The sequence below is a fragment of the Schistocerca gregaria genome, chromosome 3 (assembly GCF_023897955.1).
Source record: "Schistocerca gregaria isolate iqSchGreg1 chromosome 3, iqSchGreg1.2, whole genome shotgun sequence".
NCBI classification, from domain to species: Eukaryota; Metazoa; Arthropoda; class Insecta; order Orthoptera; family Acrididae; genus Schistocerca; species Schistocerca gregaria.
Window position 1 is genome coordinate 551264760 of NC_064922.1, and position 121896 is coordinate 551386655.

General features: G+C 43.9%; 1 protein-coding gene across 1 annotated transcript; it reads left to right on the top strand.

The window, feature by feature from the left end:
• Nucleotides 1–50706: 50706 nt before the first annotated feature.
• Nucleotides 50707–103294, top strand: LOC126354850 (G1/S-specific cyclin-D2-like). Its single transcript, XM_050004838.1, has 5 exons — nucleotides 50707–51191; nucleotides 63606–63827; nucleotides 89309–89468; nucleotides 99616–99761; nucleotides 99922–103294. Exons 1-5 carry the CDS (start codon nucleotides 50997–50999, stop codon nucleotides 100150–100152), a joined length of 954 nt encoding a protein of 317 aa, XP_049860795.1. The 5' UTR covers nucleotides 50707–50996; the 3' UTR covers nucleotides 100153–103294.
• Nucleotides 103295–121896: the final 18602 nt, after the last annotated feature.

Sequence of the window (121896 nt, forward strand, 5' to 3'; positions counted from 1 at the left end):
ATCAACTGCGTTTTTGTAAATAAGAAACCCCATTTTTATTACATATTCGTGTAGTACGTAAAGAAATATGAATGTTTTAGTTGGATCACTTTTTTCGCTTTGTGACAGATGGCGCTGTAATAGTCACAAAGATATGGCTCACAATTTTAGACGAACAGTTGGTAACAGGTAGGTTTTTTAAATTAAAATACAGAACACAGGTACGTTTGAACATTTTATTTCGGTTGTTCCAATGTGATACACGTACCTTTGTGAACTTATCATTTCTGAGAACACATGCTGTTACATCGTGAATACCTGTAAATACCACATTAATGCAGTAAATGCTCAAAATGATGTCCATCAACCTCAATGCGTTTGGCAATACGCGTAACGACATTCCTCAAAACAGCGAGTAGTTCGCCTTCCGTAATGTTCGCACATGCAATGACGATGCGCTGACACATGTTGTCAGGCGTTGACGGCGGATCACGATAGCAAATATCCTTCAACTTTCCCCACAGAAAGAACTCCGGGGGACGTCAGATCCGGTGAACTTGCGGGCCGTGGTATGGTGCTTCGACGACCAATCCACCTGTCATGAAATATGCTATTCAATACCGCTTCCACTGCACGGGAGCTATGTGCCAGACGTCCATCATGTTGGAAGTACATCGCCATTCTGTCATGCAGTGAAACATCTTATAGTAACATCGGTAGAACATTACGTAGGAAATCAGCATACATTGCCCAGTTTAGATTGCCATAAATAAAATGGAGGCCAATTATCCTTCCTCCCATAATGCCGCAGCATACATTAACCCGCCAAGGTCGCTGATGTTCCACTTGTCGCAGACATCGTGGTTTTTCCGTTGCCCAATAGTGCATATCATGCCGGTTTACGTTTCCGCTGTTGGGGAATGACGCTTCGTCGTTAAATAGAACGCGTGCAAAAAATCTCTCATCGTCCCGAAATTTCTCTTGTGCCCAGTGGTAGGACTGTACACGACAGTCAAAGTTCCTGGTGCATAGAAATATGGTACGGGTGCAATCGATGTTGATGTATCGTTCTCAACACTGACGTTTTTGAGATTCCCGATTCTCGCGCAATTTGCAGGTCGTGGTTGACGTTTCACATGTGGCTGAACACTTCCTGTTACCTTAAATAACGTAACTATCCGGCGAACGGTCCGGACACTTGGATGATGTAATCCAGGGTACCAAGCAGCATACATAGCACACACCCGTCTGGCATTTTGATGCTAGACGAATTTCGTTCTTTGTAGTTTTTTCGTTTGATGCTTATTTCGTGAGATATTTGGTCCGGTCACTGTCAATGGACGACCCTGTATAAGGGGCGATCAAAAGTTTCCGTTTGAGGCTGTTGCTGCAGCGTATATGCAACTTAATGCGAGTCTGATGCGGTTTTCGGAAGAGCGAGCAAAAATTTAATAGGACATAGAGGATGCTCCACTGAACAGTTTGAGGTAGAGAACCTGGGGTCGGAGAAGCCAGCTTAAGGAGATAATAGGAATAAAATTACAGTACTGTGTACTTCTTTATTTACATTAGTAACAGTTAACTGTAACAACCATCATTGACACTGTGAATGTACCATTTGTAATGCATCTTACAGAATGTGTTGAAACTGTTGGCCGTTAATCTCAATGGAAGCATGACACAGGCTAACCAGTTCCTGACGCATCCTGACAAATATCCCCGGTGTGTTTCGAATCACATTACAGGCAGTTACAATTCTGGTAACTAATTCCATCTCTGTATTCACGGGGGTCTCATACACAAGCGACTTTAGATACCCCATAGGAAATAATCAAGGGGATTCAGGGCAGATGGCCTCGAAGGCGATGGAGTAGGACCTCCCCCTCCAATCCAGCGAGCAGGAGAAACTTCCTAGTAATCAGGCTCGTGATCCTCGTTTCCTTGCAAGAAATAAATAACGTACATGTAAAAAAAACAGACAGTACATGTTAACTTGTTCGCGTGTTAGTTTAAATAAGCTGGAAAACAGTAATGCTAGACAAAGCGGTAGACAAGTTTACTTCTATAAACTGGCCTCTCCGACCCCCCAGGTTCCCTACCACAAATTGTTCAGTGAAGCATTGTCTATGTCGTGTTACATGTTTGCACGCTCTTACGGAAACACCCTATATAAGCGCCGAAATGTAGGCAAGGGATTAATGTGGCGTTCGTGTCTCTCCAAGGTGCGTGCGCTATATGGGGAGACGTGAACTATGGCAACGTTAGTACCAAACAGGACAAATCGGCTGATATTCTTTTCTTAGCTGCTGCAGATCAAACACCGGCAGACACCCATCGGCGAATGAAGAATGTGTATGAGGCAGCTTGTCTGCCGAAAACCTCCGTTGTGGAATCGTGCGTTAAGTTTGGCGCTGGTCGAAGGTCGATCTGGTAGGCCAGCGTCATCCATTTATGGACAACTCAAGTGGGAGACACTCGAGCACCTGCCTTATAGCTCTGATCTCTCCCCACGTAATTACCACGCCTTCGCTCCCTTAAAAAAGGGGTTGGAAGGTCGACTGTTCCTGCCGGACGAGGATGCGTAACACCTAGTTACGGACTTCTTCTCTCAACAGTCTCCAGCAAGGAGCGTCGGTGCTATGATCGCCTCAATGTTCACGGCGAATATGCCTGATTAGCACAAAGGTTCTGGACTGTAGGTCTTTGAACGGAAACTTTCTGATAGTCCCTTGTATACTAAAAAGGCGTGCCGATGGCAACCGCCTGATTCTCAACTGTCTTATACCTTCAGAGAGGACGTTAAATGTTGGAGTATTTCTAGTATTCAGCACTTGAGTTTAAATTTTGTAGAGGGGTTTTACGTCTCTATACGTCCGCCATGTTTGAGACAGATTGAACTGCCATATTTTCTGAGATAAAGGTATCAATTAGCATCCCACACCGACTGAGTCTGACGCACATTTATATTCAACAGCGAACAGTTATTTAAATCGAGACTCGTTTTCAAAAGGTAAGCAGACAAAATTTTCTAGAGGATGTAGCATTCTAGCTAACACCTTCCACCGCAGAAGAAATGGCAGTTCTAGTTGCCTAAAATATTCCCGATCTTTAGTCACTCTATGAAATGTAAACTCTTTGTATATACCAGATTTGGTTTAATGGCTCCAGGTGTTTCTGAGTTATGCTTTAAAGTTACTCCTGTTCATCACCACCCACAACAGTAGGGGTGCTACAGGTGTATTACTGTCACAATAATGTTTCCCATACAGGATTTGATACGTGTGTCTAGCTGGTAGAATTGCTTCAGGCATAACTGAGATATGCTGAAGTGGTACTGGCTTCGCAGAAACTCCCTCCCCCCCCCTCCCAACCCCACCCCACCCTCCAAGACTGAAATGTCATCGGGGCTGTCACAGTGAGCCTAGCGACCCCGAAAATTATAGACTCAATACTAATATCGAATATATTCACCCCTGAGGGGTATATTTACACAAACAATGCAAATAGCTGGTAATGCAAATAAAAATTTGGTTGATATGGCTACACATGTTTCTGAGCTATGCTTACAAGTTGCCCCCTTTCCCCCTCTCTTCCCTCTCACTCACATTCCCAAAGTGCTTCATTCCAGATACACTCCTGGAAATGGAAAAAAGAACACATTGACACCGGTGTGTCAGACCCACCATACTTGCTCCGGACACTGCGAGAGGACTGTACAAGCAATGATCACACGCACGGCACAGCGGACACACCAGGAACCGCGGTGTTGGCCGTCGAATGGCGCTAGCTGCGCAGCATTTGTGCACCGCCGCCGTCAGTGTCAGCCAGTTTGCCGTGGCATACGGAGCTCCATCGCAGTCTTTAACACTGGTAGCACGCCGCGACAGCGTGGACGTGAACCGTATGTGCAGTTGACGGACTTTGAGCGAGGGCGTATAGTGGGCATGCGGGAGGCCGGGTGGACGTACCGCCGAATTGCTCAACACGTGGGGCGTGAGGTCTCCACAGTACATCGATGTTGTCGCCTGTGGTCGGCGGAAGGTGCACGTGCCCGTCGACCTGGGACCGGACCGCAGCGACGCACGGATGCACGCCAAGACCGTAGGATCCTACGCAGTGCCATAGGGGACCGCACCCCCACTTCCCAGCAAATTAGGGACACTTTTGCTCCTGGGGTATCGGCGAGGACCATTCGCAACCGTCTCCATGAAGCTGGGCTACGGTCCCGCAGACCTTTAGGCCGTCTTCCGCTCACGCCCCAACATCGTGCAGCCCGCCTCCAGTGGTGTTGCGACAGGCGTGAATGGAGGGACGAATGGAGACGTGTCGTCTTCAGCGATGAGAGTCGCTTCTGCCTTGGTGCCAATGATGGTCGTATACGTGTTTAGCGCCGTGCAGGTGAGCGCCACAATCAGGACTGCATACGACCGAGGCACACAGGGCCAACACCCGGCATCATGGTGTGGGGTGCGATCTCCTACACTGGCCGTACACCTCTGGTGATCGTCAAGGGGACACTGAATAGTGCACGGTACATCCAAACCGTCATCGAACCCATCGTTCTACCATTCCTAGACCGGCAAGGGAACTTGCTGTTCCAACAGAACAATGCACTTCTGCATGTATCCCGTGCCACCCAACGTGCTCTATAAGGTGTAAGTCTACTACCCTGGCCAGCAAGATCTCCGGATCTGTCCCCCATTGAGCATGTTTGGGACTGGATGAAGCGTCGTCTCACGCGGTCTGCACGTCCAGCACGAACGCTGGTCCAACTGAGGCGCCAGGTGGAAATGGCATGGCAAGCCGTTCCACAGGACTACATCCAGCATCTCTACGATTGTGTCCATGGGAGAATAGCAGCCTGCATTGCTGCGAAAGGTGGATATACACTGTACTAGTGCCGACATTGTGCATGCTCTGTTGCCTGTGTCTATGTGCCTGTGGTTCTGTGAGTGTGATCATGTGATGTATCTGACCCCAGGAATGTGTCAATAAAGTTTCCCCTTCCTGGGACAATGAATTCACGGTGTTCTTATTTCAATTTCCAGGAGTGTAGTAAATGACATGTATACCAAGTTTGGTTAAAATCGATCTAGTAGTTTAAGTTCAGGTGTGGAACAAAGATACATATGTACAAAGATTTTTATACAATGTATTAACTGTAAATTGCACTATTGTCAGTGGCGGTTGTGGGGAGCTGAGGAAGGAAGCTCTGCCTGACTGCCATGGGGTGAGAACCCGTGCGGGGCGAACAAGCCCGACTTGCCTCCCCTAACGTAGATGCCTTACCCTATGCTTTATGCTTTCACGAAAGCGTAACTCATCCTAGGAGGTAAAGATCGCTTAAATGTTGTTCGTAATCGAAACTGAAATCGTTGGATATTGACATGTTTAATAAAGATCCTGATAACCTATCGTGAACCGTTAATCACTAGAAACGTGTCGCTTTGTAGAATGAGTCATGTATGTTGTTCCACTAGCCAACGCGTCATTCGGGCGAAGGGCTGCTGGAAACACGCACCGCGCAAAGGACGCTGGCGGATAAGTACATTCTTACGCTCTGGGGAACATTCGCCTAAGCTCCCATGGGACCTGTGATCAGAGCTGGTTTTAGGTACAAGTGACACAAACTGATCGCTTTGGGGGCTACCAAACTCTAAGATTTCTATACAGGACGTATCACTGTCAGTAGTATCCGCTTGCAAAACGGAGGATTTGTATACTGTGCATATCGCAATTAGCTGCGAAAATTGACTATGGTGAAAAGCGGGGAGAGGCGAGGGAGAGGGGCCGAGGGGGGAGTGGGAGGAGCAAATGAAAACTCACTTGTGTGGAATAATGTTGGCTCAAATAGCTCTGAGCACTATGGGACTTAACATCTGAGGTCATTAGTCCCCTAGAACTTAGAACTACTTAAACCTAACTAACCTAAGGACATCACACACATCCATGCCCGAGGCAGGATTCGAACCTGCGACCGTAGCCGTCGCGCGGTTCCAGACTGTAGCGCCTAGGACCGCTCGCCACCCCGGCCGGCCGGAATTATGTTCTCGAACCGACCCTACCTATGATAGTAGCTGAAGGCTCCATGAGAACTGTGGGCTATGTGGACTTTATTGCAGACCACCTGCATCCCATCACGCTTAATCTCTGTCTCGAGGGCGTGGCATATTCCAGCAGGAGAACTGTCGGTGTCACACGGCCAGACTTTTGCTACAGTGTCTTGAGGAGCTAGACAATGAACTGACGTTGATGTCTTGGCCATCAGATTCGTCAATCTAAACCTGATGGAAGTCAATGGGACGCTGTCTGGCGCCATGTCCATGCAACAAACTACAAGTTCGTAATTTACGGAGATTGCGTGACCGGAGCGTAGACATCTGGTGCCACATACTTAGTATTATCTTCATCGTTAGTTACTCGACTCGACTGCTGGATCAAGCCCTCTTCTACACTTCTCTGTTCATCATATTTTTCACCTAGACGCAGCTCCTGTATGTTTTATAATTTCATGTAGCTTCATTTCATTAATTACAGCGGAGAATTATTTTGCCTGCTTAGATGTCGTTCCCAACTCAATTTCATTTTCATTACTGTCATAATCGGATGTTCATTCAGTATTGTTTCCCGATCCATTTCTTTGTTTTCATGCCTATCGCAATATTTTCTAAAATGAACCTTACCATTTCTTGTTGAGCAGTCCACACTTTTGAAATGTTTTTCGCATTAAGAGTCATTATCTCTACACAGTTCACAATTTACACAGTCCAGTCACATTAATGTGACCACGGCCTATGTTCGCCGACAACGTGCAATAATCACTCACAGATGGCAGGTGGCAGCATTAGCAGTGGAGGGTATATAAATCGTGTCGCGAGGATGCGGACAACAATGCAGTCGTTGTCCCAAAGCGGAACGGAGCGATTTATCTGACGTCCAAAAGGAAATTATTATTGGCTTTCGGGCCAAGGGTGGAAGCATTTCCGAAAAACTTCGAATGCCTCCGTCATTAAAGTATACTGCGCATGGCAAAATGACGCTATCGAAAAACGGCGCCGAGGCAACTGTGGTGAAGCACGGGCTAGAGATGACGGTGTTGAATGACGACTACGGATAGGTGTACAGGCGAATAGACGTACAACTGCTGAACGACTGACTGCTCAGATAAACCAAGGTGCTTCCAACAGGGTCTCCTGAACGATCATTCAGCATATGTTGCTGCATATGTACCTCCACATCAGGCGCCTAGCTCTTGTACCCATGCTGACTGATGTCCATCGGCGACGAGGACTGGAATTTGCACGTCAATACAGCAACTGGGGCTGGCCGCGGTGGCCGTACGGTTCTAGGCGCTGCAGTCCTGAGCCGCGATGCAAGTGGTTTGCAGCTATCAGCGTCTCTTCGGTTACCACCACAGGTCCCATGAAAGCGCAGGAGAATGTCTCCCACAGCATAATACTGCTCCCATCAGTCTGCGTCCGTTCGAGTCGCCGTTCACGTGATGACGGCATTTGTGAAGACGAGCCGGCCGGGGTGGCCGAGCGGCTCTAGGCGCTACAGACTGGAACCGGGCGACCGCTACGGTCGCAGGTTCGAATCCTGCCTCGGGAATGGATGTGTGTGATGTCCTTAGGTTAGTTACGTTTAAGTAGTTCTCAGTTCTAGGGGACTGATGACCTGAGATGTTAAGTCCCATAATGCTCAGAGCCATTTGAACCATTTGAACAGCGACTGGACGTCCACTGAGCGGCGACAGGTGGCCTTTTCAGATGAGTCATGTTTTGTGCTCCATCGAACCCATGACTGTTGACGTGTATGGCTTGAAACGGCTGAAACCAAACACGCTGCAACAATCGTCGGAAGGGAAGAGGGAGCGTTATGGTCTGGCGAATGTTTTCGTGGCATTCTCTGGGTAGTCTCGTTCTGAAAGGCAAGCATTCATCCATCCTTGCGGGCCATGTTCAGGAGAAAGATGGTTCTTCAGACTTTTGAAAGGTGGTCATATTAGTAACAGATGGCGTGTTGGCTTCTTACGGTATCAGGTGAATAATTAGCGTAGAACAGACAGAGACATTATACAGACAGTAATACCTGCATGCAGACAAACGTCTGCTGTTTTATAATCTATCTTCCCAGCGGTTATTTTATCTGCGGTTGAAACCGTCTATTGTGAGCTGATGATGATCCATGAATCCAAAAACTAGTTTAATGAAGAACGTGCTACAAAAGCCTATGCATTGCACCAGGTATAGCGAGACAAGATTAGGTTAACTGCAGTGCACACAGAGGCATTTAAACAATCATTCTTTCAATACTTCAAACGTAAAGTTAACGGGAAGAAGCCCTAATAACTGAAACAATGGGAAGTTCCTCGTGCCATGCACTTCAGGGTGGTTTTCCGAGTATGGGTGTAGATGTAGAATGAAGGAAAGAGAGATTTTTTGTAAGCTAAATTTGAAACTGGATATATAGCCTCAAATTATGCCCTATTATTTTGTTAAACGTCACTTTCAGTAACAAAGTGCATGAATTTCCTGTAATTCCCATGAGTCATTCTCTTTTCTTTACATTTCTCTCTCCTTCCCTCCAAATAAATCGATTGATAGTTAAACGTCAACTGAAGAGATATTATTCCTTAATATATGTGAAACAGATCAGCACACGTGACTTATTTCTCTGCCGTAAGGCAGAAACGAGAAATATGTCATCAAACATTGACGTTACTTCCGTAATTGACCTCGGTGGTTTGCCCCCGTCCTGTGTAAATCTCTAGGCTCTTCGGCATGGGCTCCGTTGCCTCTCATTTGAGCTGCATTCGTGGTGTTTAATTAGCAATTAAGAAGAGATCTGGCAGACTTCCTGCAGTGACTCACAGTAAACAGTTACCGAGCGTCACTGCAGATTGTGTTCGTGTTACAGTTTTTTCTGCTATGATTTCGGATACCATGCGCCAGGTCACTTTCTTATTACTGTAATTTTTTTCCCTCTTATGCCATGACCGAATGGTAAGAGCTGACTGTCTGAGATCCACCCTATCGCATAGTAAGTAGAGAGTAGAATGTAAAGTGTTTTTCAGTTCCGGCCTTTATCTTACAATCACAAAAAATATCCCTAAAGCATTGTTCTGAATCGGTGATTGGGACTGAATTTAATTTACTTGTAAAACAATATTCATTGTATTTGTAGCCGCTCTTTCTCAAGTGAGCAAGAGCGTGCAGTTTGCAACAGGAAACATTCCCTGTAGAGAAATGTGTAAGTGTGACACATTTTCTGTAGCAAACATGTACATGTGCAGCCCATTAAATTTCGGGCATGCATCCGCGCAAATAAAATTTCTTTCACTGCCTCCCCTTTTTGGATGATGTCGTTCGCCGTAAAGTTGACGGCACATTAGGACATCCCGTACATCTTAAACCTACACATACAAACCTAACCTCTTCCTTTTGGGATCCTGTCTTCAAGGAAGCTATATAGAGACCATCTAATAATTTAGTGGATAGAGATAATGGTTTTAATTTGGGCAAAGCATATAATCCGGCTCATAGGATAATTAAATTGCAGAGAATTCGTCATGGTGTCATCGCCGCCGAGCATACACTATGTGACCAAAAGTATCCGTACATCCTCAAAAACATACGTTTCTCAAATTAGGTGCATTGTTCTGCCAAATTTTCCCAGGTACTCCATATCAGCGACATCAGTAGTCGTTAGACATCGTGGGGTGAGCAGAAGAACTCACGGACTTCGAACGTAGTCAGGTGATTAGGTGTCACTTGTGTCATACGTCTGTACGCGAGATTTCCATACTCCTAACCATCCCTAGTTCCACTGTTTCCAATGTCATAATGAAGTGGAAACGTGAAGGGACACATACAGCACAAAAACGTGCAGGCCGACCTCGTCTGTTGACTAAAAGAGACCGCCGACAGTTGAAGAGGGTCGTAATAGGCAGACATCTACCCAGACCATCACACAGGAATTCCAAACAGCATCAGGATCCACTGCAAATATTATGACGGGAGGTGAGAAACCTTAGATATCATGGTCGAGCGGCTACTCATAAGCCACACATCACTCCGGCAAATGCCAAACGACGTCTCGCTTGGTGTAAGGAGGGTAAACATTGCGAACGATTGAACAGTGGAAAAACATTGTGTGGAGTGATGCATCACGGTATACAATGTGCCGAACCGATGGTAGGGTGTGAGTATGGCGAATGCCCGGTGAACATCATCTGCCAGAGTGTTGGGTGCCAACAGCAAAATTCGGAGGCGGTGGTGTTATGGTGTGGTAGTATTTTTCATAGAGGGAGCTTGCACCCTCTGTTGTTTTGCGTGTCACTATCACAGCATAGGCCTACATTGATGTTTTAAGCACCTTCTTGCTTCCCACTGTTAAAGAGAAATTCGGAGATGGCGATTGCATCTTTCAACATGATAACACTATCTGATCTGTCTGGATAACATTTACACACTCTATCGCAGCTAGAGTGGTTTGCAAAATCACCCTCGAAAATCCCACAGAACAAGTCAGGTAGTATTCTAAACAGCGGACGAAACGCAGCAATCAAAATCCACGGCGTTTGATTGCTGTACAGGATCTAATCATCAATGAGTGGCTTCGATTTGATACGAAATACCTAAAGAAACTCGTGGACTCTTATTCGTTGCCGAACTGAGTTCGTTATCAAAGCTATAGAAGGTGTTACATAGCACAGTGTGATGTCTCTTGGGAGTGTCTAACCTTCGTCCGGTTTGCCTACATTCGAACGGTCACGAGACCGATAGAAACACACCAGTTGAAGCGCATCATATAATATGTCATATCACAAAATATATATCTAATATCAGATCTTAATTGTAATTCGCAGACAGAATGCATTAGGCGAAATGAATAACCTCTGTATTCCGTTCGTTGTTTTTGAGAAATAAACTTTATATTAGGAAGATGAGACTTCCTTTTCTGGGATGCTGCAGATTCTGCCTCTTGCTACTACCAGAGTGATTCTATTTCATTATGTTATACTTTTCTCGTAGATTTATCAGGAAATAGTGCGCACATTGTTTGAAGGCAAAACGTCCGATTGCTTATCGCGTCGTGACGTTTAAGTATTTTATTCACCGCAAGTCGTATCTGCAGATCTATTCTTACAAAATGTGAATTAATATTCATTACCACTTCTGCGAGAAAGTCAGTATAGTATTTTCACGGACACGACCTTCAAAAAATGATGAAAACGACTGTGGTTCAGTACGGTAGAAAATTTGGTCTTATCTCGATTTGTGTACTGTTACTAACGACATCGTGCCATCGCATTCGTTGCATGAGGCAAACCTTTATTCATGCCTTACATATTTTTTTTATCAAAATTAATATATATTTCTCTCACTTTTGTCTGGCAGAAATAAAAGACACGTTGCACCATGTGAATGTCAATTAGCTCTAGCCTGGTTCCCAATTTTTGAGAGACAATTACCCCTGCGTGTAATCAGATATTACCTTGTACACTACCTCATTCCCCCCCACCCCCCCCCCCCCCACCCCAACAAATCAACAACATTAGCGCCTCAGTAAACTTCTGAATGAAAAATAATCCTCTAACTAAAATTATCCTCTTAACCATTGAGTCCATGAGACAACTGGTACTGCTTATTTCTGAAAACTTTTTTTATAAACTAATGAAGCAATATTCTCAGCGCATTGCGAGTGCTAAGTAAAACTCATTCTCAGAGTGATAAGCTATGAACATTGAACGCAAACACTTGTCACAACACACGCTTCCTCTATATCAGGGGTCCCAGTCTCATATGGAACACCTTGTTTATTCTCAAAGTTAATAAAATTTTAAAAATGAGAAAAACTTTTTTATTCAATTCTTACTTCAATTTTAAATCATGACTAGTAACACAGGCAATAAAATTTAAAAAAGTTAGTATTTTAAAATGTCGAAAAAGAAAAACGCCATGTTATTAATACACTACTGGCCATTAAAATTGCTACACCACGAAGATGACGTGCTACAGACGCGAAATTTAATCGACAGGAAGAAGATGCTGTAATATGTAAATGATTAGCTTTTCAGAGCATTCACACAAGGTTGGCGCCGGTGGCGACACCTACAACGTGCTGACATGAGGAAAGTTACCAACCGATTTCTCTCATACACAAACAGCAGTTGACCGGCGTTGCCTGGTGAAACGTTGTTGTGATGCCTCGTGTGAGGAGGAGAAATGCGTACCATCACGTTTCCGACTTTGATAAAGGTCGGATTGTAACCTATCGCGATTGCGGTTTATCGTTTCGCGACGTTGCTGCTCGCGTTGGTCGATATCCAATGACTGTTAGCAGAATATGGAATCGATGGGTTCAGGAGGGTAATACGGAACGTCGTGCTGGATCCTAATGGCCTCGTATCACTAGCAGTCGAGATGACAGGCATCTTATCCGCATGGCTGTAACGGATCGTGCAGCCACGTCTCGATCCCTGAGTAACAGATGAGGACGTTTACAAGACAACTATCTGCACGAACAGTTCGACGACGTTTGCAGCAGCATGGACTATCAGCTCGGAGACCATGTCTCCGGTTACCCTTGACGCTGCATCACAGACTGGAGCGTCTGTGATGGTGTACTCAACGACGAACCTAGGTGCACGAATGGCAAAACGCCATTTTTTCCGATGAATCCAGGTTCTGTTTACAGCATCATGATGGTCACATCCGTCTTTGGCGACATCGCGGTGAACGCACATTGGAAGCGTGTATTCGTCATCGCCATACATCCGTACACCAGGCGTGATGGTATGGGGTGGCATTGGTTACACGTTTCGGTCACCTCTTGTTCGCATTGACGGCACTTTGAACAGTGGACGTTACATTTCAGATGTGTTACGACCCGCGGCTCTACTCTTCATTCGATCCCTGCCAAACTCTACATTTGAGCAGGCTAATGGACGACCGCATGTTGCAGGTTCTGTACGGGCCTTTCTGGATACAGAAAATTTTCGACTGCTGCCCTGGACAGCATATTTCCTTCCAGATCTCTCACCAATTGAAAACGTCTGGTCAATGGTCGCCGAGCAACTGGCTCGTCACAATAAGCCCGCCACTACCCTTCATGAACTGTGGTATCGTGTTGAAGCTGCATGGGCAGCTGTACCTGTACACGCCATCCAAACTCTGTTTGACTCAATGCCCAAGTGTATCAAGCTCGTTATTACGGCCAGAAGTGGTTGTTCTGGGTACTGATTTCTCAGGATCTATGCCCCCAAATTTCGTGAATATGTTCAAATGGTTCAAATGGCTCTGAGCACTATGGGACTTAACATCTATGGCCATCAGTCCCCTAAACTTAGAACTACTTAAACCTAACTAACCTAAGGACAGCGCACAACACCCAGTCATCACGAGGCAGAGTCGTGAATATGTAATCACATGTCAGTTCTAATATAATACATTTGTCCAATGAATATCCGTTTATCATCTGCATTTCTTCTTGGTGTAGCATTTCTAATGGCCAGTAGTGTAGTTTTTTCGTGGAGCACTTACTCGCTTCCCACGGAAAAGAGTTTGGAAAAAAAAACATGCTCTATATCACTTCTCTCACTAGCAACTATTGCTTCCTGTTTAAAATCAACCAAGTGCACTATACTCGTTTTTTGTAATCACTTCACTGTTGGACCCCTTACTTCTCAGCGAAAGGGAACTGCAAGACTCCAGGCTACCAGTGTTTTGAGTCTGATCACTACCACTAAAACTAATAACAATTATTCTGTGTAACCTCTAAAGCAATGTACGATGGTGGGCTGAAAAGTAACATCTTCGAATTTTTATATGTAAACTCTTAAAGATTTGAATTTTATTAACTTCCTACAGCTTTATTCTTCATTTTTATTTCTCAGCACCGTCACCTAGCGACGAGCACATGTCTCCCAACGAGAGACCAGGTTGTCGACGCCTGTCACTAGATTGACTTCGGTGTCTTAGCGGCACTTCTGCTGGCCCCGCTTCATTACTATAAAAGTGAAGTCCTCGAAGGTATTCAGGTTCTGGAAACAGACGAAAATCGTATGGGGACAAGTCGGGATTGTATGGAGGACGATCGATGACAGTGAACCTAACTCTCGGATTGTTGCAAATGTCGCGGCGGTCTTGTGTGGCCTGGCATTGCATTTTGAAAGGGAGGATGTTCCATGAGTGGACAAACTTTTCGAATTCGAAACTCGATCACAGCAGTCTGCACCGAGCGAGGTGGCGCAGTGATTAGCACCCTGGACTCGCACTCGGGAGGACGACGGATGAAACCCGCATGAGGTCATCCTGATTTAGGTTTTCAATGATTTTCTAAATCGCTTCAGGCAAATGTTTGGATGGTTCCTTTGAAAGAGAAGGCCGACTTCCTCCCACTATCCTTCCCTAATCCGATGGGACCGATGACCTCACTGTTTGTCCCCTCCCCCAAATCAACTAACCAACAATCACCACATTGGATACGTCAGCACGCTGCTTCTCACACACAGACGCAGTTTTGTTACACATCGCCATGTTACACGGAACAATTCGGAGCCCTCTAGTGGCAAAAGACTGCAGCTTGTGTCACCGAAGCGGGAAAGTTGACCGAGCAAAGTGAATGACATGTGATACCTCAACCGATCTTGAGAATAAAACACGAAATTCGGAGGCGTTACTCCTTAACACACCCTGACTGTAGCCATTACATTATGTTAGTTAATACAGTGTAGAGCCTATAGCGGTGTAACAGAAGTTACATAAGTACTGTTGCTGTGCTGTCAATTAGTTCATTAGCAGACAATAATACTGTGTAGACCTAATAGCAGTGCAGCTGCCATTACATGCTAGGGATAACAGGGATGAATGTGCGGGTGCGTTAGCCTGATGCAAGAACCATGAATTGTCTCGCCACATTTCAGGCTGTTTCCTTCTTACATTTTCTCGCAGGCGTCGCAACATGTCCCGATAGTACTATGGATTAACAGTTTGTTCCTGTGACACGAATTCATGATAAAGTAATCCTTGAAAGTCAAAGAAAACAATCAGCATAGGTTTCACATTTGACCTGACCTGACGAGCTTGCTTTGGTCTTGGAGAGCCTTTCACGACACGTTGCGAGGAATAAACATGGGTCTCAACATCATAACCGTAAACCCATGTCTCATCACTAATTATGATTCTCTTAAGGAACATCTTGTTCTCATTTGCATGATCCGAAAGTTCTTCAAAGATCGCGAGATAGAGGTGTTTCTGGTTTTCACTCATGACCCGTGCGACAAACTTGACGGCAAAGCGATGCATTCCGAGATGCTGGGACAGAATTTCATGACAAGGTCCAACTGAACTACTACATTCTTCTACATTCTCTCGGACAGTCATTCTTCGATTGGCAAGCAAAATTTCATTTAAGTTCCCGACATGAGAATCGTTGATACATGCCAAAGAGCGGAGTAACGAGAGTTATCTTGAATTTCCGAGCGGCCATTTTGAAACCATGTGAACCATTCGTAACACCGAGTACAACTTAAGCCCTCATCACCGTAGGCTTCCTGCAACAGTTGGTGTGTCCCTGTAAAGGTTTTCTTGAGTTTCACGCAAAATTTAATGCAGATGGGTTGCCCCTCTAACTCTGCCATCTCGAAATTCGTAATCTGTTCGACTCAATACAGCACTGAACAATAACTGACAGACACACAACAATGAAACTTCCAGCGGTTACACATTACACTTAGGCGTCTGCAGGGATGCCAAACACTGTTCGCTCCAACACACCATTGGCGCGAAATTACGAATGTTCCGGAATTTTTTGAACCGACCTCGTAGTTACTGCAGTGTTTTTCTGCCAATTAGATTGTTTGTTGCGAAGCGAATAGTGGAGCATTTTCTGGTCCATTGCGAGATCTACCCAGACCGTGAAGATGGATTATTCATAAGATATTTAAGCATATATGATGTGTATGTCCCAATTTTACTGTCATAGATACTCGGTACAACGTAAGTATGTAATGGGTCGACCACACTGAGGTGACAAAAGTCATGGGATACCTCCTTATATCGTGTCGGACCTCCTACTGCCAGGCGTAGTGCGGGAACTCACGTGGTATGGACTCAACAAGCTGTTTGGAAGTCCCCTGCAGAAATATGGAGCCATGCTGTCTCTATAGCCGTCCGTAACTGCGGAAGACTTGCCGGTGCACGATTTTGTGCACAAGCTGCCCTCTCGATTATGTCCCATAAATGTTCGATGGGATTCATGTAGGGAGATCTCGGTAGCCAAATCATTCGCTCGAATTGTCCAGAATGTTCTTCAAACCAATCGGGAACAACTGCGGTCTGGTGACATGTCACACTGTCATCTATAAAAATCCCATCGTTGTTTGGGAGCATGAATCCCACGAATGGCTGCAAATGGTCCACACGTAGCCAAACATAACGATTTCCAGTCAATGATCGGTTCATTTGGCCCAAGGAACCCAATTCACTCCATGTACCAATGGCCCACACTCTTATCTAGCAACCAGCAGCTTGCACAGTGCCTTATTGACAACTTGGGTCTGTGGCTTCGCGCAGTCTGCGCCAAACTAGAACCCTACAATCAGCTCTCTTCTTGTTATTCATTTTTGTCATCAGTCTTGTGACTGGTCTAACGCGTCCAGCCACGAATTGCTCTCCTCTGCCAACCTTCTTATCTCCAAGTAGCAATTGGAACCTACGTATTCAATCATTTGCTGGATGTATTTCAGTCTCTGCCTTCCTCTACAGTTCTTACTCTGTACAGCTCCTTCTAGCACCAAGGAAGATATTTCATTATGTCTTTATAGATGTCCTCTCATCCTGTCCTTTCTTCTCGTCAGGATATTCCATGTGTTCCTTTCCTTGCCGATTCTGCGGAGAACCTCCTCATTGCGTCAGTTCTTACCAACGGAAATCGGGACTCATCTAACCATGCGCCACGGTTTCCCAGTCGTGTAGGGTCCAACCAATATGATGGTCACCAGCCCAGAAGAGGGCTGCAGACGATGTCGTGCTGTTAGCAAAGGCACTCGTGTCGGTCGTCTGCTGCCATAACCCGTTAACGCCTAATTTATCCGCACTGTCCTAACTGATGCTTCGTCGAACGTCCCACATTGACTTCTGCGGTTATTTCACGCCTTCTTCCTTGTCTGTTAACAATGACAACTGGGCGCAAACGCCGTTGCTCTCGGTCGTTATGTGACGGCAGTCGGCCACTGTGTTGTCCGTGGTGAGAGCTAACGCCAGAAATTTTGTATTCTCGGCACACTCTTGACACTGTGGATCTCGGAATATTGGGTTCCCTAACCATTTCCGAAATGGAATCTCCCACGCGTCTATCTCCAAATACCATTCCACGTTCAAAGGCTGTTAATTCCCGTCGTGTGGCCATAATCTCGTTGGAAACCTTTTCACATAAATCGTCTGATTACAAATGACAGCTTCAATCCATTGTCCTTTTATACGTTCATTCCACAAGTAGTAAACTCCAACACATTAATTATAGTACTTGAAAAAAGTAATTGCTGGCAAATTACGACATTAATATTCAAAAATGGTTCAAACGGCTCTGAGCATTATGCGACTTAACTTCTGAGGTCATCAGTCCCCTAGAGCTTAGAACTACTTAAACCTAACTAACCTAAGGACATCACACACATCCATGCCCGAGGCAGGATTCGAACCTGCGACAGTAGTGGTCGCCCGGTTCCAGACGGTAGCACCTAGAACCGCACGGCCACTGCGGCGGGCCACATTAGTATTACAGGCATATGAAACGCTGACAATAGTAATAATATTTTAAAAATAATTTGCATTTAAGAAGAAACACAATCGAGCAGTTTCTCTGATCCCTTAGATTTTTTGTCAATAGGGGATAATTACCCCAGCAACCCCGTTTTATAGCGCGGGTAGTGAGACAAGGAACATGAATCCATACCAGTACGGCAGCCCTCACTTATTGGAATCCTTGTAGACTTTTGTCTTTCGTGTGCTTCGCCTATCACGGCGCTACGGAGTCAAGCCATACGCATTTTATAATAGACATCGCAAGTCAAAGAAGACCGCAACGCAGCACTCCCATGTGAAAGTCTACAGGTCATATAAAAGCAGCGCGGCAGGTCCGTGCTCGGTCAATGCGCTCAAGAAGCTGTGAGACAGTAACCGGTCCTCGAACGCGCCGACGGCTGACAATAGCGGGGGCTACTTTGCAAAGCGGTAGGGGAGAGAACGGCCACATCCGCAGCTACCCTGCACACAGCCGGGCTTTAGGGTGCGGCTGCATCCGGTTCCCCCAGCTCCCGGCAGCGCAGGCCTGTTCCGGAAACTTATGCAGCTCTCCAGGGCACAACGGTAAACAGTCGCACAACGGCGACTGGGGGGAATCGGATACGTTAAAAACCTACTCCTACCATCAAGTAGAAATACATTATCTTCAGCAGGACAAGATATATAATCCAATGAAACTTCCTCACTATGTCAAGTAAGGTACTATACTAATGCCTGGCAAATTAAAACTGTGAAGGGAGTAGGGAGTCGTGGCTGGAAAGCTCAATCGGTGTCAGTCGAAACATTATTGAATTAATAGGGGCTGAGTTGATCAATACGCAGGTGATGGAGAGAAGCGGAAGGAAAGTCCACAGGACTCCATTCGGTATCCGTTGCTTTTCTTAATGTACGAGAACGAGCTGAAAAGTAATGCTTCCGAATTTTTATATGAACTCTTAAAGATTTTTAAATAAAACCAACGTTATTAACATCTACAACTTTAACCTTCACGTCTCAACATATCACCTGGTGACAAACACATTTGTCCTAATGAGAGACCAATTCATTGATACAGTCACTATACAGTATTTGACTTTGTTGATGGAGCCACTACCTCACCTCTGCTTTGACCACTTCATCACACCAAGTGAAGTTCTCGAAGGTGTTTTTTTAACTTTTGAAAACAGATAAAAGTCGGATGGGACCATTTCAGGACTGTATGGAGGAGACAGCAAAGGACCTGGAAGAGCAGCTGAACGGAATAGACAGTGTCTTGAAAGGAGGATGTAAAATGAACATCAACAAAAGCAAAACGAGGATAATGGAATGTAGTCGAATTAAATCGGGTGATGCTGCGGGAATTAGATTAAGAAATGGGACACTTAAAGTAGTAAATAAGTTTTGCTATTTGGGAAGCAAAATAACTGATGATGGTCGAAGTAGAGAGGATAGAAAATGTAGACTGGCAGTGGCAAGGAAAGCGTTTCTGAAGAAGAGAAATTTGTTAACATCGAGTATAGATTTAAGTGTCAGGAAGTCGTTTCTAAAAGTATTTGTATGGAGTGTAGCCATGTATTGAAGTGAAACATGGACGATGAATAGTTTAGACAAGAAGAGAATAGAAGCTTTCGAAATGTGGTGCTACGGAAGAATGCTGAAGATTGGATGGGTAGACCACATTACTATCGATGAGGTATTGGATAGAATTAGAGAGAAGAGAAATTTGTGGCACAACTTCAATAGAAGAAGGGATAGTTTGGTAGGGCATATTCTGAGGCATCAAGGGATCACCAATTTAGTATGGGAGGACAGCGTGGAGGGTCAAAATCGTAGAGGGAGACAAACAGATGAATATACTAAACAGATTAAGAAGGATGTAGGTTGCAGTAGGTACTGGGAGATGAAGAATCTTGCACAGGGTAGAGTAGCATGGAGAGCTGCATCAAATCAGTCTCTGAACTGAAGACCACAACAACAACATGGACGATGAACGATGAGAGTGAACCCAAGCGTCGCATTGTTGCAGATGTCGCAGTTCTCGTGTGTCTTCTGGCACTGTCATGCTGAAAGAGAGGGTTCTCCATGTTGGATGAACTCTTCGAATTCGAAACTCGATTACAGTAAGCTGTTTTTCACGCACCGACGTAGTTACGTTACACACCGCCCTGTTACAGTCCACAATTCGGAGCCTTCTAGCGACAGAGGGCTGCAGATATGTAGACTGGAAAATAACGATGTACGAGGTTAATTACGTTTTTTTTATTTAAAAAGCTTTAAGAGTTTTTACATAAAAATTTCGAAGGCATTATTTTTCAGCACGCCTTCGTACATCAGTAAGCTACCACTAAACATGACATTTGATTCAAAATTTTTTTTTCTATTTGAAGACAACGTGTGTGTGAATGTGAAAAACGAGAAATGTAATGTAACTGAGTTAGCAAACAGTGCAGTGGATGACGTTAGGTTATGGCTTACAGAAAACTGGAAGCAAATGAGTTCAAATGGTTCAAATTGCCCTAAGCACTATAGATCTTAACATCTGAGGTCATCAGTCCCCTAGACGTAGAACTACTTAAACCTAACTAACTTAAGGACATCACACACATCCATGCCCGAGGCCGGATTCGAACCTGCGATCGTAGCAGCAGCGCGGTTCCGGACTGAAGCGCCTAGAACCGCTCGGTCACAACGGCCGGCAGCAAATCTGTCTTCAATCTCAAGTTGTATGAGTACCACAATGCTTTGCTATACGTGGCTCTATTACAGATACTATGTCCTTGGTTTCTTCTAGCGTTGGAACTGACTATCCAAATCAGTTATAAGAGGGAAAATAGTTGCCAGAGATGAAAGAAGCAACAAGGGACAGAACAGAAATCCTAGGACCTACTGGGGACTCAAATTTGATCTCTGAATTTGTACTCTGGCACTTAACCACTCTGGCACTTGCGCATTTCGCTATAGAGTCACACAAGAAACAGAGTGACGCTTCATTGCCACAAAAGACGGTGGAGACCGTTTCTGACATGGAACAGCTGTAGAAGCGAAATACTGTTTAAATGCGGTAATCACATAATCAATGACATCGAAAATTTTAAAACAGTAAAGCCCCACCCCCGACTCATTAAAGAATCGAGTTCCCACAAAACGTCGTATATCCTGAATTATATACATTTTCATGTCATTTTTAAGAATGGTTTGTTGTAAGCCGATGAGGTGTTTAGGTGAACATTTTTATAGAAATGTTTTTGTAATTCAAGATTCTGTGTGATATGATATGTTCTTCAAAAAAAATAATGTGAAGCGATGCCGCAACAAATCATTTCTAAAGTTGATGCGTCGCCCAAAACCACGATCATGGATCTCTCCTCTTCATCCAGTAAACACACTTCTAAATATACTGTGACAATGAGAAATATGGAGAAAACTACAAACAAGAGACAAACGAAAGTGATAAACCATTTTAAATTGTTGCTTAATTATTACATTACACAACGCTATTTCACTAATCTTCTGAGAGTCCTCAAGGTACTGAAAATTATTTACGCAGACCACATCAACGTTCATCATTGATATTTCCTGAACAGATTTAAATATTAATCACATTGCAAATAGAGTTGTTTAGAAACGATACTACGAAGTTGAATCGTCAAAGAAGTGACTGATTCTCTCTCTCTCTCTCTCTCTCTCTCTCTCTCTCTCTCTCTCTCTCTGTCTCTCTCTCAAATTCATGCTAAACACAGCCGAACACGTACGTTTACCGAAAACATTTCCACGTGCTCGTCGATGGTCGGATGCCGCTCAATGTTCGTAGGTGAACAATGATGCATTTCCATCCTACGTTCACTTGGGAAATTTTGTTCGACTCCACTTCTGCTACCTTGCTCGCCCCTTATTACCGGGTAGACTTTCTCCAACTCGTATATTCAAAGCCAGAAAAAGCAATTAATTCGAAAATATGATGTATCCGCAGTTAACACGCTTCACTCGTACCTGTTTTGGAAAGAACCCGTTCGAGACAACAAAAAAAAAGCAACGTTAACTGAGAAAACTTGCTGCAGTTGGCGCGTACAGTGCCCGAAGCAGTATTTATGAGCACGTGCAGGAATTTCGACAGTTTGGTTTCTTTTGAGAAGAGCCAGAAGAGAGGCGAGCATCGGTTTCGTGAGCGCCGGCACGAGGACGGAGCCCTCAACCTCGCCTTGCGCGCGAGGCCGGTGGCAGTCCCGGCCGGCCTTTTGCCGACGCCGTCCTCTCGCCAAAATTCTTCGCCCGCACCAGCTTTCCAACCCCTTTGCTTACCACTAAACTGCGCCTCTGAGGTACAGCGACTTATCGCATTTTCAGTGGGTTCGAGTCTCCAACTTATTTCTTCACAGGCAGACGTGGATCTTGCCGCTTCTGGAATTTGAGAGGTACTCGTAATTTCGCTCTCTATTATCGATATTTTTCTTTTCGTCCTCTGCTGCGTACCTCTTTCTCCATTGCATTTTCGTCCAATTTTACAGAATGAAAGTAAGGGGTGTGGTAGAGAAACGGGCCGATTCGGATATAGCGAAACAGACCGAAGATTATATTGTAAAACATTTTCAAATACAGCAAAGAAACCCTAGCGTATTGCCATTTCATGCATTGTTCATGTTACGAGAATAATATGTTGTAGGCAACCACGTTGTCAATGAGATAATGTGCGGTGTAAATCGTCCATGATATGTTCAAGCATATGTATAGGAATGTTTCTGATTTCTGCACGAACTGTGTATCCCAGTTCCGCAGTTGTGTGTAGATGTCTAGCACACACCCTGTATTTCAAGAACCCACAAAGGAAATAATCACAGATCGGTAAGACGGGAGATCCGGATGTCCACAAAATGTCCCTTTTCCTTGAAATTATGTGGTTACCAAAGAGACACTCTGCACACTGCTGCCATTGAAATTTGAGCACAAAGAGACGTAGCACCATATTGCTGAAATCGATACTCATTTGCAGAAAATTATTGAAGTTCACATGCGAGGAATGTGTCATCCACGGCAGCAGGCTGCAAAGATGTGACCGTGATTGCTCGTGCGTTTTAAACCTCAAAAAAGGAAGGACCGATTACGCCCACTGCCGAGGCAGTGAAATAGATTGTGACTTTCTAAATGTGTAAGGGGCGTCGATGGAAAAAAATGGTTCAAATGGCTTTGAGCACTATGCGACTTAACTTCTGAGGTCATCAGTCCCCTCGAACTTAGAACTAACCTAAGGACATCACACACGTCCATGCCCGTGGCAGGATTCGAACCTGTCACCGTAGCGGTCGCGCGGTTCCAGACTGAAGCTCCTAGAACCGCTCGGCCACATCGGCCGGCGCGTTGATGGAGTTCATCAGGATTATCCTCACATCAGTAACGTCAGTTTTGCTTCTGACATAACCAGTGAGATGAATATGTGCCTCATCATTCATCTATAGCAAATTTAAGAAGCCTTCATTGTCAATAATTTTAATCAAAAGGTCAACAGTCATTCGCTTTTCACAATCACTTTCATTTACTTGTTGCACAACCTTTATCTTCTATAGTTGCAACTTTAAATCATTCCGTAAAATTATGTCCACAGTAAGAACGATATGCACATAGAACTATTTCGATTGTTTGTTTCAACATTTTGCACCTCCTCTGTTCGTTCCTGTAAGCGACAACTTCTGAGTCTTCCTGCTGACTGCAGCTTAAGCGAGCTTCCTGTTGCTTCGAAGTTTTTCACCCGTAACCTGATTGCATGCCTCGATGGTAAATCCCGTCTAGGGTTGAAATCACGACGGAATTCCTGTCTAGCAGCAGGAACACAGTCATCATTAGTGTAAAAGGCCTCCGCAGTCGCACGACGTTCAGGCCCGTTCCTACGCTCCGACTCAGCAAATGGGGTGTCTACCTGAAACATATTACAAACATTCAGCGTTGTCAATAACACCATTCCACTGATAGAGACTAATTAAAACAACCTGTACTATGCAGGCCTTTCTAGACGTTGCCCTGCAATCTACGGTTACATCGAAGAACTACGAACTTGACATGTGCATGGTGCAACATGAATGATGGGAAAAAATTAATTGTAAACGCCACAGGCCTGCGTGTTTGACATAGTGTACGTTTCGACCAGCCGTTCACCCGCATGATTGCATAAGCGTACACGACATCGACCTGCTGTGGCAAGTAAAGTGACTCATCGCACCAGGCGACAAGTTTCCAGTGATCTACGAACACTCTCGACTAATCCGAACCCACGGCAATAGTAACTGAGCATGTCGTTGGTCAACATGAGAGCATGGACGGGTCGTACACTGCGGAGACCCATGTTCAACAATGTGCGCTGAGCGGTGTGCCCGGAACACATGTGCCTGCACGACCACTGTGCTCTGTGATACAGGATGACAATTATTGAACTATATGAAAAGAGACCTTTGGAGAGAAGAGAATCACGTGTATGAATATCAAGAGCTCAGATGGCAACCCAGTTCTAAGCAAAGAAGGGAAGGCAGGAAGGTGGAAGGAGTATATAGAAGGTTTATACAAGGGTGATGTACTTGAGGACAATATTATGGAAATAGAAGAGGATGTAGATGAAGACAAAATGGGAGATAAGATAATGCGTGAAGAGTTTGACAGAGCACTGAAAGACCTGAGTCGAAACAAGGCCCCCGGAGTAGACAACATTCCATTAGAACTACTGACGGCCTTGGGAGAGCCAGTCATGACAAAACTCTACCAGCTGGTGAGCAAGATGTATGACACAGGCGAAATACCCTCAGACTTCAAGAAGAATATAATAATTCCAATCACAAAGAAAGCAGGTGCTGACAGATGTGAAAATTACCAAACTATCAGTTTAATAAGTCACAGCTGCAAAATACTAACGCGAATTCTTTACAGACGAATGGAAAAACTGGTAGATGCGGACCTCGGGGAGGATCAGTTTGGATTCCGTCGAAATGTTGGAACACGTGAGGCAATACTGACCTTACGACTTATCTTAGAAGAAAGATTAAGAAAAGGCAAACCTACGTTTCTAGCATTTGTAGACTTAGAGAAAGCTTTTGACAATGTTGACTGGAATACTCTTTTTCAAATTCTAAAGGTGGCAGGGGTAAAATACAGGGAGCGAAAGGCTATTTACAATTTGTACAGAAACCAGATGGCAGTCATAAAAGTCGAGGGGCATGAAAGGGAAGCAGTGGTTGGGAAGGGAGTAAGACAGGGTTGTAGCCTCTCCCCGATGTTATTCAATCTGTATATTGAGCAAGCAGTAAAGGAAACAAAAGAAAAATTTGGAGTAGGTATTAAAATTCATGGAGACGAAGTAAAAACTTTGAGGTTCGCCGATGACATTGTAATTCTGTCAGAGACGGCAAAGGACTTGGAAGAGCAGTTGAACGGAATGGACAGTGTCTTGAAAGGAGGATATAAGATGATCATCAACAAAAGCAAAACGAGGATAATGGAATGTAGTCAAATTAAATCGGGTGATGCTGAGGGAATTAGATTAGGAAATGAGACGCTTAAAGTAGTAAAGGAGTTTTGCTATTTAGGAAGTAAAATAACTGATGATGGTCGAAGTAGAGAGGATATAAAATGTAGACTGGCAATGGCAAGGAAAGCGTTTCTGAAGAAGAGAAATTTGTTAACATCGAATATAGATTTATGTATCAGGAAGTCGTTTCTGAAAGTATTTGTCTGGAGTGTAGCCATGTATGGAAGTGAAACATGGACGATTACTAGTTTGGACAAGAAGAGAATAGAAGCTTTCGAAATGTGGTGCTACAGAAGAATACTGAAGATACTGAAGATAAGGTGGATAGATCACGTAACTAATGAGGAGGTATTGAATAGGATTGGGGAGAAGAGAAGTTTGTGGCACAACTTGACTAGAAGAAGGGATCGGTTGGTAGGACATGTTTTGAGGCATCAAGGGATCACAAATTTAGCGTTGGAGGGCAGCGTGGAGGGTAAAAATCGTAGAGGGAGACCGAGAGATGAGTACACTAAGCAGATTCAAAAGGATGTAGGTTGCAGTACGTACTGGGAGATGAAGCAGCTTGCACAGGATAGAGTAGCATGGAGAGCTGCATCAAACCAGTCTCAGGACTGAAGACAACAACAACAACAATGAAACTTCTGAACGATTTACGTAAGGACTTCGAACTGCACGGTTGACTGCGGAGCGTGATTGAGTTAGTATGGTTTGCTTTAAGCGACGAAGCCCAGTTTCATTTGGCTGGGTTCGTCAATAAACAAAATTGGCGCATTTGTGTGACTGAGAATCCGTATTTCGCGATCGAGAAGTCTCTTCACCCTCAACAGGTGTGTGCGTGGTGTGTAATGTCCAGTGACGAAATAATCAGTGAGATGTTCCTTGATGGTAAGGTGACTACCAAACGGTCCGTGAAGGTTTTGTAAGATGATTTTATCCCCATTATCCAAAGTAAACCTGATTTCGACAATATGTGCTTCATGAAAGACAGAGCTCGACCCCAGCGAAGCAGGAGGGCGTTTGTGTCCTGGAGGAGCAATTTGGGGACCACATTCTGGCTCTTGGGTACCCAGAGACCACTGGCATGGGTCTCCATTAGCCGCCATATTCTCCGGATCTGATCACACGCGACTCCTTTTTGTGGGGCTATATTAAAGACAATGTGTACAGCAATAACCCCAAAACCATTTAAGAGCTGAAAATAGCCATTCAGGAGGTTATCGACGGCATCAATGTTTCGACACTTCAGTGGGTCAAGCAGAATTTCGCTATTCGTCTACGCCACATCACCGCCAAAGATGGCAGGCATACCGAACATGTCATAACCTAAATCCGAATATCTGCAGTGACATTTACATGTTGAATAAAGTGTGTGCACGCCGTAGTTTGTAACTGACTTTTTTCATATACACTCCTGGAAATGGAAAAAAGAACACATTGACACCGGTGTGTCAGATCCACCATACTTGCTCCAGACACTGCGAGAGGGCTGTACAAGCAATGATCACACGCACGGCACAGCGGACACACCAGGAACCGCGGTGTTGGCCGTCGAATGGCGCTAGCTGCGCAGCATTTGTGCACCGCCGCCGTCAGTGTCAGCCAGTTTGCCGTGGCATACGGAGCTCCATCGCAGTCTTTAACACTGGAAGCATGCCGCGACAGCGTGGACGTGAACCGTATGTGCAGTTGACGGACTTTGAGCGAGGGCGTATAGTGGGCATGCGGGAGGCCTGGTGGACGTACCACCGAATTGCTCAACACGTGGGGCGTGAGGTCTCCACAGTACATCGATGTTGTCGCCAGTGGTCGGCGGAAGGTGCACGTGCCCGTCGACCTGGGACCGGACCGCAGCGACGCACGGATGCACGCCAAGACCGTAGGATCCTACGCAGTGCCGTAGGGGCCGCACCGCCACTTCCCAGCAAATTAGGGACACTGTTGCTCCTGGAGTATCGGCGAGGACCATTCGCAACCGTCTCCATGAAGCTGGGCTACGGTCCCGCACACCGTTAGGCCGTCTTCCGCTCACGCCCCAACATCGTGCAGTCCGCCTCCAGTGGTGTCGCGACAGGCGTGAATGGAGGGACGAATGGAGACGTGTCGTCTTCAGCTATGAGAGTCGCTTCTGCTTTGGTGCCAATGATGGTCGTATGCGTGTTTGGCGCCGTGCAGGTGAGCGCCACAATCAGGACTGCATACGACCGAGGCACACAGGGCCAACACCCGGCACCATGGTGTGGGGAGCGATCTCCTACACTGGGCGTACACCTCTGGTGATCGTCGAAGGGACACTGAATAGTGCACGGTACATCCAAACCGTCATCGAACCCATCGTTCTACCATTCCTAGACCGGCAAGGGAACTTGCTGTTCCAACAGGACATTGCACGTCCGCATGTATCCCGTGCCACCCAACGTGCTCTAGAAGGTGTAAGTCAACTACCCTGGCCAGCAAGATCTCCGGATCTGTCCCCCATTGACCATGTTTGGGACTGGATGAAGCGTCGTCTCACGCGGTCTGCACGTCCAGCACGAACGCTGGTCCAACTGAGGCGCCAGGTGGAAATGGCATGGCAAACCGTTCCACAGGACTACATCCAGCATCTCTACGATCGTCTCTATGGGAGAATAGCAGCCTGCATTGCTGCGAAAGGTGGATATACGCTGTACTAGAGCCGACATTGTGCATGCTCTGTTGCCTGTGTCTATGTGCCTGTGGTTCTGTCAGTATGATCATGTGATGTATCTGACCCCAGGAATGTGTCAATAAAGTTTCCCCTTCCTGGGACAATGAATTCACGGTGTTCCTATTTCAATTTCCAGGAGTGTAGTTCAATGTCACCATGTTACTGTCTCACATCGCCGCTTATCCTGCTTTACAGAGAGGACAAGCCTCCAACCTCCATATTTGTCTATTAGGGGCGGAGGTCGAGTTTTCACATTCTAGTGGCTTCACCGTCCCTCAACCACTTTCCATAGTTGTCCACGATAGTAGCACACGAACACCCGACAAGCTTCATCTTTCCGAGTGTTCGTTCCCAGGCGACGGGCCATAACTATCTGCCCTTTGTGAAAGTCGCATATTGTGCAGTGAACACAAAGTGCGTAGGGTGGGGGCGATCACTCTGTTGTAGAAATAATTCAAAAGCCAAGATCGCTTAAATACTGTTTACTGGATAACGGGTTTCAACATTCATCGGATCTGAATGTAGGTTAACATTTATAAACCATTTTCAGTTAACGATACATGAGGCAGACCAGCTGATATAGAATCATTGTCACAAAAAAATAAAAAATAAAACAACTGCTTTCATGGTCATTCTTTTCCATAAGTCACAAGATAAAACTATTTGGTACATGACCGCTGCTAGACTAACAACTGTCGGTATCAGTGTGATGCAGATCCGATGATGGCATCTTTAGTGTGTTGAAACCAGTTATGCAACAAACAGAATTTAAGCGATCTTGGCTTTTGAATTAGTTCTACAAAGTCGCATATGTCAGAGGAATTCCCCATTGCGGCCCGTATCGTCGCTAGAATGATTACCCATTCGTCTCTGATCCGCTTTCATATTTTTCTTGATGAATCACGTGCCTGCAACGCCACGAAGCGGCAAACAATCTCGCAGTGGACGGTGGTCATAACGTTTTGGCTCATCAGTTAATGTAGATGTAGTTTTCGGACAACTGCAGGGAAACGGGTAGCATCATGATCATTCTGGATCGAACATGCAACGGTAAAGGAAACCATATCTTACAGATGTCACGTACGGGAGCCATTCATACGTCAGGTCAGATTAGATCGTCTTTTACAAGCCAGGATATTCGCGGAGGGTTGTACTTGTTGTGTGTCTATTTGCAGTGTTCGAGTTACAACAGTCCAGCCATAGCTGTTCTATCGTTCCAAATACCATCACGGATGAACATGACCACGCTCTTGAAGAGCGTGAAGTCTAGCCCATGAAACTGATCCATCTCTTTTAGCAGAACCTATTGATACAATTCGATCCACTTTGCAAAAACCATATCACTCAATGCAAGGACACATTGCGGGTGTTGTGGGTATAACAGATCCGTGTTAAGGGCTTGCCACATGCTACTTGCTACAAAGTTCATTGCGTGTTCTATACTACGATTCGACATGTTTCCCACTTTCACCCCAAAGACGTGGTTATTGCTGTCCCTTGATGAACTGGTCCTTCTGTAGCGATACAGCAGAAAGGGCGTTGATGTGTATCGCTGTACAGTTCAGGTGGGTGTCTTTCAGGTCTGTGAAACTGTACCGGTACTATGTATTTGAAATGCAAAGCCCATGTGCTTCTAAACTCCACCGGACGATGACTTTTTTTTCCGACAAGGTCCATGATCACATTCTGATAGCGATGTCTATCGCATCAGGCATATAATCATTGAGCAATTAAAATCCGAAACGTATAAGCGCTCCTCCAGTCTCTTGCTTCAACAGCTTTGGGAATGTTGTGTGACAATGTCAGCCAAATCTACGTGATCATGGATTTAATCGCTATATGCTTCACAGAAAACTGAGAACATTTACAAACCAACAAGAATATAACATAATTAAAGAAACACACAAAAGACTCATAAGAGAGTGTGCAATGAATATAATATTACAGTGCGCCATAAGGAACCATTACACTTAGGCTTTGAGTATCTGAGGGTTTCTTACTCAAACTTCTCAGTTGTGGAGCAAATATGTTGAAAATGGAAACTGCAGACTAGTGCCCACCCCTCTCTATAACGCTGAAAGAAGTGTCTGTCTAAAGAAAATCATATTTTCCTATAGCGCTCACTGAGTGAATGCTGTAGTTCACTTTGAGTACGTCCACATTACTAACCCCATGAGTCAGTGCACTTACTGGGAAAGCAGCGATAGAATTCCGAGGCTCATGAACTGACACTGCAGCTCGTTGTGACTGCGACTTCCTGAGCTAAGAATATTTTTTGTGAATACAGCGAATTTCCACAAGATGTAATCAGTAAGATAGACTTAAGTATGGGTAGAGCGTCTAAAAAAATATGGGGAACAACGGGTAGTGCAAGGGGGAAGACAGAAAGAAAGAGGGTTAAGAATTATGGAAGGGTTGTCGGAAATGTGGAACACTGGAAAGAGAAGAAAAACTGGAGAAGCAAAGGCACACCGATCAGTGTGCCAAAGACAAAAGACAGAGAAGGGTAGCGAGCCACCAGTGGTGCACACAAGAGAAGAGGATTATGAAAATCGCGGAAGAAAAGCTAGTAAGAAGGAGAGAAAGGATGAAGAGATTCTGGAAGAAAAAGAAAATACAATCTTTGACGGGTGTACCAGTCATCCTACATAAAAAAGAGTATATTGGAAGTATTTAAAGCAAACAATCTTCCACGTTTCAGCGTCAGACACATTGGAGATCGTTCTTACAGTAAAGTAGTCAGCGTTCTAGGGCTGCACAACGTTATGAAAGTGGTAACTGCAAGAGAACTTTTCACAAAGAACCTGTACTACTAAACGGCTGGCCCAGTGCACGGTTACAGTTGCGGTTTGACTGTCTAACGGCTTTCGGTGAGACAAAAATTTGAGTTTCTATAGTTCATACATTTACTGAACGAATTTAGATTTGAAATGCTGTTATTGCCTACTCATTCAGAGCTATAACTTATGTTAAAGCTTTAACACAATAAGTCAAGAATTACAGTTAAGAACTGTGTATAAGTCTTGACGCAGCTTGACTCAGGGCGTGCAGATTACCCAGACTATTTTCATCCACTATTTGAGAAAAAGAGCACTTAGCGACTTCCAAGAGCTTTACATGCAATTTCAAATTTTTACGAATTTTTTGTCATTGTCAAAGGTTCCCCCTCGACTGCTGATGGTGGCCTCGAGTCGAGCCGGGCATTCCAAAAGGTATCCAGAACTTTTTTTTTCTTCAAAAATCCAACTTTTGTTCTATGTCTTTGTATCCATGGAGGTCAAATTAAACACTTTTCTGTTTATATCCAAATTTAATTCAGCCCATTTCCCCAAGTCGTACTGTAGGATCACTCAATCAAGACGGCTGAAGAACACGACGTTCGTCTGAAGCAACGTACTGTCATAGAGCTCCTGTGTTGTGAGAACGATACAGTGACGAACACTCACAAGAGATTGAAGAAAGCGTTTGTGGATCATGCTGTTGATAGCAGAACAGTTAGTTGCTGGGCAGGCAAATTATCTGGTGAAAGTGGCCACGTCATTACTCGGGGCTCTCAGCACAGCGGCGGACCGAGAACTGCACAGGCTCCTCACAACGTGCAGCGTGTTTGCAACCTGATTTAGGCTGGCAAACGCATAAACAAGTTAAAGCCTGGGAGACTAAGAAGGATGATAACGATTTTTCAGATTTCCCAGATTCTGGGCAAAAGACATTAGTTTAATAGCCCTGTTAGAAATGGAACAGATTCCTCTGCCAGCTGTTGCAATAGTTCTGCCGTAATTTCCTCTGGTCAAAGTACTTTTGTTTCTTCTTTAACTTTATTATTCCGAACCTCACTTCTTCCTGGGCAAGACATGAATGGTGCTCTGCGTCATCCACAGTGGAATCGCCCAACAGCAGTATTCTCACAACGAACCCCTTCAGTGCGAGGTCGCGAGTTCAATCTTTAGTAAGGCTCATTTGAAAGTGTTGTGTTAACAATTGTGACAGGAACAATACTAGCGGCTAATGACTCACTATATGCATCAGGGGGACGACGGAAAATGGGCGTCCGAGAGGTGCTGACATCAACCTTCTATGAGAAGTTTGTATTACACTTCACGAAATCGACATCGTCGACATTCAAGAAATGTTCAAAACAAAGCATTAACTTGTACCATGAACCCCGTATGAAAAATGGCACGCCACAGTAATCACAAAGGTTCGCACCATCGAGATTGAGGGCAAACTCCTTGGCAGTTATAAACCTTAGGTATCTACTCTTAAAGAATGCGTAAAGAATCATACTGGGTGATAAGAACTGACTGAATGTGATGGCTTGCAAGCAAATACTAATCAGCCTGTCGTAGGGCTTACCGTGAAACTGGCTGTCCTTTAATGCGTAGCTGTATGTTTTATAGGCACGGAAAAAAAAACATCCAGATGCTGAATTTGTCCAGCGGTTCCAGGTGGTATGAGCTGCAATGTCGCACTCTTTTCAGGAGGGATAGTTTGCTCTTAAGCAGTACGATTTTTATACGCAGATCAGAAACCAAGCACACTCATGTTATTTCTTCCAGCTATTGGCCAAAAGCAGTGCTCATACCATAGTTGCATTTCTCTTGCGTCTGTTTTCCCACTCTTGCTTACTGTGTCGCAAATATTCCCTACTGCGCGCAAGATCAAGCACACAAGGAAGAATCTAGGGGGCGGAGCAGTTCCACTTCTCGCACCACAGTAAATAACCTTCCAGTCAACTTACCATCCAGATTAAGTCAGCATATTTGTACGTAGGGAATGATGTCACTTGATCTAGATACAACTCTCTTGATACATCTAATTACCATGGTTCCTTTCATATGCATATCACCTTCAAATCCCGACTAGTCCGATTTGAAAATAAAGTCTTTACTGAACGGCGGGTTACCTTTGTTTAACTCAGCTACAAATTTTCGGGCCGATTACACAATTACAAATTGCTTTATCTTACGTCTTCCAATTCTGTAGCATTGTCTGAAGTTATGCAAGCATCCACTGCTTCCCCTGAAATCACTGTAATCTATGTCGCACGAAATTTGATGAGAATACTGTATTAGGTCCCTGTTATATGCACATCTTGCAAATTATATCTAACACCCTTGAAACGCGCGAGCACCAGGTTTTCTAACAAGTGCGCCTTGTCTTCGCTTGAATATTTGTAGTTTTTCTTGTTGACTACACGGACATGTTGTTGCGGACTTATTCGAAATCTGTTCATAATTCCTTCTTTTTCATTAAGCTGCAGATGATCTCCCACGTACGTAATGATATTTAGTACCCGCTCCTTAGACAACTATTGTTCTTAATTATGTTTCTCTGGAAACGGGTTTTGTGGCTCCCTGACCAAAGAGGATGATGAAATCCGTAGCACTTTCAATTGTTAAGCACCTATCGTGATCACTGTACTCCTCATGTACCTGTACAATGTCCGCACAGTGGAGCGTATACGACTGCACACATTCCACTGACTCATCTTGCAGAAACGCTAATATTTCATCTGCCAACTCTTTCTCGATCTGCGAAATTCCTTGGCTTCCTTTCAACTTCGGTAACTATTATTGTAGATATAATGCAATGTTTGCTTTGTTTACCGCTGCCATTGCTCTGCTTTGTTTCAACACCACTAAGACTGTAGAACTGTAGTGAGCTACTCGTCACCTTAACAGTTCAACTATGCTCTGCAGCCTCATGCTGTGCTCACTCTTGTATATCTCCAGTCCAGGCTCCTATTGCCATTAGCAGCCAATATTGTCGTTACATGGTAGATGATACACTGATCAGCCAGATCTTTATGACCACCTCCCTAACAGCCGCCGGCCAGAGTGGCCGAGCGGTTCTAGGCGCTACAGTCTGGAACCGTGCAACCGCTACGGTTGCGGGTTCGAATCGAGCCTCGGGCATAGATGTGTGTGATGTCCTTAGGTTAGGGGACCGATGACCTCAGAAGTTAAGTCACTTTGGCACGGATAACAGGGACGACGCGTCGTGGCGTGGAACAATGACTCCTTGGTAGGTCGCTGGAGGGAACTGGCACCACATGCAAGTCACCTAATTCCCGTAAATTCCTGGGAGAGGGGAGACTAGCTCTGACGCCACGTTCAGTCACATCACAGAGTGTTCGATCGGGCTCAGATCTGGCGAGTTGGGGGTGGGGGGACAGCACACCAATTGGAATCCGTCACTGTGTCCTCGAACCAATCCATCACAATCCTGGAATTGTGACACAGTGCATTATCTTGTTGAAAAACGCCACTGCCGTCGGGAAACATGATCGCCGTGAAGGGGTGTAAGTGATCTGCAACCGGTGTACAATACTCCTTGGCCGTCGTGGTGCCTCGCAGGGGACCCATGAATGCCCACGTGAATGTTCCTCAGAGCAAATGGAGCCAACGTCGCCAGCCTGCTCCCGTCCAGCAATGCAGGTGTCAAGGAGCTGTTCCTGTGGAAGATGACGGATTCGTGCCCTCTCGTCAGCTTGATGATGAAGGTATCGGGATTCATCACACCACGCAACGCTCTGCCACAGCGCCACCGTCCAGTGTCGATGGTCACGTGTCCATTTCAGACGTAGCTGGCGATGCCGAGGTGTTAACATTGGCACATACGCGGGTCGCTGGCTGCGGAGGCCCATCGTTTGGACTGTTCGATGCACTGTGTGTTCAGAAACACTTGTGCTCTCCCCAGTATTAAAGTCTATATTAGTTCCGCCACAGTTCGCCGCCTGTCCCGTGTTACCAGTCTGCCCAGTCTACGGCGTCCGACATTTGTAATGAAGGGTGGCCGCCCAACCCCACGACGTCTGGACGTGGTTTCACCTTGGTTTCGCCACGTGTTGAAGACACTCACCACAGCACTCCTCAAACAGCTGACAAGTTGTGCAGTTTCTGAAATGCTCATATCGATGGTCCCAACCGTCACGATCTGCCCTAAGTTAAACTCAGATAGATGGCGGGCCTCCCCTAATCTACATTAAAGCTCTGAAGCGACAAAATATGGCCAACTTGCCAATGACCGCCATTTTGGGCCCACTGCGCTGTTGGTGATACATTGACTTCTGCAGCATATTTAGCTTTGCATATTAAAGAAGTGCACTGCTAAAACTAATCAGTGGCTTCACACGGAACACGTCGGATATTTAGCAACATAAAAATCTCTACAAATTTAAGATAAATAAGTCGAAAAGCATTTGTTGTGGCGAGCATGAAAAACAGTTTTTGTTTCCCCTTCTATCCTTTATTAATAGCGAAAGCAGATTTCGCAGTTCTTGTTGCGGTATCGAGTTTGAGCACCTTTTTTCGTAATTATCGTTAAACTGGTCTTATCCAGTAGTCAGCAGGACAAAAGGGAACAACATTAGTTCGCAAGGACAAGGAAAAAAATCCATCGCTAATTTAAAGCTCTATATCGATTTACTTCTTGTTCCTGCTACTCGGTACAACGAAAATTCGTCCAATATCTCTTTTGTTATACGAAATAAAGCATTGTATTCAAATATATATTCGCGGTACCTTACTAAATACAATTGATAAACGTGCCTATATGATTATGCATGCTTTATATTTCTGTCAGATCTATCCCATAAAATTTTTCTGAACATTATTCTATGCCATTGGGAGAATGATTACGAAAGTACAAGAGAATACAATACTTTTAAAATGTATTCGAATAAAACTAGGCCTGCGATCAAAAGTAGGCTTTTAGTATTAATACAATGTAGATTAGTGGCCATCTTGCAACAGTGACAACAGTCTCTTGGTAATGTTTATGGTTACTGAATGAAAGGTCGTAGGTTCGGTACGTTTTTTGTACGTTATATTGTCTGGAACAAAGTACAGTTTATTGTTGTGATCGTCGTAAATACATGTTTAAACCATACTGTACAGTCAATCAGGTCGAACTTTTTACCAGTCATGATAAATTTGTACGGTACCACTCACTATTTTTCTTTTACGGGCTAACAGTGGCAGTTTTATCTCTAAGATTAAACCATCCTATTAGCTCTTCTGACTTTTTTGACTGCTCGAATGGATTGGACACTACGTAACAGAAATGTAAAAAGCAGACAAACACAACAGGCCAGAAATGAATAAAATTTACTCATCGTTAAGTCGAGTTTCTGCGACCTCCCTCATTGCCATCAATATTCTCCTCCTTGCTGTAACTCTCCCTTCGGTAGTATTTCTAGTGTTCATCCCTTTTCACCTCGAAACGAACAGCCAAAAGCACAACACTGAGGCATTATTCTATTTAAAACTTACGAAGATACGCAACAGTTCACGATTAGGCCCACAATGGTTGCTAATATCACGTGACGCGGTTTCAGCCAATCCTGAACTGCGAACAGCGGCAAAGGCAGGGGAAAAGGCTGGCCATACTTTCCTTTATACAGAGCTTTAATTCTATATACGGACAGCATGCTGAGTGACACTACAAATACCGCGCGTTTGTCTGACCAGCAGTCATTACTCGCCAGGTGGTGCAGCTATAGCCCGGGCGGGTTAACGCCGACAGGAGGACGATGCTCATAATGCTCTGGCCGAGCAGTGTGATGGGACAGGGTACCCTCCGCCACGCACCGTGCGGTGGCTTGCAGAATATATATGTAGGTAACAGATGTAGAAGGAAGCAGCCACGGCCTTTTCAAGGAACCATCCCGACATTCGCCTAGCATGAATTGGGAAACAACAAAAAACACAAATCTGGGTGGCCGGCTCTGGGGTTGAACAAGGCTCTTCTGAACGTTGGTCTAGTGTGTTAGATACTACTCAAGTCCCTCAGTGCTGTGGTAGGAGTGAAGGAAATTATAAGATTTCCTGAACTCGCAGAATAGGTACGGTTATGATCAAATGTGATACTTATTAAGGGTAATGAATATGAAATTAAGCATATTGTAACAGTGTTAGATCGCTAAGGTTGGCAATGGCCGGTTACTGCACGAAGGTTACCGACAGTACAAATGTTATACGAAATAATGTGCAACGGCTAGTAGGAGAAGAAAATTACAAGTCTTCCATTCAAAACTTAGTGGAATTCTGGAAACTACAATAATCACTCAAGTCGGCCTATGAAATGAATAAGCTGAGTTTTTCCCGATTTCCGAGTGGAACTTTAGTCGTGATGAAAAGAAAACCGACGAAATATCGCACTTTTCAGGTTTTTTACAATTTTTTCCGAAATTAAGCGTTTAATTCGAAAAGTGAAGGTTACCAAACATGTAGAGCATTAAAACCCCCCCTCCCCCTAGCCTCGATCTGCAGCAGAATGGTCGAGCATGAGTTAATGAATGAGTTCAAACACAATGACGACCCTGGAACAGAATAAACTTCTCGATGGAAGTCAACATGTTTTTCATAAAGCATCGACCATGCGAAACCAAGCTTGTGCCATTCACAGCGACGGACGCAACTCTGTGGATTCAGTGTTTCTAGACCCGTACGGCGTTTCATTCGGTGCCAAATAAACGCCTGTGGCAGAAAATATGTTCGCACGGAATATATAGCCAGATTTGAGATTGGATCGAGGATTTCTTAACAGGCAGAAGGCAGCACATTATGCTGGATGGAACGCCTTCCTTAGATGTAGAAGTAATATCCGGATTGCTTTACGGGAGTGTAATAACAACGTCAGTGTTCATGTTGTAGTGTAATGACTACATAGATAAGACTGGTACTAATCTCAGAATTTTCTCAGACGACGCGACTATCTGCGAGGAAATACTATCCGAAAACAATTGTAGTTGTATTCAGTTAGACTTTGACAAAATATATGCGTGTTGCAGGGACTTTCAACTAACTCCATATGCAGACGAATTTTAAGTCGTGCACTTCACGGAATGTAAAGTGTAGTAGCCTCTGGCTGCATGATAAATAGTTCACAGCTGAAATCAGTCTTGTCATACAAATACTTGGGAATAACTGTGTGTAGAGATATGAAGTGGAACGATCGCCTGGGAGCAGTTGTGGGTAAGATAAACATCAGGCTTCTGTTCGTTGGTACGGTACTTGGAAACTGCAGCTTGTCTGCGAACAAGCGTGTGTGCTGACAAGAAGCGTGTGTTGCCCATACTTCAATACTGCTCAAATGTTTGGGCCTCATACCACGCCGAACTGACGGGGGACGTAGAGCGTGTACACAGAAGGGCAGCGCAAATGGCCACGGATTTGTCCGACTGTGGAGAGGGCGCCACAGATAAGCTGAAAAACCTGAAATGGCTACTCTTGGAGAAAGACACTACATTTCTCTCGAAAACCTGCGTTAAAAGTTTCAGACGCCAGATCTAACGGCAAAAAAGACATAAATTCTTCAGCCACCTACGCAACGATCCCATCAAGCTCACGAAGATAAAATTACGGAAATAAGAGCGCGATAAGCAGTTGTTCTTCCCAAAATCCATTCGCGAATGGAATAGTATACGGCACAATAAAAAGTACCCGCTGCTACGCATCTTGCAGTGATTCGCAGAGCAGAGATGTACATGTGTGAACTAAGAAATGACCAATTAAATCAACCATTGCACACTGTGACAAGCAGATTCGAGTCAATATACAGGGTGAAAGTTATTTGAACCTACAAACTCTGGGAGGTTGCACAGGAACCAAAATAAATAATTTTCTCTAATGTCATAATTACCTACGAGCATTTTTTTTTAACCCGGTAAAGAGCTTAATCGCTCTCAGCACTGGTGCAATAGCACATAACATGGGGACGAATCAGGTGAATGTAAGAAACCTCTTTCATGAGCAGTTGTAAATCCATTTCACTCACAGCGTATGCACAACCTAGAACCAGATGATTATTCATTTAGAGCACAGTTTTCACAGTGGTACCTGGAACAGTGTCAAAATGTATTCTACACTTCCATCCTCTATGCATTTTACAGATGAAGCAAAATTCGAGCGTCAAGGGATCTTCGACATCCACAATTCGCATGTTTTGAGTGAGGTTGATCCACATGCCACATTTACTCGCGCATGATGAGTAATGTGCAATACTGTTTATAAAACCCCTGTTAAATCAAAAGATGATCTGGTTGCCCAGATAGTAGTAGCAGCAGTGGGAATTAAGGACAATCTCACAGTCTATGACCGCGTTGACAAACCACGACACACTGGTGCAATTTGTGTTTACAAGTCATCGCAGGCATTCTTGAACCATTGAAGTAATTGTGTTGTGTTAATATCGAATTAAAGAATAAATAATTAAATCTTGTTTGTGTTACTTTTTGTTCTCACATTACAAAATGTGTTTTCATTGGTCCATGCAACCTCCCAGAGTTTGTTAAATTATTGATTTTCATCCACAGAGAACTCCCTCTAACGGCTTAAAAAATGCTCACTGGTAAATAGGACATAAGAGAAAAATATTTCTTTAGGCGTTTCGTGCAATCTCCCAGAGTCTCTTGGTTAAATAATTTTCATCCTGTATAAGTTTTTATATCAATTCGATACAGTCGTAGAAAACCCAGGGCAAATCAGCAGCACAGTTCAACTCTCATTGATGGTTATCGCAGAAACAGACTGCCGGTGCTACAGTTATGTCTGATTTCTCTTTAACCCTCTAACCCTGACCGCAAATTGACAATAGAATTCGGAGGTTTTCTGCTGCTTCCAACTACAGCCAACCAACGGTATCTAAAAATAAGTGGACCAGTTTACAAGGAAACCGAAAGTGAAAAATGGAAGTGGCCAGATTACTGGTTTCTGAAACTTATTTGAAACATAAAGGAAAAAGAGTTGCGTTTTATGATGCAATGAACATCATGCCAGAAGATAGATTAATCGTACCTTTTGTTGTGAATTTTGAGTAACATAATTTTGAACGTTCGAAATGAACAGCTCAACAAACAATGAGCGCGCTTTATATGAACAAATGAGTTCGGAATCCAAACAAAAGGCTGTATGATGACCCAACATATACAGGATGGTCAGAAACAGTCTAAAAAGCTTGTAAGATGTTGTAGGGAAGGTTGTGCTGGGGAATGATTGTTGTGAAAAAAATTCAATACATTGCGCCATTTCCAAGTTGATTAGTGTTGAAGGTAGCCAATCAGGACGTTGCGCGCGCGTGGCTCGCCATATACAGTTATTGTCAATTGTTCTCACAGAGTAGATGATACCGTCATAGCGTAGACCAGGGGCTCCCAACAAAATTTTCTCGAAGACCCCTGATCGAGCATGATTGGTACCTTGTCATATCGAGGTATCAAGTACCTAAAAAAGCCAAATTAAGAGTCTTTTTATACGTTTTCTATTTTTGGTACGTAGAAAAAAACATTGAAATATTCATTATTGAAAAACATTGAGCAGCCAAAACAAAAAATCTGTTATCATACGAAATACATTTAATATATTGTTTATTCTAATAGCATCTTGCGGACCCCTCTGGATTAGCCCGCGGACCACCTGTTGGGAACCACTGGCGTAGATATTAGCGCACTAGACTGATCGAGTTCAATTCTTACTACAGTTCCATGTCCATTTTTTTGTATCACTCTCCTTCTCGGTTTTAGGAACCAAACGAAGTACACGCTTGGTGACGCCGTCTCTGGTTGGCCTGTTAAATTTTCGCGCGCAACGGCCTGATTGGCTAACTTCAGTGCTAATTAACTCGGGAACGGCGCAAGGTATTGATTTTTTTTCTTAACAGTTATTTCTGAGCACAACCTTTCCTGCAACATTCTTACCAGCTTTTCACACCGCTTCTGACCACTCTGTACATCGAGTAACTATCATTATATTAGGAAAATCACGACAAATACTGAGGTGTAAAAGCGGTCTTTTCCCCGCGTACTGTCCGCGAATAGAACTGACAGGGAGCAGGTGATACTGATACTAAAGTACACTGCCTCACCTACCGTGTTATAGCTTGCGGAGTACAAATATACAATGTAATTGTAGAAAAATAAATAAAAAAACTGAGATTATCACACTGTGCGCACTACTCATTCCGCTGTTCTACATAGTATTGCTTAAAATAAACATTAAAAAATCACCACGATAATAACAACAATTTCGACCTTTTCCAGGTAATGCGACACCGACGATAGTTGTAAGTTGCTACGTTGTAAATGAATGTGTTCTCCCTGCGCCCGGAGTTGGCAGCTGTGGCAATTAGGGAAGACCTCACAAAGGGACGGCGCTAACTGGACTTCCCAGGATGCCAGTCAAGCCACATTCCTTTGAGGCTCAGTCCACACATTGGTGCCAATATTGTCGCCAACGCTGACTCACCGTTGCGACCTTCCCTTCGCATACTACGCCGCGCTGGCAATAGCCGCCGTTTGGAAATTCGTTAATTTTACAGTAAAGATTACATTGCGGTCGGTTCTCACCTTTTTTTTTTTGGCTTGGTCAACATTATAAGGGGGGGGGGGGGGGGGTAAGCTTCCAAGCCTCGCCATCCTCCCCCCGGCTACGTCCATGACTGGTAATGGTAGTCATTATTATTGCTTCAGTAGACATATCATAAACTGTCTTCTGAAGCTGGAGATGTTATTCAGTTCTCTAATGTTACTTTGGAGGTTATACCAGAGTCGGGTTCCCACTACTGAAAGGGACTTTTTGAGAAAGTGGCTGAACGATGGTGTGGGACAGAAAGGATTTTGCTCTGATGGGATGTTGTTCTGACGAAAGCATTAAGGTCAGGAGAGATAAGAAGGACAGTGTATGTTCATAATACAGTAAAGAACACAGAGAATATACAAATCTCTACGCTTGTCTGCACACAGCCAGGATAGCTGTGAATATGATACTGAAATATGATCCAAGAGTCGAACACGTTTCAGGCGCCGTGTGCTTTCCTGAGAAAGACCTTGCAGAATAACATCGATGTGATCAACAATTGGAAGTATAAGTGTTTGTATAAGTGTTTCTTTTTCAGGTCAATAGGGAAGAGCTTTTTATATTTTTCTAGAGTATGGAGAGATGCTGATGCCTTCCTGCACATTGCAGTTACGTGTTCACTCCATTCTCCCAGACTCTTTTCTGAATTGATATTTGTCTCTTACAGGATTAAAGATGATAGGGAGTCCCGATATTTCGGTTTAATTAGCCTAGAATGACCAACCGGTACAGCTTGAGTTTTGGGTGTGTTGAGCTTTAACCCTATATCCTGTGCCCATTTTGATAGTCCACACTGTTCTGTATTAAGATTCGCGACAGCTGTCTTCAGGTTTATTGGTTTTACACTTAGATATAACTAGAGGTCATCAGCGTACATGTGGTATTTGCAGTAGGGCAAAACTGATGACACATCACTGACACACAATATAGTACCTGCCTCCATGGTGTCTGACATAGTGCATTGCTGGCGAAACGTCAGGTATGAGCGAAACCAATGCACTGCACTTGGCGAGAAATTTATGCTGCTAAGTGTGGCAAGTAAAACGTTGAAGTCGACAGTGTCAAAGTCTTTGCTGCAAAAATTTTCCTGATAATGCCGTTGTATAGACAGGGAATCGTGTGGCATTGTTCTGGAGGTCTTGTCCGAAAATTATCTTGAGGAGGTAGTTAGAGAACCAACTCGTGAGGGTAACGTCTTAGACCTCCCGGTAAGAAACAGACCTGAACTTATCGAATCAGTTAACGTAGAGGAAGGTATCAGTGATTATAAGGCTGTGACAGCATCTTTGACGATGGGTCCTACAAGGAATGTTAAGAAAGGTAGGAAGATATATCTCCTCAGCAAGGGTGACAGAATACAAATTTCAGAATATCTCAATAGTCAGCATCAAATACTCGGTGATGAGGACGAAGAAGTGGAGAACAAATGGAAAAAATTCAAAGGCATCGTTCAATATTCCCTAGACAAGTCTGATCCGGGTAAGGTTTTAAGGGATGGGAAAGCCGGGCGGGATAGCCGTTCGGTCTTGGCCATCTTGCCACGGTTCGCGAGGCTGCCCCCGTCGGTGGTTCGAGTCCTCCCTTGGGCATGTGTGCATGTGCTGTCCTTTGCGTAAGTTAGTTTAAGTTAGATTAAGTAGTGTGTAAGCCTATGGACCGATGACCTCAGCAGTTTGGTCCCATAGAACTTACCACAAATTTCCAAATTTAAGGGATGGGAAAGATCCACCATGGTTTAATAGCCGTGCTAGAAAAGCGCTACGTAAACAAAGAGCATTTCATCTCAGATTCAAGAGAAGTAAAAACCTAGCTGACAAACAAAAGCTGAACGAAGCGAAAATGATAGTAAGGGCAGCAATAAGAGAAGCGTTCCATGATTTTGAAAGTAACATGTTGTCAACCGACCTGAGTAAAAACCCTGAAACATCCTCTTAGAAAAATTTATGAATGATTGTGTTGATAAACCCCCTACGTTATTTGATTTTCAAACAGATGAGCAAAACTGAATGTACTCAAACATTTCTCTCTTTACTTATTCTGATCACCACTAAAGTGACACACAACATTTTTAGCGCAACGCAATCTGACTTTCGATAAAGTAAAAACCCTGAAACATCCCCTTGGAAAAATTTATGAATGACAGTGCTGATAAACCCCTTACGTTATTTGATTTTCAAACAGATGAGCAAAACAGAACTTACTCAGACATTTCTCTCTTTATTCATTCTGATCATCACTAAACTGACAGCCAATATTTTTAGCGCAACGCAATCTGACTTTCAGTAATGTCTACAATAATCTATACCTTTCATGAATCACTTACCTCACAAAAATCTTCGTTACTCGAACTACTGCAATACAGCGAGCGCCACTACTGCCAGCTAAATAAAAGATTCAAACTACTGCAGGCACTAACTACTGATAGACATACTTAGCGAATGAAAGATTTTGATAGAGAACAAACAATGTATTTACCTTCCCGCGAAACTCAGCTCGTTCTGTTCCTACATGAGATCACATCGCAGTGAACAACGGCGTTCAGTAAGGCATTTGACACGGACTCGCATTGCCGTTTAATGAAAGAAAAAAAAAAAAAAAAAAACGAGCTTATGGAATATCGGAACAGACCTGCGATTTGATTCAAGACTTTCTTGCAGATGGAACTCAACACATCGCTCTTAACGGAACTAAATCGACAGATGTAAAGGTAATATTTGGAGTACAGCAGGAAGTGTGATAGGACCGTCGCTATTTGCAATATATATAAATGATGTAGTAGAAAGCGTCGGATGCTCTTTAAGGCTATTCGCAGATGACGCAGTTGTATATTCCAAAGTAGCAATGCCAGAAATAGTAAGAATTTCCAGAACGATCTGCAGAGAATTGATGAATGGTGCAGGCTCTGGCAGTTGGCCCTGGACACAAATAAATGTAACATATTGCGCATACATAGGAAAAGAAATCCACTGCTGTACAGTTACACTATTGATGACAAACAGCTGGAGACAGCATCTGCCGTAAAATATCTATACGTAACTGTCCAGAGCGACCTTAAGTGGAATGACCATATGAAGCAGATAGTGGGAAAAGCAGAAACCAGACTCAGATTGCCGACCGGAATGGCCGAATGGTTCTAGGCACTACAGTCTGGAACCGCGCATCCGCTACGTTCGCAGGTTCGAATCCTGCCTCGGGCATGGATGTGTGTGATGTCCTTAGGTTAGTTAGGTTTAAGTAGTTCTAAGTTATAGGGGACTGCCGACCTCAGAAGTTAAGTCCCACAGTGCTCAGAGCCATTTGAACCAGACTCAGATTCATCAGAAGAATTTTAAGAAAATGTAACTCATCCACGAAAGAAGTGGCTTATAAGGCGCTTGTTCGTCCGATTCTTGAGTATTGTTCATCTGTCAGGGGTCCCTATCAGGTAAAACTGATAGAGGAGACAGAGAAGATCCAACGAAGAGAGGCGCGTTTCGTCACGGGATTGTTTAGCTGGCGAGAGAGCGTTATGGAGGTGCTAAACAAACTCCACTTGCAGACGTTACAACACAAGCGCTGTGCATCGCGGAGAGATTTACTGTTGAAATCTCGGGAAAGCACTCTTCAGGAGGAGTCGGACAACATATTACCCCCTCCCCCCTCCCACATACATCTCGAGAAATTAGAGCCAATACACAGGCTTAGCGACAATCATTTTTCCCACGCACTATTCGTGAGTGGAACTGGATTGGAGGGATCAGAGAGTGGTACCGAAAGTACCCTCCGGAGCATGATGTAGATATAGACACATATTTGAGGATAGGTTGCACGAACAACAATCTCCTTTGTAGACTGGTCATCAAGCGTATTTGATCAGCATCTACTGGTCACGATGGCATCACAGTCCAAATGATGAAGCCTGTTATTGACCCACTACTGTTCTTAATAACAGATATCTTCAACTATACCTTACGCAAAGTGTTTTACTGGCGTTGCTCAAGTGTATGGCATCCGTACGAAATAAGACAACAGCGGATATTGAACGTATACAGGAAAGGGCACTGGGAGTGTTCAGAGGTTTGTTCAATCTGTTTGTGTGTATCAAAGAGTTGCTGAAGAAACTGAACTGGCAGACTCTTGAAGGTAGACGTAAACAATCCCGGGAAAGCCTACTTACAAAGTAAGATGCCTCAGATAGAATTTTTCTTGCCTGCAGTCGTTTACCCCCATGAAGTAATCAATAAGTGTCTGTTTCGTTTGGAGTTCAATTATGATTGAATGTAATGTGAAGTACCGGTGCAGTTCTTCGTCTGGGACAATAGGATCAGCTGCGGCTTTTGCTTTGCCTATATCAATACCGTGCAGGTTTTTCCATAGGACACTTGGTTTATTTCTGTTATCGGTTAATGAATGGGCATGCCTAAGTTTAGCATTTCTCACAGCCTGACTGAATCTATTCCGCTATTGTTTCCATGCTGAATTAATCTTTTCATATTCGTATAATTGTTGTTCGGAATCCCTACCTCTCGCATACGGTATTCCATTCCTCACCTTGCTCAGACTTTATCGCTATCACCCCGATTCCCCACAGAAGTGAACCACTTTTGTATAACTCCATATTTACCTACACAATGTATTCGTAAGTAACTGTTTTCTTGTTTGCACGTTTTCTCCAGTAACTCTGCTTTTCATAGTTCATTTGCTTAGGTATATTTTAATATAATTTGCAGAAAAACTTTTCCAATGAGGAGGGAATACAAACACCTGACCGTAACACTTTGTAGAGATATGTATTGGAATGATCACATAGGTTCAGTTGTGGTTGAAGCAGATGGTAGGCTTCGCATAACTGGTAATATGCCGAGGAAATATAACCATTCTAGAAAGGAAATTGTTACAAATCACTCGTGCAAACTACCCTAAAATACTGCTTTAGTGTATAGGACCTGTACCAGATAAGGTAAACAGCGGGTATTAAAAGTAGCGCAAATGTTCAGATGTTTGTTCGATCTGTGGGTGAGTGACACAGAGATGAAGAAGAAACTGAACTGGCAGACTCTCGAAGGCAGACGTAAACAATCACGGGATTGTTACTTACAAGGTTCCAAGAACCGACTTAAAATGATGACTCTAGGGATATACTACAACTTCCTACGTATCGTTTCCGGAGGGATCGTGAGGACAAGATTAAATTAATTATAGCATGCACAGAGGCATTTAAACGATCATTCTTCCCGCGATCCATAGGTGAATGAAATGAAAAAAAAAACATAAGTGGTACAGTGGAACGTGCTCTTTCCCATGCCATTCATAGTCGTTTGCTGAGTCCTGACGTAGATGAAGTTACAAGCGTAGAAAGCACTAGATCCTCGAGTAGTATCTGGTAACTGTTCCTCTCTACATTCAGAAGTAACATAATCCATATTATTAAACTAAAGCCCTGCATTACTAAGGCATCGACAAACGAATCGATTTCTCTTTTGCGTCAAATATCTTAAAACACCGGATTAGAGAAATGCGACATATGACGAATAATTGAAGAAAATACTTGGGAATGGAAATGGAGACTGCGATTCTATGACAAGTGACTCCACAAATAAGTATACTTACAAATTTATGCTTACACCCTTCATCGTTGATTCCCGATAACGTAAGACTGATACCTATGCAGAAACACATAAGCTGTAAAAAGATGAACTGAGCATTTCGCGAATGATTTCTTTGATTAGCCTGAGGATTTTAGACAGGTTCTCAATGGACTCGTAGAATACACACTGAAGAGATGATCGTCCTTCTTGTGGCAAACGATTCTTGACATTCTGTGCACACAAATCTCATGAAAGGCCTGTCGTCAATCAAACACAATCAGAGAATTAGAAAAAAATTCTAGTGTCTTTAACTTCTTTTATATTACTACACTGGCGGCTTGCTCACCTGTTTGCGAGGGGCATATTTATAAACATAATATTTTCGAAAACAGTGAATGACTTTTTGTCCTTAATATTATGATGAAATTAAACGTTGTCCCGTTCCTTTTTTGAATACAAATGTGTACAGCTCAGAGTGTTTTGTTATTTTTAGAGACGATGCTGTGAAGGCATACTGCCTTCTGTTGCGTATAACACGGCAAAAACCAGACACTTGCATTCTTTTGTGTGTCCGCTCGCAGATGCCTTTGTGTTCTACACTTGTAATTTGTAAGGAATTTGCCTTTTCTCTGACAACTTGATTGAAAATATTGGATACCTCATTACTTAAATACAAAATACTGTAAGCGAAGAATTATGCGTGATGTACACCGTCACCATCTTGGCTGATGACGAAATAGTCGGCTAGTGGACGGGTAGACACATCACATACGTCCCACGGCACGCTGCCATGTTGCCAGGTCTGCAGCAGGAAGCCTAAGCAGCATTCCATAGATCTAACTATATCGTTATCTTCAGCAATAACACAACAATAACTGCAACACTGAAACTACGTAAAACTTGTTGGTGATTGTTCCGGTGGTTACACTGCATTCGTTTATGTACGACAATGCCACACTTGAATTCATTGTAACCGATGGCAATGTCTAGCAAACCATTGAGGCACGATTGAGTTAAGAAAAAGTTGCCACGCAATTTGGATACGCCTTGTAATCTTAAAACTGAATCTGATTAATGGAACAACCATCAAATAATGCTCCTTCGGAATATGTCGACAATATGTAGCCTCAGGGTTGAGAACACATAGCAGATTGCCATTCAGCTAGAGACAACTTGCGGAGCGTCGTGTAGCTTGTGTTTTGCGTCTTTTAAGAGCGAAAAAGGCCCTTACCACGTCTGAAAGAAGTAGGGAACTGGAAGTGCTTGGAAATACACGTCAGATTACGTTAATCAATACTATAGTGAAATGCGTGTCATCGCAAATTGGAAAAGTGTGGATATTCCTGCCACCGACAACTAGTGACGAAATTTATTCCCGATAAGTTCCTCACCGACACTTCTGTCCCTGCCTTGTCTTTCATACTGCAAACTTTGCGAGACGAGAAGTCTGATTACAGAATGAACAGAGCAATAAGACGGTTTTCATTTAGATCCATTCAGGAATGCAAGACAGAAACAAGGATTTTGGCAGTAACGTGACCTCAGTTACATTTAAGAGGCTGCATTCCGATGAATAGAAGTCTGTCAGCTGCACAAATTCCTAGGCTACAAAATGTACCATCGCTTCCCTCCGAGTTTTTAACTCATCTACTTAGAATGTAGTGGATGCCCTGAATTGCGAGTTTTCTGTCATACATCTTGCTCGTAATTGCTCTCTCTATCTTACAAGAAATGTCGTAGTGAACTTATTTAATCTTTATGTTTCCGTTTGGCTTGACGGTTTGTCGATTCTGTTGTTGGGCAATCGAGAACTACTATCAGTCACACTGTATTTACCCAGTTCCTGGGGGTCATAAATCAGCTTCCTAGGCAGTTTTTGTGCAATATCATTATAACAAACGACGCCGTCAGTGAAGATCGCTTAATGGATGGGGGTATAGTGGATCGATAAGGACTTCTAATGCAGTGCCAATATGCCGACGGTTACCAACTGCAATCGAATCCAGCGACATAAATCATTGATGTATTTACTATTTCTCGGTAAACTTCATGTGAATACATCTGGCTATTGCTCCTCGAGCTGCGTACGATAAAATCGCAGCATCTTACCTACAGCATACTGGGATATTCGTTCCAAGTAACGTTATCATAGAACGTTCACGCAACGACAAAGAAAATCAGCCAGTGAAATTGCGTCACTATCACAGGAGACTTAGGCCATAGAGAACGTGAAAGTTCCTGAAGAGCAGTTCAACACAGAAAGGACCAATTAATCAACTAAATGAAAAACGCATGTAGTAGATTAACATTTTAGCTGTGTGTCTTGCGCCTTATCTTGTTCCAGCATTGAAAGGATCGGTGGGAACGTATGTGCTAAATTAATATTTTAGCAGTGTGACTTGCGTCATTATCGTGTTCTCGGTGTTGAGTAGTCCGCGTCTTCTTTTTTTTACAAATATTCAAAGTGCGCACAAATGCACAAAGTTTACTGTCCCATCTCATGAGCACTACTGCTCCACTTGTTCACATGTGCTACACAGCCCCTTCTGTTTCTAGCTACATTGAATAATGACACGTCGAAACTTCCCATGACGGGAAACGGACTATAGAAATGTGATGGCTCACTATCGTACAGGTTAAACGAATTCTGCAGATATATTCAGTTTCAGAAAATAAATTTAAAAACTAAAGCGGTTTTAGGGACTACAAGAGACAGGTATTGTATAAGCCCGGGGTAGCGTACGCGCAAAGTTTAAAAACGTGAACTTAGTTGCGAACATTTGAATGAGAGCACTGTAACGTCCTTTGAATATCTCGCTACCCCTCAACTATTCACGTCACAATGAATAATATGTTTTCGAGAACAAACGACGCAGTGATTATCTGACTTGTTTGTCCACGGAGAAAAAAAAAAAAAAAGTAGCACTCACCTCATTTCAACTCGAACTTCGCAGAATTTCCTTGACGAGTTTTCAAAGAGCAGAAACTATAAATGGATCCTCTAGAAACAGACTGCGCGCAATTCATCCCGTTATATTGTTAACACCAAGACACATTGATACATAAAATAACAAGACTACTCATTTCCAAGAAACGTTAATATTTTGAAATGGTGCATTATGTGTATCACAGCGCAAAAGTAGCGAAATTGAGACGTTACGGGCAGCCGCAAGACCGTATTTTATACGCCACGACTCGCCTATATCTCGGACTAGCGCAATTGAGTCGAGGACTCGCACAGTTTCAATATTACTTACTTTGTTGCACACCTACCGCGATGGAACATCGCGGAGACCGTGTTCTAGGAGGTGGGAGGCAAAGGAGCATAAAAATGAGATTTTCTGACATAAAAAGGGTAGTGAGCAAACACAGAAAGTGGTTTTCTTTTGATTTCGGTATCTCGGCGATATATCGGTACTCGTCCAAGAGACGCAAATTTGAGGGCCTTCTGAAACGCGCAGCTCTCGAGGCAGCTGGATCTCTTCTGAGGAGCCTGCACGCGAGCCGAGTTGCCCCATCGGAGGGAGAGACGTCCGGATCACGGAGGGGGAAGTGGAGGGGGACAAATTCCAAGCACCAAATTTCTCATCAGATCTTACTGAAAGAACGGTTTATTGGCAGAAGGATATTAGTGGGCTTAAAATGAGGATATTGGGTTAACTTGTGCGTAAATGAAGGCTAAATTTCGAGAATTTTCGAAATAAGTGTTTGCGGAACGAGTAGTAGCGGCGTGCGGCCGCCCGGGAAGGGTGGGGAGTGGTGGGGACGGCAGGAAACCCCCTCCCGCGCGCTGGCCGCCAGCGGAGGAGCCCCGCTGGTTATTCTGGCCTGGTCGCTCGCCAGGTTCGGAAGTGTCAGTGAGCTGTGCCACGGCTTCCCGAGATCACGGTCAGCTGTTCGCAGTAAGCCGGCTCGAGCGCACAGTTGTGGGGCGCTCCTTGGCAGCTGACCCGCTCTCGCAAACTGCCTAATCTGCGTCTACGGGACGCATCTGTCTCCTTAATTTTATAGATCCCAAACCGGCGAAACCCCTTGGATATTGCTCCTTTTATTCCTCGATCGTTGAAGTGCACTGGGAATTTGCAAAAGTGCGTGTGATAGCAGTCCATTATGGATTTATTGTGTTCGGAGAATGAACGTGAGTGTAGAGCCTACGCCGACCAAGTGATTCTTAAGGACGATCGCGTACTCGAAGGGCTATTACGGACGGAAGAGCGATATACGCCGTCTACTTCTTATTTCAGAACTGTGCAGAAGGAAATTACGCCGGAAATGCGAGACATCGTCGCCGATTGGATGCTCGAGGTGAGTGAGCTAGCCATCCAAGGTACTTGTCTAACGTACTGTCGTCTTGTATGTTCTCACTGTAGGCAACAGTTTGATCATTTACCAATCTGCAGTACATACGTGCTAAAGTGAACAGTAGTGCATGGGCGAGTTTTATCATAACAATGTAATATCATCATCGTTCATACAAACTGCTGATATCATTATCGTTCATACTAATGGCGCAGGCGAAACTTACATAGTTGCCGATGTACATGATGACGTAAGTGTGAGAACATTCGTAGATGAGATTATTTCGTGTTGAGGACTGAAATGTGTAATAAACTGCACTTAATCCCATGCTCATAAATACTTGTACCTTCTTGATAATCTTGTCTTCGCTAGCTGAAACTACGTCCAAGAGTACGTCGTCTCTGGTAGATTCCGTCCGAATCGGTCATATGATTTCGAAGCCAACAGGGAAGCCACTTTTGGCATATTTCCAGATTGCATGTAGAATTGATAGCCATGTTCTTTGCTGGACAGCGAGTGTCGTTATTCTTAAAAAAAATTGTCCATGACGAAGAAGACTTATTTTCTTGGAATCATTTCCACATCAAGAAACTAATATCTCACGTCTAATTGTGACAGACTACTGTATGAGTGAGAAACCTCACTAGTGACGTGTACATATGGCATTTATTCATGTTATATGGATGTTGTGTGAGATCTGCGACTGTATTACAAGATTATGTGGAATAGTTTATACTTCTGCAGTCACTAATAAAATATTAGTAAAAGGTGACTGCAGCAGTAGAAATTATTCCATATAAACTTGTCATTGTCGCAATAAGGTACGATGGCGGTGATTTGGCATTTATGGCTGCCAGCTGTTCCGTGGTTACATATGTAGTAATAACATCCAAGTATACTTTCGGTATGTAAATGAGACTTTTACTACTTTCGGGTGCTTTCAACCTGAGCGTTAACTGCACGTAGTCTTCTTTCTAAGCGATAAGCGGTAGGTCGACTTCGCGATTTGTCGGTGGTGGATTGATATTACAAATTCGCACTTCATTTTGAAGAACCCTTTCGTAAGTAGTATGTCGCTAACGAAAATTTTACGTAAGAACACGCAGGAAACCGCCATCGTTCTGTTGACACCTTATAGTCGTTTTCTTAAATTAAAGACATTACTTGCTTAGCCACAAATGTAACTGTTGTCAAATGAGTGTCGGTTGTCAATAATTAAAAGTTGGTTCATTTCAATATAGGTGGAATGTTGTGTTGCCTACGAAGGCGACTTGGAAGTTTGTGGTCTGAATTAAGCGTAGTGTTAATCGAACGCCTTCGTGTATGAAGTATCGAACGACGTGTTAAGTGTTGAAAATACATAGACGTAAGATTCTCACACAAGCTTTCATGTGTTCCCGTATACATCCTCCGGACGTGCAACTTGTGCAATAAATAATGTATTTCTGGTGACTTTTCTGATCATCAGGGTAACAGTGGGGCGTACAAATAGCTACTTCTGTTGACGAGCAACACGGCTATTTTTTTCGATTCTTTGTTTAGAACTTCGCTGCGTCGTGGCACCGATTCTTGAAAAATGTTCCGGGTAAAGAGGCCTGTTACAGGTTAACAGTGAACTTGAACAGTTTCTTAATCAATGGTTGTCAACGATCTTGGTGACATTTAAGGTATGTGTGGTGTACCGATGTTGCTGCAAAAAACTGGGATAAATATGTAAACGCTAAGGATTCGCTTCGTCACTGTTCAAAGGCGTTGTATGTTCTCTCGCAGACAGTGAGTAATCTTTGGTGCCTAAACGGTATTCGAATCTGTACCGCGATGTGTACGGAATTCCCTGTCTTGGTGGTATAAGTAAGCGCGGAGCCTTAATTCAGTGCAGACACGACTGGTGTCTCGAGGCAGGGATGACGGTTACACCTGTTTTTCTGTGGGGGCGAGGTGCCGAGTGCAGCTGCACCGGCCGGCGGCGGGCTATGACTGGGGTGCTGGACGCACGTCCGTCTGAGGGGCCGAGATGCGTGTGCGTGTGTGTGCGTGCGTATGTGAGAGCCGGCCGGCTCCGGATTAGCCCCCACGCACGCACATCTGTCCCCGCGCCATGAATGGGAGACGCTGTTGTATGTCGGCCGGAAGTTTTATCTCGCGACACACCAAATCTTCGGTCGGTTCGATTCCCAGTCGTGTTTACAGGTGATACCGAATGAAAGAACGGATTGTGGGCACCGGGAAGAGGTCTGGGCTGCCGTGGGGAGCGGGGAGTTGCCGCCGTCTGGCACCTCTCCGCCCTTGACTCCCGAGTGAATCTCTTTAGGAAAGAAGCAGGTCCGTAGGTGTCTAATGTTGCTGAGCTCATACCGACGAACGATAAAAAATTATCAGCATCAGTTTTCATTTCGCGCAACTAATGCGACGCCATTTTAAGTACTATTGAAGCAGAGAATAAAGCGACTGCCATTATGTAGCCCTGAAGATTTTTGTGGAAACCTCAGCTGTGCTGGATGTCATATGACAAGTGCAGGACAGGCTTAGGGAACAAAGTGTTCTCTCCGAGACGTTAAGAATACGGTTATAGGAGTCTTGTTACTGTATACAGACATCTGCAAGCACCACTCGCGTAGTGAATGCCAGAAGATATCAGACCATAGTCGTCCGCAGGAGAGAAAAGTGAGTCTCACAGTCAATCTGGAAACTAGAGCACACAGTTTTTATCCGTTGCAAATTTCTCAAACACTCCTAGAAGTAAATGGATAACCGTCTTATTATTTGGAATATAGTAATTTTATGTCACTCTAAAAAATTTAGTTACTGTGCCGTGGCACACGTGGAAAATGATCACCTCGTTTATGCCAAAATTAGCAACGTTAAAATCTTGTCTCTCCCAACCCGTCCGACCCCGGATAAATTTCTGCTGGCGCCTTGTACGAGTATCTGACGTACATTTCGTAGAGCCTTCACAACACTGAAAAATAACTGTACAATATTTATTTCCAGATCTGTCGCTGGTGTTCTATTTCCTGTCCATATGTTTTAAGTTCTCTTCGTATAATTAATATTGGTTCCGAAGCTCGCTGTAGAAATGCGCATAAGAACAGTTGCTTCATTTTGTCATTGTCGTTTTTTGATCCTGCTGTAAGTAGGTTTGATCTTGCACGAAATCATCACATACGAAACCGAATCATACACAGATGAGCGGTGAAGTAATACTAGTCTAAAAACGCTTGCCATACGTTACTTTTACGATGCCCCATTGCATTCTTGTCATTCCACTTCTGATTTCAGCCCATGCCTGTTTGTCAATAACAGGAATCCACTGGACACAACGAATTATTTTGACACACATCTACCTGTGCTGAGTGAAACTAGAGTATTAATTAAGACTTCGGTTTTATAGTTATTTTACGAATATTTTTTTCGTATTAAACAAAAACAGGCGCCAGATCTTGATCATGTGCTAATTCTATCAATTTGTTAGAACGCACGAGACTTAATTACTATGAAAATAACACTGGTGAAGTTCTTTGTTTCTACTATATCTGTGTTATCTGACTATAATATTACGAAGACGTGAAATTCTTATTGTGCTATGTGTACAAGCCGAGCTATGGGATGTTACAATTGTGGTGTCTGTTGCAGAAATTGGTGTCTGTTGTACCTTAAGCCATTGTATAACAGTACACCTAGAAATTTTCAAAGGAAAGAATAAAAAAAAATGATGTTCGTTTGATATACTGTTAGAAACTTGTCAATATGCATGATGACTAATGGAGGCGAAATGTTGCTAATTTCGTCATTTGACAGATATCTAGTTTCCCTTTACATTCACGTCAGAACGATGAGGTGACTAATCACAGTTCATTATTACAATATTCTACCTAATTGAGAACGGTCAGAATAGGCTTTTCAGCTTCGAAAAATTGATATCCCAGCAAACGACAGAATTCTAAAAAATAATTATCAACCTAATCAAAGTATTCCTGGAATTACGGATTCGAACAGGGTAATTTGGGCATAGGATGGAATGTTATCGCTAATAAACGCCAGCCGTCCTTTGTCCTGCACGCACGCACAACCACACACGAGACAGATTGAGAGAAACACTGATTACATCTTTCCTTCCATTTCACTGTTCACTTTCTTTGCCCTGCGCATCATATCAAGGCATCAGAAGAAACCTTTCAAAAAATGGTTCAAATGGGGGTGCACACGATTATTCGTCACCATTTTTATTGTGTAGTTTTTAGGAGACATACTTAAGTGCTTTATATTTCAGCGATTAGGTAACAACCCTTCGCTGCTAGATTTCTTCGTGGTCCATATGTAGTCGTCAGTATTTCTATCAGTTGCAACTAAATGTATAGGTGTAGTCTAGGTTCTGTCACTATTCTTACAGTTCCGATACTGGAGGATGGCTCATATATTAAGGGAGAGATTACTTTACTTTTATCTACTGGAAAGAAAGTCATTCGCTAGTTCTTTCTACTACAACTTCTATTACAGCTCTTCAACTATAGGTCACTTTAAAAAAATTCGTAAAAGAAGAATTTATCTCATAGGCGCTTAGGTATCACAGCGTGGGTTATGAAAGGAAAGTCACCTCATTGCTATGCGAAATGAGCAAAATTTTGACTGTACTATAATTACCGCAAATCACTCTCAGAGTAAAAAAGCCCCATTATTAATGCCCGTAAAACGCTTTAGTTCGTCTGAATCTTATCAAAGATCTTGGGCATACTTCGATTTCAGTAAAAGGTACATAAGTACCGCTGTATACCATCAAAATATTTTGTAAAAGATATTTGAAAATGTTAGTAATGTATTTGGATACTGGTGTCCTCTACCTTAGATACATAAAAGTACTCATTTAATAGCATTATAACCCTGTTCTAGTCACCATGTCAAACGATATCTTTCTGGAGGAGAGTAGCTTGTTTAATAACTATATTACAAGCAATCCGAAAGCTGAAATTTTATCGCGAGCTTTGAAAACAGCAGAATGTGAACCATTTCTTTAGTAAGATGGGTGTTTTCGTAAGTTGCCCGACGACAAACAATGGTGCAGCAGATCTGCTCATCATTTTAAAAGAGATAAACTTGATCCGCGCCTTCTTTGTTGACACGTGCCTGGCGCCAACAATGTGTCCGGCGAAGGGGAAAATACGAGTGTTGATCACGAGGCGACAGCGTGTGTGCAGAGGAGCCACGCACCACGAGAACTTGCGGGGGAAGAGTTGCGAACAACTGTCCTCTTTTCTTCCTTTTTCGCCACTGCATTTCGCTCTGAATACTGGTTCCGCAATGAGCTGAATTTCGAATGTCGTGCTTCTTCACAATGTATGGACGTATTTCTCAGGCACCTACTTTGTCAGGAGGCGACGGAGGTCCCGTCGCGTCGTGCAGAGACGGGTGCAGGTGCACTCCGTCCTTGATTAGGTGTTGAATTAGCCAAAAATTCGATCTTCTTGCCACACAATATCCTCTAGCATATTGGTCCTAATCTTATCAGTTTAATTTAATGAAAAATTAATAAAAAGACTGAGCTGATTTCACTTCCCACGCCGGGATGCACTATTTTCTTCGTTAGCTTATTGATACGTTCTATGGTCTTAAGAGTTTTCCGTTTCACTAAAGCTGTAATATCATGAGAAGCCGGTGGTTAGTTGTCTTGTCGACTGAGGTGGCGCAGTATATAATAAATACTCTGGGATGGTATTTAGGAGGGGCGAGCTTGGTTCTGGTTCAAGTTTTGTGTGGTTTACCAAATAATGCCTGACTAAAACCGGAATGATTCCTTCACATCAGAATCATCTGCTTTCGAGATGCATTCTTAGCCACCTCGAGCTTCCGATCTTGTCTCTAATGATGTCGACGGGACGTCAAACCATAAACTTCCTTCAAGATCTCTGACGCAGCTCTTCCGCGGGTCCTGAACGCCATTGTCTCAAATGATCCCATGAAAGAAAGGCGCGACTAGATTATCCTGCTGGCATTTTTATTGCTGATTGTAATTTGATCATGCTCAGAATGGGCGTTAAACCCTTAATTGTACCAAACATTCCGAGAGAAAATCCAACTTACTATTAGCATAGTAAACAACACACGCACGCACAACCACACACGAGACAGATCGAGAGAAACACTGATTACATCTTTCCTTCCATTTCACTGTTCACTTTCTTTGCCCTGCGCATCATATCAAGGCATCAGAAGAAACCTTTCAAAAAATGGTTCAAATGGCTTTGGGCACTATGGGACTTAACTGCTGTGGTCATCAGTCCCCTAGAACTTAGAACTACTTAAACCTAACTAACCTAAGGACATCACACACATCCATGCCCGAGGCAGGATTCGAACCTGCGACCGTAGCGGTCGCGCGGTCCCAGACTGTAGCGCCCAGAACCGCTCCGCCACTTCGGCCGGCGAGAAACCTTTCATTCTTTCCCATTTTGGACACCTTAAGAAGCTAAAACTAACGTTTGAACAAAGACGTATTCCTTTGTTTTGTGGGACACATCAATAGCTCAGGCAAAATCCCTGTCTACGAAGTACTATTTAATTTCAAGCACGCGGCGATATTGTAATCAATTTTATTTTAGTGCACCGGCTTACTAATGACTTTTCCAGTTTCGTTGATTTACGTAACTCATCCTTTTAGTTGGTTCTTCGCACTTACTGATAATGCTATATACGGCAGGATCTCTTAATTGTTTACAATGGCTTCGTACTTCCTTCTAGTCGAAACTCTAATCATAGAGTTGTTCAATTTTTTTACATCGTCTTCACATCTTCTACGTCCTCGTTTGTTAACAAATGAAACTGAGGTGGCAGCAACTATATAAATGTTCAAGTAAGCGCCTAATCGATAGCAAAATACGTTAAGACGAAAAAGTATAAAAGGTATTTAAAATCGCAAAAGTAAACAGATCAGTTTTAGTAGCACAGGTGAGAGGTGTAATATGACATACTGGTGGTTGCATCTGTTCGATTCGAACACTTATCCCCGTTCCGTAATGTACATGGAAGATGTTTCACCTCCGCTGGTAGTACCGCGTTCGCGGCCTATTGCATGCAGTGCCTGGCAATGCCGCCTATAGGCCACCCCTACCATCTGCCGTGCCACGGTGGCTGCAGACACGCTAGGCGGCGCTCCATAGGCATCGGCGGCTTACATAGCAACAGCTGATTCTGCGCCGTGTCACCTGCACGTAATTTATGCCGGAATACATTTCAATAAGCAGGCCACTTGAATACGGCCTGAAAGAAACATTCCGCGATGCGAGGAAACACGCAGCCCTCGGCTGTCGTGTTTTGCCTATCAGATGTGGCCGTCGCTTCGCCTGGATCTGGTTGGCGACAGTGCAGTACGTCACAGCGGTCTCTCTCGTCTGTCACTTCCGCCGTCCCGCGCCACGAATCCCAGTTTGCCGCTGATGAGGCGGGCGTAACGAGCTCGGCGGGTAACCCGACCTTTCTGTGCAGCTCCGGGCGGGCGCCTATAGTGACGTACCGTCTGGACTGCTTCATATACATGCGCTCTCCCGGGTATTGGGTTATTTGAAAGGACAAACTCCGCCGGCAGGGTATAAAAAACAATCTCTGGAGCACAAACAACGGGCGTATTTCCATATTCACGTCGTAAAGCCGTTTAACTGGCCTTTCAGGCTCTACGAGGAACGAAGTTATTATTTATTTTTCCTTCTGGGACCACTGACTTTCACGCTTTGTCTAGACCGGTCGGAATGTATATAAAATTCAACCCGAATTCGTATTTAAAGCAGAGGCGACTATTGTTCCTCTCACTACGTCGAACAGCGCCGAAAAGCTCTTTGGTGGCATTCTGTGCAGTAAAGAGTACAAATCGCCGCCGCTTGATTGGCTGCTTTGATCCGATTCGAAACGACGCAGAACATTCCATCACAGGAAAAAGACTTGTCTATCTTTTAAGTAATGTCTGCTTTTTTGTCAGACTGTTGTTCCTGATGTGATCTTCAGTCCGAATACTGCTTTGATGCGGCTCCCTACGTTAATCTATCCCGTGCAAGTCTCTTCATCCTACACCCTACATCCATTTGAACCTGCTTGTTGTATTCAAAGCTTGGTCTCCCTCTACAGTTTTTACCATCTCCCTTCAAAATGGCTTTGAGCACTGTGGGACTTAACTTCTGAGGTCATCAGTCCCTAGAACTTAGAACTACTTAAACCTAACTAACCTAAGGACATCACACACATCCATGCCCGAGGCAGGATTCCAACCTGCGACCGTAGCGGTCGCCCGGTTCCAGACTGAAGCGCCTATAACCGCTCGGCCACTAAGCAGTATATATTGCAAACCTACGTAATTTCATCCAATATGAAATACTCATCACGTGCCGGGAATGAAAGCTCGCCAACCCGTGCAGCGCCTCACACAAAGACGCTACGAAAGGAAATCTCTAAGCATAGTACTGTCATATATGAACGAACACTGAATAGTTGCCAAATGATAAGCTGAGACTAGAAACGCCTATGGTGCCTAAATACACAAACCAAATTTTTTACGTTCCTTGTTGCTGGGGCCGTCATTTTGTGTCCCTCGTGCTGACAAATCGTTCTCGAGCGAAAGTTTCTTACTGCCGTTGTTGGCGCAATAAATGATAGTTGTGGACTGCAAATTTGGCATCGTTGTACGTTTGGAATCTTGTTTAAAAATTATGAGTGAACATAGGTCATAACAGGTCGCAGTGACAAGAAGACAGAAAACCGCACTTTCTTCAAAATATTTTACATTAATATAGCGTAGGTAAAAGTACAGGCAGCTTTATGAATGCTCTCTTTCTAATCTGTATTAAAATTCACTATATGTGCCACCCCAGTAGCGACATGCTCATGGAGTCTTTCACCCTGCTGCACTAACACGTGTTAATATATCAGTCTTGTGAAAGAAGCTTCTGATCGATAAACTGCCAACGCTTTGCTTGACCAGACACGGCAATATCAATATGGGTATCTCAGTCTCACCATACTCCGTCCATAGTTCCTTTTTTTCAGTTTGCATTACGTACAGCTGTCCATACTTCATATTTAGTTCATACAAGCGTGGCACTTTATTGTGCTAATTATAATCCTCATTTGATTCCTTTAATGTAAGTTGCTATTTCACCTTTGCTCGGAATTCCCAGCATGAAATGACGAGGTTGACTAACGTATTACAGTGTCAAAATTGTTCCACACTCTAATCTAGGAAGCTGAACTTCGACGTCTGTCGTTGGCAAACTCTGGACCACATTACACAGTGTTGCTGAGAACAGATTTCCGAAATCATTTTGTCCATCAGTGTGCTAGTCACGAAAAATCAGCGCACTGTTGATGACAAAAATGATATGTAGACTGGTACTTCAAATCAACAATTGGCCTATAGTTTCCTATTTCATTTGTATTAATACATTAATCTGACGAATCGACAAGAAAGCCTACACTTTTTCCGTCTTGAGGCGAATTGTGTAATTAGGTGAAATAATGCTGATGCCAGTTCCTGTTGCATTTGTGGGACTAACGACGAATAACTCTTACTCAGTACGGTAACATTTAAAACTCCCCTAGTAGCATCAGAGATAACGAAGATGGCCAATTTTACATACTTATTGCTAAGAGGTGTGGCGTTCTTAGTTGTACTACGTCGTGGACATTGTAGCAGGTGAGAGGCACCTGTTTATGGCCTTTAGGCATTTGCTCGGTAGCGACGCGTCTTATGCTTACGTCGGCGTCTCAATATAGTGGACATGGAATCTCGTCCGACTACATTCAGGGAAAAAGTGCAGTTCCCGTCACATCTCCTTTTACTAGGCGTTCTTTGCTTCTTCGCGACATTTGATGCGCTGCACCATCATGTCCGAAATATCAGAACATATATTATTCTGTGGATGTTATGCTATTTCCGTTCTGCAGACACCGCAGAAATTATGTTAACAAAAATGAAAGTTCTCATTACACTTACAAACCGTGTGGATGGAATATTATACGTAGTGACGTGCACTTCTAACGTCTAACTCAAGCCAAAGGTCAACAAACGGCGGTGAGTTTAGGACTACAGCATTTCCTTCACAGATGGTGCGTAGAAAACACTCTTAAAATTTCGAATTTCTCTCACTTGTCCATCATGATCGGTACCCGACATGTATTTGGGAGAACTTATTTGTCGTGACTCATCAGGAAATATTTACTGTTTGAGTTTAACTGTAGGTATCGTTCGTGGTTTATGTTTTCGTTGATCGAACGGGAGACTGGTAAATATTTGGCGTTTGTGACCCGTTCCATTGATGATGTAATGACACATTTTCGCCCATTCGTGAACATAATGTTCCATTTAGTTACGTTAAGGGATAACTGCCAGGTTTTTCACTAAGAGCAGTCTGTCTTTCGGTCACGCCACATGTTGCTAGTTTTGTTCATGATGCAACTACCGTTTTCACCTTCGAGCCTCAGAAAGCCGCCGGCCACTTTTTACGTCACTTTTATACTGTACATAGAGTTATTTCGTTCAGGAATGACGGGTGTCAGTTACGCTACTTACAATTCGCCACTGATACCAGTATACCGACTTCCGTTTGTTAAGAAGTCTTCAAGCCAGTATCGTATCGTCACTGCTGAACAGCCGGTGCTCAGCTCTTTGTTTACGTTAAAACAAGAGCTAGTGTAGATAGTATGATACGTTGACGATATTGATATGTAAGTGTACAGATATTATTCTTGTATTCGCTGCTACTATTGGCCCATCAACGTCGTTTGCCAGCAACCTTCTTCATTTCGGCATAACTGCGCTTCCTACATCATCGATCTGCCTGACGTATCTAGGCGTGTCCCCGTGCTTTTTGTGTCCCTGTGATTCTTTCCTTGCACCATGTCTTCAAGTACAGTTTTCAGCAACATCTCACGTATATACCCATCCATTCTGTCTCTTGGATTTATTAGGATTTATTTATTTGCACGTCTCCGTCCCATACTCTCACCCACCCAGTGCCGCGGCGAAGAAAAGCTGCATCTACCTGCCAAGCCTGTGACGTAAGCCCTGGCCAGGCTATTGGCCCGACTACGGGCAGACAGTTACTACTCTTCACGTCTTGCATGTGACAACAGAAAGCGCAGGTTTGTTTTCCATCACGAACAAAATTATTTTATAATCGGAATTTTACGTGTGCATTCGACAGAACCCTTCCAGATCAATCTATTCCGATATTCGTTTTACTCATATGTATTAACAGAGATAGTAAAACAGGCGCAATAAATTGCAATCGAAAAGCGACAGAAGCGCTGGGTGCTTAGCGGCAGACGTCACCACGGGGCAATTCTGTTGCTGTTGGGGGCGGGTTATTCTTCTTGTTTGACTGGCCCTAGTAATGCATGTCGATAAAACGAATGTAGGACTAGATCAGGCTGAGACCACCCTATCGAATGGGCACACAGAATACCGCTTTAAAAAATGATTTTGTTTGTAACGGGAAACAAACCGACGCAGTCAATCGACAGTAGCGTCGCATGAAAGACGACACAATGCAAAAACGTAATTTGAAATACGCGATGAAACACCAGAGAACACACGACTCTCAGAAGAGACACTATATGTATATAAACCTCACTTTATACAGTCCTTGCTATTACATTTTCTTACATCCTTATCTGTTGTCCATCGACATTGCTAAATTATTCTTCAAGAGTTAAGGATATAATTGTGTGTAAAGGACCTACCCTGTAGTACAAATTGGAAATTTGTGGCATAGTCTTATGGCATCAAACCGCTGAGGTCTTCGGTCCCTAAGCTTACACACTACTTAATGTAACTTACACTAAGGACAACACACACACACTCATGCCCGAGGGACGGGGGGAGTCGCGCGAACCGTGGCAAGACGCCACTGACCGCTCCGCTACCCTGCGCGGCCTGTAGTACATACTCGTAGGGATACTTCATATCGAAGTTACCGAAGGACTCGCATTCAGGAGGGTAACGGTTCAAATTTTCGTCCGGGCAACCAGTTTTGAAACTTTTGTGGTTTCCCGAAATCGATTAAGTCATATTCCGGAATGATCCCTTTGCAAAGGTCATGGCCACTTTTCTTCCTCCTCTTCCTTTCTATACTACCTTACCCTCCCTTTTTAACCGTCTCTTAGTGTCGATGAGACGTCAGGCTTACTTACAGGCATCTATACACGTCTTCCCCCCTCTCGTATCCTGCACATCTCGTGTGATAAGTTCGCAAAGCTGCCTCCGGTAACTATTTATCAGACGCGTTATACCTTAAGCGGCTCGATTTTAACATGTAGCACCGGCAGAGTCTGGCTGTTTGGCCCTAAGTACAGTGTGTGCTAAGAAGGGAATGTTTCGTATTGAGAGATCATTCTTTGTCGTATAGAGAGTTACGCTACAGAGACGTGTCCGTCGCGTTGCAGGTGTGCGTGGAGCAGACGCAGCAGGAGGAGGTGTTCCTGCTGGCGACCAACTACCTGGACCGCTTCCTCAGCGTGTGCAGCGTGCCCAAGACGTGCCTGCAGCTGCTCGGCACCGCCTGCCTGCTGCTCGCCTCCAAGCTGCGCCAGTCGCAGAACACGCTGCTCAGCGCAGACATGCTCGTCCAGTACACCGACAACAGCATCACGCACGACCAGCTGCTGGTGAGTACTGCCTCCCTGCCTGCTGCGCGCGCCACTCTCTCGGGTCTATTGTTGTTCGCGGGGACACTTCTGAATAGGGCTCTCTCCAGCACTTGTGCGACCGAGACCACTTTGCAACAGAAAAGCCGATGGATTGGCCTCTCGACGCACGCCCGCCGTTTCAGAATTTGGGGGGGGGGGGGGGGGGAAGTAAGGGCTCCAGCGGAATCCAGCGATCGGTCATGTGCCAGCCAGTCTCCAGTCCCGCTTGATAAACACTCCAGCTGAACCCTACACTGATTCCAGAACTCCAGTTTACTTACGTAGTTATCCCCAGTGCCGAATGTAGGCCCCTCGCCGTAGTGCAGTACCGCCATCTAATATGAAATCTTAGTTATTAGACGGCGTCCTATTCCTCTTCAAACTTCTATAACACTCGACATTTCGACCCCTCTGTTGGAATCTTCTTCAGTATTTTCTGCTGTCCCCAACTGGTTGTTCGGCGTGGAGCTGTTGCGAGATCAAGAGAATGAAAAAAGTATTATTCTCAGTCTTCCTCGAATGGCCTTTGCTACAAACGTTCTTCGCTTTGACTTTAAAAATAATTTTGTTTCAGCGAAAAAGGGAAAGCTATCTAAGTAATCCACCATTTATGAAAAACCTCTGTGGTTAGTGTGTGCAGGTTACATACGGCGCATTATACGTCGTGGAGATATCCTTCAAAGCGGCTGTTTCCGTGACGTTCTCTCTCGTGTCAAACAAATCTGGAGACCATCGTGTCGCTCTTATTTCTATACCTTCAGTATCCCCTTCTAGACCTACTTGATACGAACTCCACACACTTGGGCAATATTTTAAGATGGGAAGCACAAGTGATTTGTGGCCTCTTTTGTAGACTGACTGCTGTCTTACAGTATCCTGTCAATCAGCCTAAGTTTGCTATATGCCTTATCCGTGACTAGGCCTATGAAGGCTCTGAGCACTATGCGACTTAACTTCCTAGGTCATCAGTCGCCGAGAACTTAGAATCAATTAAACCTAACTAACCTAAGGACATCACACACATTCATGCCCGATACAGGATTCTAACCTGCGACCGGAGCGGTCTCTCGGCTCCAGACTGTAGCGCCTATAACCGCACGGCCACTACGGCCGGCTAGGCCTATGAAGTCATTGCATATTACATCCGTACAGATTGTTAGACTCAGCTATTTGTATGAGTTCATTGATCACAGTTCTGACTCATTAATAGTGTAGTGACGGAATACTATGTTTTTCTGTCTTTGTTTTCAACATTTAAAGCAAATTACCTTACTTTGCACCACTTTGAAACCTCTTAAAAAACCGACTGAATATTTGAGCAGCTACTTTCACACTGGTCTTCATTATGTAGGTAGCGAAGATACAGATTCCGTTCGATGGTCATACAGAGTAGAATCGCTATCCGAGTGGGGCATAATCGCCGTGAGCATTGAGGCAATCATTCTACTGACACACCAGGTCGATGGTAACCGTTTGGTAAAGCACCGTGTCCTTATACGTGAAGAAGTCCATAACTGCCTGCTGCATGTCACAGTTCGACAGGAGTCGTCGACACTCCAAGGACCTTTTTTAAGGGACCGAAGGCGTGATAATCGCATGGGTCATCGGTCCCATCGCATTATGGCAGGATGGGGAAGGAAGTCGCCTGTGCACTTTCAGAGAAACCATCCTGGCATTTGCCTGAAACGATTTAGGGAAATCACTGAAAACCTAAATCAGGATGGCGAGAAGCGGGTCTGGACCGTCGTCCTTCCCGAATGCGAGTCCAGTGCGCTAACCACTGCGCCACCTCGCTCGGTCGTAATTTAGTAAATAAACATTGGTTTCCGGGAGTCAAGAAATACTGAATCCACCTGGCTGCCTCGGTCCCAGGTTTCGGGATGTCATTCGGAAAAGAAACAAGTTGCGTTTAGCACCGTCGAATCGATGCGAAAGGACTTCGTCTCTGTTGGAGACACCTTCTTCGGGGCTGAATTACTTGTCGGGAGCCTTACTCGGAGGGCAGCGACGCCTATCTACGACCGGCGACCCAGCCGACCGGGCTGCGATTGCAGCGAATGAATGGCTGCGATAGAGCCCCGTGGCGCCGGGACAGATAGCCGCTTCCTTCCTCCAGCCGTTCTCGGGCACCGTCGCCGCCGCCGTGCGCGCCCCCACCTTGAATCGCACCGCATTCCACGAGCTAAGAAACCGGCAGCAACTTTTCCATTGAGAAGTTTCCTCCCCAGACGGTGCAGGAGGCTATTTAGAAGGCCAGCGGAAGACGTAAGTGAGGGTCAGCGGCCAGTGGAAGACTGCTGCCTTCCGGAAGCCGGCCGAGTGTAGCGGGCAGGCCGGAAGCAGCGCCGCTGCTGCTACACGGGGACAATGGCGGCGAACAAAGGAGCAGCTGACACCCGGCTGCGTTCTGCGCATAATGCGTGCTTCCGCTGCCCGCCGCGAGCCTGCGCGTCGCCCGCCGCGCTTTCACACGCCGGCTGCGTACCTACGCACTGCGCAGCGCCGCCCCTCTGTTTACCTGCGCACTCTCCCTGTCTACCTTCGCTCTCTCGCCGTCCAGTTTCATTGCACCCCTCCTTGCTGTAAATGTAGTCCACGCGAATTGCGGTGAGTGTCGACCAGGAAATAACTGGTTCGATTTCGGAATCGATAAAGTGGCAAGAGAGTCTATAGCAGCGCCCCTGGCGTGTTGTTCCTGCACTGAGCTCGCTTCTCATGAGTGGTTGTTACTGTTTACATTCCAGCGCCAGAATCAGACGCGGATCGAGGGGGTGGGGGTGTCCGTCTTGCTTGGATAGGTCGCTAAGTTCAGCAATTGTCCGCGAAAGGGAACGGTCCCTAGTTTGATTCAGTTTTGATCAGAAAGGAAGTTTCTGTATTTGAAGATGAGTGTCCAGTGGCGTCGCTCTTTACGTCATATCGAGCATCCATTAATTTGAGTCTCTCTGACCTCCCCCCCCCCCCCCCCCAATGCGACACAATGTACTTAACCACTGAAGTAGACAAACCATTGAATTACATCGAAACATTTTTATTTTTTCATTTTCTTCTGGGTGGGCACACAGCCTCGATAAGTTTAGAAAAAGGCATTATCCCACCGGGCTGTACTTTACTTGGCCCTGCTGAAAAGTAATTTTTCTGTGCAAACTCGTAAAGCTTTTTAAATAAAACAAAACGTTCTTAACATTCTACATCTTTATTCTTCGCGTCTGCATATTTGTATACACCTGCCGTTCGAGGGTTCCGAATTGCAGCGTGTAACTTTAAGTTTCTGGGTGCGGTGGGGAAACAGCGTGCTGTAATCGAGTTTCGAATTCGAAGAGCTCATCCTCTCATGAAGCACCCTTTTTAACAGTGACAGTGCCGGACCACACACGAGCGCTGCAATAACGAGACGAGTACAATATACCCACATTTGTTGCAAGAGATGCACTTGAGAGAATGGGCTATGCCCGGAACTAGTAGTGTGAAATAAAGTATTACAGTCCGGTGGAATAGTGTGGTGCTGGTATTATAAAAACTCTAGGCGTCTGTGACACGTTAAATGCGGGGGTAATTATATTTCAGGGAGGGGGTTGCTTGGAAACTGTGATTCCTCATCCAGAACTGAACCTCCCCGAATCGGCGACTGGCAAAAAATGCGTGTTGTGAGTGCTGTCTGTACAGTTTGGCACATGGACGGCGAAAGTGACGTTACGAGGGTCTTCCCTTCATACACAAACTCGAAATGTGGCAACAGAATTAAGGAACTAGCAGTGATAATAGATTTTATAAATGACGGATGAAAAATTCGTTGTCAATGTTATTGGCAAAGAAACTGAATGGCCTGAGTATTAGAGAGAGAGAGAGACGGCAACTCATAGCGCAGTCTCGTTGTCTTTCTAAGTGTAAGCGCTAAGTAGCACCCAAAACTATTTTTCTCGTTTGAAGCCGGGTAGCGCAGTTGTTAGCGAACTGTACTCGCATTCGGGAGGACAACGTTCAAACCTGCGTCCGGACGTCCTGATTTAGGCTTCCGTGATTTTTTTTCTTTTTATTGCTTCAGGCAAGTGCCCGGGTGGTTCCTTTGAAAGGACACGCCGCTTTCCTTCCCTAATCCGTCTCTAATGACCAGGACTTTAAACATTGATCTCCTCCTCCTTTCTCGTATCATAGGTCTCACTTTTGAAAACAATTTTAATTAAAAAACGATTAAATTAGTACCGATCTGATTAGAATGTGATTTGTATGGTTCAACGTTGTGACAGATACTGCTGGTGGGCTGTCGTCACTTTGCTCTGTCCTCTTGCAGCGAAAAAGTCTCTCTCTCTTACAAAAAATCTGAAATTCACTTCTCTATATTACCACTAAGCATGTGATAAATCTCTTCTTAAAAACTTTCCCACGCGGGACACTGCTTCAAACTTATCACGTCATATCTGGAAACAACTCAATGAAACTTTTTTGGTTGTTGATTGCCTAGGCACTGATCTCCAATTCATTATAACTAGAAAAAAAATAGTTTTGTGACTGCAGTAACGGGGGGAGACGCACACTTGACAAGGTTCAGCTTGTACTTAACCAAAAAGCCAACAGAGCGATGAGCTGGTGATCGAGAAAGAACTGAAATTACCTGGTTGCTGGGCGCTGTCACTCGCCACGCTGAAACGTCAAACACGTGATCGAAGACTAACCGGCTGCGCGGTTTTTTGTTTTGGTTCCTCTAGCGACGTGCGACGGTAAAGTAGCCCACGTATTGGGAAATGCAGACACGTGCCTGCGTCCAGACAATGAAACTAATTGCGTCATTTTTTGAGGCAGTAATAATAGCTTTATTGGTGCCGCTCCGAATAGGTTGAAAACAGAACCGGATTTTCAGCACAGGGCGAAATTGCTTCCCAGCGAACACACTGTTTATCGATACAAAGTTATTCCATGACTCCCATATGCGGCGTCATTACACGACCGTATATCTTGGAGCGCGGGGTGCTCCTTCCGACGTTCCATATGCATACAATGAGGGCGATGCATAATCTCGGAGGTCAGCCGGTGTCCACCGGCGCAGCCTCGCCTCCGTCCGCGGTGACGGCCTAGCATTGTGGCGCTGCTGCCCTGCTCGCTTTTTTACCTATTTATTTATTTACTTGCTTACTTACATGGCCGCCCTCGCCGCGAGGGTCACTCGATAACACCGGCGGATTGTCTTTCACGCAGTGGCCGGCCGGCGGCCTCGCCAGTGGCTGTCTTCTTTGTGTGTAAGCGTCGGGGGCGCGGCGTTAATTCTTACTTCCTCCATAAAAGCAGTTGACCTCCCACCTCCGAACTTGAGTGGTCCGCGGGAAGCGCAGACGCGGCCGCGCCGAGTTCGGCCGGAGTTTCGTCACCGTCATCGTAGACGGTTGCGGCGGTCGCGTTGAGAGCGAACTGGCGTCCCTGTCTATTAATAGGCGGCGGTGAGTCAGTGGCGTGGTGAACCGAGTCCAGTGCGTCTCGTCGCCACGACTGCCCGCGTGAGCCGCTGTTCAGTCAACAGCGCATTTCGCTCTGGAGGGATGAAAGTAGTGGGTGCTTTGTTCGAGGAGGCCGCACACATCCATACTAACGCGTAACCGTCTTAACATTTTGCACATGCGTGCACTAGTCGCCTTCGCCCCCTCACAGTTGAAGCACATAAATGTTTGATTGTATTTCCACGTGGTGGGTGCTTGGGTAGGGTCCGCAAGTGTGGACAACCAGGGCGAACTGGTACATCTTTTCCCTTGAACTTTATGCGTAGGCCGGTTTTGGAAACTTCATATTACCATTATCAATGCTGTTTGATGCGGCAGAAGACTCCATACCACTTATAAGAGCCAGTACATCACAGTCGTATCACAACTGGTTCATGACGATGAAATTTAGAAATTTGTAGCAAGTTCCTGTGGGACCAAACTCTTGAGGTCATCGGTCCCTAGGCTTACACACTACTTAAACTAACTTACGCTAAGAACAACACACGCTCATGCCCGAGGGAGGACTCGAACTTCCGAAAGGGGGAGCTGCGCGAACCGTGGCTCGGCACCACAGACCGCGTTGCTACCCCGCGCGGCGTGATATAGAGCGGTGCCGGCCATATGTGGTATGAACTATACAGTGTTGATGGTGGAAATATCTTTACGGAACCAGTGTCCCGAAGAATATTTGTACTTGTTCAGTGGACCTTCGTATCGAGAAAAATATCGCAAGGGCTACTGACGCTGAAAGAGATCTAATTTGGGCACCCCCACAGCCCACGCTCTGCCGATAACGTCCCAATCTTTGTTTAATTGTCGTCGGTGCTTATCCTGTTTCGTTTATTAAGATTAACATGACTGTATACACACAGACACACACACATACACACACACACATTCAAAACACGCAACAACATTTCGATTTCTTGAAACACTAACGCGATCCATTTTTTATTGATCCATGACCCAACGATGAAAAGCGTAACAAACTAAGCAACAAACACAAGATATCGTACGGATATGGTCGACTTACATATAATCGAATTAAATTCAGGAGGAAATAGTGTCTTACATGCAGCTGCGAAAACAAACGCAGTCGCGTTCTCGCATGCGCAGATTATAGGAACGCTTAAGGGTACACGATCGAAAGCCTCAAGCCGCTCCGTTGAACAAGTGGCTCAGTAATAATTTTACAAATATACAAATCCAGTGGTCCGTACTTCGCTCGGCGCTCGGTCCAAGAATTTTTTTTCCGTCGCTTATCACTTACTGCACTTCTTGCAAGGATTAGTTAATGTGGGAAACGCCAGGCTGCACAGTGATTCGCAGTCAATGTTATACTCTAGGTCTCCCTCTAACTGGCTGGGTAAGCCAGTTCGGGGGAGAGCAGGGGGACGTCACTATCGGATTGATGACATATCTCTGTACCTTTTGACTTAATACATCTACCTACACGTACACACTCCGCAAGTCACCGTATTGTATATGGCGGAGGATACGTGTGCTATTATTAGCCATTTCCTTTCCTATTCCACTCGCAGACGGTGCGAGGGAAAAACGACCATCTACATGCTTCATTACGAACGCCAGTTTCTCTTGTCTTCGCGGTCCTTACTCGAAATATACGTTCGTGATAATAGAACTGTCCCGCCGTGAGCTGCAAATGTCTGTTTTTCATATTTTCTCAATAGTATTTAGCGAAAAGTGTTCTCTTGCCAGCATGTACTTTATGTCTAGCAACTAACCCACCATAATCCCAATCGGCAGAGAAACGTGAGTTTCCCTCACTTCCATCAGATCGACTTTGCTTCCACAGAATGACGAAATAAATGTATGCGCTTGTTTGGCAGTGCCAAAAGTCGTCTGGTGGAACAGCGACGGGACTTGCGTAGCAGGCGAGAGCAGGCGCGAAGAAGCAGCCCCTCTGTGTCGTAAACGCCTCGTGTTTTCAAGATCGCTGGAGTGGATCCAGTTGGCCGGGAAGATAAGAGGAGCAGATGGGAGAGCTAGGCATTTCCGCTTTGAGGCAGAAGCGAGATAGCGCATTATCGGGAAGACGCTGCGCTGGCGAACACCCCTGCTCGTTGAGTCTCATTACGGCATGCGCCAGTTAGTGAAGGACTGGAGCCCCAGGCAGCCGCGGCCGGCCTGTCCCACTGCGGCCGGCTGTCCCTCCGGCCAGCGACAGCGACGGCATCCCCGCGTGCAGATCCCCAGCGCCCTGTGACTCTCTCACAGCGCCAGCTGCCCCGCTACCCCTCGAGCCACAATGGGCTCCCTTTCCCACCGACTCGTTAATGACGCTCGTATCAGCCGACTCTGAATAGCGGCAGCTGGAGGGATTGCGTCGCTCCCGCGTTACCGACGAGGGCGACGTGAAAATTGCTCGTCCTGCGGCGGAGACGACTGATATTCATATTTTGTTATTTTTGTGGTGGGACATGTTGCGCAATCTCGTTAATCGAATGCTAAACTGTTCTGCTGAATAGCTTCGTTAGTATGACTTTTAAGTTCACATCGATAAGCTGTTATATCGTGCAGGCACATCTTCTTTAAGAAAATTAATGGTTCAGCCACATTAAAATTATTATTGATGAAAATGCGCACAGTCTGCAAATACAGGTACCAATACGAATACAAAGCCGAGTAACATTACTCTAGTCCAAGTTTTATTCATCATCATTTTCGTGAGACTTTGCCCCACTTCAACGCGGGATTTGGCGATGTTAGTGTCAGAGGTTGGCCGGATGCCATTCCTGTTTCCACCTTACACCCCCGCGGGCCGGAATTGGTGTACCTCTGCTGTCTGCGACTGGTGTAACTGAGGCGGGGCCTAGGTACCTGCTCGGTATTCACCTAGTGGGATGTGGAAAACCGCCTAAAAACCACATCCGGGCTGGTCGGCACATCGGCCTTCGTCGGTGCGCCGGGTGGATTCCATTCGAAGCCAGCGCGCCTACCCAAGAAGCAGCGCATTAGTGTTCTCGGCTAACCTGGCGGGTCTAGTACAAGTTTTATTATTGACACTATTCATTTTCTGCAATTTTTTGCATATCTTTTACCGTGTTCAAAAAAATGGTTCAAATGGCTCTGAGCACTATGGGACTCAACTGCTGTGGTCATTAGTCCCCTAGAACTTAGAACTACTTAAACCTAACTAACCTAAGGACATCACACACATCCATGCCCGAGGCAGGATTCGAACCTGTGACCGTAGCAGTCGCACGGTTCCGGACTGCGCGCCTAGAACCGCGAGACCACCGCGGCCGGCTTTACCGTGTTCATTGCACAGTGCACACACCAGTATTCATTCGATTGGTGGAGTCTCTTGTTTCGGCAGAACTTATGGTGGAATCCATGTCTCACATATCGTATTACCACGTGTCGGAGTTTGTAATTTGCCTGTTTCCACTCTTCTGTCATTATGGCGTCGGTTGAGCACAAGTCGTTGCAAATAGAGTTGTGTTTTCTCACACTATTTAGCGTGTGCTTTCGTAGAACTTGGTCTTTGGCGGAAGAGCTCTTCTGTGGAGAAGGTTTCTTTCATTACTAATTTGAAAATATGTTCACATTACAAATGACACTTTTCGGAATAGCAGGATTTCATCTTCAGACACACGGAATCACAAGAATCACAATAAGTCGGCACATTCGTATTCTTGTAACGATATACGTCCCAAGACATAAACTTGCTCTTTCGATACGCGTCAGTTTTAATGTGAGCAGTGGTTAACAATTTAAATGTAGCTCAGCCAAAATATCCTCGTACATTCTAGAAATTACAACCGCGACTTTGCTTCCATCTAGGTATGGATAAAGTAAGTTCCTTTGCTCTGCACTACTTATCACCAACGGAAATTCATCCAAATCAGATATATGTTTGCAAGCAGACTTACTTTTTCAACTGCTCACGAAACAGGGAGAGACTTGTGAAACTTCTTCGTGGTTCTCTTGATATTTACACACGTGAATGACATCTCAAAACATCAACCTCGCACGAAACATCGAGGAAGTACGCAATGTAATAAATGGAGTTTAGTGATTAAAGTTATACGAAACAGCCGATTTCCTAGCCATATCGTAAGAGGGAGTGCAATACATGTTGTGAAGAACTAACACGAGGAATGGAAACGCTGACCAAATGCAAACACCGTGCACTTAAAGCTGGTGGCCCTGCGCCGCAAAATTATGAAGCCGCATTCATCAGCCGGAAGGGTTATGCGCCGCGTTTTCTTGGATGTAACACATTTACCCTTTTGATTAGCTCAAGAAGATAAATCAATAGGCAGTAAATGCATTGCAAGTCGTTCTCGTCAACTAAATGAAAAAAATATTGAAGAGGTGTACGCAGCGAAAGAACAAAAAAATCAACTGACCGCAAAGAAAGTTTGGTAGGGGTGAACTGAGGAGTTTGCAGTACGCGTTGATGGAAAACGCATCCTATTCGGTAGAAAAATGTCCGGCAATTGTTTTGGGTCTAATGAAGAGGTTACGAGCGCAGGAGATGGTCATACTGCAGGCCTTCCAAAACCGTCAAGAACATAATCTACTTACTGGATAGAAATTGAACAAAAATGCATTTACCTAAAGGCGATTAATTTAAATATTATCTCGTCCGACTTCTTAGCGTATCGAGCTTCATACGAAGAACGGACTGTGCACATGGCCCCGTGCTCGCTCTTTACGGGACGCACGCTGTAATCCGTTGTGTCCATTAACGCTATGACCAAGTATTCACGACAGGCTAATGTCCTGCTGGCGAAAGTATGTGCTCAGTTGCCAAGAGTTCTCAAATAACATTCCGTACGTCATCCCGTTAGCGCAGTGCGTCATAGAATGCCGCACCTGTCCTACCCGATGGACCGGTGAATGTTCATTGAGTTATTGCCCGAGTTACTCATTGTTGACGGCGCCACGTTATTCGAGGAAACTTACATTCCCATCCCAATCCAGAATATAGGCTCTTCCAGCTTGTTTACTAAGGAAACTATTCTTACACGGCAATATAAACGCAGCGTATAAAAGCCACTAGTTCACCGTTTCCGATACTTTTGGCACGCGGGAAAACTCGTGTGTCATATCCATACAATGCTCCCTGTTTGCTGCTTGAAGAGTTGGCAGTACCGTGAAAAATGTTAATCGCCAAAGATTGTTTTAGAAAGGCGATCTGCATATTTTCGCTTTCAGGAAGTTCTTTCCAATTCCTGGCATTTTCTGTGACACGTGCCGTTTTTGTGAACACCTGTGTCCCTCTGCGTGTTGTTACGTTTGACGTTTCGACAGATAAATGGTATGAATTATGGAACATACATTAAACAGTAGTTTCATCATCTGACACTCTGACCTAATCGCATAATAAAAGCACGAAGGCCTGCCGTGTGTGATGGTCACAAAAGCCATCAAAAAATTTCTACTTGCCAGCGTCGTGCGCCACCAAAAATATTCAGTACCACCTATATAGATGAACTATTACAACAGTACTCTGAAACGATGAAGGCAGTGTCGGTAGTCATTACGCGAGAGTATGCAAATTCCTTGGAACTATATGCCAGACTCGACCAAAACACAGTGCTACAGTTAGATTTCGAGGTCTGTAACATATTAGAATATGCTAGTCTTTAGCATATTAGAATATTAAGCACCCCGTTCGTTTTGAGGCAAATGTGCAATGCACGCTAGTCTACATGACAAGACATTTTTCGAAATCGATTCCGATTCAGTTACGATGTGTTAGTGACCCAATGAAATCCGATATTGGAAGTTAATAGAGTTAATAACTTACGTGACTGCTTAAATAACCGTAGTAGAAAATGATGGCGAGGAACATGGCAGCGATTCATCGACCTTACATTGTTAGACAGATAACCAAACCAACATATGCAGAGCATATCTTCATATTTTTGTTTGCGACGTATTTATCCAGAAAGAATATTAAAAAAAGGACGAATACCCTTGTTTGTTGCAAGACAAATACAGAAAGCAGTTATTCCTTCCCAAATATTCCCAATTGCGAACTTCTTTGTCTCACTTCTGTTTCGCTTGGGTTTAGCCGGTTCGCTTGAGTGTTTGTCATCATACGCGCGCTCAAAATATGTTCCTTAATGCTCTGCACACAGCGACATAAGAGAGACACATCTGGAGTTCTGTAGCAATTTGATAAGAGTTATTTTTAACAATAACAAAGAGCTAACCTTACGAATGAGTGCCTCTAAGCAAAGAAGCTATTTTGGAAGCGGATCATCAGATGACTGGCAGAAAACATTGCATACACACACCTTAGGGGTCCAACGCACACGGGCAGGTTAACATCAATTTTTCATCATATTTGTATAATTTAAGATATGTAAAAAAAACAGTATGGAACGTGGTGTCAGGAATAATTAAGAACGTCTTCAGTTAACATTTTTGTTTCACTAGTTCCCCTAGAAGTGGCGACCACAACTGGGAACCAGGAACGTTTGAATGAATTTTATTCATCAGAATAGATGTTTTTGGAAAGCCTACAACTGTTATTCATTCTTATAAACGGTAATGAAACATTGCACCACTTACATATTTTTCATGCTTCGGCAGACGCACATTGAGAATTTCTCATACGCATGATCAAATATTTACGTTAGTATTTTTGTGTTGTGGAGCCTGTCCTGCACTGTAGCCGTCTTCTCCGTTATGCAGAAAACAAGACACATGCGCCGGCCGGAATGGCCCACCGGTTCTAAGCGCTACAGTCGGGAACCGCGCGACCGCTACGGTCGCAGGTTCGAATCCTGCCTCGGGCATGGATGTGTGTGAAGTCCTTAGGTTAGTTAGGTTTAAGTAGTTCTAAGTTATAGGGGGATGTAGGCTGCAGTAGGTACTGGGAGATGAAGAAGCTTGCACAGGATAGAGTACCATGGAGAGCTGCATCAAACCAGTCTCAGGACTGAAGACCACAACAACAACAAGTTATAGGGGACTGATGACCTCAGAAGTTAAGTCCCTTAGTGCTCAGAACCATTTTTAAGACACATACAAACATCATTCCAACTGTTTGTGTTCGTGTTTTTTTCTGCATAATGTAGCAGGCACTGTACAGTACCTTAACCTCAAAAAGGCGGCACGATACAGTGGAAGAGAGGCACCAAACAGATATAAACAGCACATAAAATACTTCAATAAATATTTTCACTTAACAGTAAGAATAAATTCTTGAAACATTTAATGCTACGCATGAAAAACATACGTACCAGGAGCATTGTTTCATTATTTAAGTCAGAAACATTTGAGCAACGCAAAGAGAGTAGTGGTATCAACTAGCGCTACGGGCGGTCAGCCAACGAAACACGCGAAATAAGCGTTCCAGTAAACCCAAAGGGTTCTGACGGTCGAAACTATCACGAAGCTTCGTTTACGCAGTAGATACAGTTTGAAAACGGTTGCACTCGTTTGTGATAGCTTTACTCGAACGAACCTAACGGCTGGCGAGCACAATTCTATCGGGGCGAGTTCGCAGGGTCACATCTGTAGTGTGCACGGCTCCATTGTTCGCCATGCACTGCTTGAAAGGCGCAGAGAAACTGCGAGCTTGCGATAGTAAATCGCTTGTGTGCTTAGAGCCTCAGACGCCTACACCGCCGGCCAGCGTGGCAGAGCGGTTCTAGGTTCAGTCTGGAACCGCGCGACCGCTACGGTCGCAGGTTCGAATCCTGCCTCGGGCATGGATGTGTGTGATGTCCTTAGTTTAGTTAGGTTTAAGTAGTTCTAAGTTCTAGGGGACTGATGGCCTCAGCAGTTAAGTCCCATAGTGCTCAGAGCCATCTGAACCATTTGAACGCCTACACCGCGCCGCCTCTGTGGGGCAAAACCAGTACAAAATGACGCCTAGTATAGCAGGAAAGCCTCAGCGGACTTTTTCTGACGAAAGTTGTTTCGCATAAGGTGATCTATCTACCCTAATTCCGCATACATTTGATGGAAATACGTTTTGTAACACTGTATATTGGCTTTTAGCCAATGACCGATTTGACCTAGGACCAAAACAGTTTGTTGTTTGCTCGTAATGATTCGACTGGGAGCGAGACTGAGTGGCAGCCACGTATGAAGCGTGCAGTGCGGACTAGCGGTGCAGTTATAATAAAGGGGAAGACGATCCCCCGACACTGGCCACATATGTCGGGAGCGCCAGTGCGGTGTGTGGGTCCCGCTACTGCTGTTGACGACAGCTGGCCGCCATGGGGCGCTGCTCCCCTCGGGCCCTCGGCTTCGTCGCCTTTCCGGTCAGTTGGGCCGGCCGGGCAGGCAGCTGTGGCGACGGCCAGCCCGCATGGCCCGCATGCAGCCGCGGGTCGCTGCTCGGCCACCAGAACAGAACGCGCACCGCCGCTTTCCGCGGCCGCCCGCACACCGGAAGCACGCGCTGCCCCTCATGCTGGTGCTTCCTCGCTCCGGCTTCCGGCCGCCCCAAGGAGCTAATCCGCATCGGCCAACCAACCTAACGTCGTAAGCTTCCAGTAACAGCCCCTTTTATAAGAGCAACTTTCGCCTCGCAGAATGATTTAGCGGTGGTGCCTCCGGATCACGGGTCTAGGGTTCGATTCCCAGCCTGGTTGGTGATTTTGTCTGCCCGGGGACTGGGTGTTTGTGTTGTATTCATCATTCGTGACAGCGGCTAGATTGGACTGTGTAAAAATGGGGACTTTGTACGGGCGACGATGACCGCGCAGTTGAGCGCCCCACAAACCATACATGATCATCACCATATCTACATGATACGAAAAGTGGCAACTGACCCTAAAGAATGAAAAGTGTGAGGTCGTCCACATGCAAGGAAATGAAATGAGCGTTTGGCGTAATTGGCCGGGAGGCCCCTTGCGTGGCAGGTCCGGCCCCCTTGGTACAGGTCTTATTACATTCTACACCACATCGGGCGACCTGCGCGCCAGTTGGGGATGAAATGATGATGAAGATAACACAACACCCAGTCCCTGAGCCGAGAAAATCCCCGACCCAGCCGGGAATCGAACCCGGGCCCGTAGGACGGCAATCCGTCACGCTGACCACTCATCTATGAATATCAAAAAGGATTCGGTAAATTCCGGTTACACGACAAATCACGCAATTCTAAGCGCTGTCATTTCAACTAAATACCTAGGAATTGCACTTACGAACAAGTTAAATTGGAATGATAGCGTTTCATTGCCAGAAGACTTAAAAGGGTCTATTAAAGAGACCATTTAGTTTCATTTGATTAAACACCTATGGCTGAGTCGCAAGCAGGATCCCCTGTTTCGTTCGATGTTGAGGTGCTATTCCAATATAGTTGGAGAGCCTCTGCAAGGCCGTTTAGGTGAAATAGCGCGAGAGGGTTGAGGCACGAATGGGAACCTGGATTGAGGAGGAATGCGTGCTTGGGTAGTCCGTGCAGTTATACAAATCGATTGTGCCAAGGTGGCGTAGTGGTTGCGCATCTGCCTAGTGAGCAGGAGACCTGGGTTCAAATCTCGATGTCGGCAATATTCTAAAGAGACTGTCTACAACTACGGTTGTCCTTCCTCTGCTTGAGTATTGCTGTTGAGCACAGGATCCATACCAGGCAGGATTGATGGAGGACATCCGAAAAGTTCCAAGGAGAGCAGCTCGTTTTGTATTACCTCGAATCTGGAGAGGAATGTCACGGACATGCTACGCGAGCTGATCTGACGATCTTTAAAACAAAGACGTTCTTCGTTGAGGCGAGATCATTTCCCGAAATACTTGGGTGATAGCCGCCTACACAGGGAGGAATGACCATTGTAATAAAATAAGAGAAATAAGAGCCCACACTGAAAGATTTAAGTGTTCGTTTTCCCCGCGTGCTGTTCGGGAGTGGAACAGTCGAGAAATAAAGTGAAAGTGGTAAGATGAACCGTCTGCCACGCTTTTAAGTGTGAATTATAGAGTAATCATGTACATGTAAATATAGACAACTAGCGGCGACTAAGTCTACTCCATACGAGCATACGTGTATCAAACCAACTGAGTGACTTGGCTGAAGAGTTTCTTATAAACAGAACGCAGCACGACATTCTCAGTGGAGAGAAGTCTTTGGACGTAGAAGTTACTTTGTGCATATCCCAAGGGATTACAAGTCTGTTACATTTCACAATATATGTAAATGACATAGTAGACAATATCGTAAGTTCCATGAGGCTTTCAGTGGATGACGTATATCCAGAAGTCGCAGCGCAAGAATATTGTAGCGAAATGGATCAAGATTCTAGGGAGCAGCAATTGACCCTCAACATAAATATAACGTATTGCGTATACATCCACAGAAAAATCCATTATTGTATTATTACACGATTGCAGGACTATCACCGGAAGCAGTTACTTCTATAAAATTTGATAGATTTGCACCTGGTGGCCAAAATTTGAACTATTTTCCCCAGTGTAAATCGGTTCCGCTTTAACGCAGTATCACCGCATACGATAATTACAGCATACATTGGACTTTCGTGGGTAGCTGCACTTTAATTATAACCATCTGGTACTTCCTCGAGTGTTTGTCTGTTGCATAAATTTTATGGCAAGTAAATTTTATGGCAAGTTCAGTTTGACCGGACAGCATAGTTTACCACGCAAAATTTAGGTAACCCAGATAACGTCTTGTCAGTCCACAATAGGAGCAATGGTATGGCGCTTACACAGTTGAGGCCTACTCTAATTCGTGCGGCTCGGCCCCCGGCGGTGCAGTGTTTGCATCGCAGACGGGACCGAATCACTGGCGGTGCCGCCCGCACAGAATGGCCAATTAACATACTAATCCAACACATTCCATTGTGGCCGTGATTTATCGCGCTGCCCCCTCCCTCGGCCCCCACCGCCGCCGCCGCAGCCCTCCCATTCCCGGCGGTGTTACTTATATACCTGTCCGCCGCGCACACCGTGCCTGACAAGTTGTGCTCCGGCCGATTACGTTACGCCCACCGGCCCACAATTGCCGACTCAGCCAGAAGCCTCCAACGTCTCCGCGAGTGACTTCGTGTCGCCCTATGATAGCCGGCAATTTGTCTGAGTTCGCGAGGAAATGAAATCGCGAAACTTGTATATATCAACAGGAACAAGAATATAAAATCAGTTAACTACACGGTGACTGGAAGACCAAGAATGAAGAGCTAGGATTAAAAAGGGTGTAAGACAGGAATGTAGTCTTTCGCCCCTACTGTTCAGTCTGTACATCGAAGAAGCAATGACGGAAATAAAGATGTAAAGATAACCGATACAGAAAACTGTTAAAATGAGGAGAAAAGTGCGGCACGCGTTTGTCGTTTTCCAAACGCGAAGATGACTCATTTGCACAAATGCAGTACGCACCCTAGCCTCAACGGCAAGTTGCGGAGTTCGGGTAGGAGGATTAGTGGAACCTTCCTCGACCTTTTAGATCTTATCGCGCGCAGTACCTGGAAAATCCCTGGCCCTCTGTTGCCCTTTCCCCGACGCGAAAATGTGAAGGCGCTGGGCAACTGCATGTGAAGAGCTGACGGTACATCGCTATCCAGCAACCGTCCGGCATCGCTTTCTCGAGTGCTGCCCGTGGATGACTGGAAGCTCCGGGGTTGACGAATTCTGACCTTCTATCGTGTATGTGTGTAACAAACGCGTGCCTCAGTTTTCTCCTCATTTTAACAGTTCTCTGAATAGGTTCACTTTTACATCTTTACTTCCGTACTCAGGCTAGACGCGACCAGACAGGTGCCAGATTTTCATACGCTCTGTTTTCTTCATCGACTTCGTCGCCAGTGTCTTCAGTGCCTTTTTACGCTTGTCAGATACCTATCATCATCCCATGACTGCAGTACCAAATCTTATACGTCTAGCGTCTTAACAGTACCGTAGCGTAACACCAAATCCTTCTCCATCTCCTACGTTTGGGCCATACGATTGTGGAACAAACTTGGATCTCATCCAAAACCACTGTGCGTTCAAGAGGAGATTAAAGGTCTATTTATTGCCATCGGCGTAGCTCCCCTGTCGGCACATGCCAGCTGTTTCCTTTCTCTCCATCTGGGTACCAGTATCTCTGCTACACTGTCAAGTATCCACGCTCTCCTACTCGTTTCCATTTGTTTCCTTCCATCTCATCTGCTATCCTTACCATATTATTTCTCGCTCTTCCTCTGAGCAGTCATCCTTTTCTCCCTATCGATTTCATCTGTACTGCTGCAACACATTTCTTTTACATGTCATTACTCACATTCGACGAGAACGTAATGGAGAATCCTCCAACACCATGTTAATAAGGCCATATTTCTTATATATATACCAGTTAGGATCACGTAAAACTCCAACTTGTCTTCTTTCTTAGTTGTTTCATATTTTTCCAGGACTCCATGTTCTCCATGTTGTCTTTTCCTTTCTTCTGTCGACGTCGTTACCGAATTTCTTATTTCTTCTGCCTTCAAAGCCTTCTAAATTCAATGTTTTTTGTTTTTTACTTAAAGAAGGTTTTTGTTATTTCCGATTCTTTGTTGTTTCTTTCTAGTTACTTTCTTATTCTGTACTCCATACTATCGTTGACTTGTTACGTTCTCATTCATTTAGTAGAGGTGTCCAACGAAGAGTAACAGTCGCTTTGCCATCACTTCTGATATTTTCTTTATATTTTGGTAGATCTCATATTCCAGCCATCTGTAGTTTGTATTGCACTCATTATTTCTCCAGCAACCCGTCTGTTATGTGTGTGTATTATGTTCATCTGTTATTATTATTATTATTATTATACATGTGAAGGCCAATAGAGGACACACGAACGTCTACTTGAAGTGAAGTTTTGTCAGGCGCCGCACTTCATACAGCTCCACACGATGCGTTTTCTTCCTTTCATCCGACCAAGTTGACCCTGTCTCGGATTTCTTTGCACTTGTACTTTGTACTTGAATGTTTGTCCTGGTGTATCTTACTGTGACATCAGTATCCTCCAGGTCTTTCCTGACTTCGATGATCCACTTCATGTCTGTAGTGTACCCCACGATCTGTTTAGTTTGTCGGGTGTCAGGCATTCTCTTGATATGCGCGTGACATTTCAATCGCATGTCATGCACTCCACCGCGTGTTCCAGAGAGAATGCTGGGGTTCTGGACAAACCGTTCTGAAAACTGGGGCCACGCGTTGACCTTGCCATGAGTAAAAGAGCTGCTCACTGGCGTGACGCCATTTTGACTCGCGAACCAATACGATGTTGACTGTGCAACAGAAGGTACACTGCGTCGTTTGGTATGCTGTGTTTTAATCAATAGCGTGCAGCGACGTTTTCAGGGAAAATGCACCACGATAACATTCCACAGGTCATAAGGCGCTCTTCTCTGGCCTGGACCCTTTCGATGATTGTTGCAGGGTGTTCGCTTTCCGTCCGACCGAACATAAAACGTGATTCATATGGAAAGGCCACCTGCCGCCACTCAGTTGCGGTACCGGCGTACACATTCCAGCTTTCGTTGCCTACAAGCAGCGGTATATGAACCAGGCGTCTGTTGCGGAGATCCATACGCAGCAATGTAAGCCGAGCGAGCGGTCGTCGAGGAGACAATGATAGTAGACCCTTGGTTCATCTGGGTAGTCAGTTGCACGCCTATTCGACCTTAAACATTTCCGCAGCCGTCGTTCACCTCCATCTCTGGACCGTGGCGCACTACAGTTGGTTCGGATTCGGTTTTGGATAGCGCCATTTGGTCGTACACGGTATACATTAACGACAGCGGCACACGAACAGTTTCCAGTCTGAGCCGTTTCGGAAATACTTCCATCTTTGGTCAATGCTCTTCGAACTTCAGAGAACTCGCTCCGGTTCCGCATTACGACGACTGCGGCAAAATCCCCCCCCCCCCCCCCCCCGACACGCTTTATATACGCTCCATTGCTAGTGCTGTCACCGGCCATCTTTGATGGTTATTGGACGTTGTCGTCGATTATAGGCGGTGGTCGCATTAATGTGACTGTACCGTATATATTGCTGATAACTGTACAGATTGTAATGTTGACTGACTAAAGATGTTTCATTAGGTATAAGATAGGTCCCGAAAGACCTAATCTTGTCAAATGTACAGATTAATAACTCAGATGTGTGTGAGTGGGGCGGGGGGGGGGGGGGTATATGCATACGTCGACTAGGAACTGTGGAACCCAGTCGGCCGCACCATAGGGGTGCCCGCCGGCAAGCCGAGGTAGGGTGGAGCTGAGGTGCTGCAGGTGGGTCGCGCCGCTTGCCACCCACCCTGTGGCCGCTATCAGCTGCGGCTGGCGGCGGGGAGAGCCCGGTCAGGAATGGACCGACAAAGTTAAGCAGCCCCCCCCCCCCTCCCCCCCCGCCCCAGCAGGCGGCGGCCGCCTGAGAAACTGTAGATTACAGAGCGCCGAGCGCCCGACACGCCGGTCGCATTCCGAAACGTGCCCCCTCCCCCCTCTCCTCCCCCCACTCACCTTGCCGCTCCCTCCTACCACGAACCTGTCCCGACGGCATTCCCCGGGCGCCCCGGGCCCGGGTTCGGCGCCCGCGACCTCCGCGGCTGCCACCTGGGAAAGTATTCGGCTGCCACCGCCGCCCCGTGTGTACCTGCACCGTCGACGGAGCCCGCTCGGCCAAATTTCTGCGGACCCTCCGAAGCGGAGTGATTCGGCTGTTCCGTCACACGGGTAGCCGCAACAGGATCAATCCGCATGTTAGCACAGACTGCGTCACGCTCGAGTAGAAAGTCCAAATTGCGAAGGTGCCCTTGTCCGCCTGCCTGGCTAAGTGGCAGCGGCACCGTGGCTCATCGTGTTTGGTCAGGAGACTGGTCACCCTTTGTAATTAAAAAAGTAAAAAATAAAAAAAAGGAATGCGACAAGTTTTCATCGATGGAATCTGAAAGATGTCACGCGACATCTGCACAGAGATGCTGACGAAAAACGACGAATTCCAATGTGTGCGAGGCCGGCAAGGCACAGGCGAGCGGTCTCCTGTCCCTCCGAACAGCACCCAAGTGACGCCATTCACTCAGGATGACACGATGGCCGCCTGTTGGCATAACGGCGGAGATAGCTTTTTTGCGTTTGGAAGGTATCGCTAGAATCAGAGTTAGAGCGCAAGGCGCCGACCGTAAGGTGAGGTCTCGAGTGTTCTTCCCGAACCTGCCACTTGAAGGAGTGTCGTATGAATACAGTGTAAGACATCCTTTTTTTAAATCAATTCTGTGTATAAAATACTGTGGAATATACTTCACTTCGGGAAATTCATCTGTTCTGATGGCTTGGCGGCTCAATGGTAAAATGCTGAACGACGGATCAAAAGGTCTCAGGTTCTATCGTTGGCCAGTCTTATGGTTTGTATCTGCCACTCGCCACTACTTTCCCATCTGGAGTTAGCATTCAAAAAGCGTTTTTACACATGAAACACATGCAGTCAGTCATGTGAGAGAAACGTCTTGCTGAAGTTTTTATACTGAATCGAAGCTTAACGTGTTTTTGAAAATAATTTGTTTTATCACCGTTATGTTTGAGGCAGTTCAAGGGAAGAAAGGAAATGAGGAAGATTAGGGATAAAAAATCCTATCTATAAGAAGGTCGGTAGATATGCACGCAAATCTCGAATGGGACAAGGATGAATCGTCTCCTTATCAAAAGACTCATCCCAGCATACGCCATAGGTTTAGAAAAACAACGGAAAACCAAATTGCGCTTGACCGTACCGAAGTTTGAAAGCGAGTCGACTGTTTCGATGAAGTGTGGCATCTGTAGAAAATTAAAAGCTAGGTTGTCAATTTATGTTTCACATCTTATAAATGAAATTTACAAGACATCTTAAGGATGTCAGACAAGAGTAAGGTTTTAGTAGGTCTGGCCCTGTTTTGTCACATTCTCTTCCTTAGATTATCGTCGTGACTTAATGTATGTAATTGAGCTTAAATGTTTCTCAAAGGAAAAATTACATTAGACGCACGCCACTGAGCGCATGTGTAAAATGTTAAATATGAACTACTGAAAATGAACCTGCATCCAGCAATGCGATTCTGAGTCTTAAGCAGCTACTGTGGCTGTGGAGATTATTCAATCCTGGAAGACGAACACTAGCAGTAAAATAATTCCGGAACTTGCAGAAAGGACCATCTCATTTGGTCAGTATAATCTGTACCAACGACAGGCCACGTTCCAGGCGATAAAACATACTCAGTAGATCCCGAAAGCCAGATAGGACGTGAACAGATTCTGCTATTTGCCTTGTACTTTTCGCGCGAGGGCCGTAAGTGAGAGATAAGATACGGTTTTTTTCTTTTATTTTAGCTCGACATTATGTTGGACTAAAGATTAACAACTGTACAAAAACTAGATACTGCTTTTTCGGTTGTTCTAAAATATTTGTTAGTCGGGTACTCTTTCACTGCGCAAAGGTCATAAAACATCAAAGCTCAGCGCCTGGCCAGGCTGCTTGCCTGCATAATACATTCGAGAAGAGCCGTCCACAGCATTTTACTTTCACTGGGGGTGGGGTGAGGACTGATTAACAGCGACGACAGAGGCAATGTGGAGGCTCCCACTTGCCGGATATTAGTCGAGCGAGCGCAGCGTATTTACAAGGGCACTTTGCTGTGATTACCGGAGGACCCGTAAAAAAAAAAAAAATGTCCCGGGCGTCAGCGGTGGCTATGCGGAGCAGGCATTCCGCGGCAGTTACTGACCTCGTGTCCTTGGGTGTATTCAATCAGCTGAGCGGCAGGTAGGCAGGCTAGCGGCCGTCCGCGTGGGTGGCCGCGCGAGACATCTAGCGGCCGGCGGCCGCTCTCACGCCTAGCAGTTCCGCGCATGCGCTGTCGTCACTCGCGCACAGACGGGTTTTCCTATTGCATCGACGCTCTGCCAGACTACCTTATTCCTTTCTATCCGCGCTTTCACCTTGACTATACCCAAGTGACTTGGAAAAAAAAAAAAAAAAACAAAAAACACTTGCTTGTCCAGTCACTGCGTAAGCTACACGATAATGACACGATCCATCTTTATTTTTTTCGTATTAGCTAAAGCTAGTTTGCTTTACCTTACAAAACGTATTTGCCATTTGTTACATTACCAGTTGAGGGAATCTAAGGCAAAAAACTGACGAAAAAATTCCAAAGTTATTTATGCACCAACAGAATTTTACTCAGTTAAAGCTGTGTGCGTGTGCACTGCCTATCGTCGTCGTCATCATCATCAACTTCTTCTTCCTCTACACTTCAGGCGTTAGGCATTCTGCCTGTGGTCATACTCATATTTCATTCGCTCTTCCTTGACATCTCCCTTTAAGTTTGTATCTTACGATTTCGGGAGGTAATTTTTGGCTACTCATCCTGTTCACGTATTCATTTCATTTCCTAATGCTCGTGCACATACGAGATAATTAGCTCCTTATCCTCCATCAAAGAGTAACGCAGTCCGTAGCCAAAACATACCCCTACTATCTAGTCCAAGAATCGAACACCTTATGCACGTATAGGATCACACGTCACCCCCCCCCCCCCTCCCCTCCTCCCGATTAACGACGATATACTTTATATACGTGGTCTGTAAGAAGTGAGTGTCGGATCGCAATAGCTGAATGCTATGCAGATGCAGGATCTGGATCCCGCAAGGCTGTCCCGACGGTGTGGCTGACGAAACGCGAGCGCGTCACACTGGCCGTGCAGATGCCGCCCGGCGCCGGCGCCGGCCGTGACGTCAGGAAACAATTGCACGTAGGGTGAACGTCCTGGCGGCGTCAATGGGGCGTCGTCGTTGCCGCCGCGCTGGCCGCTGTTTGCCGCTACCCACCGCCGAGTTATCTGCCTCCCACGCAAGGTTATCTTCGCCGCCGCCGTGGAATTTCGCCAGCCACGGCAGATGCGAGAGTGCGCCTGCCCTCCGTTCTCGGTTCGAACTTCGCGGTAGGAATGGGAAAAACTGACCGGTTAAAGCAGATACCGGTGTTTTTCACCTTTTGTTTGGTCTCTATTAAAATACGTGACTTTTATTTTTTACTAACAACCGAGTAACAAAACAAATATCAATTATCCACGACAGCAGTGCTAAAGTTTTTGGTTTTTAAAAAATATTATTTTTAAAAAACGATTAATTTTTATTCGCATAATTTCCATTGCTTTGTAATATTGTGTTACTACAGAAATTGGGGAACGTGGTCAGTGCTGCTTTAATAACAATGCTGACAGAAACGAGCAACAAACACATGGTACAGCATTGCTGAGACAAGGTACCTACTACCGCGTGGCGTTAGGTGGACTTGCGTACATGCAGTGTGCGAGACTTGCCCCATATGATATTACAAAACGACACCATCCCTAGCCTGGAAGTATTTTACGCAAGTGCAGCGTCACAGAAATAAATTTCTCCATTTCCTTTAAAAGATGAAGAACGATAGGAGCCCCAACAAACTTTCGACTAAGGGGGAAACTTATAATTCAACAAGTCATTCATAATTTACAATAAAAACTGAAATTAGTTGATCTGTTGCCTCAGTGTCTACGTAATATGCCCGCATTTACCCCTTCAAACTGGAAAAAACTCTGTTTTCGCCCTTTAGCACTGACTATTCCTGATACCCAAATAGTGGTACGGTCCTCTATTGCAGATTTTCAACAAATTAGAAATCAGTCGGAAGTAGCGAACAGTCGACCGACTAAGTGTCCTTTTTATTTTTCCATTGAACTTAGTATTTTAATTCTGAGTGTCTTGAAACTGTAGGAGTCAAAATTTATGAATCTGGTAAAAGCCAGTGCCCTCCAACAACGCAAGAAACTGTCGCACAACCTGCTGCAATGTTTTTTTTCTTTCGTAGATTGGAGGGAAGCCCATTTCAGCCTTCAGCCCCCATACTCTGCCTTCCTTCTCTGAACACGCAACACCAGCGACCAACCATTTGACGAAACATGATCTGTTCACCATACACAGTCTGTAGGTTTTACTGGACGACGGACCATCTAGTCATGTCCATTCGCATCGGATAGCAGCACGAACTTCCACTGGCGACCGCCTTGTTCGTACACGTGCGTCTGCCATCGTGTGTGTACCCGACTAACCTCGGGCACGTCAGTCTGCTGCTACATTCTCTTCTTTGGAGCTCTGGGCAGCCATCATTCGTCCTCTGCAGAGGCAGCGGCCGTTCGTGAACCAGCAAAGGGTGTGGATTCGTATGACGTTTGTTTGTGTCACCTGTGTACCGTCTCCTCTCTCAAAAACGACGACGAAACTTTTGGAATGTCCCCAGAACAGAAACGCCATCTGCAGTAGCCATATTGTGCGAGCAGACAAACGTGAACCGGCAAGGTCATCCCATGGTCGACTGTCAATCACTTTTTTTGAGTATAGAGGCGTTATGTCGCTTTGGTACTGTGACCCAGGGGTTTCGCTGCGTATCAGGTCTGCAGACGCGAACGTACAAATAAACCAATGATAACTTTATTATTCATCGCATCGCCGGCCGGGGTGGCCGAGCGTTTCTAGGCGCTACAGTCTGGAACCGCGCGACCGCTACGGTAGCAGGTTCGAATCCTGCCTCGGGCACGGATGTGTGTGATGTCCTTAGGTTAGTTAGTTTTAAGTAGTTCTAAGTTCTAGGGGACAGATGATCTCAGAAGTTAATTCTCATAGTGGTTCAAAAAAATGGCTCTGAGCACTATGGGACTTGGCTTCTGATGTCATCAGTCCCCTAGAACGTAGAACTACTTAAAACTAACTAACCTAAGGACATCACAAACATCCGTGCCCCAGGCAGGATTCGAACCTGCGACCGTAGCGGTCGCGCGGTTCCAGACTGTAGCGCCTAGAACCGCTCGGCCACCCCGGACGGCTGTCCCATAGTGCTCAGAGCCACTTGAGCCATTTTGAACTCAACGAACTGGGACAGCTGCATTGCAGAGACTGGTGTAAAGTTGAGCTGGCAGCGCTCGGGCGTGTTTTCTGCCTAGAGTATATAGCATTTGGCCGGAGGCGAGAGCGCGCGGTGTACAGGTGCGTGTGGTTGTGTGTGCGCAGGACTTCGAGTGGCTGGTGCTGACGAAGCTGAAGTGGGAGCTGTCTGCGGTGACGGCGCACGACTTCCTGCCGCACCTGCTCCAGAGGCTGCCGCTCGTCGCCTGCGACCTGCACGCCGTGCGCCGACACGCCCACACCTACATCGCGCTCTGCGCCCGCGGTGAGTACGCCACGCCGCTCTCTGCTCATTCCTCAGCTGTGCCCACAGTAGTAAGCTGCTAATTTTCATGCACGACTGGTTTCGGTGTTGCGGTACACCATTTCAGGCCCCTCTGTCAAGCTTTTTATCGCCTTTATTGTGTACAGTGGCAGTACATCGACTCCCGTGTATTGTCACACTCATATAGGCGATAAGACGGCTTAGCGGGTGCGGATGATGTTTTAGCTATCTACATAAAGTATATGTGAGTACCGATGTAAATCTTATCAACCAGAGGCATAGAGAGGCATGATGGTGTACTGCAACACCGAAAAAGCCATGGTGTCATATTTACTACATATAACATCCACCAATATTCATCGGAAAGTACGGATACTAGGAATCACCAGACAGGCTGAAACGAGGTGCTACCAAAATTTTCTGTAATATCACCATAAAACCCAGAAACTTCATGTTGCATCTTAATTTCTACCGTCATCTTCAAAGTAGTCTCCTCGCGCTTATAGGCAACACTTACAGCGATTTTCCCATTGTTCCCCTTTGCAGGAAGTCTGTCGGCTGAATCGTATTCAAAATAATTTGTGATTCCGCCCTTTCATCTCCAGTTTCAGTTTCTGGAACAGGAAGAAATCGCAGGTAAACAGGTCAAATGAGTAGGGTGGGCGAGCGCCAGTTGTCAACCGCAGAAAGGGTTACCAACAAGGCATTTTCGCACTCCTTACGTCAGTAAGTACGGTGATAATAGCAGCAGTTCTGGCCAGTTTTCACGAGGTTTCTCCTGAGAGCAAGGGGAATACCAGATTTGTTCCTGTTAAATTCCTAAGTAGAAAAATGAGTCCACCCAAATCAGTCACGCAATTCCCAAATAAATAGGTTCAAATTCAGAACGAAATATAAACGAACATACACTGCAAAGAGTGAGCGACCTCGCAACCAGCCCACCCATTCCCCTAGTGATGTAAAAGTTCTTTTTTGCCTGGCAGAGAGCACCCCTCCCAGTCCTCCCATCGAGACAGTACCGGGAATTGAAACCGAGTCCTCCGAGCGGTAGTCTGACCCGCTAACCTCACAGCTACAGTGGTGGACACATTAAGAGATCGCTACTTGTCGTATTTTCTTGTCCACTTCTCCCCCTATAACTAATGTTTGAAAATGCCCTGACGGTGACCAGTTAGCCCAACAACACTCTAATGCTGTCACACATTCGAAAAAATTTAATCCCCAGCAGTTATCTTGAAAGGGTCGATTTGACTATGTGTACTCAAAGAAAGGGAAGGACAGAAAACGCCGTCACGTCTGCCCTAGCCGTAGCAAGGGCGACGACGTGGCCAGAGCCGCGACCGCCACCAGCATCGGGAACGCTGAATGGGAAGCAGTGTGTCCTGTGGAGAGAGACGGGCCGACAGCAGGACGAAACGTTGGCGCAGCTGGCTTATGAATGAGGTGGCCGTGCCGGGATATTTATAGCCAGCGAGCAGCTATAGAGGGGACGGACGGAAGTCTGGATTTGATAGCCGGTATCGGGCGCGATAAGCGCTGCCGGCGCGGGGTGCGGGCGTGGCCGGACCTAGGTCGAGCTCACTCCACATGGGGCCCTGGCGCAGGCCGCTGGGATCGCGGCGTGTCGGGGTCTACGGGATAGACAAATGTGGGGCAGGGTGCAGGGTGGCGCAGAGGTGTAGCGTTCGGAAGGGAAGATGCTCAAATGCCCACCTGTCCGTCCAAATTCACATTTTCCGCGATTTATCCAAATACGAGGGTCGCCCAGAAAGTAATGCACCATGTACATTTTTTTCCCAGACATCAACAACGATACGACTGCGAAATTTCACGTATACATTATTTGATCTTTCCGGAACGCGCGCAAATTTTCCATTTCCTCCGACAGATAGCGTAGCTGCAGCCGTCTTTCAAAATGGCGTCTGTAAGTGATGTACGTTACAAGGAGCTTGTCGCCATTGAATTACTCATTGCGGAAAAAGAAACTGTTGGGAACATTCACTAACGTTTGTGTGCACTTTATGGAGCATTTGCAGTTGACAGGAATGCGGTTAGCCGCTGAGAAAAGAGGGTGACGCCATTACGAGAAGGCGGTTCGACAGAGCTCCAAGATTTCCCCGTTGTGGAGGCCATCCACGGCTGTCACACCTGATAAGATGCAGTTTGCTCATGTGTTCATTCTGAAGCATATGTGAACAAATTAACCAAACTCAAGAAGAGCTTCCAGCGACTTCGGCGCTATAACAATATAGGTCTGCCTCACACAGGTTTGAGGGTTTCGGAACACATCATCCTACAACCCTGACCTAGCTCCCTCATATTTCCTGTTGTTTGGATCATTAAAGGAGGTCATTCGCGGGAGAAATTCTGAGAATAACGAAGAGGTAATTCGCACGGTGAAGAAATGGGTTTGTGACCAGGACAAGTAATGGTACTATCGGTAGGGCATACACGCTCTGTGTCTCGCTTGAGGAATATAGAACGTTGGAAAAATTAGAAGAGTAGCAGAAACATTATTCTTTGTTGTGCGTACTTTTCATTGTTTTCAGTAAATAATTTCTGAAGAAAAATTTAGTGCATCACTTTCTGGGCGGCCCGCGGAGCTTTAGGCAGTCCAATTCAACAGGAATTGCTGGCCATTTCTCAAATTTAATTTTACTCAATTTGTCGTGAACGTGAATGGGTATGCACAGCCAAAGAAAATACTTGGACACAAAAGATCGCGAATTAAGGGCGCAGAAAAATGAAAGCGCCAGTCAACAATGTGTCCTTCCTGCCGAAATTTTGTAGAAACAAGACCTAACCTCACAACCCAAGCTAGTTTCAAAGACGGTTGTACGTTTAGAAGAGAAAATGCAGCAACTAGAACTGCATTTCCTCTAGCACCGCTTGCCGAAACTCGATTTTGGGAGCACCATGTAAACGTAGTGGCAGTTACAATAACCATCAACATTTACAAAAAAACTGATTTTTTGAAACATAAAAATTAACGTATCACTCTGAAATAACGAAACAATATTTTTTCGCTATTGGCAAAAAACGGAAATGATTTTTAATTTCTAAACACAGAAATAATGAAATTTTGCTAGTGATGTATTGAGAACGAAGTTAATTCCGTCCTACCTTTTTTCGTTAGAGACACGATGCTGCCTTAAAAACAGTAGTAAATCCATCTCACCACCCGATACACACGTCTTGCATACAACCCATAAACAAATATTTAGCGCGCACTCCAGAAACACATTTAGCGTGGTGGCTGATGTGAGTATCAACATCAACGAAATTTCTGACTTCGGCCCGAACGTCACTTGTTCCAGATCGCTACCAACCTTAGCCCAGCATACAACGCAGTGTAAACTGCCTTGTTGTCGCCATTCTATTTTGTCTTCGAAGTTAATGTGCTGGGTTTTGTTCCGCGTGTCTTTAACTCCACGGTTGGCAGCGAGAGACAGTTGTCGATGTTGCTCGAATAATTTCTATGTGTATCGATTCAGCTACTGCCCATCACATATATAGATATATACACAGCAATAAGACACTAAGAACAATGGGCACAATTAAATGTACTGGGAAATAGTATTTCAAAAACAACACATCAAGAGTACGCGTGGACACGACATAACAGACATGGATATGTGCAAACTAACATCTCCAGAGGGTGGACAGCGATACCCACAGTGAGAGCGAAAACAGTGACAATGAGGAGGAACAGGAGGAAGCCGAGTTGTGGCAGTAAATAAGCATAACGTGCTGGCGATCTAGTCAAAAAATCACCAAATGCTGTGCACGGATGGGCCCCTAAAGTTAATACATACGATTAGTAATGAATAGTTTAAGCAATACTATTTCTCTACAAATAACCGTGTGTGTGTGGCTGGCAGTCAACGGCTCGAAGAAACCATTCCGAGGTATTCACCGTCAGTCACATTCGGTGAAGGTACTAGCAAATCTCTCCTCTATCCTATCACCTTTTTATATTCTTCTTAAAAAACAAGAATATTTATATTTCAACCTTAAATTATTGATATTTTGAAAAGTATCGTTCTTTGTAAATGATGTAGATAAAACAAAAGAAAAGAAAACTGTAAAAAGTTGAAACACGAAAATTGTACGACCTGCTTTAAAACATCAGGTAACAGGTCCATAATTTGTCAATAAATATGCTACTGTCCATCAGCCACTGCGAAGAGTAAAGGGGTTAGACACAGTCCGTAGAGAGTTTTGTTTCCAGCAGTTATACGGAGGAGTTTTTAGAAATGACTTACACGCGAGAGTTTTTGTGTTGACCGTTTTAGGTAAAATATATTGCGACCTATGTAGGAAAAACATCCTGTAAGTGAGGGATTTGAAATGCGAATCATTGGAACATTCACTCTATTCATAAGAGTTGACTCTTCACACATATTCGAACCAAATTATATTTGTTGGTGGAAAAAATTCGGAATGCAGTGGGCGAGTTACGGTAGTCGTATTACAGGAATTTGGCAGAGCTTTCAGGAGTGGACTTTGAGAGCGGGGTGATGCAGTGGTAAACAGTGGACTCGTATTCCAGAGGACGTCGGTTCAAATATCTGCCCTTCCATGCAGATTTGTTCTTTGCGATTTCTCTAAATTTCTTAAGACAAATGCTGAGATTGTTCCTTTGAATTAATGCGACCAGTTTCCTGCGCCTATTCCTGTCTTGTGCTGCGTCCTTAGTGACATCGTCATCTTCGGGACGTTGAACTCCATTTACAAAGAGGCAAAGGGAACAACTTTCCACCCATAACTGACAGTCTCGAATGCCAGGGGGATAAATTTTCACTTCGCCCTGGTAGAATGCTGAGCTGAGATGCAGCACTACGTAGGAATAATGCTACCAAGCGGAGATCTGGACAGAATTTTGCTACTAGCCGGTTTATCTGCTTCTGTATGTGAGTTGTCTGCCTACCATGCACAGCAAACCGGATCTTTAAAAAAGCAGACGGCCAGGCTCTTCAAGGTCTCGGCAAAGGTCATTGCATTCCCTCGGTAGGTGATACAGGCACTTTGGCGAGGAGGGAGATAAATGTGTGTGTGTGTATCTGTGTGTATATGTGTGTATAGAGGAGGAATGGGCGAAAGAGAGGCGAGGGCTCCATTCAGTTCGCCGACCTCGGGCGCTGCGTCACCCGCTGGCCTTGGCAGATTCGCCAAAATTGCGCGCCACGAACGGCGCTACTGGCCGTGCTGGCGATGTGCGACTTCACTGTCGTCGCTTCCATTACACGTACTTACCTCCAGAGCGCTGTAGGGGCTGGGTTCGAAATGTTCGCGGCCCGTGCATTCAACAAAGAGCTCCACTGACTCTCTTGACACTTTTTTTCCCCCCAAATGCCCAGTGCTTGATCTGTAATCACTTGGATGTCAATTCGTCTTTCGCTTTGTATCGTAACTTTTCTATTTTATAAAAGAATTGTTGGACATAAAAGCGCGGTAACGATCAAGCTTGTTGTGTCTCCTAAACGGAAAGTGTCAAGCACGATAACCTTTCTTTCGTCTTACACAGCGTGTTTCAGTTCCGTGTGTATGAAAAATAAAATTCGTGAGTTATGTGCATAAAGCCACTATCTTTATTCAGAATAGTCTCCCCCCGAATCAATACAAAGCTGAAATAGTTTTAAAAATGTTTTCGGAACCGTTACTTTAGTGCTGCAGCACAGGTTTCCTGAATGTCCTTGAATGCACCTTAACGAAGTCCTTTCATTGGTAATTTCAATTTGGGAACAGCCAGACGTCGGCTGGGGCCACATCCTAGGAATACGGCAGTTGATCCAAGTCTGCCATCCGTTTGTTGTCCAGACACTCGCGCACGTTCTTTACTTTGTTGGTTGGCTAGGGCGTTGTCATGGAGGTGTGATCTGGACCCTGCCTCTCTGTATTCGGGTCGAATTCGACGAATTCACTGGCTGTAGTACGAAACTTGACGTTACCCCATTGCTCCACCTCCATTTTCCGACGAGTGTCAGATACGTTCGTAGTCAGGACGCCTACTGCCTCGATGATAACTAATGCGTTGACCTACACAGCTGTTGTTGAAACTTCAAGGATCGTAATACCGCAGCTCGACACAAGATAGCACCGCATCTGGGAATTTCACGCTAAATATCCTAACAGAACTGAGACATTCTGTGCATTCTGGATGAATGAGGTTCAACTCTTCCTCATGCCGTCCTAATTCCGATTTCTCGTGGTTTCTCTAAATCCACCGTGTTCTATCCTTGAATACACCACAGGTACAAAATACTGGTCCGACCGATTCTGAAATGCTCAACAGTCTGGGTCGCTTGTCAGATCGAATTCATAGAAAAGAGAGAGAGAATATTCAACGAAGAGCGGCGTGCTTCGTGACGAGATCAGTTAGACGGTGCTAAAAAAATATTACGGAGGTGATCGACATACTCGAGTGGCAGACGCTACAAGGGAGGCGTCCTGAGTCAAGGTGACGTTTACTGTTTCCAGGAAGCGTCGGACAACATACTAGTTCTTCCCACATACGCCCCGCGAAATGATTACGAGAAAATCAGAAAAAGTAGATCTCATGTGGAGGTTTACGGACAATTATTCTTCTGAAGCGTTATTCGCGACTGTAACAGGGAAGGGGGGAAAATTTAGTGGTTCCAGAACGATCCTCCAACGCACCTTAAACCTCAAGAGAAGACGGGACGTCAAATTTCGTCTTCCTCTTTGTTTACTCCTTCCCATACAATCGTTATTCTTAATACGTCGGTTGTCGAATTCCTTTCGAGCTGTACTGCTCCTGCCTCAGTCGGCCACCTCTGGCAGAGTTTTGAAAAGTTACACCGTTTAGCTTACTCAATGTGTAAAATAGAAAGTAACGTGTGACAGTGCATTTAGTGGCCAAAAATCTCCTGGTGACAGTGAACATTTACTGTACACGAAAGTACTCTTAACACCCACTCCAGTTAGCTTCCCTTACCTCATACTGCTGTGGGACCCAGCCCGCCTTCCTCGCCTTAACTTAAAAACAATGATGCCAGATGGGCCGCGACAGACAAGCTGTGACGCCGATGTTGCGGAAATGGCCACGGTGCCCAGAGAAGCTCTTCATCCTACTCCGGACTATTTGAAGAGAGCGTAAGATACTAAATTTGAAGGGAAAAATTCCGTTTGGACCGGAAACGTCATGTTGGGACAGTTACTTTTAATAGAGCCACATCCGATGGCTCTCCTCATCGTTTTCCAAATCTGCCTCTCCCTCAGAAACTTGTTTTTAGTAGCGTGAAATCCGTGATGGCAGTGGGCAAGGTGGTACTAATTGCACAGAGTACTGTGATTTGCCTGCGGCGCGCGGCAAGGTGAGGACGGGCCGCGGTGCTCGGCGCGGCCTTGGGCCGCTCGCGGGGCCGTGGGAACCCGCGTCGTGTCGCGGCGCCGCTCGACTGTGACGCCGCCGCCGCCGCCGGCTCAGTCGCCACGCCCGCCGCCCGCTCCGCCCACCTGCATCCGGCTGGCCTCCCCTCCCCTGCCCCCGGCCGCCACCAGCGCCGCGCCGCGGCCGGCGTTCCTATTAAGTAGCGGGTCGCCAGCCCATCCTGCGTTGTCGCTCGAAGCGAGGGACCGTGTTCGTTGCGTTCGCGCCGTCTTCTGTCACGATACGCAGGCGTCGTGTAGCTGGCGTATCTGTGTGACCAGCTCGCACGCTTTGAACTCGTATCTGCCAGTCTGCAATTCTGTTCCGTATGTCGAAACTTATGAAAATCATGCCAGGAAATCTTTATCGAGATTTGTTCCTTATTTCAAATTGGAAGAATAAGAGGATATCATCCTTCGAAAAGTACGATCAAAATGTGCGGAGGGATTTTTCACACCGAGCCACTAGCTTAGTTCAGCGGCGAATGATGTTTGGTAAACGAGAGAGTAGCAACTAGGTTTTTACGCATTCGTATTCGGACACGATTCAGCCGGTGGTTAACAATTTACAAAAGAAAAAGTGTGCACTGCAGTATTGTACGTAAAGCGAAAGACAGTGAAACAGCCGGTGGTGTGAAAATCCGACTTAGTCTACTCGACTATGGGAAATCATTCCTGCAAAAATAAAACTGGAGCCGGTGCTATACCTCCATACAGTCAGATTCGACTAGGCAAGACACCAGTTATTCAAAATACTGTTTGACCTCCTTCTCATCTGTTTTTCCAGCTGGTCATTCCGTCTGCCTTGCAGTACTTTAGCTGAATGGTCATTACCTACGTGCCGTAGGTCCTTGTATAGGGCATACTTCATATTCTACTAGCACTACTGCTCAACGAAAGAGAACAAATGTTACTGACCTCTCTAGCGAGCCAAGTTGCCGAGTCACAAGGAACAGTATAATAGCGGTTCAACCCGAACTGGTGACAGACACTGTTCACTTCCTCGCCGTTAGCTGCCGGTGGGTGCTACTCGATCTGTCAGTTTTTCATTTTACTGTACGTTTTACTATACTAACCAGGTGAATCGCCTAGTGTGAAATAGCGCTTTTGCATACGGTACTAATGACACTCCAAATGCTTTGCAGTCAACTATTACTAGTTATTCCTTCTTCTTTGCCGTAAGCATATGAGCCACCTTAGCTGTTATAAAAGATCAAAAAGAGTTAAAAGCAGCAAAACACAATTCAAACAATAGGATACAAAGCGACGTATATTTGACATGTTTGTAACTATTTTGTTTACCGAGACATTGCAATCCTAGTGTGTGGGGTTCCACGTAGCTGAAAACTGAGAAATTTAAATTTTTGAGTGAAGTACGAGCCGAAAAGTAGACTTTAGTTCTTTTGCCTCTGTGTATGGTTCCTAAAGGTAATTCGGAACAGAATGGTCTCCCCTTTATAGCTCAGCAGTTTCAGAATTGTCACAAGGACACCGTCTGACAATTAACCAACAGTTATACGGGGTGTACTACTTCAAGCTTTAGCGTTTGTATTGGAATTCATATGAATAAAGCTACGCAGTGACATGTTATACAAATGATTTTATTTGAGCATCAACGCTTTGAGAATCAATAATATGCTAATGCAAACGTTCTCCGGTTCATGTACGACCGCAATATTTTCAAAATCCGTTGCATTAAAGACTTACTTGATGTAACTAGCATCGACGCCTGCATTTGACCGAGAGAGTCCTCTTGACTGCATTTGACCGAGAGAGATGTCAAAATTGTCCAGATTTGCTGTTTTGCGTGATTTTTCTTGTGCCTCCAAAATGTCGAACGGCTGGAAAAACGCTTAAGTGTCAGAGGAGGAGGGTTCCTACAGAGAGAGAACCGCGCTGCAACCAATGAAGTGTTTGCCGACAAAGGGTACCCAGACACTTCAGCCCAAGGACAAACGCTGCTGGTAATGTTATGATTTCGAGTCTAAGGCGCGGGAGGCCTGGTTTGGGTTGGCGGGTGACATCGCGCACGTACACTGCAGCCTGTAATGTCGCGGCTTGTCACGTGTTTGCCCACTGCAGACCGAGAAAGCTCATCGTCTGTTTGAAACAGCAGACTAAATGATTCACTATCCATATTCACGCAAGAGTAGCAACCAAATTTGGAATCTATGACATACATCGCATTTCTTACGAAAGTAACTATGAAGTGAAGATTGATACAAATAAATTCTTTTAGACATTCTGTTTCTATAGGCTGAGCAATATGAATACCATATGTAAGATTATGGAAGCACTTTACTGCTTGTAAATGTCCAATTTATTGAATCTCACTCTTCGAAAAGAACCTAACCATTACCCAATTTTTTAATATCATTAAGGTTTGATAAGACTAATCGGTCTAACTGATAGAAATCAAAATAAGTTACATGACAAATCTTACACATCTGAAGCAAATATTTCTTTTATTGTACAGTCATTTTATCAACCCTTCCAACAAGATATTTCTTGACATAATATTGCAGAATAATGCTGCATGAGCATGATATAAAATTTTATTTATTGTCATAGACCAATGCTGTACATTTGTAAGTCTGTGATTGTCTTTTCGAGTGACTGCACAATTTGTGCTATTATTGTTAAATTATTTTCAACACAACAACTTGACAGGATTGTCACCTATAACTGCTTCATCTTTGTTCAAAATCCTCTGTTACAGTTTGACTTATTTTGCAATGCTTTTTATCTGTTGCAGATTACAAGTTTTGCCGTTACTTGCCAAGTATGATAGCTGCATCAAGTATAGCAGCAGCACTGAATGGTTTAGGATGGACTACAAAAAGTGGATTCTCACTAAGTCAACTTCTGGACAGTCTTCAGGCTATCACCTCAACTGAAAGGGTAATTGTTCCTTCCAGAAATTTTTTATGCGATTGTAATGTGACACGTTCGAGTAATAATGAGTAACTGGAGATCACGTGTTATATATAAACGACCTCCGTATCGCAAAGTAGTCTGTAAAATAAACTGAATCCCTGACGGTTGTATTTTCCATTCCCAGGATTACTTGCAAGTATGCTTGGACCAAATAGAAGGGATGCTTAGCGCAGTCGCTCCCGTAAGTGACGCTGCCGGGGCCTGCGGTGTAACTACGAGTGGCTCAAACCCTGCCACTTCCAACAGGCCTAGTGCTGACCGTGCCACAGCATCTCCGTCGTCACCGTCGGTCGACAAGATGCACGAAGCTGGCAAGGCTGGGACGCCTACAGATGTATGGGACATCCATTTCTGATTAAAAGCTAACACAATGCAACATGGTCAGGTGCAGTCAGGTCAACATTCCCTTCAAGCTTCAGAAGACTCTACGGACACTGAATAAATAAGTGTTACTTATGTGTTAAAAGAAAAGAAAGAAACAGCAGCATTATTTTGTATTTGGCCATGATGTATGTGGTTAGCATGTCATTAATTCATGGGCAGAAATGTAAAGGAACAGATCAAAATTTCACATGAATTTGTGTGTTATCTGAAGAACATCAGTTTTATTAGTAGTAACAGCCATTTTATTTTTCTTTGTAGTGCATGAAGTGACAACACGGCTGCATGGAAACACAGAACGTTATAATACCATGTGATATGTTACATTGCCTGTGATTTATTTCAATATGAATTGAAAACAAAGAGCCACCAGCACTGGAATACATTACCTCTGGAAGAAAGATGACTTGGGGGCTATTTGAAAATTTGTGATTGGCATTCAGTCTTTTCTTCCTGAAATAAGCAATTTCACTGGACATGTAAGGTGTTTTTAAAGAGAGCTCTCACAGAAAATGTAGTTTCTATTTATTTAATTGTACTGAAATTAGAAGCACAGGTAATTTTGTGCTTCTTACTCTTGCATCATTTAATAAGACACTTGCATGAGGTATTGTAAAGATTAGCCTCGTATTCCCAGCTAGTGCTAAATTATAGCCTTCATTTCCATATATGTACAACAGTCTTCATTTCCATATATGTTCAACATTCTTCATTTCCAAATATGTACAACAGTCTTCATTTCCAAATATGTACAATGGCCTTCATTGCCAAATATGTACAATTATTATTCCAGGAAACAGTAATGCAAGAAAGTGATTTTGACAGCTTTAAATTGTAGTGAACCTGTATGTCTGTCTTTCTGACAGTAGTCTTTTGAACTTGATAATGCTTCATAGACAAAATGAAATTGCTTATTTCAAATTTCAAATTATGTGTTCTGTGTAAATATAGGAGTATTCATGGTACTACCAGCATGAATGGGGAAGTGGGTGTCAGCCCGTGTTTCATTACATATTGAACTCTAGCAGCTGAAATTTCCTGTTTTTCTGTCACAATTAAACACAAAGAACAAAAGCAGTGTAAAATACTGTTACAAAAATGGAATATAGTACTATGAGGCAAACATAAATAAAAGATAATCCTAATTGTTGGTAAGGTGCTTTAGCATCTTATAGACATAATGAGGGAAGTCACAAGTCAATTCAGTTCCTTTTATGAAGTGCAGATGATTTTAGAACAGTAAATTTCTGTCAATTTTAAACTCAAGCTCAGAAATCTTTTTGAATTAACCAATATTTCAACAAAGATGAGCCCAAAAAAATGAGGGGAAGGCAGTTATATACGCTTCTTTAAATAACAAAGGTTAATTTGTATATTGGTAGAACGCTTAGTCAGTGATGGTTGATTTGTATATATAAACTGATGTACTGATGAATTATGTAAGAATGAGTGTGTGACATTGTTTATTTGTAACTATTCTACTGCATAAATATTATAATAAAAACAGTCTGTTGTTCCTAGAAAAAGAAAGTGGAATATTGTAATTAGTGATGTTTATATTTTATCCTGTTTTATTTCAGTCCATGAAATGTATTGTACAGTTTTGAAAATAATGGGATACTGTAAATGTGTGGAAAATAGATTTATGCGGTTAAAAATGGTGCTGTTCATCAATACATGACAATTTAATTAGTGGTATTGTTTTTATAGTTTGTGAGTTTTGTATACTTTAGCAAGGTTCTTCAAGCCGAAGATCTCGATGGACCAGAAAAATAGAATCACCATAAATAAAATGTTATTCTTATAGTACAGAGAAATGAATTGATTTCTGTAATCCAAAAAAGATATTGTGTTTTGTTTAAAAGTAACATAAAATTGTTAGATATTTTACTTTTTTATATATATATATATATATATATATATATATATATATATATATATATATATATATATATATATATATATATATATATATATAGTTATGCTGGACACTATTTAATGTGGTGTAATGTATGTTTTAAATGTTAGATAATCAAATGTGATAAAACAATGATTTAAGTTAAATACAAGTCAGTGAAAAAAAGACTGTCTATTTTACTTGAAACTGCTGTAAGTAATTGTGAATTTAATGTCTTCCAAATGAAGTTCAGTAATATAACTTGTAAAGTACACATAGCAAACATTTGATTTTGGTACTTAAAAGTATTTGGGCACAGATTTCCGTAATCATAGCCAATTTAGTCATTACATATTTACTTTTTGTTTATGTGATTCCCGGAATGCTGTATTAATATTATGGCTGTAGATAATACTGGTAAATTTATGTATATATCTCAGCATTGCAAACATGTAATTCTAACAGAATTTTCACTTTAGGACACAAAGAGAGTAGAGAGCACAAATTATTTGTATATTATTTTATCTGGCTGTCATCAACTAAGAAGACATTATTACACATATCAATAGTCTCTGACAAGAGACAACGATTTGTATGCAATTTTATAATTTTATTTTGCTCTCCTTACAGGCCTTATTTCACAGCACAGTTATTTTATATCAGTATTGAAATGTGCTTCAGACAGGTGCACATGCTAGAAAGTGGATTACACATATAGAATTTCCATAGTACATTAATGTAATTATCCTTTCTGAAGTACAACTTGTTTTCCTTATAACACATTCAGCAGCAAATTATGCAGTGTCATTCAGTACAATACGGGGGTGAATGACATGTGATAGACAAATAAATTAAACCTATATATGAATAATTGTTATACAATGTATATAAAATACTGTTAAAATGTGTGACTTTGTAATTATTAACATGTGTGAGTGTTTGTAGACAGCAATTTAGCAAGACAGAATATGTTTAAAAGATATTTCTTTACAGATATAACAGGAATACCGAATCAGCCTCCAAAACCTCAGAATGTACACTTTACAGAACAGCACTACTGTAAAATACAAACATACCTCAAATGTTCTGTTTCATGTCTTTCTTTGAATTTCTGCAATTTTATAGTGAGTTATGTCATTTAAAATTTGTTAATACTTTGTAATATAAATATATATACATATATTTAAACAAGACCAATAAAAAACTATTTCTAAAATAACTGATGCGTTTTTGCTATTCCCCAATACTTTTTCAGATGAGTAGAATAAAGCATTAAACAAACAAGAGACACACATCATATCAGTCATTTATCACCCGTAGTGAAACTGATTGAGTAGGACTGATTGTGAAGTATGTCCTTTTTGTCATGCCTGCAAAATTCTCCAAGTATATCCACCATTAAACACTACCATATTTCTGTTGACAATATAAGACATAATTAGTTAAACAGCTACACTATTTCACAACAAAAATTTTCTACCTCTGAAACAAAGTTGGTCTATAGTTATATTGTCAGTCTAGTCATTCTGAACATATTCTCAAATATTCACTTCTCTAGTAATCTTTGTGGATTTGCTGACATACAGTACTATAGGTGCTATAATTACAGCTAACATTCATCATTGGTCATCCTCCATCCAAGAAATTCATCTTCGCTAACCATAAAAAATAATTACTATTATTTAATAAATTTTCACTTAAACAGGTTTGTGGGATTTTATTAACTTATAGATTTATTCCCCTACATCAAGGATAATACAAAACTTCAGCCCGTTACCAATAACTGTGCTCACAATTTATTTACGAAGCTGAAAATTTGCTGAAATCAATAAATCAGGCATACAAACCAATGGTATATGATATAATGCAATGAGACTGAACATTTTCCAGTGATTGTATATTAATAGGTTAGGAGCTAGTAAATGAAAGACATCAGTCACTGGGTAAGTTACATGATACGTTTGTTCTGCATTCTCAATAAATTTCAGAAGCATACTTAGTTCAAGAAGAATATAATAATTCCAATCCCAAAGAAAGCAGGTGTTGACAGATGTGAAAATTACCGAACTATCAGTTTAATAAGTCACAGCTGTAAAATACTAATGCAAATTCTTTACAGACAAATGGAAAAACTGGTAGAAGCCAACCTCGGGGAAGATCAGTTAGGATTCCGAAGAAATATTGGAACACGTGAGGCAATACTGACCTTACGGCTTATCTTAGAAGAAAGATTAAGGAAAGGCAAACCTACATTTCTAGCATTTGTAGATTTAGAGAAAGCTTTTGACAATGTTGACTGGAATACTCTCAAATTCTAAGGGTGGCTGAGGTAAAATACAGGGAGCAAAAGGCTATTTACAATTTGCACAGAAACCAGATGGCAGTTATGAGAGTGGAAGGGCATGAAAGAGAAGCAGTGGTTGGGAAGGGAGTGAGACAGGGTTGTAGCCTCTCCCCGATGTTATTCAATCTGTATATTGAGCATTCAATAAAGGAAACAAAAGTAAAGTTTGGAGTAGGTATTAAAATCCATGAAAAAGAAATAAAAACTTTGAGGTTCGCCGATGACATTGTAATTCTGTCAGAGACAGCAAAGGACCTGGAAGAGCAGTTGCACGGAATGGACAGTGTCTTGAAAGGAGTATGTAAGATGAACATCAACAAAAACAAAATGAGGATAATGGAATGTAGTCGAATTAAGTTGGGTGATGCTGAGGGAATTAGATTAGGAAATGAGACACTTAAAGTAGTAACGGAGTTTTGTTATTTGGGAAGCAAAATAACTGATGATGGTCAAAGTAGAGAGGATATAAAATGTAGATAGGCAATGGCAAGGAAAGAGTTTCTGAAGAAGAGAAATTTGTTAACATCGAGTATAGATTTAAGTGTCAGGAAGTAGTTTCTGAAAGTATGTGTATGGAGTGTAGCAATGTATGAAGTGAAAGGTGCACAATAAATAGTTTGGGCAAGAAGAGGATAGAATCTTTCAAAATGTGATGCTACAGAAGAATGCTGAAGATTAGATGGGTAGATCACATAACTAATGAGGAGGTATTGAACAGAATTGGGGAGAAGAGGAGTTTGTGGCACAACTTGACAAGAAGAAGGAACTGGTTGGTAGGACATGTACTGAAGTATCAAAGGATCACGAATTTAGCGTTGGAGGGCAGTGTGGAGGGTAAAAATAGTAGAGGGAGACCAAGAGATGAATACACTAAGCAGATTGAGAAGGATGTAGGTTGCAGTAAGTACTGGGAGATGAAGACACTTGCACAAGATAGAGTAGCATGGAGAGGCTGCATCAAACCAGTCCCAGGACTGAAGACCACAACAACAACAACAACAACTTATAGTTTTGTGTGAAAGGATGTAAAGCTGGTTTTTTTATAATACAAAAACGAATGCTATCCTGTAACGTAATCTGACAGGACAGAGAATGGAGTGGCTGCACAAAAAATCTGATTAAAAACATAGTAACGTTTTGCTGTAAAATATGTGAAATCATCATACTGTATTCTTTCAAACCATTACTCTGAAATCAGATTTGTCAAGCTCCTTGATGTCTGAATTAGTCAAAATATTAGATATATTTATCAAAAAATATACTGCAAGCAACCAAACACATGTACAAACATGTACAACTTCTACAAAATGCTTTTTTGCAGTGCAAATTTTTAATGATTCCATATGACAAACAGTAAAACTTCTCTATGAGATCATAACTCGTGATTCTAATTTGTTAATGGCCACAGCTCTTGTACATAAATATCTGTGTTTTCCACATATTGTGATGTTGTCCACATCACAATAGATCTGACAATTGAATATTTCTCAGACAAGATGTCATTGTATACCAGGAGAACTTTTGTAACAAAACATACACACTTCAATCATGAGAATGAGTTCCATCAAGAGTCAAGTAACTCAATACTCAATTTCACAGCTGGTTTGAACAACACAGTCCTGTCAAAAGTAAATTTATGTTGAATGTAATATGTCCTTGCATTGTTTGACATGAGAACTGAATGATACATCTTGGGCTTTAGGACCAGAAGATGCTTTCTTTTTTGCCTAATGACATACTGTAGTTCAAATAATGTTGACTTTAAAAAGTGGGCCGAGCATTAACAGGAGTACTTTATCACATAACATAACAAACAATAGCATTACCATATAACAACAAAAATAATCAATATGTTGCAATAAAGTGTAATTGGATAGATAAAAAAATCTACAGGAGAACAAATGCAAAAAAAGTTTTACTTATGCAGGCTTTCAGACCCAATGGCTCCTTCTTCTGGCAGAAGAATGGAAGGGGAAGGAAAAGGACTGGAGAGTTTTAGGAAAATGGGTAGAGTTCAGAAAAATCACTCGGATCATTGGGTCACGGGAGACTTGGATAGGATAAGAAGGAAGACGTGTTGTTGGGGACTGCACAGGATGAGATTTGAAAACCTGAGAGCTTAAAGATGTTAGATTGACTAATATGCAGGACAGAAATTACTGCTAAAACATCACACATGAATTAATAAAAATAAAAAGCTAAGTGTTTGTATGTAACAAAGGTGGGAGGGGGACAGCAAAGAATAGACAGGTAAGATAATGAAAGACGAAGAAAACTGAAATGAAGTGAAGAAAAGAGTAGTTACTATGAAGAGATGCAGAAGAAATTAATGTAAATAAAGGAAAGGTGGGTGTCGAGACAGAGGACATGTTCTAGCACTAGTTCCCACCTGTGGAGTTCTGAAAAACGTGTGTATGGGGTAAGAATCCAGATGGCACGTGTGGTGAAACAAGCACCAAAGTCATGGTTATCACGTTGTAGAGCATGCTCTGCAATAGGAGATTGCATGTTGGCAGTATACACCCTCTGCTTAAGCCCATTCATCATTTGGTGCTAGTCTTGCTAAAGTAAAGGGCCAAACAGTGTTTACAAAACAGCTGATATATGCTGTGTTGTTTCACAGGTGGCTCTCCCTTTGATAGTACATGTTTTGCCAGTTACAAGGCTGGTATAGGCAGTGATAGGAGGGTGCATAGGGCAAATCTTGCAACAGTGGAGGTCACAGGGATAGGAGCCATATAGTAGGGAGATGGGTGCAGAAGGAACATAGGGTCTGACAGCAACTACTTCACCTTTGAGGGGCAGTCATACAAACAGATCAGGGGTGTGACCATGGAAACCAGAATGAAGCCTTCCTATGCCAGTCTTTTCACTGGTCACTTGGAGGGGGCTTTCCTGGGATCCATAGGCCTCCAGACCTCGATCTGTTTTAGTTACATTGATGACATCTTTGCCATATGGACTTATGGTGAGGCTGACCTGTTAAAATTCCTGAAATCTCTAAATACCTTCCCCCAATTAAATTTCACATGGTACTATTCTGAATCCCATGACACTTTCCTTGATGTTGATCTCATCCTTACCAAATGCCAGCTACACACTTCTGTCCACATTAAATCTACTAACAAACAACAGTACTTACATTTGACAGCTGTCATCCTCTCCATGTCAAATGTTCCCTCCCACACAGTCTTGGCATTCAAGGCAACCATTCTCTCTTCAGTCTTCACTGAATGTAATTACCCCACCAGCCTAGTTCAAAGATAGATTTCCTGAGCTATCACATCTGATCCTGGTACTGTTGATCCGTCCAAAAACAACTTCAGAGCACACCACTATTATCCTGGTCTTGATCAGCTGCTCCGACAAGGTCAAGACTTGCTAAAATCATGCCTTGAAGTGAGATCAACTCTGCCTGACACTTTGGTTACCACTCCTAGAATAGCTTTTTGTCACTCTCCCAATCCCCACACGATATTCTTGTCAAACCCTATGTACCTTTTGGACCCATCTCCCTACCCTGTGGCTCCTAGCCCTATGACTGTCCCCACTACAAGACTTGCCCTATGCACCCTGCTACCACCACCTATACCTGCCCTATAACTGGCAAAATATGTACTATCAAAGGGAGAGCCATTGTGAAACTACATATGTCATTTACCAGCTGTTATGTAAACACTGTTCGCCATTTTACATCAGCATGACTACCACCAATGAATGGGAATAGGCAGAGGGTGTACACAATATCCTACTGCAGAACATGCTCTACAACATGTCAGTCATGACCTCAGTGCCTGTTTCTTCCCTCACACACCACTTTCTCATAACTCCACAGGTGGGAACTAGTGCTACAACATGTCTTTGGTTCTTGCAATCCACCTGGCCTTAGTTTATGTTAATTTCTTCTGTCTTAGCATTTCTTCCCAGTAACTTCCTCTTTCTTGACTCCTGTTATAGTTTTCTACATATTTCTCTTGTGCCAGAAGGAGTCACTGGCTCAGAACAGACCCTGTAGAGTGATCTTTAAGGAGTTGTCCAAGATTTTGCACTGTTTTTCAATTTAGTGCAGGCACTTTGAGGCTATATTGCCAGTGTTGTTCATAATGGGTGACACAAAGCAAACACGAGAATTACATTAATAAGTTGTAGCTGTAGTTTTCTGGGTATATTCATTTTTCAGCAGTGAGTCGGAAACAGAAAATGTGTCCTCATGTGTTGCCAGTTGCAGCAGGTGAGAACAGTTGGAGACTGTATCATGAGACAGAGATAGAGCACACTGAGAGACTGTATCATGAAGCAGAGATAGAGCACACTGATGACACTCAGAGGTATCATTTGTCTCCTTGCACAGAACACATCATGCAAATGTTCTCTTAACTTGCCCCTACTTCTGAGTAACAAAACCTAACATCAACAATGAAAAGAGAACAGTGATTAAATTGATAAGAATCTGTCACTTCACAAGAAGTTGTGTTATACCATTCTGTAAGGAATCAAACAGCTAATGCTACAGCAGAATTATTTTGTTGCCATAAGTATACTTATATCTGTTAGTCAGTGTATGTTTAGGGCATTGAAATGAGGACATTTGGTACTTTTAACAGTGATGTGGTTGTGTGTGTGTGTGTGTGTGTGTGTGTGTGTGTGTGTGTGTGTGTGTGTGTGTAAAAATGAGAGGGGGAGAGAGAGAGAGAGAAGAGACAAGAGAAAAAAAAAACAAATAAAAAATGTATTAACTCAAACTTGCAACACCAGGGGAATGATCTGTTACATCAACTTCCTTCCGTCTATAGTAAATAATAGTATGAATATAATAGAGGGACACTTGCTATGTGTCAATATGTTACAAGATATAGCAGGATTTTTATTTTAAGGGAACATGGAATTATTGCAGCAGGTACACACGTGAATGAGAATATGGTCAGTGATATAACAAATTGATCAGGCATGGAAATATCTGATTATCTATTCAAACAGTAACAAAACCGCACAATGTATTCTAAACCAGACCACCAAATCAGTCAGATACAAGAACCTAGAAACATAGGAGGTAAGGATGATAATGTACTGGTATTTAAATTAATTGTGAAACTGAGAAATTTTATTCAAAGAAATACTACTATTTCACATGTTATTGTATGTAAATAGGTAGAGCTGTCATTAACCCAAAGGTTGGTTTGAACACCATAGTGCTCTACTAGGTCTATTTAGAGATGATATGCTGTTGCCTTCCTCTGACCTTTGGACTGACTTATCCAGACAGTTGTAGGAGCATCTACAGTTTAATGTGGATTCCTAGTCAGTTTAAATTTTAAAAAAATGCAGAGAATATTCTCCCATGTATCACTGCACATCACATACATGTGATGTATTGTTTCATACCCACCTTCCAAATCGTGCCCCATTAATGGCACCATGTGTGACTGTACAACTCTGCAACTTTTCCAAACATGTAGGACCACTAAGATTTTCTTTAAACTTCTTCCACAGCACATTCCCAAAAGATAATGTGATTTTTAGCTGAGCATGCTAAACAACATCATCAGCACTCTTACATGAATGATACACAAATTAAAATGGTGAAATTCTATTAAAAATAATAATAAATCAAAAAACCAAGTTGCATTCACACAGAAGAAATGAAAAGACAACCTCAATAAGGTGAACATCAGAAAATCTCTCAATAAAAGTCAGATGAAACACAGCAGAATAACTGAATAACATCAAGGATAAAATACCAGCACAGACAAGGTTAAAAAGAGGACAGTTGACTGTGGCTGGATGGCTACTTAGAAATAAAAGGTGACCAAGCCAGTCTGTGAAGCATAAAAATCTCACACCCTACACTTTGGGAAGAATTCTGTACATCAGAAAAAAATCTTAAAACATGAACTGCACTCACCTCATTACCGGTTAACATAGAGAACAGGTTTGTGGAAGATTCAGATCAGCCCTCAGGTTATCATAAAAACACACAGTTAAAATTTGTTGTACTGATAGCTGTGTCCCACATCTGTGACACACTAGTGGTTCCTTGCGATGTAAGAGAAAACCATGCATCAGTGGGCAATGTCCCCCTCTAAGCCGTGTAAGGGCTACTTCTTCAGCTCGTTGTGGTTGGAAGGAGGTAAGCCATGGTTTCACTGAAGGTTTTATGGAATGTAGCTTATTATTCATCACTTCCAGCCACTGAGTCTCCTACTAACACATGGTCTTCTTGGTCACAAATGAGGTAACAGCCTGCAGGGGGACCAAACAGTGAGCAGGAGTTGGAAGCGAGCAAGCCTCCTTGGCAGCCCTTTCAGTGAGTAAGTGCCTTGGAAATCAGCAGAAACATTATTGTCCTACCTTCACGAGAGAAGGAGAGCACCTTGCACTTCTTCCACCATCCAATCTGCTGGGTGCATCTGGCCAACACCACTGTGAGAATCTGAACAGAGGAATTTCTTGCCATGATGCCATCTCATCTACTCCAGTACCCTCAAGATAGCAAATAATTCCATGTAATATACTGAAAATTGCTCTGGGAGCCCTGCCCTGAGGACAATGTCAGGGAACATTACAGAACAGCTGATAAAAATTCCTCTGCTTGGTCTCATCTGTGTGAAACATAATAAAATCTGGATGGTGATGTAAAAACTCGTTACATTTAATTTTAAAAATATGGTCTGGGGTACAATCAATTCAAGAAGGAAGCTCGGCCTCTTTAGTACCTGAGAGGTCCCATGCTCTGCCCCTGGCTGTGGACCTTAATGTACTCCACCAAGGGTTCACTCTCACATGGGGTCCAAACAACCTCATTGCCTGTAGCCGATGATGAAACAGCTGCTCCAGTGGTGGCTGTGCAATGGAGATGGATACTAGCAATTTTGCAATGGGCAAGGTCTTGTATGCTTGGTGTGCCAGTAGGAGAAGATGTCAAACAGACAGCAGAGGTTCACCAGCATCTGAACAGAGGCATGCGATAAGCCTCTGTTGACAGGTCAATACCCTAGTGGTAAACTGCATCCAGCATTTTGAGGTGTGAAGGGCCTGCTGATCCAAAAACTTGACACCTGTTTTCAAGCTGGGGTCACATAAAGACCTCATAAAGTTGGAAAAGACCTATGTCAGATGCATTTTAGGATGTTTCAAAGCCTTGAGACATCTCAGATTTAATTCCTTAACATGTAGCAGCCTCATTAGGTTCTCAGCAATGGTGAGACTGAGATACTTCACATTTTCCTTAAAAGTGAGAACGGTGTCCCCCAAGTTTTAAAATGAGTAAATTAAAAAGAGAACGGGAATGATTAAAATCAACACAAACAGTTTTATCGGAAGAGAATTTAAAACCTGTGATCTTAGACCATTCCTCCAACTGCTTGACTATTAAATGCAATTGCCAAGTACCCATTGCAGCTTGTGAGACTAATGCTATGGTAACTATTGGGATTAGTCCAATCCTTCTCTGTTTTAAAAATTAAGATTAAAATAGATTCCTACCATGAGTTGGGAAACTCTCCTGTTGTCTAAATTTCATTAAAGAGCTGAAGGAGAATAGCTTTTGATCACAGGTTCAACCATTTCAGCATGCTGTCTGTTATCAGGTCATGACCAGGTGCAGTATCATGAGTTACTGACAGTACAGAATCTGACTCCACAGAGAGAAAGGCTTGTTGGTGGAACAGAAATCAAAACTAACCCTCTCCTGTGTCTCCTGACAAGAAAAGAGAGCTGGATCCTGGCTACAATCAGCAGTAATGGTCTTATACAATTGGGCCATTGTCTGAGCTATGTCTCTCGGTGATGATAGGAACACCCTTGCTCTCATACAACTGCTGTTCTGCTTGTGAGTGCCAACTTGAGATACTCCTGATGGCTTCCCATACTTTAATAGTGGATGTGGACTTATTGATGGAACTGAGGAACCCTAGTCAAGACCTCTGCTTAGCCTCCCAAATTATTCTCCTCACCTTCAACCGTGCTATTTGAAAAGTTGTAAGATTCGCATCTGTAGGGCATTGACTGACTCTTCACATAGCTGCTATCCTGTCCCCAATGTGTGAGGACCTTGGTGTCAAAGCACTCTTGGGGTAGTAGGTACACAGAGCACATCGTATCAGGAACATGGGCTATTACCTAAACAGTGACCATTTGTAGTGTTGTGGTTAAGGGCACAGATGAGTGGAATGTGTTCTTAGTGAACACTGCTACCCCATTTTTCACACAGTAACAAGTCCTTTTGCCCTGTCAGCAGTAAGGTTGTCTTTTCTGTAGAGGTGGTAGCATACAAATGAAGGTGCATCATTCTGTTTCAAATGAATCTCTTTGAGACAGATTTAAAAAGGTCTGCCCTATATGAAGAGTGCCAGTTCCTCCAGATGAGTCCTGTATCCATTCATATACCATTGGAGTATGGGAGCCATTTCAGCTATATGGTTTTGATTTACCCCTATCCCTGCACTGGGGTGGAGGGGCTACCTTGGTCTGGTGACAAGGTATTGAAATCGATGATGTCCTCCTCATCAGTCGTATGTGACAGAATGACCTCTGATGGCATCTGGGACAGCTTTTGACTAAAAGTGATGATGCTTTCCCTGCTTCCTTTTCCTTCAAGGATTGTGGGGAAAGTCTGTGCTGAGAGACAGTCTGCCTTCTCGATGCTCATTGCAAAAATGTTGTTGGTCTCTTCTATTACAACTGTCTGGGTCGCTGTATCTTTACTCACTTTCCTTCATCAATTACAGGTGGAAATACAGATGCTGATTGAGGGTAATAGAGTGCCAGATGTCATCTGCATCAAAGCACCCACCTTATGAACTGGTTTCTCTGCCATGGAAGCTTATAAAGTGGCAAACACAGGTGATTTTGTCACCTTATACTCTTCCTTGGCTTCTGAATAGGAGATCTGCTTGGTGACATTTATTTACTGAATTTTGCACTCCTCAGCAAAAACAGGACAGTCTCAATTCCAGACTGGGTGGCTGAAAGAGCAGTTAAAATACATGGCTGGAGATGGGTAGTCAGTACCAAATTTCTGGGCTGCCTTCCCATATTCCCCATAGGTCACCTCACCTCTGCAACTCTGTTGTACAGCCATATCATAGGCATTCCTAGTATTGTCTGGTTCAAGTTCATTGATGATATCTTCATGATCTAGACCCAGGGCCAAGACACCCAATGTTTGTTCCTTCACAACCTCCACAACCCTCCCATCCACTTCATGTGGTCCTCCTCAAATCAGTGTGCCACCTTTCTAGATGTTTACTTCCTCCTCTCTGGTGGCACCATCCACACCTCTGTGTACATTAAACCCACAAACCACCAACAGACCTTCAGGTTGACAGCTGGCATCCCTTTCATACAAGAAAATCCCTCCCATATACCCTGGCTACCTAGAGATGACATGTTGGTATGTCTGCATGACAAAAACTTCCTTGTCCAGTGTGCTGAGGGTCTCACCAAGAACTTCACAGACAGGCACTATTCCACAAACAGATCTCCTGTGCCATTTCCCCTCCCAATTCCAATCCTGCAACTACCCCAAAAACCAGCCACAAAGGACTGTCCCCTTCATCACCCAGTACCACAGTGGACTGGAGCAACTGAACCACATTATTTTCCAGGGCTTTGATTACCTATCATCATGCCCTCAAATGAGGGACATCCTACCCAAGATGCTTCCCACTCCACCTAAACTTGCATTCCATCACCCACTCAACCTCCACAATGTCCTAGTCCATCCCTATGCCGCTCCCAATCCCAACTCCTTGCCACAAGGATCATATTCCTGTGGAAGTCCCAGGTGCAAAACCTGTCCAATTCACCCACCCAGTAATACCTATTCCAGACGTGTCACTGGTTTATCCTGTCCCACCAGGGGCCAAGCCACATGTGAAAGCAGCCATGTCATTAACCAGCTCTACTGCAATCATTGCACAGCTTTTTATATTGGTATGACTACCAACCAACTGACCACCAGCATAAACTGCCACCACCAAACAGTGACCAAGAACAAAACAGACCATCCTGTGGCACAACATGCAGCTGAACACAACAGATTTGATTTCAATGTCTGCTTCACTACACGAGCCATCTGGATCCTTCCCTTCAGTACCAGCTTTTCTGAATTGCACAGATGAGAGTTATCCTTACAACACATTCTCCATTCCCATAATTATCCTGCCCTCAACCTATGATAACATACTGTCCCCACACCCTCTACCCAACAGTTTCTGCTCCCTATGTCCTATCATCTACTCCCAATTCTCATCTCCCACTCTGTTTATTTGCAGCCCTCTGCCAAGGCATTCACCCATTTTTCCCTGTTCCTCTCATTTTTTCTTCCTTCTTTCCCCATCTCCCTGCACTATAACCACCTGACACTGTGCCTGTTGGAGACTAGTCCTTGCATACTTCACCAGACAGATTTCGTCTCTCTCCCCACCCGTACACATATGTCTGCTTGTGTCTGTGTATGTGCGGATGGATATGTGTGTGTGTGTGCGAGTGTACACCTGTCCTTTTTTCCCCTAAGGGAAGTCTTTCCGCTCCTGGGATTGGAATGACTCCTTACCCTCTCCCTTAAAACCCACATCCTTTCATTTTTCCCTCTCCTTCCCTCTTTCCTGACGAAGCAACTGCCAGTTGCGAAAGCTCGTAATTCTGTGTGTGTGTTTGTGTGTTTTGTTCATGTGCCTGTCTGCCGGCGCTTTCCCGCTTGTTAAGTCTTGGAATCTTTGTTTTTGGAAGCAATATATGCTTGTTGACTCTTATAGTCTTTAGTACTCTGTTGAAAACACAATCAAATGCAGATGATATGAGCTTTTATTTTTGAGAAAAGACATAATTATCTTAAATTCAGATGGAGAAGCTCATGAGACATTCAAGTATTTGAATTTTATGTAAGTTTCTTTTTCAGCATACACCTGCTTTGGCTGTTGTTCACACGGGGGTCACAAAAGGATGGTCAATATCAAGGATATTATAGGAATGATCATTTCAAAGAAGAAAAAGCCCTAATAAACATGGGCTCTAAGATGCATATCTTAAGTGCTGTCAGCACTTCTTCACCTTTGGTACTGTGAAACAAATCTCTTCTACTGCAAGTTCTTTGCTTTTCATATTTTGTGAGGTGTTAGTATGGACCAAAACAAGAAAAAAATTTCTGGTAAACATGGGCTCTAAAGAGCATACGTTAAGAGCTACCATATTTTACCAACTATAAGACACTACAGACTATAAAATGCACATTAATTTTTAAGCAATATTTTTTTTAAACAATTTTATTTTTACCATTCTTATTATTAGATTGCAAAGCCATACAAAAAGTCCTTAGTGTACAAAACTGAACTGACCTTTAATATCCCTTAAAACTGTCATCTGAAGTTTCTTCTTCTTCCTCTTCATAATCATCATTGTCCTTTTCATATAAAAGATGGTCTTCACTGCCATCAAGAGCATTACAAGCATTGTACTTCTTGAAATAATTACAATAATGTTATCTCACTCTAGACCATGACGGTTTTATCCACTGACACACTGATCGTAGGCCATTTTAAAGCTCCATTCAGGGTGAATTCATGTTGTGTAATCCATCATTAATTTGTTCCATTTATCTCTCATACACACTTCAAATGATTTATTTACTGAAATGTCAAGAGGTTGTAACTGTGTAGTAAGTCGTCCTGGTATAACAGCAAGCTCTGTATTTCCCTGTCTCAATTTCTCTTTCGCAGAATTTTTCTAATAACTACTGAACTGATCTAGAACAACAAGGGAACTCTTCCTCAATAAAGCACGTTTTTTTCTCTCCCACATGAGCTGTGTCAAATTGTTTCCTGAGCTGTTATATCTTTGCTTACCGTTGCAATACGTTTTCCTATCACGCCACTGAGTGGCACTTCAGTCTTCTTTTGTTGGCTCTTTCGTTAGAGAGGATTGGAGGCAGGTTATTGACAGATGACGGGGCAGTGGGAGAGGGGAACTACTGATGAATGGTGAGTGTGACATTATGGGACTTAATCAACAGTCACTCGTCCAACTGGGCAGCTACTTGTACGGGGCAATGTTGGTGTGGAGTGTTGGGCTATACGCTATTATGCCTGATTGACTATGTGGACTCAGGAGTGGCTGTCTGCTCATGTGGGCATCATCATGGTGTTAATTTTCTCTGGTAACTGCCCATCCTACCTTATTTTTGGACAAGGTACTTCTGTTTATGGATTTTGGCACATGTGCTCCTGTGGTGGTCTTGCTCCCATTAGGCTTGTTTGCCCGCTATTCACACTCCATACTCAAACTACTAAATTTGCCCTCTCTCTGTGTGAGCTCCCCTTATGGATGATATATTTAAGTGTATTTAAACTGTGTTTTCCTTTTTATTGCAATTTGTTCAGCATTTCGATGATCTATGTCATTATTGCTTGGGTGTGAAATTAATTGGGTTGTTACATGCCTTAAGGTATCATGTATATTAGTGACCTTTAAGGTGGCAAGTTCTTGCTTGCCTAACTTGTGCATGAATTGTAAAATTGGGCATGGTCGTGTTAAGCAAACTCCAACAGCCCAATGAATGTTGGCTCGTTTTCTGTACTCACAAGGGAAGGTCTTGGCAACATCTAGCACTTCTGTTAAAAGAAGGTATTTATTGTTTACTGTTATATATTCTATCACTACTGTGATCTCATGCTTAGGTATTAGTGCTCAAGCATTTCTTACTACTTTTAAGTTTACTTAAGTGAATTTTTAGGGGGAGTCTTGTTAACAGTTGGCTGTTTGATCAAATTAATTGTTATGTTTGTCATTAGTGTTAAATCATTAACCAGTTACTCAACTCTGTTTTAATTAGGCAGTCATTCCAACACTTAGGCTGCACTCAGTGTCTGGGGTGGGGTTTACATTTTGTATTCTTGTGTTTGCCCTCGAGAATTTACTTATTTTGACTCTCCATGTTGCATGAATTATATGACTGTTCATTTGCCCTCAGTTTCCTGAATTGTACATAGCACTGGAACTATTGGCCTTGGTGTGTTATCCACTATCTGCTGAATCACCAGGTATGGCTAGTCCACATCAGCTCTGTAGCTGTGTGCGGCATGGAGTTCCGCCTACTGTCTTGTGAGAGCCACTGAATCAGTGCAGCCTCCTTGCTTGCTATGGCATCTCCCTCTAAGTTAAATTCTTAGTCCTTATGGAATACAGACTTAAGTTTAAATCAAAGAGTCTGCCTAAACAATCCTTGTCAATACCTGCCTCTGCCAGCTCGGCCTTGTCTTGTAATTGCTGCCTTAATGTTTGCTTGATTTGAAGATCTTTCAATCATTAATTGTGGATTCCTGTAAATTTTAAAATCATTGTAACCTTTCTGTTCCAACGTTGTTAGTGCTCAAAGGGTGCTGCAAATCTTTTATCGTGATCCTGGAACTGTAAATTTTACAATGTTGTCAAATGCTGAACTTCTGAAATTTTGAATATTGTTACCTTCCTGTTTAAAAGATGCTAATGTTAAAGAGCTCCTACAGTTTTGTGAAATGCTGAACCTGTATTTGTTATTAAATATAAAGGGGTTATCCTTTGGTTTCTAAATTGCTTGTGCCAAAAGCACCTTCAAGTTATTTTAATCACAATCCTGAAATTGTAAAATTTTTCCAAACAAGGGCCACTTTCATTGTTTTAAGTATACTATCTATTGAGTGGTTCTCAAATTATAATGGTAATGATCTTCCTGTAAATGTAAAGAAGTCATCATTTGCCTGTTTGAAATTTTATAGGTGCCTAAAGGGCCCTTGAGTTGCATTTTTATTAATGTTGATCTTGCTATTTTGAAGAGCCTCAAAAAGAAAAAAAAAAACACACATGTTTATTGTAAGCTTTGTCGGCCTGAAACAAATTTCAGACTGTTAGTATTGATTTATATGTTATTGTTGTTTTAAATATAGCTTGTTAAATAAAAGATTACCAACTATTGTGAAGCAACAAATGGCTTTCCATAAATTCAGCCTGCACCTTCCTCCTGCTCGTTAAGTTGCTGTTGCATCCTGGGGTGTCCACTGAGAGCTCAATTCAATGACAGCAGAGCATGGTTGTCCTTCTCCTAGAATCCATTTGCCACTGTTTGTCTCATATATTTGGTCTCGTATTATATTATAATCATTTCATATCTGGGTTGGCGTGATGGAGAACAAGTCTTGTGATGGTTTGCTTACCTCCAGTGGGAGCAGCTTCAGTATGAGCTCTTGCTTAGGCATCAAGAGGAGAGGGGAGGGGGGATCCCTGAACTTGTGGCTCAGTTATGCACCATCAGGTCCAGTCTGGTCGACATTACCATGGGCACCATTGGTGAGGTAGATGTCACAATTTCTATCTATTCTTCTAATTTGAAGGAACCCAGCTTAAAATCTTAGTTTCTTTAGAGACAGTAAACACAGCCACAAACAATTATTAAGAATGCAGGCTCAACTATGTGACTGGAATAATTGTTTGGCTGATTTGGGGGGTCTCCTAGTACCTATGGTTGAAAGAGGAAGTCCTTGATAATCAGGTGACAGTTTCTGCTCTGACCAATTTAGATCAGGAAACTTGACCTGGTCATCCATTGGAGACGAAAGGTCATGTTGCCTCCACCTTTGCCAAATTGCTCAACCTGATTATGTATCTGCTGAAGAATATATCAGAGTTGTCAATAAATCAACTAGTTCAGGCAGAATGTGTATTGTGGTTAATTGGCCATTTTGAACATCACTACAATGCTCTTCAGGTATCTTACACCATTATCCGTAGTTTATTGTACATGTTAATCTGCAGCATCTTGAGTGATTTTCTGGCCAATGTCTTCCAAAGTTGGCACAGTCTAACTGATTTGAGATGGTGTATTATCAAAGAGATGCTGTCACCACACTACACATGCTACGGATGACCATTGGGGAACAGGAGGTCATTTCTGCTATTTTAGAAGGGATGAGGCCAAAGGACCAGATACACACAATGTTTGGAATTAAACCAGTTAGTCACTTAAATTGAAGCCCTAAGGTATGCTGATGAACAGCTTGGTCTGGACTGGGGAGGACTTAATGACACTCATTCTTATCTACAGGGTGTCCCAGCTATCTTGTCCACCCAAAATATCTCTGGAACAATAACAGCTATTGGAAAATGACTTTCACCGGTTTCAATGTAGGACTGGGGCCCATGAATGTACATATTTGGAAACATTCTAAAACGAAATCATATGTGTTTTTTAACATAAACTTATGTTTTTTTTTAAATGGGCCTCCTATATTTTTTCTTCAGCAATCCATAGCATAACAAAGCACATACACAATGGCGTTGATTGCATCGCAATATTCCCATTACATCCCGAGATATTGAGACACAAAGTCGACGCTTGAAACACCCGACATGCACTGCTAGCGCATGTCCTGAGGCTCAGGCGTGAACCCCATGCTGCTCGTAATCGCAATGTGATTGGCATGTGTAATCACACCTCCATACTTATCAAGAGGTCTGAAACGAATAATACGGTCTGCTGCCATCAACTCTTATAAGCACATAATGGTTTCCCTCTTGCACGTTTTACGTATTTACGTACACAATATGAACCAGTACCGACCGGAGTACACTCGTCAGGTTGTCTTATTTATCCTGCACACCCAAAATAACGTTTATCTAATGCGTTATATGACCCATTGTGCCTGTCGCGCACAGCCTGGCTCAACCTAGTCAAGTGTCCAATGTAGTTCCCACTACTGCCACAGTTACCACTTCGCCTTGCTTATGATTTGTGACCCATGCAAACTCCTGTACTCCACCACCCTCCGAGCATCCCATTTGTTGTTGCTTTGGAGTGCAGTACACCGCTTGCCAGTGTACTCGTGCATCAGAGTAATCTTGTGACGGCACGGAGGTAGTACACATTGTGAATAAACGTTCTGTTGTGGAACTTATACTGTACAGTATAATGTACACACATGAAGATATGGTAGAAATGCTGCTGATCTATGGAGAATTACGTTGACGGGAAATACGTTATGAGATTGCTTGTTTGTTGATAGTATTGTTAGCGAACATTATGATTATTAAGTTAATATGTCTGTTTTCTACCCTACTCTACATACCTGTATTGTACCCTGTTGTAGTTGGACGAAATGCTGTTCAGGAAGAACGACTGTACAGAAGACGATTCCCTGACAAGACATCGCCTTTGTGCCGGATGTTTTGTCGTCTCACATCTCATCTATGTGAAACGGGAAGCTGGAATCCAAGACCTCGACATTGTCCTAGAACACGCACAGATGAATGTGCTGAAGTTGCTGTGCTCGCTACCATAGCTGTGAATCCTCGAATCAGCACACGTCAAATTGCACGTGAAGTTGATGTGTCGAAATCAAGTGCACTGTATATTCTCAAACGTCATAAATTTCGTCCTTACCTTGTTCATTTACACCAGGATCTTCATGGCAATGACTTCCACAATAGGGTAACATTTTGTCAGTGGGCTCAGCAAAAACTTCTAACTAATACAAATTTTTTTGCAGATGTTCTCTTTACCGACGTGGCATCATTCTCCAACAAAGGAATTGTCAATTTGGAGAATATGCATTATTGGTCTGCAGACAATCCAAAATGGCTCTGTCAGGTAGAGCACCAACGTCCGTGGAAAGTTAATGTTTGGTGTGGGATTATTGGAAATATCATTATCGGACCTTTCTTTATAAATTGCATCCAAAATGGCAGACAATACTCCAGATTTATATGACACAATCTTCCTGTTGTTCTCTTGGACACCATACCTCTGAACCGGGGAATGGTCATGTGGTATCAGCATGACGGATGCCCTGCACATAACGCCTTACGAGCATGACAACTTCTGAACCGTAAGTTCCCTGGTAGGTGGACTGGACGAGGTGGCCCAGTTAGGTGGCCTGCCCGATCTCCGGACCTTACACCGCTGGATTATTTTCTTTGGGGAGCAGTGAAGGATGCTGTATACCAACATGAACCAACAACACCAGAGGACATGAAGCAACGCGTTATTGATGCTTGTACAGCCATCAAAGAGGAAACAGTAGCACGAAGTAGGGCATCCTTCATCCGCAGAGTGACCCTATGTATGCAAGCCAATGGGCATCACTTTGAGCATGAGATGTGAATGCTATGTTTAGTATGTAGTGCTGGTATCACAGTGGAAGTTTCTACAAAGGGTCATTTTATCCAGTGATGTTAAGAAACATTTGTTTGCAACAATTTGTCATTTAATGCATAAGATAAACATAACATTGATAATTATGCGATAATAAACCTAATTGGTTAAACATGTTTACATTCATCTTCTATGTCCTACCTGAACTTCCCAAATAAAAACATTTTTACCTAAACAACGGTAAAACTTTTAGTCGACTTGCTCATTTCACTAAAACCATCAACATGAATTTTACTATTACGAGTGAATGATTAACTGTCACTTGCGCTAGATCTACAGTAAAGTAAAGTTTTAACAT

What these genes read in the sequence shown, in the direction of transcription:
- LOC126354850 (XM_050004838.1), top strand. Translation starts at nt 50,997, where the DNA reads ATGGATTTATTGTGTTCGGAGAATGAACGTGAGTGTAGAGCCTACGCC. An exon ending in TCACGCACGACCAGCTGCTG is followed by an intron (nt 63,828 to 89,308) that starts GTGAGTACTGCC and finishes GTGTGTGCGCAG; the next exon opens with GACTTCGAGTGGCTGGTGCT. An exon ending in CTATCACCTCAACTGAAAGG is followed by an intron (nt 99,762 to 99,921) that starts GTAATTGTTCCT and finishes TTCCATTCCCAG; the next exon opens with GATTACTTGCAAGTATGCTT.